General features: G+C 37.3%; 8 protein-coding genes and 2 long non-coding RNA genes across 11 annotated transcripts; 7 read left to right on the forward strand and 3 right to left on the reverse strand.

Annotated features, from left to right (window-relative positions):
• The first annotated feature begins 9,655 nt into the window (after positions 1–9,655).
• Positions 9,656–14,893, forward strand: LOC6038508 (thymic stromal cotransporter homolog). The gene is made up of 8 exons (XM_038250875.1): positions 9,656–9,796; positions 9,870–10,113; positions 10,178–10,291; positions 13,455–13,703; positions 13,764–14,245; positions 14,301–14,427; positions 14,554–14,710; positions 14,782–14,893. The coding sequence occupies exons 1-8, from the start codon at positions 9,656–9,658 to the stop codon at positions 14,891–14,893; spliced, it is 1,626 nt and encodes a 541-aa protein (XP_038106803.1).
• Positions 14,894–18,022: 3,129 nt separating this feature from the next.
• Positions 18,023–25,466, forward strand: LOC6038510 (putative beta-carotene-binding protein). Its single transcript, XM_038257100.1, has 5 exons — positions 18,023–18,212; positions 24,250–24,338; positions 24,663–24,954; positions 25,018–25,164; positions 25,222–25,466. The coding sequence occupies exons 1-5, from the start codon at positions 18,125–18,127 to the stop codon at positions 25,377–25,379; spliced, it is 774 nt and encodes a 257-aa protein (XP_038113028.1). The 5' UTR covers positions 18,023–18,124; the 3' UTR covers positions 25,380–25,466.
• Positions 25,467–36,588: 11,122 nt separating this feature from the next.
• LOC6038511 (transmembrane protease serine 9) lies at positions 36,589–52,091 on the forward strand. Its single transcript, XM_001848251.2, has 7 exons — positions 36,589–37,054; positions 46,406–47,151; positions 50,935–51,080; positions 51,182–51,317; positions 51,376–51,520; positions 51,582–51,727; positions 51,790–52,091. The coding sequence occupies exons 1-7, from the start codon at positions 36,937–36,939 to the stop codon at positions 51,946–51,948; spliced, it is 1,596 nt and encodes a 531-aa protein (XP_001848303.2). The 5' UTR covers positions 36,589–36,936; the 3' UTR covers positions 51,949–52,091.
• A 1,796-nt stretch (positions 52,092–53,887) lies between these two features.
• LOC119767296 lies at positions 53,888–54,693 on the forward strand. The gene is made up of 2 exons (XR_005277439.1): positions 53,888–54,225; positions 54,283–54,693. It is a non-coding gene; the product is annotated as an uncharacterized LOC119767296 (long non-coding RNA).
• A 269-nt stretch (positions 54,694–54,962) lies between these two features.
• Positions 54,963–55,372, reverse strand: LOC119767295. Its single transcript, XR_005277438.1, has 2 exons — positions 55,273–55,372; positions 54,963–55,218 (listed from the first exon to the last, which is right to left on the reverse strand). It is a non-coding gene; the product is annotated as an uncharacterized LOC119767295 (long non-coding RNA).
• A 1,680-nt stretch (positions 55,373–57,052) lies between these two features.
• Positions 57,053–84,403, reverse strand: LOC6038513 (probable phospholipid-transporting ATPase IIA). 2 transcript variants are annotated; one of them, XM_038253000.1, is made up of 6 exons: positions 83,812–84,403; positions 64,369–65,029; positions 62,043–64,302; positions 61,851–61,980; positions 61,708–61,781; positions 57,053–58,254 (listed from the first exon to the last, which is right to left on the reverse strand). In XM_038253000.1, the coding sequence occupies exons 1-6, from the start codon at positions 83,988–83,990 to the stop codon at positions 58,121–58,123; spliced, it is 3,438 nt and encodes a 1,145-aa protein (XP_038108928.1). In that variant the 5' UTR covers positions 83,991–84,403; the 3' UTR covers positions 57,053–58,120. The 2 variants fall into 2 exon arrangements, with proteins under 2 accessions (XP_038108928.1, XP_001848304.1); XM_001848252.2 differs by lacking the exon at positions 83,812–84,403 and adding an exon at positions 69,841–70,127.
• Positions 84,404–87,979: 3,576 nt separating this feature from the next.
• LOC6038515 lies at positions 87,980–116,203 on the forward strand. Its single transcript, XM_001848254.2, has 4 exons — positions 87,980–88,368; positions 94,366–94,489; positions 94,599–94,784; positions 115,332–116,203. The coding sequence occupies exons 1-4, from the start codon at positions 88,219–88,221 to the stop codon at positions 116,183–116,185; spliced, it is 1,314 nt and encodes a 437-aa protein (XP_001848306.2). The 5' UTR covers positions 87,980–88,218; the 3' UTR covers positions 116,186–116,203.
• Positions 116,204–120,300: 4,097 nt separating this feature from the next.
• LOC6038516 (triokinase/FMN cyclase) lies at positions 120,301–122,328 on the forward strand. Its single transcript, XM_001848255.2, has 2 exons — positions 120,301–120,385; positions 120,450–122,328. The coding sequence occupies exons 1-2, from the start codon at positions 120,329–120,331 to the stop codon at positions 122,208–122,210; spliced, it is 1,818 nt and encodes a 605-aa protein (XP_001848307.2). The 5' UTR covers positions 120,301–120,328; the 3' UTR covers positions 122,211–122,328.
• LOC6038517 lies at positions 122,233–123,164 on the reverse strand. The gene is made up of 2 exons (XM_001848256.2): positions 122,937–123,164; positions 122,233–122,881 (listed from the first exon to the last, which is right to left on the reverse strand). The coding sequence occupies exons 1-2, from the start codon at positions 122,995–122,997 to the stop codon at positions 122,355–122,357; spliced, it is 588 nt and encodes a 195-aa protein (XP_001848308.2). The 5' UTR covers positions 122,998–123,164; the 3' UTR covers positions 122,233–122,354.
• Positions 123,165–133,088: 9,924 nt separating this feature from the next.
• LOC119766373 (transcription factor SPT20 homolog) lies at positions 133,089–139,806 on the forward strand (the record flags this gene model as incomplete). Its single annotated transcript, XM_038250876.1, is given in 3 exon segments — positions 133,089–133,118; positions 139,187–139,667; positions 139,670–139,806. Coding segments are annotated over 3 exon segments (648 nt in total), but the record flags the coding sequence as incomplete, so codon positions are not given.
• Positions 139,807–144,179: the final 4,373 nt, after the last annotated feature.

Below are 144,179 nucleotides of genomic sequence, written 5' to 3' on the forward strand. Positions count from 1 at the left end.
ACAAGATAGAGGTTGAAGGTTTTTGATCTCAAATTATATCCAGATAGCCTCAGGGAGGTTCAGGGACTAGTCTACCGATATGTGGTGATGTTCTGGATCTTCTGTAGAGTCCCGAGAGTTACGGCCGATGGGTCTACCGCCGTGACAAGATAGAGGTCGGAGGTTTTTGACCTCAGATTCTATTCCGATAGCTTCAAAGAGGTTCGGAGACTAGTAAACGTATATTTGAAGATGTTCTAGGTCATCTGTTGAGTTCCGAGAGTTACGGACACTGTTACGGTGGTAAACTAATGGACCATAACTCCTGGAAATCTTTAGAAGACCCCGATCATCAACACATTCTGGAAGACTAGTCTCTGAACTACCCTGAGGCTATCCGGATATGTTGTGAAGTCAAAAATTACCGACCTCTGCCTTTTAACGACGGTAGATCTTCCGGCCGTAACTTAAAAAACCTCCAACCTCTATCTTGTTACTGCGACTCCCGGGACTCTACAGAATACGCAGAACATCACCACATCGGTAGACTAGTCTCTGAACCTCCCTGAGGCTATCTGGATATGATCTGAGGTCAAAAACCTCCGACCTCTATCTTGTTATGGCGGTAGACCCATCGGCCGTAACTCCCAGGACACTACAGGTGACCCAGAACATCACCACACATCGCTAGACTAGTCCCCTGACCTCCCTAAGGCTATCCGGATATGATCTGAGGTCAAAAACCACTGACCTCTATCTTGTTACGGCGGTAGACCCATCGGTCGTAACTCCCGGGACTCTACAGAAGACCCAGAACATCACCACATATCGGTAGACTAGTCCCTGAACTTCCCTGAGGCTACCTGGATATGATCTGAGGTCAAAAACCTCCAACCTTTGTCTTGTTACGGCGGTAGACCCATCGGCCGTAACTCGCGGGACTCTACAGAAACCTAGAACATCACAACATATCGGTAGACTAGTCCCTGAACCTCCCTGAGGCTATCCGGATATGATCTGAGGTCAAAAACCACTGACCTCTATCTTGTTACGGCGGTAGACCCAACGGTCGTAACTCCCGGGACTCTACAGAAGACCCAGAACATCACCACACATCGGTAGACTAGTCCCTGAACCTCCCTGAGGCTACCTGGATATGATCTGAGGTCAAAAACCTCCGACCTCTGTCTTGTTACGGCGGTAGACCCATAGGCCGTAACTCCCGGGACTCTACAGAAGACCTAGAACATCACCACATATCGGTAGACTAGTACCTGAACCTCCCTGAGGCTATCCGGATATGATCTGAGGTCAAAAACCACAGTCACAATCGCCTACCTCATACTTGTACGGCGGTGAACACATAGGCCTTAACTTGAGGAAGTTTCGGATGACCTAGAACATCGTAAACCTTGTAAATTTGGTATAGCTGTATAGCTGACTTCATAACGATTCCAAAACACTATAAATTTGTATAGTTAAGATGATTTTTTATAAAAATATAGACCATGTCTCCCATATAGCCAAAATCCCATAAGCCCTGTACCTCGCATATGCGTGCTTCGCATAAGAAACCCCCATATGAGTTGCATATGCGAGGTTTAACTGTATATGGTATGGAGGAATGGTAGAAAAAAGGACAAGGAATAGGAATGATATAAACATTCAAATAAATCAAATGAAGAATAGATAAATACATATAAGCAGTTCATTTATAAATGATCCAGGAAGCTGTAAAAAAAATTAAACACAATTTTAAATGATATTGTTGCCGCTGAACTGATAATTAAAAATAATTCAAATTACTTCCTACCCACGTCCTGCATCATGCACACCTGAAAAACGTCAAACAAAAGAAAGACAAAAATCGCTGCTGCACCACTAATTGCCTCCACTGCTGGCACTGAACCCGCAACCTTTGAAGTGTTAACATTCACACAAAAAACATTAACATTAATTGAGTAGACATTGGCACAAAATCCGCTTTGTAAATGTCACCTCGATACTCTTCAAGAGGTTTCCCTGGGAAAGATATACTTTTCACCAAAATGTACACCAAATTTCCATACAAACACACAAAAAAGAACAAATCAAATCATAACAACAATGAAACATATCAAATTCTAAGTATTCCAAATGTTTGCACATCTTTCAACAATATTTATAAGGGGTGTCACATAAATTACACCAACAATAACGATTATTCTTGCAAAACAACCTTTAATCACTATTTCAAACGCACTTTCAACTGTTTGTTTACATAAGTAAACAATCTAAACAACACAACACTTCTCCCAACACAAACTTAACAACGAAAATCAGCAGCCGCCGATTAAATAACAACACCCACCGAAGCTCGTTGGATACTGACTGAAATGTCAAATTCGAAATAAATTCCTTCAGATGCAAACCGCCACGGCAATCAGCCTTTGGCTCGCCGCGGCGATTGAGGGGCGAACGATATTGAAACATTTCAGCGATCAGTTTGAACCGCCCAGGCGATGCGCCCATGGCACGCCAAGGCGGATGGAGGGCGGACGAAATTGAAAAATTTCAAATGTCAAATTTCAACCGCCCAGGCGGCCCGCCCTCGGTCCGCCAGGGTGGTTCTAGGGCGGACCACACGATCAGTAACGGCCGCCGATGCGTAACGTCCGCACTGAGTTAATGTGGGTTTTGACTGCGTCGTTCGTGATCAGGGTTATCAGGTCTGAAGAGAAAAAAATCTGGCAAAAAAACTGGGAAAAATCTGGCAAGCCACTTTTCTCAAAGTAATAAGCAATTTTGTGTTCAAAAACAGTGTATTTACACTTTTTATACATTATAGCTTCACAAAATAAACAAAACACGTCAATAAAACAATGTATGGAAGAAATAGAAAATTATTTTTTTTCAAATTGGCTCGCAAAAAATCTGACAATGCCAGATTTATCTGGCAACCTGACACTCCTGTTCGTGATAGTCATTTGGATGCGATCGTCGGTTGATACACACGAAGTTGACACGAGCCAGGCGATACGACGAAACATGCTCTTTCTCTTTTGTCCTGCCTCATTCTTTCTTGCGTGGGTAAGCATGGTGACAGCAATCATTTGAAAGCAGTCATGGGTCAGGTGGTCGGTATTGCGATAGAATTCATACAAACGAGCTCTGTGCGAATGAGAGAGATGATGAGAGTCGAACGACTGTGTGGGTGAATTTACGTTGCGCTCATTCCTTCAAATATGTGCAGTGATCGCGAGCGCTACCGAGAGCGTAGGAGAGCACGGACAATCGGCGAGTTGCTTACGGCAGCTAGGGTCTCGCGGCGAGAACTCGAGAGAGCGGAATTTTTCTCGCGAGAGCGCGATGTTCCAATACTGGATGTGTGTGAGCGAGAGCATTTCCAAAAAAGTGTCCACGCGGTGTGTAGATAGTTTTGGAAAAATCTCAAAAACGTTTTCCAGAATATTTTTTTTAAAGAAAAATAAAATTCGATTTCGAAAAGTTATGAAGCGGATTGTGACAATTTGGGGGTTTGAAATTTCCAAAAAAGTGTCCACGTGGTTTATGGATGGACCCTTTATGGAATTTTATTTTTGTTTTTATTTATTTTTTATTTTTTTTATAACAAAATTGATTAGATACTGTGAAAGTTTACAACTTTCAAAACTAGAAAGTATCCTGTAAAAAAAACACCTATTTAAAATTGATATATGGTTAACACTGTTGTTTATTGAATTAATTGACTTTAACTTGAATTTAACTGAAATGTGGTCATTTGTCAACAGGTAAGCGAAAATAGGGGGATAAACATGAGCGTGCCGCACTTTAGCGGTATACGCACATCGGAAGGAACCGGTCAAGAAAAGTTTCAAACGAGCAGCAGTGGCAGTATAATGGATAATTTTGAAACGGATTTTATTGAACTTTTTCAAAGAATGCGAAAACGTAATCAATATTTCGATTGAAACTTATTTTATTGAGGAAATCATGACACTTAAAGTGTATTAATAGTAGTTTATGCAACAAGTTGCAAAAAGAAGTTTTTTTCAGCACGAGTCGTACATTTATCGGTTTACCGAGTTGGATATACACTGAAAGCCCAACCATGGTAGTTTTACACAAGGCACAAGGGATGGAGTTTACAGCATCTGGATGGAACAGCACTTTCCCTCTCAATAGGGACTGTGCTAAAGATCTGGAAATGCTTAACAACAGTAAAAATGGGTAACACGATACAATAGTCTTTGTAATCAGGACGCAGTGTCTTAATACTCAAACAGAAAAAAATGGTAGTTTTAAGAAAATTTGCTAAAAATGCTGCTTATTAAATTAACTGTGGCTTTTTGGTGAAAGTAAACGCAAATATGGTAAGATGAACCATGCTTCCACAAAATTGCATGGTAGCAATTACGAAATCATTATCATTCTCTCCATAATCGAGGGTTAAAATTACCATACCGCTCTCGGCATAGTAAAACTGACTGCGTTAATCAGTCAATCCAAGCACGGAATGTTTTTAGCAAAAATACGTCGGTGCGTGTTCTTAATTTAACCCTACAATATGGTAGCAACTACCATAGTTGGGTTTTCAGTGTATACGATGAGTGCTGGAAAAAAAAACAAGTTTTGCAACGAGTTGCTTACAACATTTTTTGCAATTCCGAAAAACGCTTTTTGAATGGAATTTTATGTCAATTATTCATGTGTTAAGTAAACTAACCGTTCAAAACAAAAAAATATTGAAAAATGTTACTTTTCGATACTAATGCTCAAAGGTGTTAATTTTCCATTTTGTTATTTTTGGTAGGGAAAAGTAGGCCCTTTCGTTTCTCCAGAAGGACAAGAAAAGTTGACAGTTTCACAGCGGAATTGCATAAAATAATCTTTTTGCAATTCCGCTGTGAAACTGTCAATTTTTCCTTTCTTTCTGGAGAAACGAAACAGCCTACTTTTCCCTGCCAAAAAATAACAGAATGGAATATTAATACCATTAAATACCAGTGTTGAAAAGTTCTACTTTCAGCACTGAAATTATTGCTTGTTGCAAAACATGTTTTTTTCAGCAATTGTCGTATTTATCCAACTCGGTAAACCTCGTTGGGTAAATATACGACTCGTACTGAAAAAATCTGCTTTTTGCAACTAGTTGCATAATAGTAGTTTATGCAACAAGTTGCAAAAAGAGGATTTTTTCAGCACGAGTCGTACATTCACCGAGTTGGATAAATACGACGAGTGCTGAAAAATCAAGTTTTGCAACGAGTTCCATACAACATTTTTTGCAATTTCAAAAAATACCCATTGAGTGAAATTTTAAGTCGAATTTTCATGTATTTTGTCAATAAATCGTTTAAATCAAAAAACTTTACTTAAACCACCTTTAGGTGATTGGTGCCTTCCTCACATTCGTATAGTACATCGTCGCTTGTGTACTATCTTGATACTTACACGTCCTATCTTTTTATAACAGACGTCACAAAATCGCTTACCATCGATAACATTTAGTCAAAAAAGCATCATTCGCCCTAAAAATGCTAAATAATTCATTACTCATTTCTTTTGATAAGATTGTCAGAACTTCAATCTTTTGGGACCATCAAAAAAATCTATCAATACCTTTTTTTGAAATATAGGAAATTTGGAATCTCTAATTCGAATGGAACTGCATTCGAATAAGCGAATCCAAATACACTCATTGGAACAACTAGGCTGCAAAAAATGGTATATATTGTTAAAAAAAACCAGCTAGAAGTTGCTTGACAAAAAACTTTTACTAGAAAGAGGTAGCAAATCTGATGCAAACAAATCTCCAGCTGTAATGTAAACATACTTTCTATGTGTTGGTAAATTTTTGACTAGAAAGGCTTGTTAAGGATCTTAAGTATTTCCTGCTCATTTGAAATTTAGATCATTAGCAGAATATTTCGTTATCAAGCCCACATGGCCCATTTACATTGTTTTGCCTGATTTAGTTTGTTTCTGCAGGCAATTTCGAAGCTACATACAGATATTTCAACAATGATCGATGCGCCATCTGTGTACAATCCGAGAACTGATTCTTAAAATGTCAAAAATAAAATCAACACCAGCTTCGTTGAACCTGCTCCGGTGACCGTGACGCAACAACCTAGCAAAGTGGCTCGTTCCCTCGACGGAGATCTTTTGGATTCAACTTCGAGTTGGCAGTTACATTCTCCTCATCGACTTTTCTTTGTGGTGAGTACTAGGGAATGTTTTGATGGAGTTTTTCATTAATCTTCTTGTCTTTCAGGAAGAAATGACGAACTTCGTTCAACAAGGTCTGCTGAATGTCCATCTTAAAGCGTAACCAGTAACGTGCGCAACTCCGGGATGAACGAAGCGAGCACGGTGGCCGCTACTGCAGGAGGTGACGTTAGTGCTGCAGGTGAAATGGATTAGGGAGCAACTTGCTGCTGGCCAACCCGATCGAAGCCACCAACAACAACAAAGCGTCTCCACGTCAAGCAGATTCTTATGGGCACGACCACGGTGGAAATGAAGCGGTTTACGATTGCCAGGACAATACGGAAATGCAAATTCGTGTTTTGTAAACATGTGAAAGATTAAAAAAAACTTAGATAAGAAAAAAGGGTGTGAAGACTTTCTTTTTTTTTTCAAATAAACTTAGGAAATAATCATAATTATAATAAGGCAGCATAATAAACCAGCAAGGGTTGTCAGATTTTTAATCCTTCTGACAGGCATTTTGTTTTCATTGGATCCAACCATTAAATATTTCCATTAAAATATCCGAGATCCGGCCTCCAAAAAGTGTATAAATAACACTTAAGTACTAATAACTTTTGATATGGTTGTCAGATCGATAATGTTTTAAGCTCATTTGAAAGGTTTTTCAATTATCTAACTGACGACGGGTCGCATGATGAACTCCGACATCATTTTCGTCGACATATCCGAGATCCGGTCAACAAAAAGCGTATAAAAAAAACTTAAGTGCTAATAACTTTTGATAGGGTTGTCAGATCTTCAATGTTTTGGGCTCATTAGAAAGATCTTTCAATTGTCCAACTAACCACGGGTTGCATAATTGACCCGGCCATCATTTTCATCGATATATTAGAGATTCGGCCTCTAAAATGTGTACAGATGACACTTAAATGCTCATAACTTTTGATAGGGATATTAGATCTTCAATATTTTGGGCTTGTTGGAAAGGTCTTTTGATTACCTATCCAACGATGGGTCGCATGATAGATCCGGACAACTTTTTCATCAAAATATTTGAGATCCGGCCTCTGAAATGTGTACAAATGACACTTAAGTGCTCATAACTTTTGATAGGGTTATCAGATCTTCAATGTTTTGAGCTCATTAGAAAGGTCTTTCAAATACCTTTCTAAAAATGTATGATCAGACGGGTTTTCTGACAAAAACCACCCTTTTTACAATCTTTCAAACTTTAGCCAGAATCATTTTTTTAGCATAACTTTTGAAATACTTAACAAAACTTCAAAATAGTTAATATAGGTCTTGTGGGACCCTAAGACGGATCGAATGAGACCAGAACGGCCCAAATCGGTTCAGCCAGTCCGGAGATAATCGAGTGCATTTTTTTCGGTGCACGGACTTACAGACATACACACGCACAGACATTTGCTCAGAATTTGATTCTGAGTCCATAGGTATACGCGAAGGTAGGTCTACGAGGTCGAATTAAAAAGTTCATTTTTCGAGTGATTTTATAGCCTTTCCTCAGTAAGGTGAGGAAGGCAAAAATGTTGAAAAGTTTTACTTTTCAAAACAAGTGCTGAAAAGTTCAACTTTTCACGCACTCATTTCAGTGCTAAAAAGTAGAACTTTTCAGCATTTATTTTGAAAAGTGTTGCTGTTCGATTCTGTTATTTTTGGTACAGAAAAGTAGGCTATTTCGTCGTTCAAGAATGACAGGAAAAATAAGTAGTTTCACGACGGAATTGCAAAAAATTATAGTTTATTTATCAACTTTTTTCGAAACCATAGCTTTTAAAACTTTTCAAAATTAGTTGAAATCAACTCTTCCATGCACTTTGAAAACTTCTCCAAGCACAGTGCGATTCCAAGCCATTCCGTTCGTATTTATTTCATATTTATCAATCGAAAAAACAAACCTTCAACCTATTGTCACTCCGGCTAACGGTACCAACAAAAAAATAATCAAGATTTTATTACTACACAGAAAAAAAAAGTTGAATTTTGGAATGTTGAAAATTTGGTAGGTTGAATATTACCTCTTTATTTGTGTAATATTACATAAAAAATGTGTAAAAATGTGAACCTGATGAATATTCATCAAAAACTGATGAAAATTCATCATTTTCTGGGGTAAAATTTATCATTTATTTTGCCACAAAATCTGTCACCATTTCCTGATTTTCCTTCATTTTTTTTTTCTGTGTACAGTTTTTTATGCTGCGTATATGCTTTTTTTATGATGTAATTTTGTATTGATGAAGAAATGTTGCGAAATAGTTCGCAACATCAGCTTCATGGATTTAGTATCAGTCTAATTCCATTTTGTCTTTCATTATTATTAAATTGGAAACAAAATAAGGGTTATTTTTCAAAATTATGCAAGACGTCCATAATTTCGGAATGAATTACTATTAATGCAATGGCATAAATGAGGAATATACCACAGACAACAGTCTGTGAATATACTTTATACTTTTTTCAGCATTCTTGAATTTTCATATTTTAAGGGCATTTAAGAAGTATAAAATTAATTTATACCGTAAACTGGGGTCAATCGGGACACATAGGGAGAATTGGGACAGCAGTTTTAACCATGTTGGAGCACAATATTTTGATTTTTCTGGTTGGTTTCGGTTTGAATAGACTCAGGCCAACAAAATGTGTACATCCATTTCCAAATTTAAAAGCTTTAAGGGTGCACAGCAACGAAGGAAGTTGTTGTCTTCTTATTCCAAAATTGTCAAACTTACGAACCCAATTCTGCAATAACGGGATTGTAAAATTAATCAAACTTTGTTGTAAATTGCTTTGTGGACAGTACTCTAGGGGATAAATAAAAAAATATTTCGATAGTACCCGTAGTTTTGAAAATACTAAAATGTCTGTAACAAAAATCTGGGTGCAAAAGCTCTGGTTGATGTGCACCGTTAAGTGCTCTAAAAGCTGCTGTCCCTATTCAGACTGTAGTCCCGATTCACCCCAGATTATGGTATTTCAGGTTTGAAAACTAAACTGCATGAATGGTAATGAAAAAAGTTTGAAGTTATTTTCTAAAAGTATAAATGATCAAAGATCAGTTACAAGACCAGTGACTTCACTTCGATTAGCATAAATTGTAATCAGTAAAAACACCAAGAACCACGCTAATCGCTACACTAGTAGCTCATCTCCGATCATCACCAACATCAACCAACCACCAAATAAAATTAGCGAAACAGGTTTTAGTGAAGTTGGAGAAGACAACGCGCTGCTGAATTGGAGTTTGTTTTGATCAAGTCTTCGTCATGACGAAGTTCCACCACCATCAGGTCAACCCAGAGCAGTGTTGAGCCACTAACCGAACCGCACAGAGTGGTAATCGAAACCCACTTCTTCGCGGGTACTTGAACTCTACGAGTCAACACTTTTTGGGTGTGATTGCTTCTCGGCTAAGTGAGACGTTAGGGGTCTTTTGGGGGAAGAATTAGTGTTTATCGTCATGACAGAACAAGACCACGAGCTCCAGGATTTGGGGTGGTTCAGGAAGTTACGGTCTTACGTAACAATCGAACCGGTTATAGTGTTTTATATTTTTGGAGTCGTTTCGTCTACCGGACTTAAAGTATTCGAGTATGAAAAAGTACGTCGTAAAGCAAGGTGAGTTTAATTAGGTTAGTAGAGTGGAGATCAACGCTTTGTTCTAATTACGACAGGCATGTGCAACGAAGCTGGACGTAGATCTCGCAGTTTGTGAGTTCTTTCCACAACTAGAAGACAACAATTTGTGTGATGATGTAGCCACCGAAGAAATGACCAACTCGTCTTCAGCGCAAATGCTGTCCGCGATCGCGAACTTTACAACCGCCTCAGACCCGCATTTCAGTAAAACGGTTTGTTCGGCGAAAGAAAAGTCTATCAACGAGGTGGCGTTCCTCAATTCGTACAGAAGTATCATCAGTGAGTCACTCAAAAATGTCGCTTTTTGCAGAATGTTAGCAATAAAAATTCAACATACTTTCAGCTGGACTGGTTCAAGCGGTGGTGCTGCTTTTTGCGGGCAGCTGGAGTGATCGAGTAGGGCTACGAAAGCCATGCATATTGATTCCGATTGCGGCGGATGTTGCCAATTTCTGTGGTTTGTATAGCAACAAAACTAAGTTATTTATTTCTGTCAAAATTCCTTAGGTAGTACTTAAAATTTAAAAATATTTGCCATTTCAGTCTAAGAATGTTTTATGACTTGACTCACAGACAACTTGACTTCCTTTTTAGTATTTTTAGATGCCAAATTTAAAATTTTCAGCCTAATTTTAAAAATTTGGAAAAAAAACATATAAAAAAAATGCTTTATTCATTATTACAGTTAAGCTCATGCAAATATTTTTCAAAGTTTATGTCACCCAATTTTTTTAAATTGGCTCGAAAAAACAGGGGTTGCCCCCTAGTAGTATATGTCACTAGTTTCAAACAGAACATTTTTTTTTGGCACGAGTCGTACATTTATTCAACACGTTATACCGAGATGAATATTAGGGTGGCTTGAAGTTTTATGGGAAAATTTCAAAATGGACTAATTCAATCAGAACAGGCCTTTTTCGGTCCCATTTTGGCCCCCAAACAACCCCCCAAAATTTGGAAGTGATTGGATTTGACCCGGCTTTCCGCAAAGCGATTCAAATTTGTATGGAAAATCCCTCTTTTTTACATTTTGATTTTTATAATTTTCATTTTTCACTAAATTTAAAAAGTAACACCGTGAAAGTATAGTCCTGAATGTTCTCTAAAACTTTCCAGAAGAAAATATGGTCCTAACTTGCTTCTGGAAAAAGATACAGAGTTTTTTAAAGAGGCATTTCAAAATAAGTGCTGAAATAGTAGTTTATGCAACAAGATGCTAAAAGAGGATTTTTCAGCACAAGTCGTACATTTATCCAACGAGGTTCACCGAGTTGGATAAATACGAAGAGTGCTGAAAAAATCAAGTTTTGCAACGAGTTCCATACAACATTTTTTGCAATTCCGAAAAACACCCATTGAGTGAAATTTTAAGTCAAATTTTCATGTATTTTGTCAATAAATCGTTTTAATCAAAAATATGTTAAAAAGGGTTACTTTTCGAAACAAGTGCTGAAAAGTTCAACTTTTCAGCACCCATTTTAGTGCTGAAAAGTAGAACTTTTCAGCATTTATTTTGAAAAGTGTTGCTATTCGATTCTGTTCTTTTTGGTACAAAAAGTAGGCTATTTCGTTGTTCAAGAATGACAGGAAAAGTAAGGTGTTTCACGACGGAATTGCAAAAAATATATTTCTTGCCAACACTGCCAGTACTTCGGTAGATATTTCGAAATCTTATTTTTTAACGTAATAAGGAAGCAACCTAGCAAAATGGTGTCTTAGGAAAAGTTGTTGTATATGAATGTGGCTTTTATTTAAAATTATTGACATGCAGGGTGACACACCTACAGGGTGTCAACCAAGCCCTAACTTCTACTGGTGACCTTTTAAAGCGTTGTTGTCTTAGGAAAAGTTGTTAAACTACCTTTTCAAAAAAAAAAAAAAAATGACATGGTTGGAAGACAGGGTGGCACATCTACAGGGTGTCAAGTTGACACTGTCAACCCATTTCTAGCTTCTATTTAAGACCTTTTTGATCACTGTAAAGTGGCGAAAAAGGGTACAAATTGCAAATGAGGCCTGTCAGGCAAAAGGAGGCTGAACAAAAATTCGTAAAAAGTTGTATTTTTTCTGTAAATTGCTCTATAAAATGTAAGGAAGCTGAATAATGGAATTTATTCTGTAAAAATGTTCAGGGCATTAGAGCAACCTCTACAAAATCGGCGATTTAGACCATCTTTATTTTTTTATTCGGCTCAAACTTTGTGGAGGCCTTCCCTATCACTAAAGAAGGCATTTTGTGTTATTGGTTCACCCATACAATTTTGGCAGCTGTTCATACAAAAATGGTACGTAAATATTAAAAAATCTGTAACTTTGGTGTCTTCGGCCAAGTTGCTCATTTTTAAGCCATTCAGAAGTTTGGAGTTTGATTTTTTTTCCGAAGACTTATGATTTTTTTCAAATAGTGATTTTTGTAAAAAAAGTCTTGTACTTAAAATGTTTGACCCTAATTTTTATGTTAAATTTAATTTGCAAGATCGGAAACTGTTTTTAATCATGCGCAATCGATTCCCCTGGAAATTTTATGTGAATATACATTGAATATACATGACGAGTGCTAAAAAAATCAAGCTTTGCAACGAGTTGCTATTTTACTATTAATACAAGTTCAATAAAATCATCAATCAATATTGTATTTATTTGAGTACTGAATAATAGAACTTTTCATCCCTTGTATCGAAAAGTATTACTATTCTGTTATTTTTGATGAAGAAAAGTAGGCCGTTTTAAAACTCAAGTACGCCAGGGAAAGTAAGTTCACAATGGAGATGAAACAAAATCTATAAAAATTCAATGGAAATAGACTTGCAATCAACTAAAAACTAATTATTTTTTTTCCAAAAGTTTTCACACCTTTTCCCGATTTTGTTCAAAATTTGGTAAAAGCTTGAAAGCTCTTGTTTCATTATAAATCCAGAAAAAATTGTTAAATAATGCATTCTTAATAGTTTACAATCGATTGTACATTCCTTACTCCTTTGTTTTTTTTTTTAATTTTAATAAGGAGTAAGGGGGATTGAAACTTGCAATAAAATTTGCTTTGGCATTGTAAATTGTTTATTTATATCGTAATCTGTCCTTTTTTTCATATTTTTAAGTTACTTTTCCGTGTTTTGCTTATTTTTTGCATGTTATGCTAGGAAATGAAATCGTTATTTTTTGCATTACATAAAAATTTAACAAAAATCTTTTATTAAATTGTTTTGTATTTTTTTTGAGGGACTGCTTTATGTTTTCAAAGCAGCATTTTGCTGCAACTGAAATTTAGCAAACTGTTTCAAACATAAAAAAGCAATTTTTGCAATTCCGTCGTGAAACTACTTACTTTTCGTGTCATTCGTGACAAAAAAATTAAAACAATTTGTACCAGCCTAATACCTAAAAATTTATTTATATTTTTTGGGATTGCATAAAAATTTAAAAATTTGATCAAATTAATCAAAAGAAAAAAGTCCAAGTTCCACAAAGTTTCGCATTATTTCGAAAACATTAAAATATCTCTATTTTTAAGCTGCGATATTTCGTCATTAAAAACTCGAGGATGGTGATGAAGGACTCACGTCAAAGAAAATTCCACTTCAATTTTGTTTAGGATTTTAAATTCAATCTTTGTTCCACAGTTCTCATCCTTTGCGCCACCTTCATGCGCGAAATATCACTTGAGGTGACGGGCATCCTGCCGAATCTGCTCACCTCGCTCAGCGGGGGCACCCCCCTCGTGGTCACCGGCATGTACAGCTACCTCACAGTTTGCACCTCGGAAAAGAATCGTACCTTCCGGTTCGCTTGCGCTGCCGTCGTCATCGCCACCATCCCGATTGGGGCCAACTTTTTCAGCGGTTTCCTATTTAAATCGTTGGGATTTGTGAGTGAGTTGAATTTGATTGGGGATTTGGTTTTCAATGAGTGATAATTCACATTATTTTCAGAGCTTTGCTTGCTATGCATCGTTACGGATTCAATTGGACTCATGTACGGATTTTTCATCCTGAAGGAACCCACTGAAATTTCAGACAACTCCACAGTTCAAGAGAAAGAGTCACGCTCGAATCAAAATGGAGGCACACTGAACGAATCTTGGCGCAAACTGTTCGATTTCACCCTGGTCATCGATTGCATTCAAGTTTTGACGAGAAAACGCAACTTCAACCTGCGACTCATCGTGATACTGACCGTCGTGGTGTATTTCATCAACTATGGATCTCTGGGGGACGCGGAATCGGCGGCGATCCTGGCCTATCTCCGCTTCAACTGGATCACCAACCTTGGCACGTGGATTTCGTACGATCTGGCAACGACGCTGCTGGGAACACTGCTGGCCATGGGAGTGCTGAGCAAACGGTTCGGAGTGTCCGATTTTCTCATCTGTGTGTTTTCGGTGTGCTTCACGCTGGTTGGGAAGCCAATTATGGTGAGTTTTAATAAACTTTATTTTTTAAACATTAAATAACCTTCTTAATTTGCAGGCTTACGCAGTCAGCGCAGTAAAACCTCACCTCTACTATGTGGCCACATCGATTGATGTGTTTGAGGGTAGCAAAACGGTGGCCATTCGCAGTATAGTTTCCAAACTGGTGGAGCAGCATGAAATTGGTGAGTTAGGGAGCAACATTCGATAAATACCATGCGTCTCCATGAAAACATTGACTGAAGCATTTATTCAATGGAAACGCGTGGTACTTTTTATAATTTTAACAAATTTCTTTAATTTATTCACAGGCAAAATGCTCGCCATCATTGGGATTGTCGACTCAATGCAGGTGGTAATTTATCCCACCTTGTACAGTACAGTGTACCTGAAAACGCAAGACTTTTTCCTCGGGTCAGTGTTTCTGCTGAGTGAGGCATTTCTCCTAGTGTCGTTGGGTTTCTACATGTAAGAATATCACTTCCATAAGAAGATACAAACGAATTATTCATTAAAATAACTTCTTTTCAATTTTCTAGTACGTTATACTTTTTGGTAAAAGAATCCAACAGGAGGAAAGCAGCTGAAATGACGAAACAAAATGAAAAGGAGGGCATTGATAATCCTGCCATGGAAATTACATCGCTGTGATTTTGAAAATGTTTAAGAATAAATAAAAAAAACATAAATGTTGCATTTATTTTCCGTATGTTTTTTTTACCTCACCCTTCAAAAATGCCCTAAAAATCGAGAAGCAAATACTAATTTTCAAATCACTTTGAAAAATTATCAAATAGGAGTACACATCTTCCAAAAACAATTAAAAATGCATGTTCCATAGTTATTTTTTATTTAGCAAGAAATTTGAGGATGTTTTTTTTACAAGCACTTAATTAAATTTATGGTAAAATTCCGCAAAAACACATTGTTTCCGTAAAAATATATTGCCGATTCAATGAAAAATGCCCAACTCGCCGGCGAATAAGTAGCACTTTCTTTCCGAAAAAAATTAAGGTGTTCGAGTTAGGCAAAAAGTGAGGTATGGAATAATGACTAAAAAGTTATCTAGTAAAGTATTAAAATGTTAAAAGCATCGCAACTAGATAATTGTTTAGTACATAAGTTAGCTAGTAGCGATGTTTTTTAAAAAAAAACTAAAATTCCACCAATATTTTCGCTGACTAGATAACTTCGGAATATTTTAGAATAATTTCTAAATTTATTAATTAACCAAGATAATAGATAACTTCTCTTGAACCTTCAGCAATATTTCTGCTTATTAAATATTTTAGTAGCAGGAAAAAATGCTAAAATTTCAAGAAAGGTAACTAGTAGCAGGAAAAAAAAGTTCCAGTTATAGTTCCTACAAGTTTGCCTTTGACCTCTTTTTGATACGATGCAACGGCTTCGAGGTACAGCAATGTTTAAATTACGAAATTAAAAATTATTTAATTATTTGATTATCTAACGCCCTTTTCAACTATCATTCTCAAATGCAACTGGTTCCATAAACACAAAAATGGCTTATACAAGCCTGTATACAAATTAAAACCCGATTTAATATCACCAGAGGTGAAATAGAGCCTTTCTTACAAAATGATGAAACTCCGACAAATATATTGAAGCATTTCCTAAATTTATTTTATTAATTTTTCAGAAACATAATGATACCAACCAGTGAGAATTTGACCTAAAGCATCGAATCTTTTTAGGCTTAACCTCCAATGCCAGTACTCAGTCTTTAATGTTAGTCTATGATTAACTTAAAAAAATATGTTTCGATATTGCACTTTGTCGATCTATTATGAGAAGCCAGGAAGAACACTTCCACGCGCAGCGTAAAACGCGCAAGCGTAAATGTGCTGGCGTTTATGCTTCGACCTGATGACTTGTCGATCTTTCGAGCGAGAACGAGGCGGGACTTCGAATTTGATGTTCAGTATATGATTCTGTATAAACTAAAAATTTAATAGGAAAAAATAGGGTAAAAATAAGACGTAAAACACTGAAATGGCTATATCTCTGAAAATACATTTTGGAAAAGCTTCAAATCTTGGGCCCAAGCAGTTTATGGCGCATGTTTTCGAATGGCTTTTTGTTTGAAACTGAATTCTTTTAATTTGATAGTGTTATCTGTAAAATTGTCTAAAAAATACCTCTAAAAATGGCTTTGACCACATTTACTGGTCGAAAATTGTGAATTGAAAAATAAAATGTTCGTCTCCGACCCCACGGCTACAGATCTGAAATATAAATATTGTGGGTATTACGAGCGGTTTTCCAATGATGGAAGACACCAATTTTTAAGAGCGGATACAGACATCGCTCAAGTATTTCAGAAAAAGAGCTCTCAAAAATCAGGCTTTGAGTTCCGGGTTTCGGGCCAAAATTCAATCGAAAGAGCGCATCAAAACCTTCAATTTAGTAATAGGATTTTTTTCTGGGACGATTGCCCACCGTGCACGATTTTTTTAAGATTTCTGAGAAAAGCGTTTTTCCAAAAGCAAACCTTAAACCTTTCTTTTGTAAGAAAGGCAAAAAGTACTTGAAAAAATCTGTTTTGGGATTGAATTGCTCATATAAAAAAATTGAAAATTTTATGTCTCTCCCGATGGTACATATGAGGACTTGCGAAATTTTGTATGACAACAATGCTTTTCAATGCATGAGAGATTAGTAAGAAGATTATTCTTTAAGTAATATTTCGATTTTCTCTTCTCACAATGATTGGTGGTAATATAATTAACTGAATCAATATAAATTATCTTCGTTTTAACCCACCTACGTCACCCATTCAATAGTAGTTTATGCAACAAGTTGCAAAAAGAGGATTTTTTCAGCACGAGTCGTACATTTATCCAACGAGGTTCACCGAGTTGGATAAATACGACGAGTGCTGAAAAAATCAAGTTTTGCAACGAGTTCCATACAACATTTTTTGAAATTTCGAAAAACACCAATTGAGTGAAATTTTTAGTCGAATTTTCATGTATTTTGTCAATAAATCGTTTAAATCAAAAAAATGTTGAAAAGTGTTACTTTTCGAAACAAGTGCTGAAAAGTTCAACTTTTCAGCACTGAAAAGTGCTGCTATTCGATTCTGTTATTTTTGGTACAGAAAAGTAGGCTATTTTGTCGTTCAAGAATGACAGGAAAAGTAAGTAGTTTCACGACGGAATTGCAAAAATAATCTTTTCACACCTTCAACAATCAAGTAATTATTATGCAACTGCCCACTACAACTCCCTTCCTGCGAAAGCCTTATCATACCTTATATAGTATAAAGTATTACTTCTTTATGGAAATTACCGGGCATTTAATCATGCTTCGTTTTAACGATTAACCGGGGCGTCATTTCAGGATTACCTTTGAACTTGTCCACAATGACGTGCCGGCGAGGCTTCAGCCTCCGTCGACTTTGAGTGTTTAATTTCCGTTTTTCCTCTCCGCTACAGTCACACACCTGTGGCTGAACGTTGTCTACTACTCAGATTTATTCCTGCGATGCTGATGTACTAAAGTAAGTGGGAAAAAGAAGTTCTTAAACATGATACGAGTCGTCGCCGTACGGAGTTTGTGTAGGCTTAACATGGACAAAAAAATACCAGTAATTTTCAATTCAAGGCAAGTCGGTTAAAATCACCTCACTGCTGTTGTGTGATATAGGAGAGATATGCAGCAGCAGCAGCAGCACACTACTTGCACTCTGTACTAAGATGTGTTTCAGCGGCGTACGTATGGTACAACTAGCTACTCAATATAAATAGAGGTTGTTCTCGGGCAACCACTTCCAGATTACATTCTGAGCCGGGCGGTGCTATAACTTGAAAGTGGTGATTGTTAATTTTTTTGAGGAGGCAGTTGAAAGTGCAACGAATTGAAATGAAAGTTGTGATACTGCTTTTGGGCGCCTTGTGCGCCTTCGTCGCGGGCCAGACGGATTTCGTGGACGATCCCGAGGCTGAGCTGCGTAAGTGAATTCGAGTGCAAAGTGACTTGTGGAAATGACACGTGTAAATTATTTGCAGGCGTGTTATTAGCAAAGTGATAAAACGTTTTGAGAATGTTATTAGTGTGATGTATGGTATTATTTTTGGTGAATTACAAAAATCATCATGAGGAAGTGACAGTTGCTCAACAAATGGTGGTGGAGAGGTGACATATCAATCAGATTAAGACATGTTTAAAAGTCATTCCGGTTATTGTGTTCACTCGCAGTCATTAATTAATTTACGACTTGGTATGATAAACACAAGCAGTTGAGCTTAACTTCAGAATTGGTTGTTTTATTCCACTTTTTTTTGGGTGTGTTTTAGTTCTATCATTGTCGTTAACTCTTACGCGTATTTCCATTTGAAACGTGATGCAGTTGTTTATTACCATTGCGGTTTGTCATTGTATCAGTTGTATAGCTTGCTTCAACAACTTTTTTTATAGCGATTACAAACCAAATATTAACTATACGTACGTGCTTTGCTCACATCCGATTGTTTATCATTAAGAATATGCCTGTTCCTCGCTTAAATTGCATTGAAGTTTCTCTCAACTACTGTGCATGTTTCAGCAAGATTCGTAAAGCAGTTATCTAAGAAAACAAGAATTTTAAAATAAAATCAATCTTCTAAATACTGAAAAAATATAAACAGCTTTTTGTCATTGTGTAAAATTGTCTGGCAAAGAATGGAACATTTTTAGGAGTTTCAATATTAAATAATTTGTAAATGAAATCAATTAACTTCTTATTATTTTCTACGTGGTATGTTAGTTGGTTTCAATAATACAATCAGCGATTCTCAACATTATCTTTTTAGCTGAACCCTTTTAAATAATATTTAGCCACAGAGCAATTTTGGGCTTTTTTATATTATGAATTGTGTGACCATAGATCGGATGAAGAATTAAAACTTTACGAAATTTAATTTCATGATTTCATTCATGTTTTAGAAATTTCATTCATTTGAATTAATTTGCATTTACCCACGGGTATGAATCTTCAAGCAATTTCAATATGGCGACTTGTACCAGAAGAAACTGAGGCAGTTTCGCTAGTTCTGCGTGCACGTCCGCAAACATCGACCACACACATACTAACACAAAGCGCCACCAAGAGGCATAAGGTGATTACGAATATTTTTTGGCACTTTCGTTAAAAATATGCGGTTTTGCAAAAACAAATAACAAAACCAACTTTTAAGTGTAGTTCGACTGTCAAACTTGTAATTCGTTGCTGATTTGTTCGAAAATTTGTTGAAAATAATAAGTTTTTTTGCAGCACCCCTTTTGGACGGACATTTCTGTTGTCACCTTCTGTTTCCTTGGATTGGCCATGGATAATTTCACAGTGTAATAAACAAGGCAGCTACCACCACGTGGCGCCACTGTTTCGAATGAAAAAACGATACAGGTTTTTCAGACGAGTTTCAATCCCGTGATTTAACTTTAGATAGGGTTCTGAATACCTTTGTAAAAATGTACATATAACGTTTTATCAAAACCTAAGCCCAATGAAAACTGCTTTTCATCGATACTAGGCTTGATTCCATGCTAAGTGATTTCTCACGAAATTTTCAGACATTTTTCAATTCTCTTGAGGTAGAATATACCAAAACATTAAATGTAGGAAATTCTTGAAAATCGTCAAAATGAAAAGGAAAATTGGGCTTTTTCTCAATTCCGTTGTGAGACTACTTACTTTTTATGCATTTTCGAATTACGAAACGGCCTACTTTTAATCGCCAAAAATAACTCTTTAGCATAAATTTTAGTGCACAAACTCTTGGCTAACCATTGAAATTTTCATCACTTTTATATGTTGGAGTTTGACACATATCTTGACGGAAAATAACATACAAACGGGGAACAAACCTGTCACTGGGAAACCCATTTCAAATGTTATTTTATGAATTGCAAAAAAAAGGAAGGTCATCCCACATATTCGGAACGGTTTACAGATCGGCCGATGTTCAAAAAATCATAGGAAATCGATAGTTGAACATAATGATTTGCATTTACCTTCAAAGCTTTTCTTGTGATTTTTCGATTGATGTATCGACCGATTGTAAATTTTTACATTTTATATAATTTTTTAAAGAAAAACATTGACCCTTGAAATCCACAAATTCGGAATACTTTTTTTTTTTTAAACAAACTTTGGATATTTCCAGGAGTACATATTTGTAACAAAATAATAACTTCGCACACTGAAACCAATGAAACTCAAGCTTAGTGATGTTTTAAACATGGTCTGATAACTTTTTTGTGAAAATATCAGTTAAACTCAGGCGTTCCACAATTGTTGGAGGCACAATAACATCGCACACATATTTGGAGACAGTGTTTTGCTGCTCTGTATTAAATAGTTTTGAAATGAAGCTTTTTTGTTTCAAAAAGTACTACTTTTACTAGTGAAATAGCAAGAGAATGTCCAAATGAAGGTCCTAAAAATTGTAGGGTCGACAAAAAAACTGCATTTGGGATGCTATTGACAAATTATCACAAAAGTGTTCCGAATTTGTGGGTGTTCCGAATATGTGGGATGACTGTAACCGGTTGCAAAACTTGATTTTTTCAGAACTCGCGGTTAAAAAAATCTTCTTTTTGCAACTGGTTTCATATACTACATTTACATTAGTTTTTTCCAAGATACAATAATAGATTAACTAAGCTATGATAGCAAACACGTTATGCAATTTGTTATTTTAATTTGATGGACTGAAAAATATAATTTTATGAAAGCAATGTTACAGTCACATGCTTTATGTTTGGTTATAGACATTACAGTCACATGCTTTATGTTTGGTATATATAACAAAACAAAACCTTTCATAAGTTTAAAATGTTTTTTGCTTCTTATTCAATACTTTTTAACGGTGCACATCAACCAGAGCTTTTGCTCCCAGATTTTTGTTACAGACATTTTAGTATCTTCAAAACTACGGGTACTATTGAAATAGTTTTTTATTCATCCCCTAATGTACTATCCACAAAGTAATTTACAACAAAGTTTGACTAATTTTACAATCCCGATGTTGCAGGATTGGGTCCGTAAGTTTGACAATTTTGGAATAAGAAGACAACAAGTTCCTTGAGTGCTGTGCACCCTTAAATCAAAATTAAAATTGATTTTTGTTTGTCTAGAGCGTATACCTACAATGAAAAAAAAATGATGGTTATATTCACCAGGAAATTGTGACAGATTTTGTGTCAATAAAATGTGTAATATTACATCAGGAATTTGTAAAAAAAAAATAAATCAAATCAAATCAAATAAAATGTGTAATATTACATCAGGAATTTGTAAATATTCAGTTTTTGATGAATTTTCATCAGGTTCACATTTTTACACATTGTTAAGTAAAATTAATCAAATAAGAGGTAATATTCAACCAACCAAAATTTCAACCTTCCAACATTAAACTTTTTTTCTGTGTATAGGGTGGCAATGTATGAAACATGATTCGTATCAAAATTCATGCATTTCATGACACTAATTTTGTCGTTGACATTGCGCTGTTAGATGGATAACTGATTCACGTTGTTTCAATATCAGGTGACGAGATCATGAAAGATGAGACATTTTTTCAATTAGGCTTTTTCAAATATGTACCCAGAAAAGGCATTCAAACTCGCATGATTTCTTTTGAAATGTAACATTTCTGGGAGAAACCCACATTTCACAGATTTCCCTTATTCCATGAAAACGTTAATTTACTGAAAAAAATCATTTTTCTAAATGAACTTCTCTCACCAACGAAAGAGAGAGAAGGTGAAGGTAAATGAAACTGCTCCCGAGCTTCCAATAGAACATCGAGATTTTTTCAAGATTCAATGTAAATGGGCCAATATCCTGCTCCAAAATATTAAAGATCTGGCAACCCTGTCTCAAGGTACGACCACTTAAGGTGAAATTCCAGTACAACAGAAAATGGCAGATGTATCTTTTTTTTAGGGGCAAGCTTGCAACATACACTCTTAGGCAAAGTTGTAGAGCACTTTCCAGAGCATCCGAATATGAATCCGGTTTTAGTACAGCGTGAAACGTGAATTTTATAAACATCAAATTCCAACAGAAAATTAAATTGCTTTGCCCAAAGTGAGGACTAATCCAATCGTTCCCAAACATTGGGGAGTTATTTAGGTCCCCAAATTAACTGAAAAAGTGCTGTGCTGGAAAATCAAATATGAATCGTAAGATCTTCCAAACGAGTATAATTATTGAAAATATTGAAGATCTGGCAACCCTATCTGAAGTTACCACTTAAGGGTACACAGCGCTCAACGAAGTTGTTGTCTTCTTATTCCAAAATTGTATAGCTTACGGACCGAATCCTACAACAATCTGAGTGTAGAAACAGTCAAACTTTGTTGTACATAATTTTGTATTCAGTACTTTAAATTAAAGCGATAGTTTCCGTAGTTTGTAACAAAACTCAAAACTGCAAAAAGCTCAAGTTAATACTTGCCGTTATGTGATATTTATGAACTTTTTTTTTAAAGCTGGATCTCATCCGGATCAATCATCCAGAGTATCCTTGGAAAAGTCAACGAAAAAACGAAAAAACGAAGTTGACTTTATAGCTGTCGGCCACTATTGCTAGTACCAACCACTAGTGTATTCCTTTTATCTACAAGGACTTCGCCGCCCTGGGCTCCTAAGTATTTGAGTACGGCACGGAGCGACGGCGCCGGATACCCCTATTTACACAAAGAATTTTGGAGCGCCCGCCGCGGGATTCGAACCAGCAACCTCTGTTCCAAAATATGGAAGATTTGGCAACCCTGTCTCAAGTAATGACCACTTACGTAATGTTTCTGTACTTTTTTGAAGCCGGATCTTTTGTTTTTTGATTATTATCGACCAAAAACCATTGTTAGATGTTTGATAAGGGTGAGGAAGGTACCAGCCACATAGGTGGATTATGTTAGTTTTTTCTAATTAGGTTAGCGGATGCACAGAAAATCAAGAGTAATGTGATTGGGTCACGCACGAGGAACAGTGCGTGTATTATGCAAATCAAGATGTTATGATTCCCTGCAGGGTTACGATATAATAACAGTTCGATGTATACGAACTAATAGTAGCACACGCGTCCATTGTTTCGCGCGGGAATCAGATGTCTGTTGCCATGTATTTATTGACTTTGTGCTTCGAGGCTTCTCAGATCAATTTGAGGCAAATATTTGATTATTTTTTAACGATGTTGCATCGTAACATGCGTAGATTCAACGACACCTTTTTTGAAACTGTAAGATTCTTTATTTTAATTTTAAAATAAGCATATGTTAGGTTTATTTAAACAGTATCATATTCGAAACACAAATTCACCACAATTCAATGGTAAACGCCTTACGGTTATGCAACAAACTTATCATGAAGAGAGCAGTGTTTATTCAGTCCCCGAAGATGCGCAATTTCTCAGTCATAAATCATGAATGAACGCACAAGAATAAATTAACTTAAGCTAGAATCAATTACCTGCTCAATTAGTACTCAAAAAGATAGTCATTTACGTTGATTCTCACGTCGCAAGCCGTGCATTAATACCAGTTACTGCTCAATTCAAGTTTCAGAGCATCAACTCTCTATAAGGTCTGCATGTGTTTCTGTGTGTTGTGTGGATCTCACGGTCAACGTAACGGACAGTCGTAGTCGTTGTAGATCATTGGCCATTACGTAATACGGACAATGTCAAGCTAGGCTATTGCACCGGTTAATAGGTATTTAATTTGCATATTGTGCATATGTGTATATTATTCGCAGATCCAAGCAAATGTGGCGTAATCAAGTAAAACATCTTGCTAATCGTTCAAGTGAGAAAAACTCATAAATTAATGAAGATTCAGTAAAGTCAATCAATACCAAGAAAAACCAAAATCACATTACAAAGTAGCAGGAAAGGTGACATGTTGCTCACCTTAAGTTCGATCAGGTTTATAAATCGCTCAACAGCCAAGTTGTTCTGCTTCGATCCCACTTAACTGATTCTGGTTTCCGTTCTCTGTTACAGCATCGTACATGAGCATTTGCCGCCGTGACGACCCTGCACTTGGCGAGTGCATCAAGGATTCCATCCAGCGGCTACTTCCGGAACTCCATGTAAGTATGATCGAGGATAACCGAATGTTATTGTTTGCGGAAGTCAGGGGCTCGTTCATGTTGACACTGACCTCAGGTTAGATTTGACTGGCTGTTAATCGTGATTGTATAATTACTGACTAGCAATTTAGGGGCCATTCACAAATCGTGTGATTTAACTTAAGGTTTAATTTGTGTTTTTATATACATTCTGCAATTTAGTGTTCATGTTTTATTCATGTATTATGTTTTGAATATGCTACACTAAGTTGCTTAATTTTTTTTTTGACATTTTTAACAAGGCATTTCATATAATATAGAAATTCAACTCTCTTTTTCAACCAGGCCGGCATTCCCTCGATCGGTTTCCCCCCGCTGGAACCTTACTCCCAGGAGAGCAGCTACTTCGAGTACAAGAACCAGCAAATCCACGGCTCGGTGCACATCAAGAACGGAAAAACGTTCGGCATGACCCGGGCCCAAATCCGGGACGTGCGGGCCACCGCCGACGACGACACCTTCCAGCTGGAGGTGGACGTGCGCTTCCCGAAGCTGATCTCCGAGGGCAAGTTCAAGGGCGAGGGTCGCTTCAACGCCATCAAGATCGTCTCCAAGGGATTCTTCAACATCACGTTCAGTAAGAAAATTGGTTTGAATTTTTTGATGTGATGAAATTAACACATTTTGTATCCTTCCCCAGCTGATGTCACCACCACTTGGCAAATGTCCGGCAAAACCGTCGAACGGAACGGGGAAAAGTACATGCTGGTGGACAAATTCGACATGACTCCGGAGGTCGGTGACATGAAGGTGTACGCCACTGGACTTTTCCCAGATCCTGGACTAAGTATGAAACATACATCAAAATTTCTTTACCAAATTTTAAACTTAACCGCAATTTCAGACCAAGTCGCGCTGGACTTTGTCAACCAGTACTGGCCGGCCCTGTACAAGGAGATGCTGCCGGAAACGCGCCGATCCTGGGAACCGCTGATGCTCGATGTGGTCAACAAGATGTTCAATCGGGTTCCGTACCGAAGGCTGCTGCCGAAGTCGGAATAAGCGCGGTGCAGTGTAGTGCTGTGATTTGTGTTTTGGCTATTGTTGAGTTATGATAAGGTCAATAAAAAGAAGGAATGTGTTTAAAAATGTGTATCTTGTAATTCTCCAAAGTTAACATTGAAAGTTATTCAGTAAATCTTTAGAAAATCACTCTTGTTTGAAATGCCATTTGAAATGGAATCTTAAGCCTTATGTACAAATAAGTGATCGTTCACTGACAAATCGTACTCTTATACTTAGCTAAGCCTATCTAGGTAGCATAAGAGAGCGAAATATTGGTGATATTTGACAGAGCTCGGGGGTCCGCATTTAAATGCGACCGTCGGTTGATACATAGTTGACACGAGAGAATGTCGAGCTCAACACTCAAACAGCCGGACGATACGTGTCTCTTCTCTTTCTCTCTTTTTCTATCTCTTTCTTGCTTGTGTGGGCAAGTGTGGTGACAGCAATCGTTTGAATGCAGTCATGGGCCAAGTGATAGTTTTCGGTAGAATACAAACGAACGAGCTCTGCGCGTTTGAAAGATGTGGTGAGCGTCAAATTACTGGGTGAGTGACTTTGCGATGCACTTATTTATTTGGTCTCCACTCAAAAGTGAGGGCTGTCCATACCACAGTGCTATGAAAATATTCGAAAATTCTTTCCATGAGAAAGGATTTTCTTATCAAAAAGGTTCGGATTGAGACTTTTCAGTAAAAAATCAGCTCACAGACAAAAAAGTCCGACGTTTCTATTTCATTTTTTGATTTGTTTTAATTTGATGTGTTAAACAATATGGCCACCAGGATGACCTACGTAGCGGTTGCCTAGAATGACAGTGGCTCAGACTTAAAGGAAGAATCTTAAAATTAATGCCATATGAAGGGCCAAAAGATTGGTTGGACGCGAACAACCAAAATCACTCACGGTGTCCTCAGGGGTAGAGAATTTCTTTCGGACAGTAACCTCCAATAACTCAGAAAAAAGTCTGACAAAGTTGAAAAATAGGACTCGCATCCTGTTGGGGACTTAAAAAGGAGTGGAAGGCAAAAGGAAAATGACAGAGGTGAATTGATGTAGTAATTTAACAATCCTTAAGTACAATTACTAAATCATTTCCCCCTTGTGACGTAGTTGAGCAATTCTCTACGAAATCGTTTTTTTTTATTTTTATTTTTGTATTTTTTCAACTGGTTGAAACATTTTTGGTGTCTTCGGTATGCCCAAAGAAGCCATTCTGCATCATTAGTTTGTCCATGTAATTTTCCATACAAATTTGGGAGCTGCCCATACAAAAATGATGTATGAAAATTCAAAAATCTGTATCTTTTGAAGAATTTTTTGATCGACTTGGTGTCTTCGGCAAAGTTGTAGGTATGGATAAGGACTACACTGAAGAAAAATGATGCACGGTAAATTTTTTTTGGTTATTTTTAATTTCACTTTTCGTCACTAAAATTTGATTTGCAAAATAAAACTATTTTTATTTTTTTTCTGATATGTTTTAAGAAACAACAAATCGTCAGCTGTGTGCTATCTTGTGACATAGACCATTTTGGTCGAAAATGAGTTAATGATGACGTTTTGCTATACTTAACAAACACTACAAGATGCTTTAACCCGATTTTGGAAACTCGCTTCCGTTTCCCGGATATCGCAATACACACTTGTGACATAGACCAATTTATCATCAAAATGATCTTGCACACTTGTGACACGTCATACATGTTGTTGGAAAATGTGGAAAATTTGTCTTGTTTTTCACAAATTTATGTTGATACACACTTTCTAAAAGCAATGCAATCTTTTGTTTTTGAAAATATACTGATTAAATCGGTTAAACAATTTATTCGAGCTTATTTTAGTTTGTATGGGAATTCTGTGCACACTTGTGACACGTAGTACAATTTTACTTTCGAAACACACTTGTGACACGTGCTTTTCAGATTTTTGATTACATAATTTACTGTATCTTTTAATTGGTGTAACCAAATTAGTTGAAACTTGGAGCGTTTGTTAAGCGATAGTATACGAACCGATTGCTTCAAAAGGTTTGGCTCTACGATTCATAGTTTTGAAAATATTTATCAACAAACTTTAAAAATCGATTTTCTCGAATAGTACTAAATGGTCGTTGTCACAAGATAGCACACAGCTGACGATTTCCTACTCTCTTTTTGACATTATCCCGAAGAAAAGTCTATTTTTATGAATTTTGTGAAGAACATTAATTTTTAAACTGTTAAACTCGGAAACCACAAGTCGTATAAGGTCGATCAAGGACTCAATTTGAAGATACTTGGACGTCTTTCAATATTTTCAGCATTTTTCTTTCTACATAGGTTGAGGATGACTTTTTGGTGTAGGGAACTTAAAATTTGATAATCTATTCACTTCATTGTGGTAGTTTGTGGTATTTTTCAGAATAATCTCTTCAAATTTTTATTTTAGAAACAAATAGCGTCGAGAAGGCTTCGGTATTATTATTTTTTCTTTTTTTTTTTCAAGAATAGTTATACAATACTTATATTTTTTTTGTAAATTTAAAATTTCAGCCATTATTATGGGGATTACGGGTTTAACGAAATTTTCTACTGTTTGCTATTCCAAAAATTAAAATGTCTGTTTTAAAATTTCATAGATTTTAGAACTAGAAAGAACATTATTAAACATTCCAAATTGTTCGGTCCAGATCTGACTGCGCTCACATATGTAGTCATTCAAATCAGGTTTAATTTCCGGAAATTCCCCAAAATCCGACAGTCGTCTGTGTTTCGGCTGTTTAACCCACTTAAATTTTCAACTGAATCACGCGAAAGCACGTTTTCAGATTAACAGCGTGACGCATTTTGCTTTCTTAATTTGATAAAAGCCACATTAATCAAATTGTTGTTACTTTGTCAATTTCAGATGGGAAATTCCATGACTCACGTATATTTTGTTGTTTTCCAAGAAAGTTAGCAGTGCAACGCTGAAACTATCCATTAATCGAACCTGACCAGTGTACCAATTAGCAACATCGCAAACACACAGAAAGTTACAGTTACTTAGATGTGCATTCTTTGAAATTGTGCGAACATTAGAATTTCACGTATACGAGAGTCCCACTCAATCTAGGGCAGTTCCCGGTCGTGACTTTGCCTGCAGAAAGATAAATAAACAAACGCAAACATCAGGGCAGGAATCTAAATACAAGAAGTACCGTATTTAATGGGCGAATAGAACCAATTACAGGCCTAGTCTCAGGAGCAAGCTCGTAAAAATTCGCAACATTTTTTCTTCCTCAAGAGAGAAAAGGTAACGAAGCCACAACAGATCCCCTCGAAGATACTTTTTAATTTGCCAACATAAATTGCCAGCTGAACACGACCAGACCAGGGGAGGGCACGCACTGGAGACTTGAACAAGACCCAGCGACGAACCCGCTTTGATGTCCCTCAATGCAGTAGACAGACCAGCGTCGGTCGGCGATGCACTTGTGGACTTTCAACGCTGAACGATCGATCGAAGTTGTGGGCAAATAAAAATGGGAATAATGTGAATCGCGCTAATGCACTTTGGGATCGAGGTCCCTCTGAAGTCGCAGGTTGCAGAGTTGGGAACGGTGGCCACAACCTGTTCCTGACCGCGGTGATTCGCACCCAGAATTACAATATCTTAAGAAGTTTAACTCGTAGAGCAGAGCAATTGTCGTGCCTACAATCGCTACGCAACATGAATTGACAATCGAACATGACAGCCGGTGCGTGGTCTGTACAATTTGCAATGTTTTTTTTGTTGCGAAATTCCTGCAATTGTAATGAGCAAGTGTCGCCTGAGGGTGGTTACAGTTTTAAAGTTATCTTGTGGCGAATTTTGTGATTTTTTGCGAATTTCTTAAGTTTACTGTAACGATCGCGTACCATCCTGAAGGAGTTCACCGCTGCAGTGACATTCAAGCGACGAACCCCGGCCGTCCAAACAAATGCGCAGTACTCGCAATCGCCGGTAGTTCTTGACTTACAAATGAGAGGGGGCAATATATTTTGCAAGAAATCAACAACCCCAATCAAATTCCAACCGAAAAAAATATATTTTGAACAAAGACACTTTTTTGTAGGTGCAACGATCGCTTTATATATTATTATTGAACGAATAAAGACAATAAGTTCTGCGCGTTTAAGTATTCAAAGTGTGGCCGGAATTCTCAAAGTTCAGTCACCCCTTCCGGTTGGGGAGGTTTTGTTGACCGCAAATCAGGACGGCAAGGTGTTTCTTTTCTCTGGATTCGCCAACCAGTTGAACGATGTACCAGTATTTATCATTTCATATGTCAAGGCTAGTTACTTTTTCTGATTGATCTTTTTTTTTGTTCTGTGCCAAACAAGGGGAACGAAATTGAGGCAACCAGTTTTACCTGCTGAAGTCGAGATTAAATCAAAAGGGGAGTCTCTGGATGAGTGCTCGGAGGCGTTTTTTTTTTGTGTTCGCAATGAAGTAATCTCTACCATGTTACGCGTTGATGATTCTTTATTTGAGCTTTTGACTTTGCCTTCCAGAATGATTTCAAGGGAAAAGGTATGAACGCCATGCGTCTCCATAATAGGCAAATAAAAAGTCAAAACTTCTTCATAATCTCCCCTACCGTGAGGATTGCGGTTGATTGGATTATCAAATGGCAAAAGCGTGCTTCCGCCAACCCACGCAACAAAAAAACGCAAACAAAATAGTTAATGCCACGATCTCGTAGTACAGGACGAGCCACGATTGTCATATGGAAAGATCAGCTGAATATTTACGCCCAAGAACCTGCGGACTTGCGTGTGGTTTTAATTTCAAACTGAATCTCTATAGGTGGGCTTGTACGACAAATTTGTGGCCAACCAGAATTAAAAATAATGGTCGATCGTAGGAGAACTCGTGTCTCACGACAAGTCTCAATTTCATGCCGGGAGTAGATCTGGAGCTCGGTTCTTCAGGTGTGTGATCTTTCTGGACTAGTTCACAGCACCTTTGCTTGATCGTTGGACGAGCAGCTCAGGTTCTATAGTTCTTCCTACGAAGGAACAAGCAAGGGGTCATTCATATATTACAAGACGAACAAACCTCAACCCCCCTTCACCCTACGTTTAGAATTTTCCAGTGCCGGCACAAAGATTTCCTTGAAAGTATCACGTAATAGCTGAATGATCCCCTCTAGGGATGAAACTCGATGGGTTTTCCGCGTCAGGTTCTGCGAGGCCAACAAGACCACTAAACCGAAAGCAACGATTCGATTTCAGCGGACGGTATCAGGAAGACTACTAGGGTGTATGGGCTATTGTTTCGAAATTTAATTAATTTTTAATTGCGTTGAACAATGAACTCATTGTGTGTTGGATTGCAAAATCATCTGATAAATTGAAGAGAAAAACAATCATATTGAATAAAAAAAATATTATGGATTCTGGTACATCAAAGTTTTTACTGAAAAATACTCCAATTTGCAGTTTAATTTGATGTTTTATTTTTGAACTTTTCATTTATAGATTTTGTGTTACAAATTATAGAACTAGGGAGGTCCAATCAGAACTCATTTGAAAGAAAATTTTACGTAAAATAAATTGGTGTAGTCCAGCGATTCTCAACCTTCTTCTAGGCTGGTACCCCCTGCCATGTAAATCAAGTAGGCCCGGTACCCCCGTTGAGAATGGCTGGTGTAGTCCATTTTTCAACTGAAATTGAAATGAAATTTTTTTGCTAAATTTTCACATTCAGAGCCATTTCTGTTGCCCAACAAATAAGCAAGAGTTATTCCCAATTGGGTCCCAAAATTAAGCTTAAATTTGTGATATAAAAGTTCACAACGATAAAGCTTATTTTTCTGAGTACAATGACCCTTTCTGCGACCGCAAAGGATTTAAAATGAATTATGAAATCAATTTAAAAAAATAATTTCAAGGTCCTTCTTGACAGAAATGGTCCTACTTGACAGCTCGTTCCAAGGGAACCATAGTTGATCCATCGAAAAAATAAATGTTGTCTTGTCAAAAAGAAGAAAAGAACAGAAAATTGAATTTAATTGAATCAAATTTAGTTATTTTAACATAGGTTTTTTTTCCGCTGGAATTTCGGATAATCCTGGGAAATTTACATATTTTTCATGGAAATCCCGGGAATTCCCACGATTTTATTTACGATTAATTGGGCGCTCTAGATATCCTATTCAAACTTGTATAACTATTTAAAGAAGCTTCTTTGGTCATAGCAAAAGTACACACAAATTTCAGCTAAATCAAAAAAGTTTAAAAAAATATTGTGTTCAAAGTTATTGATTGATCGATCTTGTTGTATTTAATGTTTTCTTTTGTTAAAACAAAAAATCACTATGAAAACCAAATGAGCACTTTTTTCTATTGTTATGTATTTTTTTATTTGGTTGAAACTTTGTGTGTATTTTTGTCGATTTGTTGTCTTTCGCAATGTTGTATGTACACTCAGAAATTTTCATAAAAAAATTGTTACAGTCTGAAAAAAATTAGCCAATTTTTAATGGGTAATTCTCTACCAACTCACACGAAATCTGATCTTCGATTTGCGTGAAACTTTTGTGATCACGAATCCGAGGTCCGTTTTGATATCTCGTGACGGACCTCCATTTTGAACATGCGAAAGAGGTGTTTTCAATATTTGCAGCCTGAAACGGTGATGAGATAGTTTGGTGTCAAAGGGAGTATTAGACGCCCGATTTGATGGCGTACAGAATTCGTATTTTCATCGAAAAACACTAAAACAGTTTGTTACTCGACTGTAAAATTTTGGAACATGTCATTTTATGGGAAATTTAATGTACTTTTCGAATCTGCATTTCAGAAGGGTCATTTTTCATTTAGAACAAAATTTTTCATTTTAAAACTAACAGGGTTAGAGTTAACAATGTTCTACAAAGTTGTAGAACAGACAATTACAAAAATTTTGATATATAGACATAAGGGGTTTGCTTATAAACATCACGAGTTATCGCGATTTTACGAAAAAAAGTTTTGAAAAAGTTACTTTTTGCGTTTCTCTTTGTTTCGTCGTCCGTGTCTGTCTCTGGTGACCATGAACGGCCATGATCAATGACGACCAACTTTTTCAAAACTTTTTTTCGTAAAATCGTGATAACTCGTGATGTTTATAAGCAAACCCCTTATGTCTATATATCAAAATTTTTGTAATTGTCTGCTCTACAACTTTGTAGAACATTGTTACACTCTTAAAAATAACCCTGCAAAGTTAGAAAAAACACGAAATTTTAAAATGAAAAATTTTGTTCTAAATAAAAAATGACCCTTCTGGGACAATGTAGATTCGAAAAGTACATTAAATTTCCCATAAAATGACATGTTTCAAAATTTTTTACAGTCAAGTAACGGAAAATGGGAGAATTTTTAAAACTTTTTTAGTGTTTTTTTCGATGAAAAATACGTTTTTTCGGAATTCTGAGTACGCCATCAAATCGGGCGTCTAATTTTACATAAAAGTCCCTTTGACATCAAATTTCTATCTCATCACCGTTTCAGGCTGCAAATTATTGAAAAACACATCTTTTTCCGCATGTTCAAAAATGGAGGGGGTCGTACCGCCCCTCCGTCACGAGATATAAAAAAACGGACCTCGGATTCGTGATCAGGGACAAAAGTTACCCTTTAGGACAAAGTTTCACGCAAATCGAAGAGGGGTCGGGGCAACTGCTGTGTGAGTTGGCGGAGAATTACCCTAATAAGACTTTTCACACAAATAATTTAATTGCGCAAAATATCAATTTTAGAAAATACTAATTTTTCAATTCAATTCAATTCGTTTTTATCGGTGAATAATCAAGATACAATGAGTTCTTTTACAGTGCATAATAGAGTTTTGGTGTTCCTTTCAGCTGTGTGTTGCATCATAATCCATTTTGGAACAATTATTTCTTCAACTAAGGCACTAACAAGAGTAAGAAAAATTAAAAAAAAAAACTTACAAAATTGCAGAGGATAGGGGAAAGAAGTAGAGAAAGCTTATATCTATATCACAGATTATTCTTCTTCCTCTTTTCCTGCTCCTCGAGGTAGGACTTGCGTGCGACGCATCCGCGGTAATTGCCGGTATGGTTACCGTCACAGTTCGCGCACTTTACGCGCGGCTTGGTTTGTTCTGCGTTTTCCCCCAAGTCCGCCTTTCGTGAGCACGCCTCCGAGAGGTGTGATTCACCGCACTTCACGCAGCGGGGCCGGAGGTTGCAGTTCCGCGAGCCGTGGCTGAATTTCTGGAAACGGTGGCATTGCGCTACGTCCGTCGGGTTCTTGGAGTAAAACCGCCAGTTTACCCAAAAACCGTCCAACGTCTTAATCCGCCGCAGATCTTGGATCTTGACGGTGCCGCGGTCGAAGTACAACAGGTACAGTGTGTGTGTACCTGTTACCGTTGTCTTGCGCGAGAGCACTTTTATCCCCCGCGGTTTTAGTCCGGCGTCCGAAAGGTGACCCTTCAGGTCGGTAACCGGACGGTCTTGGTAACCCTGCAGGACCCCCTTAACAGGGGGCTTCTCGGGATTGAATGCGTAGAAGTTGAAGTTGCTACGCTTCAATTCTTCAAGCACCAGGTCGAAATTCACTTGCACCGACGACTTACCGATTTTCAGACAGTATCCGAGGCCTTCCAGCAACTCGTCAACATCGTCCGCCAACGTGTCCAAAATAAAAATTGGAGGTGGTCTTCGTTACGTTGGAGAATTGTTCTTTTTTGACATCGGTACTTTTTTCCGTGCACGACGATCGTCGTCGTCGTCGTCGTCGGTAGTGCTGCTACCGTCGGTGTTGTTGTTGTTGTTGTTTTCTTCGTCGTCGCTCAGCATCTGGAACTCGTTCCTGATGGGAATGTTGGCGGATGTTGCTGTATCACTGGTCGTGGCACCGGAAGTACCTGAACGGAGTCGGGTACGGACTGGTGATCTTGCTGGAACATATCCAGGATGCAGGTAATTTTTGAGGATTTTTCCGCAGATACGCTCCCCTGCGCGATGGCGGTCGACACGGCGTTGGTTTGTTTACCTTTTTGCACACGGCCGGTAGACGAACTTCGCGGGTTTTTCGAGACCGCACTCGAACTGCCTCGGCCACGGCCGGCGTTTGGCATGCTGGAGAAGCAAACTCGCGGTTATTCACAATCAATTACGGCGAAAAAATCTGAAAAAACGATGGAGCACTGAGCACTTGACTGCTGCTTGCTCTCGTGCGTACACGGAGGGTGAGCATGAAAAGACTAATTTTTGGACATCTTTTAGATGACAAAACATGCCATCTTTTGAGCTATGTTCCAAGTTGTTCAAAACTCATTTGGCAGTGTTGCCAATTTTTGAAGAAAATAATGATTCGTGAAAAAAGTCGATTTTTTCCAAATTTTCAATCAGTAAGTATTATTTTAAAATTTGTTACATAAATTTCGATATTTTGCGCCGTTTTCAATTTATAACCACCATAATTTTTTTTTTTTTTTTTGTTGATAATGTGACTTTTTTTGCCGTTCTTACCTTACTGAGGAAAGGCTATAAAATCACTCGAAAAATGATCTTCTTAATACGAGCTCCTAGACCCACCTTCACGTATATATATCGACTCATAATCAAAAACTGAACAAATGTCTTTGTGGGATGTTGATCAATAAATTTGCACAGGGTTATCTCGGCATTGGCTCAACCGATTTTGTCTTGACCATCTCGGAAAATATGTTTTCGAAAATGTCAGAAAATTTTCTAAGCATTTGCTTTCAAGACATTGAAGATATGGTTGTTGAGATATAGTTTCTGAAAGAAAAGCAAACAGGTAAAATAATGGTTACTATGATGTAAAGAAAATAGCAAAATAGCGTTAATTTTTTTAGAGACGACTCCGATTTGCAATGTCTAAAAATTATAAATCGTGAAACTTCCTGATCTTTCGAATACATATTTAAGAAAAATCAAATCAGCCTCAACTTTTGAAATCTCAAAAACACTTTTTCCGACCATATCAAATAGATAGGGTTGATTTGAAAATTTTGAAAATATTTATATTTCAAAGATCGGAAAATTTTACAATAATTAAATTTTCTGACATTGAAAATCGAAACCTCATTTTTGTTGCATTTTTATCTTCGGAGAAAACCGTTTTAGAAAAATATATATTGAGAACGGATTGTTGAAGGCATTGACTATTAAAAATTAGAAAATTATTCAAAAATTACATAATTTTTAAAGAACTTTTTATCTCAAAGATTGCCGGAGTACTCAAAAATTTCAAAAAGTATGTAATATTTTTGAAACTTCAAATTCAATCCTTTCAGGCCAGAATTTTGAAAAAAAATATGTTTTTAGTTAATGATGGGAAAATGATCCTAAGGACCATACGAAAATTATAGGCTACTTTTGAAAATTTTGATTTTTGAGTCATATATGACCCTGAAAGGGTTAAAGAAAGATCAATTCAGTAATGAAGCATTTTTTAAATATCAGTTATTCACAGTGATTTTATTTACAATGAGGTTTTTTTAATCATTTTTTGCAGTTTTTATATGTTATAACCGGGTAAGCGTGATTGCCTCTCACCCAGTCGGCCTGGGTTCGATCCCAGACGGTTCCGGTGGCATTTTTCGAGACGAAATTTGTCTGATCACGCCTTCCATCGGACGGAAAGTTAATGTTGGCCCCGGACTAACCTAAAAAGGTTAGGTCGTTAGCTCATTCCAGGTGAAGGAGTCGTCTCCCTGGGTCCTGTCTCGGTGGAGTCGCAGGTAGGCAGTTGGACTTACAATCCAAAGGACGTCAGTTCGAATCCCGGGGTGGATGGAAGCTAAGGTGTAAAAAGAGGTTTGCAATTGCATCAACAATCAAGCCTGCAGACACTTAGTTTCGAGTAGGAATCTCGCAGTCGAGAACGCCAGGGCATTGCGAACAATTTGACTTTTTTTTATCGTGAATTTTAATGTAAACTATTCCAGCTGATTTTAATAAAATAATAATTAATGGTTGATAAAATCCACATAGCAAAATGATTTTTTAAACATCCAAATCCACCCTAACCATTCAGATCGGGAACGACCACGGCGACGAAGGCGGCGAAGCGTATATCCCAAAACAAGTAGCCTTCTTAAACCCTGGAACAACGAGGGGGAGTCGACGGTGGACCCTCGGCGTTGAGGAGGGAACATGGAGGGAACCTTCCCCCAGAGTATATAAATACATCATCAATAACCAATTCACATTACAGTTCATTTTCAAACGGTTTCGAGTCAATGTCGCGGACGGGCGTCGTCGCGGTCTTCGTCGCTGGTTGGCCATTCTTCGGCGGGTCTTGACAGAATCAGAACTAGACACCTTACGGACATCGGGGTGGCCGCGCGCTTAGTTGGCAAGTGGCCGTCCTCGGGTTAAGACCTAGGTGCTCTCCCGAGGGGAAGAAGACGGGAGTTGAGTGTGAAGAGTTGAGTAAAGTGTTGAGACAAGTGTGCGGATTGCTGTCAGAGCATGGTCTGAAACAAAGTGAGAAGGATTTAAACTGGGCAGCAACAGGTTCAATTATTTATGGTGGATTAAAACGCGAACAGTGCGTGAAAAATGAAGATATTCGTGGGATTGGTCGCCGGGCTAGCCCTGATGGGATTGACCACAGCAGCAGCAGCAGCGGTAGCAGATTCCCTGGAAGAAGAACTGAACGATTCCGAGGTTGTGGAAGGTTTGTGTTGATCGCGGAGTTTGGTTGGAGGCAATTTGGCTAATGATGAAGTATTTATGTTTTTGTGGGATTATGCAAAGTGAATAGAAAAGGTGTCTGATCAGCACCCAAGTGGACTATTTTGGAATTCATTAGCGGAATAGCGGGTACCACGTGTGAAGACAAGCCAACGGAAATTTTTGAAGCACGGCCAAATCCTGAATTTTGACTATTGAAGAATGGAACGGGGTCGTGATGCTGAGGAAAAAAACGATTCTAGCTTTTTGTATGGGATTGATAGCATTGGCGTAAAAAAATGGTATGGTGGAATGTGATTTTTTATGAAGAGGACTGTAATACCTGTAACACGCTAATGAGTCCTGTTTTCAGAGGGCTGAAGTTAATGGTTAGCGATGCTGATGCAAACAAAGAGATGAATTTCATCAGAAAAAATCCCAGCTGGATTCCTTTTTGTTGAGTTCATTTACCTTTTCGACTAAGCGAAAAATTATAAAATTTTGAGCAAACGCATTTCAAATTCATTTTGAGTTTTTAATGATACATAAAAGCGAAGGATAGAGAAATTATGTTAAATGCAAATAAGTTTTACTGATTGAATACAATTCTTAGCTCATTAAAATCAAATCATTCGCCATGTTCATGGCAGTCTTTATGTCAAAATGTTAACTCGGCTCTAGATGTTAAAAAGTTTAAATGGTGAGACAATCATACCTATTTTACACCTATTCTCCCGCCCTTTCACCTCGGGATTCGAACTGACGATCTGTGGATTGCGAGTCTAACTGCCGACCAGCGAATCTACCGAAGTATGATTAATCTGGTACCTGTATTGTACCTATAGCCGGGACTGACCTAACGACCTAACTTCTAAAGCAGATATTATACTATGGCAAACAAACAAACAAAATGGGACTTTTAGACAGTTTGCTAGTTTGTTTGTTAGACTGCATTTGTTTGCAGAAATGTCAGCTGCATACATTTTGCTTTGTTTGCGATTTTGACGCAAACAAAATTGCGAGTTTGGCAAACTGTCAAACACTGAAAAGTTTGTTTATTTGTTTGTCATAGTCTAATACCTCCTTAAGCTAGACCAAGACTGAGATTGAACCCAGACCAATTGGGATGAGAGGCAACCACGCTTTCCACTACACCACTGACTCCAGCAACTTTCAGCTGATATGTTCTCTAAAAATGTAAAATCATCATGCGTCTCCACTAAAGTGACTTATCATTAGGATGTGTGAGATTATAATCTATATATTATATCAGCAATTCCCCACGAAAACAGCATGGAAAAAAACAAAAGTGCTCGGATCGGGCTCAAAATTTTTCTGGGGGTTCCCTAGCCGAAATAATTAGACCCGTATTTTTTTGTTTGCCATTAGGTGACTACGCTGTGGCGGTTCTGAAACCATGTCGATTTTCGCAAAACCACTTTTTGAAAAATCATACTCGCCATTTAACCGATTTCAATTGCTTATACGCAATGATGAAAGGTTGCCTAAGTAAAATAAAAAGAAGTTTAAAATGCCTAAATATGAAAGGGCGTATGAAACTTTAAAATGCCGTTTGGCGGTCCAGACCATGTCGGAAATATTTTTATCGGATTTCGACATTTTTACATAACATAAAAAAATGGGAGGAGTTCATTAACAGGATTCCGAGATATGATTTTGAAAATAAATCCGTGGCGCGCAAAACCGAGAATGACGAAATTGGCAAAAATCAACTTTTTCACTAAACTGCGATAACTTTAAAATTTGATGACCTATAGATGTTTGGGTATCAAAAGTTGCGTCTTTTAATTACGAAAATTTTGGTACCCAAACATCTATAGGTCATCGCTGAAATTTTAAAGTTATCGCAGTTTTAGTGAAAAAATTTGATTTTTTGCCAATTTCGTCATTTTCCGGTTTTTGCGCGCGGCGCGTCAAAAAACACGGATTTTATTTTCAAAAAATCATATCTCGGAATCCTGTTAATGAACTCCTCCCATTTTTTAGTATGTTAAGTAAAAATGTCCGGGGAATCCGATAAAAATATTTCCAGACATAGGCTCTTTGGTCCAGACACCGCCAAAACGGCATTTTAAAGTTTCATACGCCCTTTTCATATGTTAGGCTAGATTTTTGAAACTTCTTACTATTTTTCTTTGAAAGGTCAACTTATCACCTTTCATTTGCGTATAAGACAATTGAAATCGGTTAAAATGGCGAGGAGTTATGATTTTTCAAAAAAAGTGGTTTTTGCGAAAATCGACGAAAATGGCCATTTTTCAGACCACCCTAACACAGCGTAGGTCACCCTAATGGCCAAACAAAAAAATACGGGTCTAATTATTTCGGCTAGGGAACCCCCAGAAAAATTTTGAGCCCGATCCGAGCACTTTTGTTTTTTTCCATGCTGTTTTCGTGGGGAATTGCTGATATATTATATAATTATATAATTATAGAACGAAACAATCAAAGACTGTTGACTGGGAGGGACTGAAAAATCCATCGAAACAGAAAGGTTTATTTAGAAAACAGAGAGTCAACTGTAAAACAATTCAGACAGAATTCCAACAGATTTCCTTTAGTCATATAATTCTGGAAACATTCTCAATGTTCTGGCTGGGCTGCTGTAACTATTCCAGCAGGATTTTAGCAGAAGAAATTTTGCTAGAACTTCTCGTGTCTTTGACTTTTTTTATGGAAAGTATCTAGTTGGACAGAGCGTTTAATCGATTTTGACAAAAGTGATCGTTTTTTGGCATACTTTTTATTGTTGTATGCTAAAATAAACACAGGACTTTTGGGTCTACATCTAATCTAATCTAATCTAATCAGACCCTAGCGCAGCCAATCTTTCGAAGGGATCCTGGAGAGTGCCTTAGGTTATAAGACGCCTAGCACTCTTCTTGTCATTTATTAGGGGGAGAGGGGGCAAAATGCACCCCCAGCATTTCTCGATATTAGGAAGAATTTTCCGGGGGAAAAATCATAGAAATTGGAAGCTTAACATTGTTAAACTATGCTGGAAAAGTTTGAGCATGGTAGGATAAAAACAGCCAAAGTTATTTGCAAAACTTTAAAATGTTGTGTTTTGATCTAATTTTTATTGAACTTCCAATATGATTTTTGGACAATATAAAAAGCATTTATTGATATTGTAAGTGTTTGTTTATACCACAATTTTCATTATTCTATACATAGATGAGTACAAAAACATTAAAAAATGTATTTTTAATTGAAATTTAAGTAATTCGCGATCAAAAGCTCAAAAATTCCGACAGATGGCGCAAAGCATCGAAGAATGACGATTCAAATTTTCGCTGTTCGGTTACATAGGAATGCAAACTTAAAATTGAATTTACAGCTCTTAGAACAACTTTTGAGAAAAAATGTGGAAATGTGGATAGGAGAAAAGGAAGATGGGAATGGGATAATATGGATATATTATTTGATCAATAGAATATTATATAAAATAAGGGAATAAAATCATCTATCAAATAATGATAGATAAAATGGATAGATCTCACCAAGTCAAGATTCAACAACTCCAACAGGGTTTGGACTTATCATCAAATGCCACTTGAATCGTAATTCTTCTAAGACTTCTGGACTTGAACAGGACTACAGTAAAGGGACCATCCATAAACCACGTGGACACTTTAGGGGGGGGGGGGGTATGGCGATTGTCCACGCTCCATACAAACAAGATTTTTTTTGTATGGACAATTGTCCACGAAGGGGGGGGGGGTTCGAGATTCCCAAAAAGTGTCCACGTGGTTTATGGATGGTCCCAAAGAAGCGGGCAGCAACAATCAAGGTTTCAGTTCTTCCAGCAGCAATCCTGGTACAGCTTGACTGGCAGCAAAGGCATAAGACGCCGCAAGTTGGTACTTCTCACCACACGATGCATTTAGTCTGCTACTGCTGGCCGGATTGGTAGATTGGAACAGGAGCATGATGACCACTTCATAAAGTGCTCCAGCTGTTGCTGATCCTGCCTTCTTTTTCGTGTAATCGTCACACCCATGAAGAGCATCAAGCCAACGAGAAGTTGAATTCTGGGTTTTGATATTCCACTGACACTACCTCAACCGCTACCACCATTAAATTGTACAGGAACTCGTTTTTATAAAAATCAAATTCCAAAAATATGACAGCGGAAAAAAATACGTCTGTTCACGCTCCCAGATTACTTCGATCTCGATTGTTAACTTTTCGCCCTCTATAAATTAACGCAATAAAAAAAATCTGATTTTTTTTTTAAACAAAATTGTTTAAAATGATAGAGCATCAAAAGTTAACAAAGTATCAGCTCGAGTTTTTGCTCAAAAGTTGTTTTCAACGCTGGAATTTAACAAAACAGAATTCACATACATAACCTCAATGGGCAAAAATTTCAATCGACATCCTTCGCTCTGTTCTGCTACTCAACACTAGATGTCGCATGTCGTTTAGCTTATGAATGCCAATAGAGAATTTGCAGCAAAGCTAAAAGACACGTGTCGCCACCTATGAACAAATAGCGTAAACCTATGATTTTTAGAAAAAATGTGTTTTTTCCTTCCTAATCATCATTTTTGTAAAACTTATGCCGGATTCGAATGAGAAAAATTATTTCCAACAATTTGGTGTATAACTTTCCAATATTTGTTTGATTTTTCTATGAGAAAACTGTAAATTTAGAAAAAGATAGTAATTTGGACTATTGGGCAAGAAAGTCTGTCAAAAATCAATAAAAATTGTTGAATATACGTTAACACATCTGTTATCAACTATATAACTGGTTATTTCCTGGATATATACAGGGAAACTCATTTTTTCGTGTTCCAAAACATGTTTTTTAAAGAAAAAGGTCACAAATTTTTGCGCGCCCAAAAGTTGATGTTCATTATTTTAAAGCAAAAATTTTTTCTCGTCTTTTGCAACCAGTTTCATTAAGATTGATGCAGGGAATCATGAGAAATAAGCGATTTTGTTCTTCAATACAGCAGAAAGGAATACGATTTTTGGCAAGTAACCTCATTTTAGCGCCACCTACATTTGAAACACAGTCGCGCTGCAAAACCTCAATAAGCGTGGTCGGGGCATAATGCACCGCTGTGATGCTCCTTTGTAAAAACAGCGGTGTCATCTAGTGGTGACTAGGGAAAACTGCTTTTACCCGGTGCATTTTGCCCCATTGTTGTGGTGCATTTTGCCCCGTTGTTGTAGTGCATTTTGCCCCAATGTTGTGATGCATATTGCCCCGCATGATTGTTTGGAATGAATACAAAATATTTTTAGAAATATGCACATATGCACAATTTTGAGGGATTTTCAAGACTTTTTACACATGGGTGACAAAGAATAATAGTCGTTTTAGAACATCTAACAAAATTCTTCCACAAAATTGATGTTATGGTTGAGAAATCACAGTTTTCCCTTAGGGCCATTGCATCGAAATGCATTGAAACATCACAAGCGTTAAAGCGGCCAGGCCTACTGCGTAAAGCCGTATCGCAGAGATGACTCGTAATTGGGTTGAGTTTGAGCACTGAGTGTTCGAACAACAACACAATTCTGAATCGACAGGGGAGGAAGAAGCGTGGGGACACACCACCATACGCTCCGAGATTTGGTTGTAATCGTTGGGAGCACCATGCTAAGAAGGTTTGGTACTCCGGGACCCTCTGGGATGGGACATTGTATTTCCACGAATGCCCTGGACACTATTTGCCGTGGTTATAGCGCCACAACTCGCTCTACACAGGACTTTTGGGTCTACATGAAAAAAATCTAGACCATTAAATATTACTAAAAAGAAATTTAACAATGTCACAGAAATTTTTCATTCCTAAAAACAATTACTTCTCCTATTTCGGCGTCACGCCTGGCGACCAAACGAATTTGACACACAAACCATATTCGTTCTATTAAGCCACAACACAGCTATTAACAAATCGCAACCGAACAATCTTCCATAATAAACAAACGCGCAGGGTTACCAAAAAAAATCGCACAATTGAATACTTTCAATTTTAAACACAGCACTATTTTCAAGCATGTAATAACGGAAAACTAATTGCATATGTTTTACAAAGCTTTATTAATTTCTTGTTTTGCATATTATTAAATTATCATAATGGTATCCTACAACCATTTCGCTTGATTTTTTATTGTGTACGACATATCTTCAATTCACATCACGCACGTATGACAGAGTTAATGGATACTTGGCAGCACTTTCCTTCCTTTTGGCCAAGTCTGGGCAGTGCCAAAAAATAAGAATACGAAAACAATTATTCTATCTAGCCACCACTAATAATTATGCAAATTGTTGGAATTGCTGAGACACGCATATTGCGTGAATAATTCCAAATTAATAAGGCAGAGTCTAAAATTCAAATACCTAAGAGTAATTCTTTACCTTTCTTTGACATTTTTTATTTGAATAAAATTTTGTCCAATGTGCATTGTAAAAAATCTTAAGAAGAGAGTTTCTGATCGATTTGGTGTTTCAACAATTCGACAGCTCTTCTCTCTTTGTAATCAGAGTAATAAATCGAGAATATTTCGTCGAAAAAATTGCCAGAAAATCCATTTTCGACGCGCCGTCGCCAAGTCGACAAATTGAGTTTCGAATTCAAACAATTAAATTTTGTGGAAAAAGGATCACCTAATTAGCCCTCATTCTTCAACTCACGGTATCTCGGAAACTATTGGATTGATTGTCAATGTTAATTTTTTTTAATATTGTGGAAATTTAGTCCACTGAAACATAAAAAAAGTCAATAAAATAAATGGGAACTTTTAGAAAAAGAAAGTCAATTAAAAAACAGAAGATTTTTTATCGTGTACCTATTTTTTATGAAAAGTCTATATATATACTTACAAGTTACAACTTTGGTAACGTCATCTGGGGCGAATTGGGACTACAGTCTGAATATGGACAGCACGTTTTAGAGCACTTAAAAGCTTGAAATTTAAAAATCGATGAACTCTTTTGTTGATCTGTGCCTGTTCTATCCGAAAATAATCAAAAAAAAAACTAAAAATTAAGAGGTACCGTAATCTGGGGTGAATCGGGACTACAGTCTGAATAGGGACAGCAGTTTTTAGAGCACTTAAAACTATTAAATTTGGAAATGGATGTACACATTTTGTTGGCCTGAGTCTGTTCTAACCGAAACCAACCAGAAAAATCAAAATATTGTGCTCCAACATGTTTAAAACTGCTGTCCCAATTCGCCCCATGTGTCCCGTTTCGCCCCATATGACGGTAATCAGTTTCAGAAAACGATGAGAAAATCTCTTCTCAAGTTACAGATTTTCGAATATTCACACCCTCAACTTTGTCAAAAATCAAATCAAATTATTCGCTCTACAGCATTGCCTTGGCGTTCTCGATTGCGAGATTCCTACTCGAAACTAGGTGTTCGAAGGCTTGATTGTTGAGGCAATTGCAAACCTCTTTTTACACCTTAGCTTCCATCCACCCCGGGATTCGAACTGACGACCTTTGGATTGTTAGTCCAACTGCCTACCAGCGACTCCACCGAGGCAGGACCCAGGGAGACGACTCCTACACCTGGAGTGAGCTAACGACCTAACCTTTTTAGGTTAGTCCGGGGCCAACATTTACTTCCCTTCCGACGGAAGGCGTGATCAGACAAATCTCGTCTCGAAAAATGCCACCGGGACCGTCTGGGATCGAACCCAGGCCGACTGGGTGAGAGGCAATCACGCTTACCCCTACACCACGGTCCCGGCTCACCCTCAACTTTGTATGGAGCCTAAAAAAAATATAAAAAAATAAACAAATCTAAAAATCTCGAAAATTTGTATTTCCGAATCGTGTTTAAACTAATTATTTAACAGATCGACGATGCCGTGCTAACTTGTCGCAAGTTGCTTTTTGAAGTTCCGAGAAAAACGCGTTCTAGTGTTTGACCTTGAATAAACAAAAACGAGAGCACGCAATGTAAACAATAACAAACACGTTTTGTTTGGTTGACCACTCTGTGCATTGTCCTGAAGTCTGGTTGCTGGAGTCCCGAGTTATAATTACAAATTCTTACGGTAGTCGAGCTCGTAATTGTGTCAAACGCGTTCTGACCTGAAATTCCTTTGACCAGTTGTCGCACTAGTATCAATTTTCAGGGTGTGTTCAAATAACACGACAAGATTGAAATTTGTTTCATATGAAAAATTACAAAAGTGCACGGAGTTTTTTTCTGTTTTAATTGAATATCTCAGGAATTAAATTTGAATTTTGGGGATTTGGGAATGTCAAAAGGTTTAGCATTGTGAGCTGCACAAAATGGCGTTCTTAACTCAATTTGGCTAAAAATACACTTGCGACAAGTTAGCACGACAGCGACGAGATGATTCTATACTCTTTCCCAAAAGTTAAAGACAAATAAGGGATTAAAGAAAGAAACATTAAAGCACGCAGACAACTACTAACGAGAACAGGTCATAAATCAACGTCGAATTAGCTGTGGTCGTGGAATGAATCACCAGCCCGTCAACGAGTCGTCAAACGGCGACTGCAGCCCGCTTTTCGGGGTTCATTCACTTTCCGCGGGGGAATTCTACCCCCTTCGTTGGTCGCACCCCCCCTTCCCAGGACAATGTGTCTGGAATGTATCGGCATAAATTTACATCCCAAGCAGCGGCAGCGGCCCACCGTAAGTGCGGTTTATTTTTGTATCCATCAGCGATCGCGATCGAGTTGAGGTGGGTCTCCGCGCGAATTATAAACCTGTTGGATCGCGGGAGAGCACGTTACATCGACCACGCACAGAAGGTGGATCGTACAGAGTGCAATGGCAGGTTGTTGAAAAGGGGGGCAATCAAAGCAACCTGCTGCCGGGACGGGGTTGGTTTATTGCGTCTTTAGCTGGTGGTGCAATCACTAAGGGAATCTAGAAGTGAAGAGTTTCCTTTTCTGGACAAATTCTGAACACCTTGACTTAACAATCTGCCAGCTATAAGAAAGTAGTTCAACTTGAACTATGCGATGAGAATTGGCACCATGTTGCGAAATGAGTCCTGCAAGCACTGTTTATTTATGCCAACCACGGCCGGCTACCGGCGCGAGGAACGTAAACATTAGCCACAGAAGGAAGCTGCCGCTGTTGTGCCGGTCATTATAACAGTACTCTTGAGAGTACTATCGCGAAGAGGTGCAGAGTTAATTGGAGAATTTCGCGCGCGCTTTTTACCACATTACGGATTGAGTTTGCTATCAAATGCTTCTTGTAGGGACCCTGTCATATGTAGCTCTTTTCTATAAATTGTTTAAATATTTGAATTTTATTTAAATTATAATTTTTGTTTTGTTTAATTTTTCTGTCCTTGACCCGCAATCCCTCAGCCAGCGAGCTCAAGCCGCGCCAACCACGACATCTTTGGCTGACAACGCGTACGACCACGTGGACGCAAGCACTCGGCGATGGCAGCCCGTGCCTCACCTCCAAAGGACACCTCGGTTCATGCACCTCGTTCCGCAAGTGCTACCCATACTTCAAGGTGCCCGACCTGAGCGTCTGGGAATCCTGGGTCCTCGGAAACTACGACACCTGCAGCTACTTCAACGACCAGGGCCGGCAAGCCTTCGGCGTGTGCTGTACGAACCCAATCACCCCGATGCCCCCAACGGATTCCTCCGTCGAAACCACAACCGCAGCTCCCCCAGTCGTCGTAGCCGGCAGTGGCAACGAACTCGGCAGCGAAACCCAGAAGAAACCCCCCAAAAACAACAACTACCCGAGTTGGCCACCACCAGTCCCAACCCATCCACCGGACCACACTGCGGCCACTCATCCACCCTCGTTCACCTCCTCGACGCCGGCCTCGTTCGTGACGACGGAAGCGCCAACAACCGCCAGACCGGCCTCGACAACGTGGCCAACAAAACCACGACCGCCCTCGGAAGGGAACCAACCGACGAACACACCTCCGGCGATGGTTTGGCCACCGCCAATTCCGACGCATCCGCCCATGCCGCAGGTTGAGGTGACCACCACCAGCCGGCCGGGAGCAGGTGGCGGTCAACCGGGGGGAGGTGCAGGAATTGGAGGTGGTTCTTTCTCCCGATGTGGAGTCAAGAACGGAAATCCGGTAGGTGATTCTTCTTTGATCTTTACTGATATAGTGTTTAGAACAATGTTGTTTATCGATAAAATTATCTATCGTAAATCCCGCAAATTGTACACCAAATAATTAAAATAAACTCACACACACCCGAAGAACAAAACTGAAAAGAAACCTCCTGAGCACTTGAAATGCACAACAAATGTAAAATTAAAAATAGGAATAAAATTAATTAAACGTTAAAAAAAATGATAAATTTATCGTCGATAATATTATCGTCTAACGATAACGATAACTATAACCATTATCGTTATCGTCATTTCGATAATTGTATCGGCGATAACTCATTTTTAAAATCTTTCTAAAATCGACTTAATTCAACCATATCTGGAGCAACATTTGAAAAGGGCGCATAAGCATTTTGACAGCCAGAACTATTTTGCAAATTCTGAGTCAACAAGTAACTATTTGACAAAACCCGCAGTGTTAAAAGATAGCTGAGAAGGCCCACTTTTGTTTAACATTTCGAGTTTTGTGAAAAAGTTACCTGTTGGCTCGGAATTTGCAAAATAGTACAAGCTGTCAAAATGCTTATCCGCCCTTTTCTCGTGTTGCTCCAGATATCATGTTATATTTTCAATGCTTGCACTAAGAATATATTTTTAAAAATATAGTAAGTTTCAAATTATGCATACTCAAAATTGTTCAAGAAATACCGTTTATTTTAAAGGTAGTCAAATTTTCAATATTTGCATTATGGATATCAAACCAGGGGGATGCTTAAAGCAGCCATCTTGGGGGTTGAAATTAATATCACGCGCAAACTGCGCACAGTAAAAGCAAAAATATTTGTTTATTAGTATTTATTTTTTTTCATAACATTAATTCTGATTTACTGTAGTAAAAGTCAAAATACATAGTACTTCAGTTAAATGTGATAAAAGTACAACTTTAAAATGAAATTATCGGCCAGATGTGTTCTCAAGGATCCCAACTATAGTAGTTTATTTTGCACATAAATAGAGAAAAAATCACCTCAAAAACATACACTACCTTTTAAACTTGAATTGCGGTATAATTTAACATGAAAAAAATCTGTTTCTTTCCGTTTTATGCCAGAAGTTTTTGTACAGTCATCCCACATATTCGGAACACCCACAAATTCGGAACACTTTTTTGATAATTTGTCAATAGCATGCCAAATGCAGCTTTTCTCTAGAGCCTACTATTTTTAGGACCTTTATTTGGATATTTTCTTGCTATTTCACTAGTAAAAGTAGTACTTTTTGAACATAAAACTTCATTTCAAGACTATTTTATCTTGAGCAGCAAAACACTGGCTCCAAATTGCCTGTTCCATGATTGTGGGATGTTATTGTGCCTACCACAATTGTGGAACACCTAAATTTAACTGATATTTTCACAAAAAAAGTTATCAGACCATGGATAAAACATCACTAAGCTTAAGTTTCACTGGTTGCAGTGTGTGAAGTCATTATTTTGTTACAAATATGTACTCCTGGAGAGATCCAAAGTTTGTTTACATCCGTAAGAAAAAAAGTGTTCCGAATTTGTGGATTTCAAGGGTCAAAGTTATTCTTCAAAAAATTGATATAAAAGTTAAAATTTTCAGTTGTTCGATACAGCATTCGAAAGATCGCAACAAAAGCTTTCAAATGAGGGTAAAAGCGAATAATTAAGTTCAATTATCGATTTGCTATGATTTTTTGAACATTTGCCGATCTGTAAACTGTTCCGAATATGAGGGATGACTGTACTTTTTTATAGTGCGCAGTTGATTTGTTTTGTTTCCGTAATGAACAGCTGGTCGTTTGTTCTGGCTTTGTTTTGGTGACGTAAATGACAGTTCCCTTTTGTTCTGGTGCCTTAATTGACAGCTGGTGATGGCTTTTGTTTGCGTTTTCACTTAAGTAGAGTTTTTTTTTTTGAAACTAAAATTTTCACAAAATAGTGAATTATTCCGAAAATACAAAAATTTTCACAAAATACCGTATTTTTCCGAAAATATTCAATTCTTCAAAATTTGAAATATGGATAACAAATGAAGCAAAATTTTGTGTGCGTATTCCCTTCATTAAAGGTTTTTTTTTCACAAAATATCGTAATTTTTGGAAAATACTCAACTTTTCAAAATTTACAATATGGGTATCAAACGAGGCAAAATTGTGTTTGCGTTTTCACTTTATTAGAGTTTTTTTTTTTGTTAAAAACAAAAATTTCCACAAAATACCGATTTTTTTGGAAAATACTCAATTTTGCAAAATTTACAATATGGGTATCAAAACGAAGCTAAAATTTGTTCGCGTTCTCACTTTATTAGAGTTTTATTTTTATTGAAAACTAAAATTTTCACAAAATACCATGCAAAACACCGTATATTTTTCGAAAATACTCAAATTATTAAAATTTGCAATGTAGGTAGCAAACGAAGCTAAATTTTGTATGCATTTCCGCTTTGATAGATCTTTTTTGTTGAAAATTATAATTTTCACAAAATACCGTATTTTATCGAAAATACTCAAATTTCAAACCAAGTATCAAGCCAAGCGAAATTTGGTGTTCTTGTTCCCTTTTTTATTTTGGAAAATACTGAATTTGTTACAAAATATCGTATTATTCAAAAATATAAGTAGAGTTTTTTTTTATTGAAAACAAAATTTTCACAAAATAGCGAATTATTCCGAAAATACAAAAATTTCCACAAAATACCGTATTTTTCCGAAAATATTCAATTTTTCAAAATTTGGAATATGGATAACAAACGAAGTAAAATTTTGTGTGCGTATTCCCTTCATTAAAGGTTTTTTTTACAAAAAAAACCGTAATTTTTGAAAAATACTCAACTTTTCAAAATTTACAATATGGGTATTAAACGAGTCAAAATTGTGTTTGCGTTTTCACTTTATTAGAGTTTTTTTTATTGAAAACTAAAATTTTCACAAAATACCATTTTTTTTGTAAAATACTCAATTTTGAAAAATTTACAATATGGGTATCAAACAAAGCGAAATTTTGTATGCTTTTCATTTGATTTGTTTTTTTGTTTGACAAACAGTAATAATTCAAATATACATGAAAAATAATCTGACAAAGAGTCCATGCGAGTGGTGCCTTGGAAAATCAAAAAGCCTCACAAAATACTTAAATACTAAAATATCATAATATTAAAGTACTAAAATACTAAAATACTAAAATACTAAAATACTAAAATACTAAAATACTAAAATACTAAAATACTAAAATACTAAAATACTAAAATACTAAAATACTAAAATACTAAAATACTAAAATACTAAAATACTAAAATACTAAAATACTAAAATACTAAAATACTAAAATACTAAAATACTAAAATACTAAAATACTAAAATACTAAAATACTAAAATACTAAAATACTAAAATACTAAAATACTAAAATACTAAAAATACTAAAATACTAAAATACTAAAATACTAAAATACTAAAATACTAAAATACTAAAATACTAAAATACTAAAATACTAAAATACTAAAATACTAAAATACTAAAATACTAAAATACTAAAATACTAAAATATTAAAATACTAAATTACTAAAATACTAAAATACGTAAATACTAAAATACTAAAATACTTAAAAACAGAATTGCAAAAATACTATAATACTAAAATACAGAATTGCAAAAATACAACAAAATTATTTTTTACAATTTTCAACCATATAATATGCAATTCGAATTAGTTGACCACAATCTATCAAGTGTGCGTGATAATTCAAGTGCAATTTTACGACAACTATTTTATTCCAGGACACGGAACGCATCGTGGGCGGCCACAACGCCGACCCGAACGAGTGGCCCTGGATCGCGGCCCTGTTCAACAACGGGCGCCAGTTCTGCGGCGGCTCGCTGATCGACAACATCCACATTCTGACGGCGGCCCATTGCGTGGCACAGTAGGTCTACCTTCAAACGTGTTAATCCGGATTCTACAGATTTATACGTCTCACTAAGATTTTTAGTCTTACTAATCCTCCGTGTTCTTTCTATATTTCAGTATGAGCTCCTGGGACGTGGCCCGGCTATCGGTGAAGCTCGGTGACCATAATATCCGATCTACAACGGAGGTGGTGCACGTCGAACGAAAGGTCAAGCGACTGGTGCGACATCGTGGCTTCGATTCACGAACTTTGGTATGACAAAGTCATTCAATTTTAAAGATTGATGAAATTAAAGTTGTTTTTTTTTCAGTACAACGACATCGCGGTGCTGACGATGGATCAACCGGTTCAGTTCTCGAAATCGGTTCGACCGATTTGTCTGCCAGGCGGTGATAGCTCCCGGGCCTACAACGGATTGACGGCCACCGTCATTGGCTGGGGTAGCTTGCGAGAAAGTACGACTTTCGTAATTCTACACCCAAGACTTCAATACTAACCAACTCGTTTCTACTTCAGACGGACCTCAACCGGCAATTTTGCAAGAAGTGAACCTGCCGATTTGGACCAACCCGGAGTGCAGTCGAAAGTACGGGGCGGCAGCCCCGGGAGGAATCATCGAATCGATGCTGTGCGCCGGACAAGCGGCCAAGGATTCATGCAGTGTAAGAAAGTTCAAACGGATCAAGTTCGTCGCTTGTTCAAACACTCAACTCTTTACTTGTAGGGTGATTCCGGTGGTCCGCTGATGGTCAACGACGGCGGCTGGACCCAGGTCGGAGTGGTCTCGTGGGGCATTGGCTGCGGCAAGGGTCAGTATCCGGGGGTGTACTCGCGGGTGACCTCGTTTATGCCCTGGATTACGAAGAACACGAAGGATACTTGAAGGAGCGGGTTCACGGGCGTAGGGCGTGATTTTGCTTTTAATTTTTCCAGCAGTAATGCTTGTGATTGCTGCCAATTTTTAACATGAAAACAGTATTGTGTGTATAAAAATAAAATTTTCAGCGAAAATTAAATTCTGTTTTGAACATTAGCAGTGATCAACATGTCAGCAAACTAAAAATCTTTATCTCTAATCGAAATTCCCTGGAAACTAACGGAATATACCACTTACCACGTACCATTTTCCGAAATAACTCGTTTTTGTTGATTTAAGCTAATTTACTATCCAGGTTACTACCATCCATTGAACTACACTGAAAAAATATTCTGTTTTCAGTTATGAGTAATGCAATTAGCTTATATCTGTGAGCCTATACTTCCAATTGAAATATGGTCAAAGACATTCTTATGGGAAATTGGACGAGCTTTCCGGTAAATATATTTACGAGACTGAAAAATCAAGTCTGTCATATAGAAATTGTCAAAAACCTACAAATATATTTTTTTTCAGCATTTTTATTTTTAAAACTGTGTAACTTTACACGGATTGAACTTAGAACAGTGGTCAATATAGAGACTTTTATGTAAAATTGTCTAGAGAATCGATTCCCGTATTCGGTTTTTGAAAATTTTGACGTTTAGTCGTAGTCACTTTTCAAAAAACAGTTTCAGTAAATGATTTTTGTATTTTTTTAGGTGAGTTGCTCCATCCTGCATTTTTCGTGAGTCTTTTTGTAACAGCATAGGCCATTTTTACAAAAAATTGAACGAAAAAAATCGTGGGCTTACCCTCAAATTTGACTTTTAAACTGAAAAATCAGAAAATCTCCTAAAAGTGGCGTGTTTTTTTCTGTCAGTGTATTTTTTCGGAAAGCCCGTCAAATTTCCTACAAGTTTGTCTTTGACCACTTTTTGATACGATGCAACGGCTTCGAGATACAGAAATATTTAAATTCCGAATTACAAAAATATTTAAAACACTTACGCCCTTCTCAAATGTCTTTATCTATGTAGGTATTTTAGATTTGTCTATTAAATACTGAAAAATAATATGTTTCGCCACAAATGCCTACGATTCAAACAAGTTTTAAATATTGAAATGTAGGGACATCGACTCAGGAATAGTTTTTTTTCTATTGTTTTGAGTTCTCGATCTAAATCAACATTTTTGAAAATTCACATTCTAGCTAAATCATTTCTGAAACACATACACCTGCACCTTTCAAAATTTGAGTCGTGGAGTTCCATGAAGAAATAAATATTTTCAGTAATTTAATTCTTATCGGATCGCCACTACTTTTTTGATAGTTTAAGGGGTTTGTTTTTGACAGTTTTAGGTGTTTAAAACAGATTTGAGTCAAGCAGGTATTAGACTGTGACAAACAAACAAACTCGCACCTTTTCGTGTTTGACAGTTTGCCAAACAAATCAAGGCAAACAAACAAAGCAGACAAATTGCCAAAAAGTGCGAGTTTGTTTGTTTGTCAGAGTCTAATACCTCCTGCACAGAGAAGTATGAAAAACAAAGACATAAATTTAAAAAAATATATAATTTTTCAATAGTAATAAAATTTACTTTCAAAAATAAAAATAAAATCAACTGGTCTAAAACGCGATTTTCGAGCAAAAAACACGTTTTATACCATGTTTTGAGGACGCTGTATCCTATGACAGGAGCATGATAGCACCATTAGGGTGGGTCATTTTTTTCGAAAGTGCTGGGATCCGGCTGAAATAAAGACCATCTTGTAGAGGGTACCCATAGGGACTCTCACACCAAGTTTGAGCCCATTTGGCTGAAAACTGGCTTGTCGCTCGGGGGTTAAAGTTTACATGGAAATTACTATGGGAAATGCGTGATTTTGCTTCAAACGCTCCTGCAAGCTAAGCGACAAACTTTAGCCCACACTTACACTAGGTAGCCGTGTCGGGGTGGTCCAAGGAACATTTTTCTCTAAGGGTTCATGGTCATCCGTTCAACCCTGAGCTTGCGCAACGCGGAATTATCCGGCGGCGCCGGAATTCTTCAAAATCTCAGTTTTAATTGTCAACGCATGCTTCGTAACTATGAATGTAGCATATTGTGAAACGAAAAACACGACGCCAAACGTCAACGCAAGCTGGAAACATCACAACAAACCTGTGCTAAAAAAGTGTTCTTCATCGTGAAATTCGAAAGTACCGTGAATTAACAAAATAAAAGAAACTTCCGTTCCCGCTGGAGCTTGGCCATTGGCAATTGGCCACGGCGTTGACCGAGAACAGGCCGCATCATTGGGTGCACGGACTTCCGTTCTGAGAAAACAGTTTCTTAATTGACTTCGAATCTTTTTAGTGCAACTTATTTCGTACTGAACTTTGATGCTTGTGAAGATGATTACGATCATAGAACCAATTCTGATGGCTGAGGGCTCACCCGCCTCATCTTCCAGTCACACAACTTCCGCCGGCTGCAGGAGATTGTGACGGCTTGCCCCACCGGAACGTCACGTTTGACACCGAAGCGGTTTCTGGAGACTTCCACCGTTGGACGATTGCCGATTGCGAGCTGGCAAGAGATTAGACCTGGAAGTTGAAACTGTCCCGCCCGTGAACACCCTCTATGGAATTGTCGCTCGGCGTCATGTATTGACATGAAGTGCCTTTCGGGCATGGCCTGGAAGAAGGTGCCCAAAATTGCGACCCTGAATAAGATTTTGTGATTGATATTGGGAGTCGTGACAAATGATCTAAATAAAAATAAAAATGCTAAAAAATCGTACTGAGTATTACAACATTTGCAATTATGATTAAGAGAAAACACTATTTTCGTATTTACTATGGACAGAATAATTCGTACCTAAACAAGGATAAGGCACTTACTGTGCTCCATTTTTTACACAAGGCTGACTCGTCACCCCGGAGGCGGACAGTTTCTGCCGGCAGCACGGACAGTTAGCCTCTTTTGTGACCTACTACCAAATACTTTAACCACGGATTTTATTCAATATATACATGTTGATAGAAACTCTTAACTAAATTTGATGGACACATTTTTATTAGAGAGGTGGCTTTTCTTCAGCGTCGACAAACTCCCATCATGATCTGTGGATTCCTCTGCAACATAATTTCGAACTTATGTCGATTTTGCTTGATTTCTTGCCGCTCTTGAATACCTTTTCCATCATTTTCGGCGTACCGCAATCGAGATGTTTTCCTTTTCTACGGGAGGCCAAAGTGATCGGGGTTTCGCGTACAGGAACTCCACCGGACTAACATCTCACACCACGTCCTGAAACCGAGTATATTTTTGGGTCCGGTTCAACTGCAGGATTTATTTTCATACCTTTGTGGACTTAAGTTCTTTCCCATGCTATGGGAAACTGCTCTACAAGAATTTGCTGGCCAGCCGATTCGACGACGAACTGTTCTTTCCTGCTTTCATTTTAATGTGTTGACGTTTGGCGTCGTGTTTTCGTTTCACAATATGCTACATTCATAGTTACGAAGCATGCGTTGACAATTAAAACTGAGATTTTGAAGAATTCCGGCGCCGCCGGATAATTCCGCGTTGCGCAAGCTCAGGGTTGAACGGATGACCATGAACCCTTAGAGAAAAATGTTCCTTGGACCACCCCGACACGGCTACCTAGTGTAAGTGTGGGCTAAAGTTTGTCGCTTAGCTTGCAGGAGCGTTTGAAGCAAAATCACGCATTTCCCATAGTAATTTCCATGTAAACTTTAACCCCCGAGCGACAAGCCAGTTTTCAGCCAAATGGGCTCAAACTTGGTGTGAGAGTCCCTATGGGTACCCTCTACAAGATGGTCTTTATTTCAGCCGGATCCCAGCACTTTCGAAAAAAATGACCCACCCTAAGCACCATACTTTCTTCGGGTAAGTTTAAGATAATTTCTCAATTTTGACGCTGTTGTGTTGGTTTAGGAAAATTAGTGGAAAATAAAAAAAAATATGAATCCAGTGTAGTAGGCTTATGCTTTGGAATGTTCCCTACAATGTTGTATACTTGGTTGATGAAATTTTTTTACTTAAAACTATTTTTGAGCCACTATAAAAAAAAAGTTTTTACGACTAACTTTCCAGGGTGCGGGGCAGAATGGGCCACCTTAGAAAACAAGCCATTTCTTCTGATACAACGTTGAAGGGTGAAAAGAAATTCCTTGAGGGACCTTTCCATTATAGTTTCCATGAAATTTGATCACTTTTATAAAAATAGTAACTTGAAAAACAAAATTTTTTGAAAATAGTGTTAATATGTCAAAAAAAGACACTATTTTTACAACTAAGCGTCGAAACAACTAAAAAATCAGCTTATGTTGCATTAAACGTGATTTGTGAAGCTGCCAGGAGTGAAATAATCCATTTAGCTCAATTTTTTTAACTTTTGATTGTTTTTATAAAGCAGGAAAAGGGTGGTCCATTCTGCCCCCAAGTGGATTTTAAATAAACACTTCCACCACTAAGCCTCTAAATGATTTTAAGGTTCCGTTGTTGTTTGTATACCTTGGTAGTAACATCTAGTAACGTTATAAGCATTGAGCAAACTTTTTCAAACAATCCAACTTTTCAGAAAGCTTATTTAAAAACCTCGAAATAAACAACATTTGAGTAGTTTACTCATAATTCGAAAAATACAATGAATTCAAACGTCGTTTTCGGTATGGTGATGCTATTTGACGTCCTTTATTAGACCCTTGCCTTACAGGATACATTCTAAAGCCCAAAACCAAGGGTGGTCCGTTCTGCCCCCATGGTCCATTCTGCCCCCCCTCCTGCCCCTATATCAAAGTTGTTGTTTTCGATTTCAATCTTTAATTTAATTAGCTCAATGCAAGTCTTTTTTTAAGGTTTTGACATAATTAAATGTTGAAAACTGGGCTTGAAATTTTTAATTTAGAATTTTAAATGTTTTGCCCAATAATTCATTGTTTACATTGTTTTAACATTGTTAGATGTTCGACCGCAAGCCTAGCAAAAACGAATTCATATCGTAAGCTGTGTTGAAATTATGAAAACTTTCACTTTTACATTTTGAAAAGATTTCGGGATGCACCTTTTTTTGCATATTTTTTAAGCATGGATTTTTCGGATCAATAACAAAGCAGTGTTTAGTAAATTCAAGTTTTGTTTTAATATTATTTTCCATTTAATAGTCATCATAGAGTCTCTTCTCTGTCATGCATAAGTTCGTCATTGTCTCCTCTCGATTTACATTCTCTTTGAACCTATGCCCTATGATTTCTTTCTCTCGATTAGTTTAGACACGCCTCGGCCCCTCTCGTCGTTCATCATCGCTTTTCGAATAAATAATTGTGTCGATTTCTGCTACCAACCGTATAAAACACAAATTTAACGACTCTTACTTTCTTTTTTTTTTTTTTTTTGCTTGACGACGGGAACAGCTATTTTTGTTACTGAATTGTTAATTGTGGTGTGGTTTGTTGCTTGTTAAATCTTTCTCTCCTGATTGCATGTACGACACAATGTGCTGATGTTTTTGTTTTTAAATTGCCACGATTTTTGAAGAAAAAAATAAAGTATTTAACATAAGCTGACGTAACGAGAACTAAAATTATATATCACGAACATTGATCCTTAAAATCACAAGACAACGGCAGACCTGTTAACTGTTCAAATGTTGCTTTTCGTCTCTTTCTTTCTTTTTTTTTTTTGTAATAAGGTAAGGCTTACCATTAATGGAAGAAAAATAGAGGGAGTGAGTTGTGTTTTTAACGTGTACAGAAGTATATTGTTGTGCTAAATAAAATTAAACTGTGCGACTGTGTAAAGCAAAACGATAAATAATACTTTGGTGATGATGTAAAAGTGCGTCGAATATAAATCATAGATCCTTTCGTGTTTTGTCTTTTTCAAGAAAATTTAACTTATATATTAAACAGTAAATTAAATAGTAAATAGAAACAGAACTTTCAGCCAAATATAAGTTTAAATTGTGAGTAACGATAAAGGTAAAGCAATAACACTCATTTCAGTTCAGATGTCTCGTAAACCACGTTTTAGCCTTGTTTTATTAGATGTGTGTGTGTTATTTGTTTTGTTGTTTCTTTGTGAGGGTCGAAAAACTTGCGACGAAAGTTTAAGATTACTTTTTTCGGATTTTTTTTTGTGTTGTTTAGTGTACGTGTATCTCTCTTGCTGCTGCGTTGCCGTTACCTTAGGAAAGCTTCGAGTACGACGGCGGGGAAAACTTTTTCCGCAGGAATTTCAAAATGTACAGCGGCAAACAGGACACGAGCGTAATTACCAGGACCTTCCACAGGAACTCCCACGACCAGATGAACTCCCAGTCTGTAGAAGGGGGGATTTTGTTTAATATTTTGTGTTTAAACCAAATTTATTGAAAAAATGTTTAATATTACGAAAATATTATAGTTTGTTAAAAATACAATTTTAATAGAACTTGACATTTTTTTTAATTCAAATTAGAAAGTTAGGGGTTGTCCATAGACGGCGTCATTTTAAAAACTCTTATATTTGTTATTGCTCCCCAGGAGCTGGACTGGGCAGGCTAGTGAACTTTATAACCAGCTTTTATAAAAAAATATATATTTACAAAACAACTCAATTTTATAAGAACAAAGAAGTTTTTAGTAGTGTGTCCAACTTTCCGGGGCTTTGATATTTTCTAAATAGTTCGAAAATAATTTTCAAAATAATTGGAGAGTTTTTAAGGCTTGAAATTACAAAATAATTGATGAACATTAACTGATAGCTAAAAGCATTTCAAATTTATGTACTTTGTAGTGCTCCGGATTTTAAATCAATCACAATTATTTACTCAATGTAATTTAGATTGAATAAGTTTCCTTAAAAAAAAAAATCCTTTTTTTCAGGTGATTGAAAAAGCTAAAAATAAATATTAATAAATTCTAAAAAATAAAACAATAAACAAAAAAAAAACAGAAAGAAAGAAAATAACATCCAGCAAATGTTAAATCCAGCAACACGGGTCCCGCCCGTGTGGATCAATCGGACCGCGCATTGGATTCACAATCCAGAGGTCGCCGGATCGAATCCCGCGGCGGGCGCTCTAAAATTCTTTGTGTAAATATGGGTATTCGGCGCCGTCGCTCCGTGCCATACTTTCATACACTTAGGAGCCCAGGGCGGCGAAGTCCTTGTAGATAAAAAGGAAGACACTAGTGGTTGGTACTAGCAATGGTGGCCGACAGCTATAAAGTCAACTTCGTTTTTTCGTTTTTTCAAATGTTAAATATTATACAGTACTAACTCTATTATCCGAAGGCCTCGGACAAATTTCACTTCGGATAATGAAATCTGCGGAAAATCGAATCATGAAAAACAACTTTTTTCGTTGTTTTATTGTTAATGATCGAGCTTTAGTATGGTACCCATAAACTACTCCAAAATGAATTTAAAATCCAAGATGGTGGCCAAAATGGCGTTGTTAACATATTGAAAAAAAAATGCATTTTTCAATGTTGAAAACCAATCAAATATTCAAATTAGACCAAAATAGGGTCTCAGAACTCTTATTTGATGTTAAAAGTAAGAAAATAAAATAAAAACATTTTTTCCTGTCAAGATTCGATTATCCGAAGTTCGAAAAATTTCGGTTTTAAAAATTCCAGAAAATTCTTTCTCGGGAAATCCCGGAATGGACGCACTACACAGTAAAAAATTCTGTAATTTTGGAAGCTGTAAAATTGGAAGGATTTAATATTACCTCTTTTATGATGTAATATTACATCAATTTAGACTGAAAAAGTGGAATTACAACAAAAAAGTGGTAAATTTTCATAATTTTAGGGGTTAAATTAGACACTTTATCTGACATAAAAGATGTACACATTTCTCATGTAATATTACCATGATTTTTTTTTACTGTGTAGTTTTTTTTATCAATTTGAGTTTTAAAGAAAAATGGTTATTTTGTAAATCCCATGTATAATGCGGCGTTTATCTCAACGTTCTCTTGGTATTAAAACAATCACATTTAAAGTAGGGGAAGGTGGGGCATGACGACCATATGGGGCAAGAGGAACAATCGCTCGTACGGCCGTAATTTTTACAATTTTGATTAATTCCAGTATGAAGAATTGTTGCTAGCAATGCAATTAGCTAATTCTACTACTACATAATCGCCAAAACGACGTAAACGCAACGGGGCATAAGATTTAATGAAGTTTTTTTTTTTCAAAACCTTCATTTTCTTATAATATTTGGAAATTACAAAATAAGGCTTCATTTTAAGGCTCATTTCATCAAAATGGTTTTTTTTTCTAGATCAGTAGTGTCCCTACCATTGACTTGCACCTTTATAAAGTATGATTTAAGTTTTGGTTATTTTTGTTGAGAGCTTTTAAAAAATCTTGTTCAGGTGGGGCAAGTGTATCATATGGAATTTTAATACGGAAAAAAATACGAATTGCTGCAACAACATATTTTATTGGGAAATAAATACATAAAAGTACTTGAAAATTGATAAACAATTGTTAAAAAAATGTCCGTACATAATATAGTGATATTATGAAAGTTTACTATTTATCGTCTAAGTAATATTTTTTTTTCGTAAAAACGATCAAATTTTTAGTAAAATATTATTATTTAATCTAAAAATGAAAGAAACGTTTCAAATACATTCTAATCTGATGTATCTAAGTGTTAACAGTTCAATTGCTAGCAAAATAACATGTTGTTTCATGCTATGTTCCTCTTGCCCCAACGGGTTGTTCGTCTTACCCCACTACAGTAGTTGTTCGGTAACTGGGCGTTGTTTAACTGGGCTGCTTTTTAACTGGGCGCTCGATAACTGGGCCGTAGCCCAGTTAAAAAGCAGACAAACGTCAAAAAAAAACAAAACAAACCAAAATGACCGAGGGATTAATGGATGCAAAAATCATATTAAATAAAAAAAACTTTTTTCAAACTTTTGTTTAATTTCAAGTTACAATTAAAGAAAAATGAAAAGTAAGCATTGTAAATAAATTTGAGTAACTTTTATTTTCATATTTCATCTGCAAAATATTATGCATCGGTGGTCCCCTCGTTATTTTTTGTTCAGCCCAGTTAACGAGCAACATTCGGTGACTGGGCTATGTTCTCAGCCCGGTTACCGAACAACTATTGTAGTTGAGTAGAACGTACGGAAAATCAAAAATTTTAAAATCATTTTTTTAACGTTAAAAAAAAAAAAAAAAAAAAACGTTTTTAATGAGTTATAACGAGCATTTCCTTAGCTTGTTACACTTGCCCCACTTTCCCCTGTTGGGTTCCTTTAAGTTCCGTTCAAATTTGGCCACTGTGGTTACCGGAAACCTGCCTCGACCGAAAAAAAAAGTTGTTTTTGAGTCCCAACTTTGACGACCTGTGTCTTAGGCAAATTTGATCCAATATGGCCGACCATGTTTACCTTCGCATCTTTAAAATTAGGTTTTACACCGTGACGTCATTTGACAGCTCGTGTGCACTGTTTACATGGTCTTCGTCGATTGTCGACGAATTTCCCCGAACAAAATCGACGACCGCATCGAACTGTGCTAAGTCCATGTAAACAGTGCACTCCTTTCTAACCTCCAAATCGAGTCGGCGTAAAACCTACTTCTTTTTTTAAGTCTTTTTTAAGTCATTTTGAAGCTTTCAACAATTTTACACAATTTTCTAGAATGTTTGTCATAGAAAGGACTCGCTTTGTAAAAGTGATCAATTATTGGAAAATATGTTTAAATGGCGATTGAAATTATTCAGTTCATAGGTTTATAAGATTTAAGCTTGACTTACCAAAGTATTCGTGCAACACCGCCAGTGAGATTATGTAGAGCACTAAGCTAAACAGTTCGGCAAGCACCATCAATCTAGAACAAAGTAAAATACATTGAAATTTTATATTTTCGAAAGAATAGTGAATGTTGAGTCAAACTCACTTGTGCCATGTTCTGATGGTTAGCGCGACCATAATGAGCTCGGTCAGAATTAGCGCCGAGAAGCTGATCGCCACAATGTGGATGAACTCGTCTTCGAACAGGATCAGCGCGCCGTACATTATGACGCCACCTTATAAAAATAATAAAAATTAGTTATTTTAAAGATTCTTAAGCGAAAACGATCAACCTTACCTTGGTAGATGCTAATCAGCACCCACATGAAGAACGTCTTGTAGCTCAAGCTGCGCCCCTTGGACAGTTCCTTGTACAGCTCGGGGTAGGTGAGCGCAATGTTGGAGCTGATGTCCTGGTCCAGCACGAGCGAAAACACCGGGAACATGGTGTACAGCGTCGCATAGCCGACCATCAGGAATCCCTGGTATAAGGCCACGGAGGAAAGGTAAAACACGGCCGAGAAGACGGCCTGCATCGTTGATATGATCAGACCCCGATGGATGACGAACTGGGAGAGCGCGGCGGATCGTTTGTACGAGCGCCGACCGTGCACGATCAGCAGTTTGGCGATGTGCGAGAACTGCGGTATGCTGAAATCGCCCGCGAGGGAAGCTTGTTTGCCTTCGCGACCTTCGATGCCGATGCCGGCGTCCGCCTGCTGGATCATGCTGACGTCGTTACCACCGTCACCTACGGCGCAGGTTCGCTTTCCGGAGTACTTCTGGATGAGGGACACGACTTGCGCTTTTTGGGTTGGGCTGCATCGGCAGCAGACTACCGCCGGGCAGGCCGTGGCCAGTTCCATGAACTCTGGCTGGTAATACTGCAGACAGATCTCTAAACTCTCACCGGAAACCACCAGCGCGCAGTCCTGCTTCCGCCGGAACTGGTTCAGCTCCAGGTGGGCGTCGGTTCGCGTGAGCACACTCTTCAGCACGTGCACGTTCTGATTCCGGCCCACGAGGTGGGAACTCTTGGCGATGCAAGTCGCCGTCTCCAGTTTGTCGCCTGTCAACATCCAGATCTTGATGCCGGCGTTACGCAGCAACTCCAACGTTGGCCGCACCCGGTCCTGCAGTCTGTCTTCAACGCCCGTCAAGCAGAGCAGCTCCAACTCGCGCTCCAGACTCTCGATGACGGCGGAAACCTTCGTTCCGCGATCGGTCACGCTGACCTTGGCCGCGTTGAAGCGCGTCTCGAAATCGTTGTACTGATCTTCGGTGAGCACCTTCTTGGCGACGACCAGCGTGCGAAGGCCCTCGCGGGCCATGTTGCCACTTTCCTCCGCCAGCCAGTCGTTGTACTGGACGATGCCGGACATGACCACGTCGGCACCTTTGAGATAGAACGTGATCTCACCCGTGTTCAACTCTTTTACGATAATGCCCATGCGTTTGTTTTCGCTTGTGAAGGGGAACGTCTGCAGGATTTGATACTTCATGAGTCCTCCGTTTAGCGAGTTCAACGAGGTCACGCTACCCGAGCTCGACGGCGAGTTTAGGTCCGTCTTCGAGTTCACCGACAGGTTCGTGACCGTCGTGTTGATCGAGGCGTTCTCGTTCATCGAGTTCCTTTGGGTTTCTTTCTCGCGGATCTGCAGAGTCATGTGGTTCAAGTCGCGGTTGATCAGTGTCAGCCCAACCGATTCGGTCCACTTGACGAGCGCGATCTCATCCGGACTTGAGGCTTGGTAAGTCTTTTCGGGAAGCTTCGACGGCTCAACGGGTGCTTCAACGGAAATCGATCGTGTTGGGGAGTTCCTCCGATCTGCACCGTTGCCATTGATCCCATTACCGTTGTCGTAAACCGGCGTCACGTTGTGACACAAGGCAAGCGCCTTCACCGATTCCCAGATGCGCCACCCTTCGGGCTTCTTCAACCGCGGTTGATACCCGGAGGGCTTCGCCGGCGACGCTTCCCCGTGCACATTTATGCTATTGTACACCGACTGAATCGCGCTTGAAACCATCGGAAATGTGTCCCGTCCGTAGGCTGCCGTTCCGACGTGAATCTTCTTGAAGATCATCTCGTTTTGCGTCAACGTGCCCGTCTTGTCGGTCAACAGGTACGATATTCGACCCAGTTCCTCTGGAATGGTCGTCGATCGTACCACCGTTCCTTGAATCTCCTCGTCGTTCTGAATCTGCCACGAGTAGAACGCCTTGCCCATGTCCAGGTTCACCCGCAAGCTGATCGGGATGATGTACGAAAACAGCAGCACAAACCGGAACATGTACCGATACCATGGCCCGTTGAATCCCTTCAGACACATCATCGCAAAGGATAACCCGATAACGGCACAGAACAGCACCTTCGTCAGCCCGTTGATCTCCAAATCGAGCAGTCCCACCTTGCTGCGCGGCTGCGAGTTGTTCATGACACTTCTCGTTTCCGCCCCGGTGTAGATGACGATTCCAACGGCCGTCCCAGATGCAACCACCGTGTTGGCCCACAGCGTGTTCTCCACGGTCAGACCTTCGTCCTCGGAACCTTCCAGCTAAAACAAAACAAAAACCGTTACAAACCCATTCAATCAGATTCCTAGAATACCAAAAACCCATACCTTCGAATACGTCCCGATAAACGTGTGAATGTCCCGCTGCGGTTTCTCCACATACAGCGACGCCCCAATGCTAAACAGATCGTTATGACTCGCCAACTTCTGCGTCGCCGGCACCGCCAACCTCAGCTTCCAGTCCGTCTCGCCGTCCAACATGTCCGTCCGCACGAAAACCGCCCCACTCTTATCACTGGTCCGCAGCAGAATCAAATCCGCCGGCACCCGCTCATCCTTCTCCACCATCACAATGTCCCCAACCTTCAGCTTGGACGACGAAACCAGTTCCGGCGGTTTATCAACCCCCCCGAACCGCTTATACTTTTGCGAGTTGACTTCGCGATCGCGCTTGTGCCGCCGCAGATCGTCCACCGCCTCGCGACAGATCGTCACGGCCAGCACGAACCCCAGCGGACCCCAGTACGTGTACAGGTAGCCGATCCGGATGTCCGGGATGAACTGGCTGGCGGCCATGATCAGGAAGTACAGATTCAGAAAGAACCGAAACTGCTCGAAAAGGACCAGTGGCAGGAAGGTGAAAAAGTTGTACTTTTGGTTGCGGATCTCGTTCGGGGGGAACTTTTCGGCCGTCGGACGACCGATCAGGATCGTCCGCGGTTTGAGCTCCTTGGAAGCGCACCATTTCCGCCAGGCCCAGCACCAGCAGCTGGAAGAAAGGAGGGGGTGGTTGTTTAGTATGCTGTTAAAAGTGTTTAGATATTTAATGTTTGAATAACAACGAATCACAATTAATTCTCAAAAGAATCATCTTTTCGGTTAATATTAGTGATTAGGTAGGCCTGGCCATTTTTCAAATCACAGACTTAAGTTTGTGATGCGAATCTTAATAATAATAAAAGAATGCAGACATTTTTCGAACTTAGATTAGAACATTGTAAAGAAGCTGCCCTAGTAGCAACAAGCGTTCCTGTCCCATCCCTCCGAGATCTACCAACTGACACGGTAGGCACACTTTGGTGTCCAACAACTGTTAACCCTCGACAACCTAACCCCGCCTCTAGAAGGGCTTCGATCTGAAAAATCGCAAAACGTTCATTTTTCAAACAATTTTTGATCTTCAAAAAGCATTGGAAAGAAGAATTCTTAATTTCTGGGTTGGAAGTTTTACTTGTTTTATGTGACTTTGCCAATGTTTTTAAAAATGTATTTTTTAGGGTTCAACTTTGGCTGTGTTTTCCTATATTTATAGTAAAAAGAAGTATCAGTTATTTTGGTAGTGTCCCAGACCATGCATCTACGCATTTTTTTAATACTATTTAAGGTGAAACCGTAGATCATTTTTGAAGATAATTGATCATCAATCTAAAATATTCTGTACAAAATTCAATTTAACGAACTTCTGCACCAAAATTATTCAGCATGTGCCGGTTGTTGCCTTCTTGAAGCCGCTGAAGGAGTTCATTTGCAATCATTAATTAATGACGATTTCTATAACTTTGCAAGGAATGGGATAATCGTTACCAAAAAGTATCAGCATGTGTAGGGCACTATTCTGAACAACTTGTAAAAGGAATTTTCGCAAAATATTGATAGGGACGCAAAATTTATATCTTTGAGCGAAAAAATTATGGCAAATGATAAAAGGGCCATTTTATAGCAGAAAATTTGAAAAACAAGCAAAAAATTTAAAAAGTGACTGTAAAAACATGAAAAAAATAGATAGACAAAATGTAAAAAAAGAGGAGGTGGTAGAATAGGCCAAATACTACGGTTAATACCCAAAAATGCGACAGGTAGCCGGATTTTTTATGTTTGTCATAGATCACGAATTTGACTAATTTTCATGCCAAAATGCACAAATATCTCTATACCAATGTAAATAAAAGCAACATTTATTAGATATTTTTTTTGGTATTCAAACATTATTTCTTTGAGTTTTTCTATTGCTTAGAAAATATCACAGTTTGTGAAAAGGCTTTAAACAAAAGAGGTTATATATTATAGTGATATATATTTTTTCCACGTGAGCAATTCTCTACGAAATCGGTTTTTTAATTGAATTTTGATTTTTGTATTTTTTAATCCGGCTGAAACATTTTTGGTGCCCAAAGAAGTCATGTTGCAGCATTAGTTTGTCCATATACAGCAATTTCCCACGAAAACAGCATGATTCGAAAAAAAAGTTCTCCGATCGGGCTCAAAATTTTTCTGGGGGATCCTTGGCCGAAATAATTGGACCCGTATTTTTTTGATTGGCCATTAGGGTGACCTACACCGTGTTAGGGTGGTTCAAAAAATGGCAATTTTCGTCAATTTTCGCAAAAACCACTTTTTTCAAAAAATCATATCTCCGCGCCATTTCATCCGATTTTAGCTGTCCTAGACGCAAAAGAAAGGTGATTAGTTTGGCTATTTGGGAAAAATAGTAGGAAGTTTCAAAAATCTAGCTTAACATTTGAAAAGGTTGAATGGAAACATAAAATGCTGTTTTGAAGGTCTCGGGACCAAAGAGCCTATGTCTGAAAATATTTTTATCGGATTCCTCGGAAAATTTCACATAACATATCAAAAAATGGTGAAGTTATGTTTTCGATACGGGACCATCCATAAACCACGTGGACACTTTTTTGGAAATCTCGTACCCCCCCCCCCCTTCGTGGACAATTGTCCATAAAAAAAAATCTTTTTTGTATGGAGCGTGGACAATCCCCCCCCCCCTCCCTAAAGTGTCCACGGGGTTTATGGATGGTCCCTACTCTGAGATACGATTTTTTGAAAATAAAAACTGGGTTTTTCGACGCACCACACGCAAAAATGGGAAAATGATGAAAACGGGAAAAAATCGACTTTTTTCACTAAAACTGCGATAACTTTAAAATTTCAGCGATGACCTATACATGATAGGATACCAAATTTTTTTTTATTAAAAGACGCAACTTTTGGTACCATAACATCTATAGGTCATCGCTGAAATTTTAAAGTTATCGCAGTTTTAGTGAAAAGAGCCGATTTTTTCTCGTTTTCGTCATTTTCCCATTTTTGCGCGTGGCGCGTCGAAAAATCCAGTTTTTATTTTCAAAAAATCGTATCTCAGAGTATCGAAAACATAACTTCACCATTTTTTGATATGTTATGTGAAATTTTCCGAGGAATCCGATAAAAATATTTTCAGACATAGGCTCTTTGGTCCCGAGACCTTCAAAACAGCATTTTAAGTTTTCATACGACCTTTTCAAATGTTAAGCTAGATTTTTGAAACTTCTTACTATTTTTCCCAAACAGCCAAACTAATAACCTTTCTTTTGCGTCTAGGACAGCTAAAATCGGACGAAATGGCGCAGAGATATGACTTTTTTAAAAAAGTGGTTTTTGCGAAAATCGACGAAAATTGCCATTTTTCGAACCACCCTAACACGGCGTAGGTCACCCTAATGGCCAAACAAAAAAATACGGGTCCAATTATTTTGGCCAAGGATCCTCCAGAAAAAAATTGAGCTCGACCGGAGAACTTTTTTTTCGAATCATGTTGTTTTCGTGGGGAATTGCTGTATAATTTTCCATACAAATTTGGCAGCTGTCCATACAAAAATGGTATATGAAAATTCAAAAATCTGTATCTTTTGAAGAAATTTTTTGATCGTTTTGGTGTCTTCGGCAAAGATGTAGGTATGGATAAGGACTACACAGAAAAAAAATTATACACGGTAAAAAAATTGGTGATTTTTTATTTTACTTTTTGTTACTAAAACTTGATTTGCAAAAAAACACTGTTTTTTACATATGTTTTAGGGAAAATCAAATGCCAACTTTTCAGAAATTTCAGGAATGTAAAAAAATTTTTGACCAAGTTATGAATTGTTGAATCAATACTGATTTAAAAAAAATCGAAATTCTGGTCGCAAAAAATTTTCAAACTTCATTTTTGATGTAAAATCGAATTTGCAATCAAAATGTACTTTAGTGAAATTTTGATAACTTTTAGGTAACTTTTTTGAAAATAGTCGCAGTTATTCATTTTTGAAAATTACTGCCCATGTTTGCACACTTTTGAAGAAAATGTTTTTAAAAAGCTGATAAAATTCTATTAATTTTGCATTTTTGGACTTTTTTTGGACGACTTTTAGTTGCAGAGATATTGCCATGCAAAGGTTTTAAAACAGGGAAAATTGATGTTTTCTAAGCCTCACCCAAACAACTCACCATTTTCTTATGCCGATATCTTAGCAACCTTTAGAGGGGGTGTCATTGGGTCAAATGAAACTAAAATGATGCGCAAATACAAAGATATGGTAAAAACTAGTCACTATAATGTTTAAAGTAGAGATTTTCAAACATTTGGGTACTTTTCGAGCAATTCCAACAAAAATATTTAAAAGTTGATTTTTCAAGAGGTAATTTTTGGTCAAAAATGTACCTCAACTTTACAGACAGCTGTCATAATTAAGATGTGGAATTTGACACAACCCTTTTAACAGAATTCAGTTTCATTGAGAAGTACCTGAGAAATGTTAAAATCCGTAAAAAATCACTTTGACCCAATCTCACCCCCAGACCCAATGGCACCCCCGATGGTACATAAATAATTGAACGAGTTCAACTGAAAAGTGGTCTTAGGCATACTTATGGGAAATTGGACGAGCTTTCGGTAAAAATATTTACGAGACTGAAAAATCAAGTTTGTCATATAGAAATGGCCAAAACTTCTGTTTTTTCAGCATTTTTTATTTTAAAAATCACTGCATCTTCACAAGGAATGAACATAGTAATATGAAGACTTTTATGTAAAATTGTCTGGTAAATCGATTCCCATTATCGGTTTTTAGAAATCTTGACGCTTAGAACCCTTTAAAAAACAATTTTAATAAATAATTTTTGTATGTTTTCAGAAGAAACATACTATCCTGCATTTTTCGCGAGTCTTTTTGTAACATCTTAGCCTCTTTCCTAAAAAAAATTGAACGAAAAAAAATCGAGACATCACCTTAAAATTTAAAAGTACCAGAAAAATTCCTAATTTGAGCTGGAATTGCCCTAAGATCTTTGTATGATCTCATTTTGTTTAGATTATTCCACATTTAATATTTTCATCGGTCATATGGTTCTTTATCTTTTGCAAAGCTAATTTAAGGAGTACTCAAGTTCGCGTAATTTTTAATAGCTCCCGATAGCTGATAACAAACTTCCGGCATCGCAAAACCGACGACCCAACCAAGACACAGACAGATACTTCGCGAACAAAACACACAATAGTACTATGTATCGCTCACAGGTGAAAATCGATACCAGATTTTGCCGTGCACTTTATTTTTAGGTCATCGACGTCACTTTTACGCCACAAACTATACCGCAATGGGGTTTGTAACTAAATATTCATAATAATTACTATTCGCAAAGTGCAAAAACGGGAATTCCCAGAAACACCAAGTCGTGTCGTGGGTGAAAATGAAGTAAATTCCTGCGCCATCATTGATTCGTCACCATCCTCCTCCTCCAGGTCTCTCTCGTGGAGTTACGTACCTCAGCCAGAGGCGACTTTTGCGATTTTTCTCAATCAGCGGAACCGTTTCTTTGGTCACGATGGCCGCAGGATTCGACGACGGGGCGGGCTGCGAGGCGTCCTCCATCCCGCGGATTACTTGTAGCTCATGAATTTTGGTGGCTTTTTCTGCGGACGCGGACCGAGCTTCGAGACCGACGACGACGACGGGTTTTGTAGAAAGTTTTCAAGAAACTATCGGAGGGGCAGAAAACAGCACTTTTTTCGCGAATAAAGAGAACGAACGACTGACATCAGCCAGCAGCAGTCAGTGACGGTGTGTGATGATGCACCCCTCTTTTCCTCCTCTTCGCTCTCTCACATTCATTGACGTTTCTCTCTGTTGAAGTTTTCAACGCACACAACAACGGTACCGTTTCAGTGGGTTGTTGTGTTTACATGAATGAAAGGAGAAGGCCAGAAACAGCGATGACACAACCGACACTCAACTCCAGCGACTCCAGCCCTGGTGAATTGAAGGTGGGTTTACAATCGATGCGTTAGTATCATTGATATATTCAACCCTTAACGTCTGAATTTTGGTTAATTTTGTATTTTTTAGTTTATTTTGTTTGATTGTTTAAAATTTCACTTAACTCCTATTTTTAGTTTTTTTTTTCTTTCATTTGAAATATTGGAGTTTTTTTTAGTTATTTTTAGATGAGCAATGGTCAATTTTTTTTTGAATTTTTATTATTTGCAAATGGCGGCAAAAACAGAATAAAAATGCATTTTTTTATTTTAAAAGCAATCAAACATTAAAATTTGACTGAAATGAGGTCGCAGAACTCGAATTAGTTGTTAAAAGTAAGAAAAAGTATATTTTACGATTTCATTGCCGATTTTTAAATGAACTTTTTTCCACAAATATTCATATTTAAAAAAAAAACATATTTTTTGATTAAAAAAAAATATTTCTTGACTTTTTTTTGATAAGGTCCTATAAACAAATGTAAACATTGAGTGTATCCCTTTCACACCTTATGTCAAAGTCCATCGAAGTAACGGGATACACTCAATGTTTACATTTGTTTATAGGACCTTATCAAAAAAAATCAAGATTTGTTTTTGGAGGACGAAAACAAGAGGGTGCGGCTGCCAATCTTCCGCTTAGTCCAGACCAAAATCCAGCATAAAGCTGTCAGACCAAAGAGTAAAATATTGACATACTCAAGATACTGATTTTGGTGCACACAAATTAAAAAAGGCAATTTTGCCACAAAAAATATTTTTTTCGACTGAAAATCTGTTTTGGAGCTTAGTAAAACAATCTTTCGCTTATAAAATGATTCAATTAATCGGCTAAAATAAATAAATTAATAGATTTTTTTTGTTTACTTCAAAATTATGTGTTTATTTTAAGCTTCTTGAAATAAGATATGCGGAATTGTGAATCTTCTTCTTACAACACTCCCTTGGACAAAAACCACAACTTTTGAGAAAATTGAGAAGCATGCCGCCGAATGTTATTTTTTGAAAAAAAAATGTTTATCAGCAAAATTAAAAATTGTAGTCGAACTTTTTTTAAGCTTTAATCTTTAATGAAAAATTAAATATGCAGTCAAAAAATACTTCACAGATTCTTTTTATAAAGAGCACCGTTTTCAAGATAAAGCCACCCAAAAAAATTGGCTCTTTTTTGTTTTTTTTTTTTAAATAGTGTCCAAATAGTTTTTTTTAAAGTTCAGGAAATTTACAATTCAATTGCCAAATTTGAATATTGGGCCTCGAGGCATCCCTTGAGAAATCTGATTCTATGACAATTTCCGGAATTCCATTTCCCGGAATGGACGTTTTCCGGAATGGACATTATCCGGAATGGACGTTTTCCGGAATGGACGATATCCGGAATGGACATTATCCGGAATGGACGTTTTCCGGAATGGACGATATCCGGAATGGACATTATCCGGAATGGACGTTATCCGGAATGAAATTTCCCGGAATGGACGTTTCCCGGAATGGACATTTCCCGGAAAAATTAATTTTTTATATTACCTGATTTGACAATGGCTGGAATCTTGCCTACTCGATTTCTTGTGGTTAAGTATTATTTAGTTTGTACCCCGTTGGTTTGACCTAGTCACATTGAAGGAACTCGATATTTTGACAGATTCCATGACAATTTCCGGAATTCCATTTCCCGGAATGGACGTTTTCCGGAATGGACATTATCCGGAATGGACGTTTTCCGGAATGGACGTTATCCGGAATGGACAGTATCCGGAATGGACGTTATCCGGAATGAAATTTCCCGGAATGGACGTTTCCCAGAATGGACATTTCCCGGATTTTTTTTTATATTTCCTGATATGAGAATGAATGGAATCTTGCCTACTCACTTACTTGTGGTTAAGAATTATTTAGTTTGTACTCCGTTGGTTTTGACAACAATATGAATATAAATACATGAATGATAAAAAGAAAGTGAAATGTTCGGACATGAACAATAGAAGCAAGTGTTGACTATTGAAACAATACTTTATCAACCACCACGAGATGTAACAATGTAGATCGATAGATATTAGATGTTTTTTACATTCTTTCAATGTGTTGTTATGTAATAATTTTCCCTTCTTTTGTTAATCATTTGACTTACGTGACTAAATTCTACCATATTTTACTATAAAGCAGAATGATTATTTTCAAAGAAGGGAAAACCTCAAGAAAATAAAAAGCTTTTCGGAAAATTAATGTGTAATAAGTCCAGTCAAGAAAATAAATAGCTTGAGTGTATTTTTAAAGCATGAAAAACCTCAAGGAAAAATACATTATACATTGATTTTCTGAAAAGCTTTTTTTTATCTTGAGATTTTCTCTTCTTTAAAAATACACGTTCTTTCATCAAAGTAATGGGATTTTATGTAAGAATTATCCCTTCTTTTGTTAATTCTACTAAATTTCAACTAGTTTTTGTTAAGGAACTCTGCACTATAAAGAAGAATGTGTTTTTTTAAAGAAGGGAAATCCTCTAGAAAAAAAAGCTTTCAGAAAATCAATGCATAATGTATATTTTCTTGAGGTTTTCCCTTCTTTAAAAATACACGATCTTTAATCGATGTGATGGAATTTCGTGTAAGGAATTTCCCTTCTTGTGTTAATCAGTTGACTTTTATGACTAAATTCTACCAAATTTTATTATAAAGCAGAATGTTTATTTTCAAAGAAGGGAAAACCTCTAGTAAATAAACAGCTTTTCAGAAAATCAATTTATAATGTGTACTTCCTTGAGGTTTTTCGTTCTTTAAAAATACACTCAAGCTATAAATTTTCTTGGGGTTTTCCCTTCTTTGAAAATAATCACCCTGCTTTATAGTAAAATTTGGTAGAATTTAGTCACAATAGTGACCTGATTAACACAAGAAGGGAAATCTCTTACACGAAATTCCATCACATCGATTAAAGATCGTGTATTTTTAAAGAAGGGAAAACCTCAAGAAAATATACATTATACATTGATTTTCTGAAAAGCTTCTCATGTCTGCCTGTGTGGAACAATCGGACCGCGAACTGGACTCACAATCGAGAGGTCGCCGGTTCGAATCCCGAGGCAGACGCAAAATGTTGAAAAATAGGGGGGCACCTATGCTTATGATTTTCTGAAAAGCTTTTCATTTTTCTAGAGGTTTCTCTTCTTTGAAAAAAAACATTCTGCTATATAATAAAATTTGGTAGAATTTAGTCACAAAAGTCAACCGATTAACACAAGAAGGGAAATTCCTTACACGAAATTCCATCACATCGATTAAAGATCGTGTATTTTTAAAGAAGGGTAAACCTCAAGAAAATATACATTATGCATTGATTTTCTGAAAGCTTTTTTTTCTAGAGGATTTCCTTTCTTTAAAAAAAAAACACATTCTTCTTTATAGTGCAGAGTTCCTTAACAAAAACTAGTTGAAATTTAGAAGAAATTAACAAAAGAAGGGAAAATTCTTACATAACAACACATTGAAAGAATGTAAAAAACATCTAATATCTATCGATCTACATTGTTACATCTCGTGGTGGTTGATAAAGTATTGTTTCAATAGTCAACACTTGCTTCTATTGTTCATGTCCGAACATTTCACTTTCTTTTTATCATTCATGTATTTATATTCATATTGTTGTCAAAACCAACGGAGTACAAACTAAATAATTCTTAACCACAAGTAAGTGAGTAGGCAAGATTCCATTCATTCTCATATCAGGAAATATAAAAAAAAATCCGGGAAATGTCCATTCCGGGAAACGTCCATTCCGGGAAATTTCATTCCGGATAACGTCCATTCCGGATACTGTCCATTCCGGATAACGTCCATTCCGGAAAACGTCCATTCCGGATAATGTCCATTCCGGAAAACGTCCATTCCGGGAAATGGAATTCCGGAAATTGTCATAGAATCATTTTGACAACAATATGAATGATAAATACATGAATAATAAGAAAGAAAGTAAAATGTTCGGACACGAACAATAGAAACAAGCAAGTTGACTATTGAACCAATACTTTATTAACCACCACGAGATGTAACAATGTTGATCGATAGATATTAGACAAACAATATATGTTTTTAACATTCTTTTAACGTGTTGTTATATAATAATTTTCCCTTCTTTTGTTAATCAGTTGACTTTTGTGGCTAAATTCTACCAAATTTTACCATAAAGCATAACGATTATTTTCAAAGAAGGGAACACCTATAGAAAATAAAAGCTTTCATAAGATCAAAGTATAATGTGTATTTTCTTGAGGTTTTCCCTTCTTTCAAAAAATACAGATCTTTCATCAAAGTAAGGGAACTATACCCTTTTTCATCCTATTTCTATTATTGGCCTATCAGTACTTTGATCATTAATTACAGCTTACATAAAGTGTTTAAGTAGTAGGGTAGAGTAGTCATCAATGAGACACGGGGAACAATGATAAAATGGCTCTCACAAGTCGTAGTTTCAACCAATCAGGCTCATATTTGAGGGAAAGGTGTGTCTACTGGATACACGTCTGCCATATTAGTGGCTTTGGTTATGGACGCTCCCTTGAAAAGTAAATCATAAATGTTTGATTCTGGGGTGTAAAAGTAAATTATGGAAAAAAAAAACTTTTTCGCTCGTAGGCTGCCGTTTACACAAAAAATAATATTTCTTCAAATTTCTTTCGACGTTCTATAGGGATTAAGTTGGGCTACAATGTCCTTTCATTAGATTTGGCCAAAATTTAGAATATAACCAGAATCCAGGGCTGTCTCATTGTTCCCCACTCATTTCAGCCCATGGGTAACAATGAGACACTTTGTTTTTTCTTCAATAAACTTTTCAAAATCGATCTTTCAAAACATGAATTAAAAGTGATTTTTGGCATATTTATAGAGTTTAAACTTCATTTAACCAAAAATACAAAGTTATTTGGTATTAATATATGGATTTTACAAAATTTAAATACTTTTTAGTATAACTTTTGTTATAAAAAGTTTCATGTTGGCAAAATTGCTCTAAAATGTTCAAGGCAAGTCACCTGCAATTGAACAATACAAAAACATGATGTATTGCTAGAAAAATTTTGATTTTCGTAGAGTGTCTCATTGTTCCCCAGCTGTCTCATTGTTCCTGCCAAGTGCGTCTACAATGAGACAGTTGAATAACTCTGGCTGTAGATGTCGGATCGATCTCATATTTTGGTCAATATTAGAGCACATTAAAAGAAAGATAATGCAACTAAAAGCTCATTAAAACATGCTGATGAAAAAATTAGAATAATCGTTGAAGGTTGAAAACCAAAAGTGTCTCATTGATGACTACCCTACCCTAATAAATAGCTCAAATAAAAGTGAGCAAGCAACTCTTCATTGTTGATACATCTGAACATTTTGATTTATTAGCGGAAAACGGCAAAAGTGATGAGAATTGGTCGAACGGCTTAGAGTGATTAAAATGGGTATATTTCCCCTAATGGGATTTCATATAACAATTTTCTTTTTTTGTTAATTCTACTAAATTTTACCTAGCTTTTCGTTACAGAACTCTGCACTATAAAGAAGAATGTTTATTTTCAAAGAAGGGAAAACCTCTAGAAAATAAAAAGCTTTCATAAAATCAAAGTATAATGTGTATTTCCTTAAGGTTTTCCCTTCTTTAAAAATTAACAGTCTTTCATCATTGTGATGGGATTTCGTGTAAGAGATTTCCCTTCTTGTGTATATCAGTTGACTTTTGTGACTAAATTCTACCAAATTTTATTATAAAGCAGAATGTTTATTTTTAATGAAGGGAAAACTTCAAGAAAGTACCTTGATTGTCTGAAAAGCTTTCTATTATCTTGAGGTTTTCCCTTCTTCAAACATTCTGCTTTATGGTAAAATTTGACAGTCAACCGATTAACACAAGAAGGAAAATCTCTTACGTGGAATCCAATCACATTGATGAAAGATCGTGTATTTTTATAGAAGGGAAAACCCCAAGAAAATACACGTTATACAATGATTTTTTGAAAAGCTTTATATTTTTTAGAGGTTTTCCCTTCTTTGAAAATAAACATGCTGCTTTATAGTGCAGGGTTCTGTAACAAAAAACTAGGTAAAATTTAGTAGAATTCACAGAAAAAGAAAATTCTTATATAAAATTCCATTACTTTGATGAAAAATCGTGTATTTTTAAAGAAGGGGAAAACCTCTAGAAAATACACATTATACTTTGATCTTATGAAAGCTTTTTATTTTATAGAGGTTTTCCCTTCTTTGAAAAAAATCATTCTGCATTATGGTAAAATTTGATAGAATTTAGTCACAAAAGAAGGGAAAATTCTTATGTTCTTATGTTGAATGTTAAAAACATCTAGTGTTTGTCTAATATCTATCGTTCTACATTGTTAGATCTCGTGGTGGTTAATAAAGCATTACGGTTCCACAGAACAGACTATGCTAAGCACGGTCCTATCAACAGAATGATGGAAACATATAACAAATACAGTGACACAATCGATTTTACTATGACTAAATCCGCTATGAAAAAACAGTTTTATAGCCAAAGAAGATATTTATAACTTAAATAATGTTCACCTGTAATTGGTAATTAAATAAATCTTTTCCAGTTCCTGAGGGGAACACCCATGAAGAGTACCGGGGCCGGCATTTACAAAACGTATTCAGTGGCAGTTTTTCACTCAACTAATGCTAACATGTTTAGGTTAATGTTAACATTTCATAGGTCGCCTCCCTAAGGTGTCGTGATAAGGTCCAGTTTGTGACGATACACTACCTTCCCTTTACTAATCAATCGAATCCAGAAGGGAAAAGATCACCAGTTGTGTTGGTCCTAGCCGAGATTTGAACCCCGATCTAAAGCTTACGAGGCGGAAGCGTTACCACTAGGCTACGTGGCTCGATCGATCAATGTAGTCTACGTTTGTTTGACGAATAAATAAATAAATAAAAAGTATTGGTTCAATGGTCAACGGTTGCTTATATTGTTCGTGTCCGAACATTTTACTTACTTTCTTATTATTCATGTATTTATCATTCATATTGTTGTCAAAATATCGAGTTCCTTCAATGTGACTAGGTCAAACCAACGGGGTACAAACTAAATAATACTTAACCACAAGAAATCGAGTAGGCAAGATTACATTCATTGTCAAATCAGGTAATATGAAAAACTAATTTTTTCCGGGAAATGTCCATTCCGGGAAACGTCCATTCCGGGAAATTTCATTCCGGATAACGTCCATTCCGGATAATGTCCATTCCGGATAACGTCCATTCCGGAAAACGTCCATTCCGGATAATGTCCATTCCGGAAAACATCCATTCCGGGAAATGAAATTCCGGAAATTGTCATAGAATCGAGAAATCTATTTTTTTCTGTTTTTATATTTCTTTGCATATCATACAGGGTGACCACTCAAATCCCATTTTCAAATTCCCGACTTTTATATAAGCTCAAAAAATAGGCATTTCTTATCTAAATAATGATTTCAAACAAAACAATTTTTATAAAAAAGTTAATATCAACCATCGAAATAATTTGAACAAATTTTAAAAAAATCAAACTATTTACAATTTTCGTTAAAAAAGGAAGCTCAACAACAAACTCCTAATAAAAATACTTGAAAAATGGAAGCACTCATTGTTTTGATTCAGAGTAAATACATAAACAAATAATGGTCTTTGGAAAATAACTGAATGCTTAAAAATACTTCTAATTTCAATGTTAATTTTTAAAACTGGAGAACGTATAGTTTTTGATACTTCATTTCAATATAACATATTATTTTTGATTTTATTTTATTTAAAATCATAGAACGCTTTAAACTTGACTACACGATTTCAAAGAATTTAGAAAAATATCTAGAAATTCGTTTTTTTTAAGTTCCCTTCTAAATTTTGTAAATTTTGATCTGATTTATCCAGTTGTCGGTATTTAACCCAGGGGTGCTCAAAGTTTTTGGATGCCGGGCCAAATTTTAAGCTCAAAAGAGCTTGCGGGCCAAACGTACAAAAAAGATTATTAAAAAAATTACATTATTTTTATTTAAAATATATTAAAAAAGTATTTGGAAATTTCGGTTATTTTTTGAACATTTTCATTATTTAAAAAAATATCAATCAAAAATTTGCAGTTTTCCATCAGATTTGTTGATTTTATTGTTTATGGTATTTGAAAAATTTGTATTGAGTTGAAATTCATAGAAATTTTGAAGTTTGTTTTTTTAATTTCAAATTGGTGACATGAAATATGAACAGTTTATGTAACGGCGTAATTTTATCTTTAGTGTAACTATAAAAAATCGTTGCAACATTATTTTCCCACAATTAGGCCGATGCTAATATTTCAAAAAGTTTTTGTCCATCCACTCTAGCCATATTCGAGTGAAGGCAGAAAAATAAAAATATGAAATTTCAAGCCAGAATATCCACATCTCAATAAAAAAAATAGATAATGTATTATACACCCAGCACAGTTGGTACCAATAATTATTTTCCAAAAATTAGGATTCGACAAAAAAAACCGTTTCAACGTAAAAACACTTTTTGCAATACTACTGTTCATCGATAATTCTATAATTCAAATTAGTTTTGAATAAACCAAAACATGCTCAAAATTGTTCTTAAATTTTCATTGAAATTTTGAAGTTTTTTTTAATATTATTTGTCCCTTATTTTTCGAGCCGATTTTGAAGGGTGGGGGAGGGTTGGACTGAAAAGGCTTTGTAAAATTTTGAAACGGCCTTATTTCTCCAATTTCAATATTTTGTCAGCCTGAATCAGATGGTAATCAATCAGATTCGTTATCAAACCGTAATAAATTTGAATCCCGAATAAAAATATTTTTGAACAAAATATTTGTGTCGTAAAATGGGGATCAAAATATGTTTTAAATAAAATTTCATTTGAAAAGTTATAACTCACTACATATGGTCAACGGGCCATTTTACATAAAAAAATAAAAACAGTATAAAAATTGATATTACGAGACATGGTTTCAACATTTTGATGAAAAAAGTGTTTTAAAATGCATTATACACCTGTCCAGTTGTTTTGCCTTCATTAGTTTCAAAAATATCAAAGTATTGATGAAAATTTTATTTTTTGCGAATTGGAATTTCATGAAAATTCTAAACATTTTTAAATAAACCCAAACATGCTAAATATGATTATCAATGTACAAAAATGCTTTTTAGATTGTTTTCAGTTGATTAGACTTCTAATTTCATGAATGTTTTGAAGTTTTTTGGAAAAAATATTTGTTTTGCCCCCTGATTTTTCAGACAAATTTTGAAGGGGGGGGGAGGGGGGGCGACATACACTTTGAAAAATATTTGCAACGGCCTTAATGAATATTTTCCACCCAAAAAACCATTGCCCAACTCTTTCACAGTTGATCACGCGCGGTTATATGTACGGTTTTAAATAACTTTTCTATAAGTAGTATGGATTTCAATTAGTTTCGGGATTTTTGCTTTTTTTTTGTTATCTAGGCTTTTCGCAATTTTCAAACCCGTTGTAGCATCAGTTGCTGATCTTCAAATCGAGGAAGCATCAATGTGTGTGTGGGTGAGAGAGTGATTGTGTTTTTTCTGTATATTTTTCAGTTAATAATAATTTAATTATTTTATTTATTTGAAGAAAATAATTTAAATATGCTGATTAATCCCATTACACTAAAAATAAATGATAACTAAGTATGCTTTTGAATCGGTCGTTTTAATGAAACATCTAAATCCTACATTCAAAATAAAACAAATGGTTGAATAATGAATGTTTACTCCTTATCGCTGTAAGAGTTTAAAATCAAAATATCAATTATGAGTTAAATCATTTACAACCTCGAATTTCGCTTAAATATATAATAATGTAAAGGACAATATAAACTTCTCTCTACTCTTACAGTTGATAGAATGAGTTTAACAACAAACATGTTAAAACTGTGATTAATCAGCATTGCTTTTACCTGAGAAAATGGTTGGTTTAGTAATACGACAGTCAATTTAATCATGCACGGCTTCGTCGCGTTGTTTCTGCCGTGGTTTAAAATATAAAAAATATAAATCATGCATCTTTAACACTATACAATCACAAGTATAAGTTTAATAATAAATAAAACTAACTCTACTTGATTCGCCCGCAATACCTTTCGGGGTATATCCTAGGGTTCTACCTCTCCTACTAACATTGAGTCCAAAACCTCCCTACAAACATCTATACCACTAAGGTGACGCGCACTTTAGATAGGTGTTTACTAACATTCCTTCATTTCCCCGAGGATAGCTTGGACCCGGCGTGGACCCCCTTATGCCCTGGGCTGTATTACACACTCATCAAAAGATGAAGACATGGTATCTCCCGTGTTGGATTATTGTTCCGGATGAGGGTCTAACACAACCAGACCAAACAGTGGGATAAGCGTTGTGGAGCCTTCCGGTGGTGGGGCGTCCTCCAAATGCTAATGCTAATGCTAAAAAACCATTGCCCAACTCTAGTTGGAATCTTTTTTCAAATATTCAATCAATATTAAAACAGATTAATAACTTTACGCTGGCCATTATCGTTAAAATCAGGTTCTATTTTTCAAGTAGTTTTTAATTAACTTTGTTGTTGTTTTCAGTTAAGTTTGTTTGATAAATAGATCCTGTTTGATGAACAAAAATTAGTAAAAATCTGTTGATACAAAAAAAATATTATGAAAACCTGTGTTAAATGCATTTAATATTTATTAGGATTTTTAATGTCTTAAAGGGCCTTTTTATTCTGAAATAGGATAAAATAGTAAAATAGGAACCTTAAATTTAAAATAAGATAATTTATTGAATTATATTTGAAAATTTTACAAAATATGACAAAATTATTCAAGAGTTAGGAAATAATTTTCAAACAAGTATGTTTTTTGACAAAAAATCACAAAATTTCGACTTTTTCCCCGACTTTCCCGACTTGAATGGCCACCCTGCAGGAACCAAAGGTCGTATCAACAAAGTTTAAGAAAGCAAAATATAAGAAATTTTCTCCGCCTTAAAAAAAATCAAGATTAGGCAAACATGCGCAGTATTTTTTTTTTTTTTAATTGGAGACTTGCTTCTATCATTAAAAATACCTTAAAGTGACTAAAACATGAAAACAGTGAACACTTTTTAATTTCACCGACGTACTTTTTGTTTGCAAAGTTAGTTTTACATTAAAAAAAAAAGAAAAAAATACCTGTTTTTGTTTTTTTAAACGCTATTTTTCAAAAAAAAATAGAACTAGTTCAAATATTTCTAGCCCGTTCTGGAATTTATTGAAAAGATGGCAAGTTATCAAAAAAAATAAAAGAGATTTTTTCGCAAAATTAATGTCACGAATTAATTAAAAAAATATTCTTAGGAATGGTAGAGAAGTTCTCAAAGAACCTCGGGAAGTTAGCTAAAAATGGCTCTAACTTGGTAACAGTGCAGTTTATCAAAATTTCACTAAAGTACTTTTTGATTGCATATTAAATTTTAAAATTTCTTGCGACTATTATTTAGATTTTTTGAAAAAGTCAGTATTGATCCAAAAATTCATTACTCGGTTAAAGGCACATTCTGGAAATTTCTGAAAAGTTGGCATTCGATGTTCCCTAAAGCATATCAAAAAAATTAAAAATTAAAATAGTATTGTGTGCAAATCAATTTTTTGTGACAAAAAGTGTAATTAAAAATGACAAAAAAAAAAATACCGTGAATCATTTTTTCCAGTGTAGTCTTTATCCATTTATCCATACCTACAACTTTTCGAAGACACCAAATCGATCAAAAAATTCCTTCAAATGATACAGATTTTTGAATTTTCATATATCATTTTTGTATGGACAGCTGTAAAATTTGTATGGAAATTAAGTAAACTGTGCGCGCTACCGGACGCGTTTTTTTCCTCTGTCATTTTTTGGTCCCTAAATTTCGCTTAAAAAGAGTAAAATTTGTATCACTTGGAGACTTAGGTGTCCTTTTCGGCAATTACGAAGTGGCCATCGATGAAACGTTCCTGTTGTTCCAGCCCCGTGTACCAGAAATGTCCTTACTGAACCAACGCCATTCAAGTACTGCTGGATGTGGACGAGAATTTGCTTCAACATTTGCAACGGGTTCCAACAATTGCTTACTGATTGACTGTGCTGAGTGATGGCCATCGCCCGGAAACTTCTAAGGTCAAGCCGCTTGCTGTCGTTCGTGTGGTGCAAGAATTCGGCAACCTGATCGCAAGTTTCATCAAGTTTGAGAATGTCGCAAAATGTCCTAAGCCTTGGATTATTTATTTGGTGAGAGCTTTCCATTATTATTTTCAAAAAACTCTTACATCCACTCTAACATTCATTCATTTCACTGAAGACAACTACGCCAACCATATTATATACGCGGTAGGGTGTTCCCTTGGTCGTTCGCTGTGAGTTGTGGATTGCCTGCTTCTCTAATGAAGGTTCGACTAGGGGGGCATGCTTATTAATTTCTCGTCGCTCCATACCCTCAGTGACGTGATGGGAGCAAGGGCGTCTATGCAAAGTGTCCCTACACCCGCTACAAATTTCCGGTGCTTGGGGAGGGAAGAGGGAAACCATTTTGTTTTATGCGCCGGTATTTGTAGCATTAAAATTCGTGCAAAAAAACTTATGCACGTGGGTGTACAGATTACGGAGTAAAAGATGATCGAATTGTTCACCTAGCGCTCACATGTGTTTCAGGACCAAGTTGCCTGCGGGTATGGGGATCATACATACATACATACATACATACCTACAACTTTTCGAAGACACCAAATCGATCAAAAAATTCCTTCAAATGATACAGATTTTTGAATTTTCATATATCATTTTTGTATGGACAGCTGTAAAATTTGTATGGAAATTATATGAACAAACTAAAGATGCAAAATTGCTTCTTTGGGCATACCAAAGGCACCAAAAAAGTTTCAGCCAGATTTAAAAAACAAAAATTAAAAGAAAAAAAACCATTTCGTAAAAAATTGCTCTATACTAAAAAAAAAAGCCTAATCAGATAAAAGGAAGAAGGTCCAACAAACAAAATTTTATTTTATTGCTTTTTGGGTGTTTTTGAATATAATGCCCCTGACTCAAAGCGGTTTCAAAAACACCCAAAAAGCAAAAATTTAGCACTGTTTATTTGTTTATAAAACAGCAAGTGCAAAATTGCGGACAACAGTCAACAGAAAAAAGCAGATAAGACAGCTTTAATTAACACACAAAGGTGGATAAATTGGATATCTTATCAGGCAGATGATTCATCAAGTTTTCTCCCTTTTAAAAGCAGTAATCTGGGCTGGCCCTACGCTGCAAGGGTGTTGGCACATAACTAGTTAGACCCACACGCACAGTGCCAAAAAAAAAAACATTTGAAGGCCACACTATTTCCAGGGACCAATTTCGCACCTAATCGATCCACCCAAAAAAAAGGGGAGATGCACACTTTCAAGGACGTTCCAAGGCAAACAAAGCGCTACACTTACCAGAACAAATTTTTCAGAAAGTTCCCCAGCTTGAATGGTTCTTTCCGCCGGTATCGCAAGGAACGTGCACCACCGTACGTGGTTCGCGGGACACCCCGTCCGGACGAGGCAGGTTCGCGTTCGAGAAGTAGCTCTGCTTCTGAGTCACTGATTTCGAAATCGCGCAGTTCCACATTCATCTCCCACCGAGCCAGCCGTCAGAGGGAGGCTAATCTTTATCAGGCCGTGCCAGGGCGGCCCCTTTCTTCCGCGGTTCACTGGCACTGATGTGTTTTTGTTACTTTCTTTCACTCTTGATTGTGTCAGAAATTTTCACTGCAGAGCAATTTGAGACAATTCGACGTTTTTTTTCTAAATTAATATTCAAGACACTTTCATTCGTTGTAATTCACCATTTTAAGCAACACTAGTGGCAAATAAACCGCCTAACCGACCAACCCGCGCGCCACACTACTCAGCCAGGTTGTTTTCATTGCTTATCAGTGGCGATTTTGGTTCCGGAGCTGATAAAACTTATCACCACGCAATTTCGAGGAAGAATCGACCGCCGAGCGAACACAGTGCACGAATGACCGCGAAGGAATTTGCAACACAAAGCAAAACAAACGAAAATGTCAAAGCATGACAGTAGTGGATGCACTGGGAAAAAATTACCCCGCTCTTTTGGATTTTGAAACTTATCGTTTGTTTGGTCGATGAGGGCAAGTACAGTGAAATGAGAGAGTCGACACCAGCGCCTCGTGTGGGAGTTAGCAGAACCTCTATCGCAAAATTGAAAATGTTGACCAAGCTGAAGCAATGTCCAATTTTTTTCATATTTTTTCTTGAAATTAAGTCCTAAAATTGAGCTTTGGTTGCTTATTTTACTAAACGCAACGATTAGGCTTATTTTTAGAAATTTCATTATTTCAAAACTTCATAATTTCGTATTTTTATGATTTTAAAAAATTTGATATTGTCCGTTTCTTTCAAAGGTACACGCCGCGCGGCATTTCTGAATGTGCCGCAGACACTGTTGCCAGCGATTTTCTGCACTTTTGGTGCAATAAAAAACATATTCGGCAACAATGCCATGCAATTCGAAGAGGAAGATCAACAAAAACAAAACGAGCAGTATGTGATTTGACAGCGCGCATTTGCCGAAAGTGCGGCGCGTCGTTTCGAGGCTGATATGCCGCGTGTCTTTCTCGGGAATACGCGCAATATTCAGCACGAAAACAGCATGGAATAAAACAAAAGTGCTCGGATTCAAGTTTCAAAAATCTAGCCTAAAGCAGTATACGCACTTCGGAAGGAATCGGTCAAGAAAAATTTCAAATGGGCAACAGCGGCAGAGTAAGCAAACCAGAGAGGGTGAAGAAAAGCCCCAAGAAATCGTTCCCTCTTCTTTGTTCTGCTGTTCGTAAAGCTGTTTCTAGACCCCTTTCCTTCCGATCAGCGTACTAGCCTTAACATATGAATAGGTCGAATGAAACTTTAAAATGCCGTTTTGACGGTGTCTGGACCAAAGAGCCTATGTCTGGAAATATTTTTATCGGATTCCCCGGAAATTTTTACATAATATACTAAAAAATGGAAGAAGTTCATTAACAGGATTCCGAGATATGATTTTTTGAAAATAAAATCCGTGTTTTTCGACGCACCGCGCGCAAAAACACAAAAATGACAAAATCGGCAGAAAATCAAATTTTTCCACAAAAACTAACTCAAAAATTTCAGCGATGTCTGGGTACCAAAAGTTGCGTCTTTCATATTCGAAAATTTGATAAAGTGAATACAATGCACAGCCTCAAAAAAGTGTATAAATAACACTTATTTTTATCAAAATATCTGAGATCCGGCCTCAAAAAAAGTGTATCAAAAACACTAAAGTACTTATAACTTTTAATAGTGTTGTCAGATCTTCAATCTCTTGGGCTCGTTGGAAAGTCTTTTGATTAGGTACCTATCCAACGATGGGTCGCATGATGAATAAAATATTTGAGATCCAGCCTCAAAAAAGTGTATAAATAACACTTAAGTGCTCATAACTTTTGATGGGGTGGTCAGATTATAATGTTATGAACTCGTTTGAAAGATCTTTCAAATACCTTTCTAACAATATATAGCATGACGAGTTTTCTTACAAAAACCACCCTTTTTACAATCTTCCGAAGTTTAGCTAAAATCGTTTTTTTTAGTATAACTTTTGAAGTACTTTTCTAAACTTAATAATATTAACCAGGGTCTTGTGGGACGGATCCCAAGACGGATAGAATGATCAAATCGGTTAAGCCAGTCCGGAGATAATCGTGTGCATATTTTTCGGTGCACGGACTCACATCCAGACACACGCACATACATTTGTTCAGAATTTGATTCTGAGTCGATAGGTATACGTGACGGTGGGTCTACGAGGTCGAATAAAGAAGTTCATTTTTCAAGTGATTTTATAGCCTTTCCTCATTGAGGTGAGGAAGGCAAAAAAGGCAACTTAGCATAAAAATTCAAAAGTCAGTCGATAGTACCAAGGATAGAACTTTTAATTTCTTACCTCCTGTTAACTTTATTTTATTCCAAAAGATCAATTTTTTTCTTCTTAAAATTGTTGAATATACGTTAACACATCTGTTATCAACTATATATAACTCTTTATTTCATATACTGGGAAACTAAATTTGTCGTGTTCTTAAACAAGTTTTTAAAGAAAAAGTTCACAAATTTTACGCGCCCAAAAATTGATGTTCATTATTTTGAAGCAAACATTTTTTCTCGTCATTTGCAACCATTTTCATTAAGATTGATGCAGGGAATCATGAGAAATAATCGATTTTGTTCAATCCGGCAGAAAGGCATACGATTTTAGGCAAGTAACCTCCTTCTGGCGCCACCTACATTTCTAGAGTTTTGCCTTCCTCACTTCACTGAGGAAAGGCTATAAAATCACTCGAAAAACGAACTTTTTAGTTAGACCTCCTAGACCTACCTTCATTTGTACTTATCGACTCAGAATCACCAGCTGAGCAAATGTCTGTGTGTTTGGCTGTATGTAGACATGTGTACCAAATCAATGTCACTGGAATATCTAATCACAGGCTCAACCGATTTTGGCCGGAATGGTTTTAATCGATCCGTCTTAACGTCCCCTAAGTTGCTATTTAAATTCATGCAGTTTTCTCAAGTATTTAAAAAGTTATGTTAAAAAAAATGTTTCATATTAAATTAAAATTATGGTAAAAAGGGTGGTTTTTTCATGAAACCCGTGAAACCCTCACATGTTATATATTTTTAAAAAGTATATGAGAAGACCTTTCTTGTGGATTAAGAATTTTCAAGATCTGACTTACCTAACTAAAATTACAGGCAGTTTAAAAATTTTTCTGAATTTACATAACCTCAAATGGTCCCGCCACGAAAAAAGTCTTGTAGAGGGATGCCATTTTCCTGAAAGGCGGTGTCTGTATAATCTTGACAAAAAGTCTGTAGGAAGTCTGTTTTTTTTACTCGTCACTTATTTTTATTAGGACCTCTTAGGTGCTGCGATCATGTTAGGGGAGATCCATAAACCATGTGGACACTTTAGGGGATTATTATCACTCTATAAATGAGAGGAAGGCACCAACCACCTAAAGGTGGATTAAGTTACGTTTTTTTTTTAAAAAAAGGTCCAATAAACTATTGTGTTTCACATGTTTATAGGACCTAATAAAAAAAGGTCTAGGTTTGAAACCACGTTTGAAACATAGTTGCGCTGTAAACCCTCAATAAACATCGTCAAATAACGATTTTTAATGCAACCCAAACATGCTAAAAATGATTCTAAACCTAATTCTAAACGCAGGGGATTGCATTTAAAATTGATTTCAGCTGATTGCACTTAAATTCCCATTAAAATTTTGAAGTTTTTGGAAAAAATATTTTTTTGCCTTCCGATTTTTCGGGCCAACATTGAAGGGAGGGGGGGAGAAAATTTACTTTAAATAAAATTTGTATACCAGCCTAAATATAAAAAAAAAGTTGAATCAAGTCTTGTAAAAACTGATCGTACAAAATATCTTTTTCTTCGTGTATAAACACACCACATTCAACGGCTGTGCACTTGGTCGATGAGGCGCGAAAACAACAGCAAGAGAGAGAAATCAAAAGAGAGCGGGAGATCGCGCAGTCGCGCAATGTAAACAAACACAAAGCATAAAACGGCGAGAGAAAGAAGCAAGAGCATCGTCCGCATCCTCCGCATCAGCAACATAAATGCCTTTGGATTGGCGAAATTTTCGCACATAAACAAACCAACCTACACACGGTCCGGTTCGGTGGTTTCTGGTGCTGAGCGCGCGCGTACGACTGTGTCCTTGGCCAGTGTTGGGTTGTTCCTTTCGTTGGGTCCTTGGAAAAGTAACTGCTAGTGTTCATTTGTGAAGAAAAAAAATGTTCAACATCCGGTCGTCCCCGAAAAAGTCCTCCGGCGCTGGTCCGCTGCAGGGCTACAAAATTACCAACGAATTGAGGAGCAAGAAATACGGAGTGGCCGCCGATTCGCTCCGGATGCTAAGGAAGAAGGCTGAAGAAAAGTTCAAGGTGAATGACCCAGATTGTGGTGGGGAAGGGATTTGGTGGTGTGGTGGCAGGAATCGAGACAAAAACCCATTCAGAAATTGTGTGTGGTGTTTGTTGAGTAAAGTAGATTTTTTTTTCTCGATTTGCTACTGTGAGCAAGTTCTCTTATTTGGGACTTCCCAATGACAGGATTAACGAAGGAGGTTGGGGTACAGTTTTTTTAGGAATCTTTTTGCCAAAAATGCTGCTTGAAGAAATTACAAATTTAAGAATTAAGGAATTTAAGAGAATTTAAGAATTTAAAAATTTAAGAATTTAAGAAGAATTTAAGAATTTAAGAATTAAAGAATTTAAGAATTTAAGAATTTAAGAATTTAAGAATTTAAGAATTTAAGAATTTAAGAATTTAAGAATTTAAGAATTTAAGAATTTAAGAATTTAAGAATTTAAGAATTTAAGAATTTAAGAATTTAAGAATTTAAGAATTTAAGAATTTAAGAATTTAAGAATTTAAGAATTTAAGAATTTAAGAATTTAAGAATTTAAGAATTTAAGAATTTAAGAATTTAAGAATTTAAGAATTTAAGTATTTAAGAATTTAAAAATTTAAGAATTTAAGAATTTAAAAATTTAGGAATTTTAGAACGCTGGAATAAAGCCACGGGAGATAAAATGCTCTGGCGGTTTTACTCCAAGAACCCGACGGACGCAGCGCAATGCCACCGTTGCCAGAAATTCGGGCACAGCTCGCGGAACTGCAACCTTAGGCCCCGCTGCGTGAAGTGCGGTGAATCACACCTCTCTGAAACTTGTGCACTGCCGCGCAAGGCGGACTTGGGAGACAAGGCAGAGCAAACCAAGGCGCGCATCAAGTGCGCCAACTGTGGAGGTGTCCATACCAGCAACTACCGTGGATGCAGCGCACGGAAAACCTACCTCGAGGAGCAGGAAAAGAGAAAAAAGAAAGCAGCAGCGTCCCACCCTCCTCAGCGAAGTACGAGCGTAACCGTGCCGGTAGCTGGTCATCGTACGGTTCCAGCGGACAACTCAGCGTTCCCTCCTGGATGGGGTCGATTGTTCGCCAGCGTGGTCGCTGCCGGTAGCGGCAATGCGGCCCAGCAAGAAGTCACCGGGGAAGATGTCTTTACCCTGCCGGAGTTCTTTTCTCTCGCGGGGGAGATGATGACGCGGTTCCGGATCTGCCGTAACAAAGCGGAGCAATTCCTGGCCCTTGGGGAGCTGATGATCAAGCACATCTATAATTGATTAAATTTTGCTGTGATCTAGTTGTAATCTTTTTCTATTCCTATCCCCTATCATTAGCAATTGTGTAAGTTTTTTGAAAACTTTTTCTTACTCTTGTTTATGCATTTAATTAACAGTAACAATTGCTCTAAACCGAATTAAGACGTAACACACAGCTGAAATGAACAAAAACTCCGTTAGTTTCATAATATTTACAAATTATAATTTGATTATTCATAAATAAAACCGAATTGAATTGAATAGAGTTTTAGAATTGTAGAATTTCAAAATTTTAGATTTTTAGAATTTTGGAATTTTAAAATTTTAGAATTTTTGAATTTTTGAATTTTTGAATTTTTAAATTTTTGAATTTTAGAATTTTAGAATTTTAGACTTTTAGAATTTTAGAATTTTAGAATTTTAGAATTTTAGAATTTTAGAATTTTAGAATTTTAGAATTTTAGAATTTTAGAATTTTAGAATTTTAGAATTTTAGAATTTTAGAATTTTAGAATTTTAGAATTTTAGAATTTTAGAATTTTAGAATTTTAGAATTTTAGAATTTTAAATTTTAGAATTTTAGAATTTTAGAATTTTAGAATTTTAGAATTTTAGAATTTTAGAATTTTAGAATTTTAGAATTTTAGAATTTTAGAATTTTAGAATTTTAGAATTTTAGAATTTTAGAATTTTAGAATTTTAGAATTTTAGAATTTTAGAATTTTAGAATTTTAGAATTTTAGAATTTTAGAATTTTAGAATTTTAGAATTTTAGAATTTTAGAATTTTAGAATTTTAGAATTTTAGAATATTAGAATTTTAGAATATTAGAATTTTTGAATTTTTGAATTTTTGAATTTTTGAATTTTTGAATTTTTGAATTTTTGAATTTTAGAATTTTAGAATTTTAGAATTTTAGAATTTTAGAATTTTAGAATTTTAGAATTTTAGAATTTTAGAATTTTAGAATTTTAGAATTTTAGAATTTTAGAATTTTAGAATTTTAGAATTTTAGAATTTTAGAATTTTAGAATTTTAGAATTTTAGAATTTTAGATTTTTAGAATTTCAGAATTTTAGAATTTTAGAATTTTAGAATTTCGGCCTGGGTTCGATCCCAGACGGTCCCGGTGGCATTTTTCGAGACGAGATTTGTCTGATCACGCCTTCCGTCGGACGGGGAAGTAAATGTTGGCCCCGGTCTAACCTAGAGGGTTAGGTCGTTAGCTCAATCCAGGTGTAGGAGTCGTCTCCCTGGGTCCTGCCTCGGTGGATTCGCTGGTAGGCAGTTGGACTCACAATCCAAAGGTCGTCAGTTCGAATCCCGGGGTGAATGGAAGCTAAGGTGTAAAAAGTGGTTTGCAATTGCCTCAACAATCAAGCCTTCGGACACTTAGTTTCGAGTAGGAATCTCGCAATCGAGAACGCCAAGGCAATGCTGTAGAGCGAATAATTTGATTTTTTTTTTTTTGAGAATTTCAGAATTTTAAAATTTACGAATTTATGCATTTTAGAATTTTAGAAATCAAATATTAAGAGTGTTAGAATTACATGAAAATTCTTAGTGAGCTTGAGGAGCACTTAACTGATATAGTTAGGGCTAGTGATTTTTTTATAGTTAGGGCTAGTGATTTTTACAAAGATTTAAAAAAATGCACTAAGTTTGTTTCGTTCTCTTTATAATGTATCTTTTACAAACTTTTTTGAATTTTGCGGAATAAAGAAATTTGGCTGTAAATGTGAATATTCTAATGAAAAATATCTTCAAAACATAGTTCTTAATCTGAAAAGCATTTTTTTATAGAAAGCTGCTTCTAAAATGCTTGTTAAATATCTTGCGAAGAATTTGAATTAATTTTATTTATCAATTGAATATTTCAAATTTCGCGAAATTTCACGTTATTTACTAAATTTTATGACAAATTTCACGGATTACGCGGCTTTCGTGAAATCACGAAAAATATAGTTGAATCCAAAAATCAGACGAGATTACATGTTGAGTTAGACCTTAGACCATTCATCTTCCCAACAACCGTCCGTCAACTCCAAGCGAAGCTTACTTGAGACTACCGTGGAGAATTTCCCTTATCCAGTTGAAAAAGTCGAGCATCTACAATTCACGTCTTCCATATTTATACGATCAGATAAAACATATCTAAAATAAAAAAAAAATAAGTTTTTTACGGGTTCTAAACTGAACAAACCCAACCCTTCTCTCCCCTATCCCAACCCTGCTCCACCATATCGAGAGTCCTCGACGCTTTATGCTATAAAAGGACACAACTGTGAATTGTGCAACATAGACGACGACGACGACGCCGCGTCGCTTCTCTCACACTCCCATCTCCCCACCCGAAACCAGTTCAGTGGCCTTCGATCGGGGAAACTGCAAGCGCAAGTGCACTCGCGCCACATATGTGGAACTTAAGGTTCAAAAACGAGGACAGGACAGGTGCTGCCTCTCGCGGTGGAGAGCTGCAACTTTTCTACCAGTTTTTATGGCAGTTTTGCACACCGATGGGTCGTCCATAGTGCGTGTAGTAAGAATATTTTGATTTTAATAAAATTATTAAAAGTAGCAAGTAATGTATTTTTAGTTTTGGACAACAGCATGTATTTCCATCCAGCACATAATGTTGACTCAACGGCACTTGGGCGTGCAATTTAACTTCATCATTTTTGACTGAACCCTTGTAATAAAACTCGGAAACTTTTAAAGGGCCAAAGTGACCGCCTTGGGCGTCATCCATAAAGTATGTCACGCTAAAATCGTCCAAAAATTACCCCCTCTCTCCTATGTCACACTTTGTCAAGCTGGCTCCATTATGAAACCTATGTGTTTTTTTCTTACTTACTTACTTAAAACCAGATTTTAATTTTCTAGTAAGGCCGTTGCAAATATTTTTTGAAGTTTATGTCCCTCGACTCTAACCAAAGTCGAGGGGGGGGGGGGGGGGGCAAAAAAATAAAAAAAAGCATTAAAATTGAAATTACGAGCCATGGTTTCAACATTTTCATGAAAAAAGTGTTTAAAAATGCATTATACACCTGTTCAGTTGTTTTGCCATCATAAGTTTCCAAAATATCTGAGTATTGACGAAAATGTTATTTTTTTGCGACAAATAAAATTTTTGCGGTGCTGTACATTGTAATTTCATAAAAGTTCAAAACATTTTTAAACAAGCCCAAACATGCTAAATATGATTATCAATGCAGAAAAATGATTGTTTTCAGTTGATTAGACTTCTATTTTCATGCAAATTTTTAAGTTTATTGGAAAAAAAATTTGTTTTGCCCCCTGATTTTTCAGACCAATTTTGAAGGGGGGGTGGGGGCGACATAAACTTTTAACATTTTTAAAAGTTACTCAAACGACATCATACCATTTTTCGTAAATTTTTTTAGTTATTAATTTTTTACAAAATTTTGGTTGATTTCCAGAGTTTTTTTTAAAAGGTCCTATAAACTATTGTCTTTTATATGTTTATAGGACCTATTAAAAAAAACTCTAGATTTGTAGAATTTATTCGTAAACAGATACCGGCTACATGAAATATGCATTGACCCCTCATCCGATCAAAACTGGTATACTGAGAAGATGCCTCAAGTAAACAAAATCGCAGCATGCCATGATTTGAATTTTCATTTTTCTTCTCGCGCGCCTCGCGTGTCAGCCGTTTGTTTTTGCAATTTATTTACTTTTCATGCTCCAAAATGCCGGAAAAATCTGTGCAGTTAAAAATTGCATGTTCAATAATCATGGCTCATCATTCTATTCGTTTGGGAACAGGTATTTAGCTAGTGCTGGTAAAATGGCATGAATTCTGTGACATCGAACAAAAATATGGGAGGTCGCCTTCCTTCCATCCCCCATTCGCAACTTCAAAATCTGCTCCTTTCATGTTTAAAACCACGATTTTAACAACCCATCAGTGAAATCACGAGAGTGAGCAAGATTTAACTGTTGAAGAAGAGCATAAAAAATGAAGTGTTGGAAAGAAAACGCGTCACTAAAGCTACATAATCTCCACAAATCGATCATGTTTGAAAACATTACTTGAATTACGCAGAATTGGGTCCTAAAATGAAGCTTAGATTGCTGATATTATTGTTTACAGCGATAAAGCTTATTTTTCTGAGTACAATGACCTTTTGTACGACCACAAAGAGTTTTAAATGGATTTTTAAATCAATTTTGAAAAATTAACCTCGCGGTCCTTCTTGACAGAAAAGCTCCTACTTGACAGCTCGTTCCAAGGGGACCATAGTTAATCCATCGAAAAATGTTGTCTTGCCAAATTTTTTTTTGCATTAAAATGAAAAAAAGTGATCAGAAATGGTTTTTGATCATGTTTTTTACCGTTGTACATAAAAAATGACATAGGGCTTTAGTACCCAATTGTCTGTCAATCTGCGAGTGGTATAAGAGATTCAAATTTGAGAGTTGTTTATGCTGAGTAGGCTGTGACTAGCTTGGAAAAATTTACACTATACCAGCGACAGAACTCAACAATCGTCACACTTTTTGGGCTAACAGGATGTATGGAGTTCCAACCATGTGACTCGCGCCGTGAGAATTCCAAAATGCAACGGGCGCACAGCGCCGAGGCCAATGACATTGACCTGGTTGAATGTCCTTTCGGGTTTCGAAGAGGGGAATGCTGATGCGTTTTCTGTCCTTATTTGGGAAGTGACCTGGATTTTTTTTAGAATGGTTCAAATTTGGATAACTTTAGCTAAAAATTCACAACTCATCATTTTTATTTCATTTCAGCTTGAAAATTGTCGCGTATATTTGGCCCAGGACGGCGTAGAAGTCCTAGACGAGGACTATTTCCGCACCCTCCCAGCGCAGGTCCTGTTCGTGGTGGCCGAGCGGGACACCATCGTAAAAACTGGCAAGTGGCGCTTGTTTTATCGACCGGTGACCGTTATAAATATAACCATTTTCCATCCCTCTCCCCCCCTCTCGACCGTGACCCACTTTGGACAATCCGGATCCGGCAGACTTTGAGCTGATGTATGACGCAATCCAGCAGACCCACAGCGAGCTGATTGAGGCGGGCAGCCTGGCGAAGCAGTTCGTGAGCAACAACCAGACGCAGATCGCCCGGATGCTGGAGGAGGCGCAGCGCGCCCAGGACGAGCGGACCGCCAAGAGCCGGCGCAGCGAGCACGCCGAGTGGTTTGAAGGTACGCCACCTCGAACGCTGGAACACACTTTTTTTGGGATTGCAGGTGAAATTAAAGAGAGAGGGCAAATGTCCTTCGGGATGATTAGTAGTTATTGGGCTGGGGAAGTACCGAATTTGGAATTCAAGGATTTTACATTGGCCATGAAGGCGATGCGCAAAAATGTTGCGTAAAAGCGTTGCTTTGATTTAGGAAATATGTTAGTTCGAGAAAGCTCGTTTCTGCTGTAGGAGATGTGTTGAACTGCATAACTTAATTTGAAAATTTTTACGCAGATTTTCGAAAAACTTTCTGGTTTAGAATGTGTGGGACCCAACTAAACTCAAACGATGCCCCTTAAAAAATATGATTCATCTAATTTTTCAAGGTTAATGTACACAGAACTATGCATTTTTGGACATTTTTTTAAATTTGGAAATGGTTTGAAATCCCATATTGCCAAAACTGTAAATTTAAGAGCGAGTCCACGAACAGGGCATACCCCTTTGTATGGGACGTCGTTTGGACCTCACCAATCTGCCTGAAATTTTCAGGGGTTGTTTGTACATATAAAACTAGCATCTGGCCAAAATATGAGCACTAAGTTTTAAGGTTTAAAAACGTCAAAAATCTTAAAAAGGCTATAACTTTGACGAAATTCAATTTAATTTCAAAATTCAAAATGCATCTGAAAGGGCTTAAAAAATGCAAAAAAATGCAGGGTAGAGCATCCAAATTGGTCAAACTTAAAGGGAGTTATTGGCATTTTAGTGAAAAAATAGCATAATTTTCAAACTCAAATAACAAAATGTTCCATCCAGGTATCAACTCGGTTCGACCTGCAGCTTGTAGGGGACATCTGGGACTACCATTTGAAACTAAGAACGCTTTGGGTAAGACAGTTTAACATATTAAATAGACACTTTTACTTTTAGTAAATTTTTTGGTCGTAAATTTTTGCTCCGGGGACCCCTTAGATCAAATTTTTCGGTGATAATTTTACCATATTCGGGTTCCTGAGACAATTTTACATTAGAAACATGCACACAAATGTTTATTTTCATCCATTTTAACCCTTTAAAAAATGAAAGTTAAAAAAAAATAAGAAGCTGCTTTTTTTCTGGTGCCATCTAGTATCCTTGGAAACGAACTTGATTTTCAATAAATGTGATTCAAAGATTTTTTTAACTTTTATTTTTTAAAGGGTTTAAATGGATGAAAATAATCATTTTTATGCATGTTTCTATTGTAAAATTGTCTCAGGAACACGAATATGATGAAATTATCACCGAAAAATTTCAGGCAGATTGGTGAGGTCGATGCGAGATGGGTATGCTTTGCTCGTGGACTCGCTCTTAAGTACATATTTGAAAAAAAAAAAATACTTGGTCTGTAAAAAAAGTTTTGAAAATAGCAGATTATTTTTATGTAGTTTTAAAACATACTTTTTTTGAAAAAGTATTTTTTTTAATCTAAATCTAAATGTAAAAAAATCATTGAAAACCTTACTCCAGATTTTTTTTTGTAATTTTCAAAAATACGTAGTTTAGTGTTAATTTGTTATGCAATACAGGCCAGACTCAATTATCCAAAGCCTCGATTATAAGAAGTTTCTATTATCCGAAGGTTTGTATAGGACTTCAGATAATCAAATCAAAAACAAACAAAACATATTTGTATTTATTTATTTTTATCTTACTTTTATTTAACATTAAATTCGAGTTCTACGACTCTTTTTTAGACAAATTTAAATAGTGATTGCCTATTAAATTACAAAATATATTTTTGAATATTTAAATGTCGCCATTTTGGCCGCCATCTTGGATTTAAAAATTCTAAAAGAATTACATAAAAAATATGAATAAATATATATAAAAAACAGTATTTTTTGTTTAAAATTCGTTGTTTTGTAAAAAATAGTAACTTTTTCGAACTTCGTTTTATTGTGTTTTTTTGCAGTTTTCGAAAACACTACAAGCTTGTTATTTCAGTTTTAGCATTTAGGAATGATTCTGAAACTAAGAACTAAAAACTAAAAACTAAAAACTAAAAACTAAAAACTAAAAACTAAAAACTAAAAACTAAAAACTAAAAACTAAAAACTAAAAACTAAAAACTAAAAAAATTTAGTTTTGTTTGTTTTGTTTGTTTTGTTTGTTTTGTTTGTTTTGTTTGTTTTGTTTGTTTTGTTTGTTTTGTTTGTTTTGTTTGTTTTGTTTGTTTTGTTTGTTTTGTTTGTTTTGTTTGTTTTGTTTGTTTTGTTTGTTTTGTTTGTTTTGTTTGTTTTGTTTGTTTTGTTTGTTTTGTTTGTTTTGTTTGTTTTGTTTGTTTTGTTTGTTTTGTTTGTTTTGTTTGTTTTGTTTGTTTTGTTTGTTTTGTTTGTTTTGTTTGTTTTGTTTGTTTTGTTTGTTTTGTTTGTTTTGTTTGTTTTGTTTGTTTTGTTTGTTTTGTTTGTTTTGTTTGTTTTGTTTGTTTTGTTTGTTTTGTTTGTTTTGTTTGTTTTGTTTTGTAACAGTTCTTTTGGGGGGATGCGATTAGCGACTGGTGAGGTGAGGGACACGGAACCAAAATTTGATTTTTTGACCCACCACCACAACTGTTTCCGCCAACCAACGATCCGGAAAAGACCACCCTTTTGAAACCCTCTCGCTTAAGCGCCAGTGTGGCTTGGGGCCACACTGCGAAAGGGCGTGTTGCTTTGAGAACCCGGCTTAGCTTCTCAGGGCAGGTCAAGTGGGAACCACTTATTAAAAGCGCGTCAACGGAAACGGAACTAGGGATAGAAAAGGGACTCAAATACCAAGTGTTCTTTGAAGGTGCGTTTCGCAAAAGAGTCACACGGAGATATAAACTTTGCATCCACTCGTTTATTCTCTGGGGGGCAGGTTTTACAATTTAGGGGCACGTGCACGTGTGAGGGGATAGAGAGCTCTCTTAACCCTAATCTGACCTGCTACAGCCTAAGGCTGTTTTATGTTGCTGCACACTCAGTCGCCGGCGCGGTCCACTGGCTCAAGGATTTGGCGCGTCCTCTACGGACTCGCACGCCTGTCCGATTCTCGATCGGAAGTTGGCCAGCTGGGCTGGCGTGAACGACTGGGTCCTCTGGCTCACGTGCGTTGGCGGGCACGCTACGGACACGTTGCTCTGCTGCTGCTGCTGCTGCTGACAACTCACGGTACCGCTGCTGTTGCTGGGCGGGCTCTCGGGCCGCCTGGTACGAACGCTGCGCGGGTGCTGCTCTGTTGCTGCTGCTTCTGGGCGGGCTCTGGGGTCACCTGGCACGAGCGCTGCGCGTATAGGGGTTTCCTACACGGGTGATACAACTCGCCACGGAGTGGCGACTTCGCGGGGACACGTGGTACTCGATATAGCACTTCCAGGCGTCGGTGAAGTCCACTGGCTCGGGGTTTTTGGCTCGTCCCCTACGGAGCACTCACCTGCCGATCGATGTCGGGTTATTGACCAGCGCAGCTGGCTTGAAACGGCTGGATCCAATGGCTCACGTGCTTTGGCGGGCACGCTACAGACTCGTGCTTCGAGCTAGAGTTGGAAACCACGTGTCACGGGTCGGACGCCGGATGGGTCGGATGCTGACGAACGTCGATGGTGGTCCTGTGGCTCAAGGTCGTAAACGAGGACCTCTACGGACGACACCACGTGGCCGTGGGAACGGCTCAGCGGACCAGCGAGGCTGGTTCTCGTCGACGATCGCGTCCTGTGGCTCGGAGGGGTTGGTATGGCCTCCTTCGGACTCTCGGCGGACCCTGGCGGATAGGCACGGTTCGTTCGCTGTGCTAGCTGGCTTGGGCTGCTCCGGTGTGAAGCACGCGATGGCGTGGTGCTTGCTTCACGGTGCGGCACCGCGTTGTGGAACGGTCGCGGGTGCCAACGGGAAGAAAGACCTAGCAAAAGAACCTTCGCCTGTGAAGGTTCTTTTGGTCTATTTTAACACTGCACGCCCGCGGAGGGTGGAAATGCACTCGGCGTGGAAAATTGGCTTCCAAACGCAAATCTCTTGGCACACGCGGGTACAATTCGTACGGAAAATTCGCTTGGGTCACTTTGCAACACTTTCTAAAATTTAGCAACTCTACGACTTCCCTATTGCTTGCGATCTTCGCTAGCGCACGATCTCGGAGCAAATCGCAGAGAGACCTTGACTACGCTAGCTCGAAACCTTGACCGCGAAAAGTGGCTCATGCGTGGCCGGCACTGATTGGCCAAGGCCAAGGTCCTCTCGCAAGGTGCCCTTGTTGCTAGGCGTTAAGGCAAATTTGAGAGAGTTTCAAAAGGTTGATCGATCCCGGGATCATCGTCTACGGGAGTTGCAGAGTAGGTCTATTTTTTAAATTTTTAGTTCCCGTGCTCGCCACCTCACACAGTTGGCGCTCGCTCATTTAGGGGAAATTGATGATCGCCCATGATCGCCCTTAATATGGTTACATTACCCCCCAACAAAATTAAGAAAATTTCAATTGCTACTGTGATTGGAATTTTCACTGGGGCAATTTTCACTTAAAATTGTATTAAAATTAGTTTTAATTTAGGATTTAGATCAAATCAAAATGAAATAACAAAAGAAATTACGTATAATAAGAGGAGAAATAATAATAAGTAGATAGAAGAAGAAGAGTTGCTCAACAGAGAAATACAAATAACGGCCATCTTTTTTCTTCGGCTTGAACTAAATTTATAAGTTAATCTTACTTGTTAAAGCGCTGCATAGAGTATCCGGTCTATTGCGCGTTGGAGATCACCTGACTGGAACTACACATGCCTACACATGCCATCGCAACGCCTTTTGCACCTGTCACACATGCAAGACATTCATACCTTAAAATTAGCGTTAAAAAAAACTCCCAGAAATCTCTGGTTTCGGCCTTTTGGCTTCTAAATAAATAAATTTACCATATATATATGGTCACTCTGGATCGATCAGGCGGTAAACTACAATTTCTTTTCGAAAAAATTCGATTAATTATCGCGAAAAACGCACTTAAAAATTAAACTCGCGCACGCTCGACTACTCTCGATCAAACCGCGATCGCAACTGACTCATACGTCCCTATCACACTATCACGCGAATCTACACGCACTCGATCTCACTCATCTATGTATTCCCTAATAATAGGTAATACAAATACTTATGTAATCCCTATCGGTGCTCCAACGTTTTTCTATGTAGTATTTCTTGTGGATGATAAGAATGCCAATCTTACCAAATTGGAATCAGTTTTCGCCGGTATCTTTATTCGACTGTTTGTTCGCGCGACGGTCCTGGGGAAAACTTGATTATTGATACGGGTGGGAGTTATTGTGCTAAGGTGATTATGATCGTGGGGGTTTTACTGGCAGTAATATAAAGAAAACAAAAAAAAGTTACCGACGCGAGAAAAAATTAAATGGAAAACGAAAATGAATGTAGGTGAATATGGTCTATAATTTGTGAAAAAAAAATCAAATGGTTTGGGAATTGGGGTTAGTGGTGAGGGAATGGAAAATTGTGGTGATTCTGTAGATACCGGTGAAAATGTTGGAATATTGTGACAAAATTTAGAATCTTTGTGGAAATTTTTATTTGTATTTTATGTTTTTGTGGCCATCTTTGTTCGAGAAAAAAAAATATTATTTCGACACTATGTATTGGTGACGCCACAACAAAAATTGATACACGACGACATGTTAAAATAATTTAAAAGCAATCCACAACGTGTTTGTGTTTGTTATGTGAAAGTAATCTCTATTGTTGGTCTCAGCACATCGAGGAGACTGGCTCGACTCAGATGGCGAGATCGACATAGCCGGAAAATATTGTAACAAAAGAGTTGGTAAGTGTGAAGTCTCGGTTCCAAAGTCTAGACTGTATTTATATATTTATATTTTCTTTAGAACCGAGGAGTGAAAGACTCCAAGTCGTTTGTGCATGTTTGTGTCCCACAATTCATATGTATTCGTTCCAGTTTGTCTTTTCACTTTTGCTTCGCTATATTTGGGTGCTAATTTAGCATTAAAGTTTGCAGATTTATCTGACTGGTAGAAGTTCTTTTTGAGAACGATCTCTCCAGGCTCAAATTTTATGTTTCTTGTTGATCTAAGGTTGTAATTTCCAGCATAACGTTTGTATGCTCGCGCTAAGTTTATGCGAACGGCTTCGTACAAGTTTTTCATGTCGTTGCTGATTTTTGATGGATCTTGCGTTATGTTCTGGTCTGTGTCCGTTAGGTGTTCATATTCTTTTCCTGAGCTAATTATGTTTCTGCCAAAATTAACAAAATACGGTGTGTATCCTGTTGAGTCGTGAACTGTGTTGCATATGGCTGATGCTATGGATTGAATTCCCTGATCCCAATCTTTTTGGGTTTTATTCTCTAGCGAGCTACGAATTGCTGATACTATCACTCGATTGACTCGTTCGGTAGGGTTTGGATTGGGCCTGTAAACTGCCAAATTCCAATGATTAACATTGTATTTTTCAAGAAATTGTTTAAAAGCTCGTGAAATAAATTGTGGACCGTTGTCTGAAATCAACACATTCGGTACGCCAAAAAGTAAAAAAACATTATTTTCCAGAAATTTTATCACAGCTGCTGTTGTTGCTTGTCGCATAACTTGAATCAAAGTAAATTTGGAAAAATAATCCGTTACTACAAGTGCGTAGGCGTTTCCCGATTTTGAACGAGGATAAGGTCCAATAAAATCAATTGAAATCATCTCCCAAGGTCGATGACAAATTTTCTCTTTCCCACAGGGTGGATTAGGGTTGATGTTATCCACTTTCGATCGTTTACAAGTCATGCAATTTTTACAAAATCGGAGCACATCGGCGCTCATTCTGGGCCAAAAGTATTTTTGTTGAATTGTACTTAAAGTTTTCTCAAAACCCAAATGCGCTTGGTTGTGGCTGTCACTGACAATTGAAGGTTTTTCCAGCGCTGTTGGGACATATTTCCAACGGAAAGTAGGATCGTCTGGCTTTCCTGCGTTTGTGACAAATTTATAAATTTTCCTATCAATAACTTTAAAATCGTTATATTTCTCGGGAAATCGTTCAATTGAATCCCGCAGGTGCTCGTATTGTGCATCTGAAACCTGTGCTTTGATTTGGTTCAGCGAGCGCGAAAGTGCGTCAGCTGTTATGTTGTCTTTTCCCTTTTTATAAACAAAATCGACATCTAAATCTTGAATTTTCATCGCCCACCGGGCCAATCTAGGTGAACGGCTATTAATGGACATTGTTTTCAAAAAAGTAAGGCTCATCGCGTCGGTCATAATGGTGAAATGAGTCCCTTCGATGAATGGCCGGAAATGGTCAATGGCCATCAAAACACCAAGGCATTCACGCTCAGTGGCTCCATACTTCCTTTGGGTTGAAGATAACTTTTAGAAAAATATGCAATACAACGTCTTTTTCCTCCAACACTTGAGTCAAAACTGCACCGACTGCAATATCTGAACTGTCGGTTTCTATCACGAAAGGTTCACTAAAATTTGGGTTTGCCAAAATTGGGGGCGAAGTTAACGCGGATTTTAGGGCAAGAAGTGCTTCTTCGGCTATTTCTGTCCATTGAAATTTTGCTTTTGATTTCTTCAATAGATCGGAAATTGGAGTCACGATTGCGCTGTAATTTTCAATGAAACGCTGATAAAATCCAGCGATGCCTAACAATCTTCGAATATCTTTGACATTTCTTGGGGTAGGATAATCGAGAATTGGTTGAATTTTTGCTGCATCTACTGAGATTCCAGTTTCACTCAATACGAATCCTAAATATTTTACTGATTTCTGGCAAAATTTGGATTTCTCAACACTGATTGTCAAATTGGCCTTGTGTAGGCGAAGCGCGACTTTTTGAAGCAAGTCAAAATGTTCATTCAAAGAATCGGACGTTATAATGATGTCGTCAAGGTAGACCCACACCTTCGGGCTCAAATCATAACCGATAACACGTGTCATTAATCGGGTTAATGTTGCACCACTGTTTAACAACCCAAATGGCATCGTTTTGTACCGATAAAGCGCTTTTGAGGTGCGAAAAGCGGTCAGATCACGTGAATCGGGATGTAAGAGTACCTGATGGTAGGCGTCTTTTAAATCAATTGTTGTGAAATATTTAGATTTTTCGATCCGGTGTAAAATTTGTGACATATTTGGGAATGGGTATTCATCCCGTTTTGTCAATGAATTTAATCGTCTCGCATCAAGACACAAACGCCATTTATTTTCTCCTTTTCGCACAGGAAGCAAAGGGTTAATGAAATCACTTTCACATTCTTCAATCAGGTCTAAACTCTTGAGTCGTTCAATTTCCTTGTCTACTTCTTTTTCGATTTTAGGTGAAATTGGATAAATCGGAACTTTTTTGTGTTTGATTTCGTGTAGACTTTGATTTAGTACGATTTTATGTTGAATAAGTTGTGTTCGTCCTATTTTTCCGTTCACAGTTCGTGGAAAAGCTTTCAATATTTCAAATAATTTCAGTTTTTCAGGTTCGGACAGCGCGTGTTCTGTTTTTATCTCATCCACCGAAGTAAGATCGTGATTGGAAATTTCTATTGAAGGAATATCTAAACTTTCGTCGACCGGAGGGGATTCTACTGGGCCGCGGAATGACGGGTCTACTTCTAAGCTGAAACAGATGTTATCGTGATCGTATTCCGCCACGTGCGATATGGAGTTAACATCGAAGTCGATCGCGCTGCCTTCCGGGACAGGTTTACCGCCGATTGACAAGTGGATATCGAACGCTTTCCAAAAATCTGTTCCGAGGATCAAGTTTTTCGACAATTCCGGGATGATCGCGGTTGGAATGACTTTCGTCTTATTATTGAACGTGAAAGGAATGTACGCGAAACCGATACAGGTGAGATGAGCTCCATTGGCTGCTTGAACACGAATCTGATTTTGGACTATTTTTAGATTTAATCGCTCGAGAAGATCTACTGCGTTAGTCACCGTAATATTCGCTCCTGAATCGAGAAGTCCTGTTAGCCTTTCATTGAGGATTTCAACGGTTGCGTGCGGACATCGTGAAGGGCTCGTATTGACGTGGAAAACTCGATTGAAATAATTGAAATCAACTGGGGACGACGGCAGTACGTCCTGGGCCGTCCCGCCACTTAGTTTTTTGGACTACTTGGACGCCACGTATGCTTATTCGGACAAGTTTTCAACGTACAATCCGGCTCACCGCACACGTAACAGAAGGTCGTACGTGGTTCTGGACAATCCGTGTACCAGTGTCCAGTCTTCCTGCAGTTCCAACACGTGCTACGCTTGATACCGTCCTGATTATCTTCTGGTGAGTTGTTCGAATTTTCTTTTCTTATGAATTTCTTGTTCTTAAATCTTTTATCCCTGAAAAGTGCATTCACTTCGTCATCGTCTTCAAATTCATTTTCCTCATCATCCAATTCAGAGCAGCTGATCTGATTTATTGGATGAGAATTGTGGTTCGTCGATTGGTTAATCGCAGGGTGAAGATTTGGTTCTAAACAGTCAAAGCTGTGACAACAATTGGTTAGTTGTTCCAAAGTGTAAATTGGGACCAACAATAAGCGTCTTTTATATGAGATTTTTGTATTTTGGTAAATTAATCTAAGTTTTTGCCTTTCATCAATTTTGTATGATAACTCCTGGAATAACCTTTCCATATCTTGCAAGTATGTCTTAAATCGCTCGTTTCCACGATGTTTGCGACTCTTAATGGCGTCTTCGACCGCCTCGTCCTTGTTGGGATGTTCAAAATCCAACTTCAAATAGTATATAAGGTGATCCCAAGTTGAAAATTTTTCCCAGTACGTGAAATACCAACGTCTGGCTTCCCCTGTGAAAAACACATGAGATTGTTGAAGCAATTGTTCGTTAGAAACTTGGTTTGAATATGCCAGTATTGAGACTTGTCTTACAAAATCTCCAACCGATAGCGATCTTGGTCCTGGTTCACCACTATAATGTATTTGCCACCTTTCTAGTTTTGTTTTCAACGGGTTGTTGTAGTTTTGTTCATTGAATCTGGGATTATTTGGGACATTTTGGGTGTTTGGGAAATTGGGGTTATTAGGGATGTTCACATTGTTTGGGATGTTATTACTTAATAACGGGAAACTACTCTGAGGGTTATTAACACTGTCTGGGGCATTCTGGGCGTTAGGGATGTTTGGGTTGTTAGGGATATTATTGCTCAAGAATGGAAAATTACTCTGAGGGTTATTAACACTGTTTGGGGCATTCTGGGCGTTAGGGATGTTCGGGTTGTTAGGGATATTATTACTCGAGAATGGAAAATTACTCCGAGAGTTATTAACATTTTGAGTGTCATTTCCTGGATTAGAAGTAAGAATTTCATTACGCCTTTGTTCGACACGGTCTTGGAAAAAAGTTGATCTTGGTGCCATTGTTGGGGTTCTCGCTTGCTCTAAGTCGCCGAAATAATCTACGATCGAATCCCTAACCAGGTTTCTAATTAGAGATTGCATTTCTGAACGAAAATCATCGTTAACTAAATCGTTTGCCTGACTGTTCGAGGGTTGATTCTGATTAGCGTTAGCAGAATTTTGGGACGTATTTTGGTTTTGAGATTGATCTTGGTCAGACTGATTCTGGGTTGTGTTCTGGGAGAATTGTATTTCATTGAGAGCTCTGCTCAAATCATGCATGTTTATTGCGGTACTGTTTGATTGTTGGCTTGAAATTGAAAAATTGGGAGGATCTAGGTGGGAAGTAGTGTTCACTGCTGTTCTATTGTTGTGTTGGGTTGGTGCTTTCTGTTTTGCAAAGGGTAGATTAGTTTCTGAATTTAAGTTGGTCTGTGAAAACGATTTGTTGGTAAGGTTTTGACCTAATTGAGGATTTTGATTTCTATTGGTTTGCGTTACGCTAAATGGTGTATTTCTCTGATCCTGATTTTGAGCTTGATTCCGAAAAAAATTTGATTGTGGGGGAAACTCGAAGTTTGGATTACGCGGCATTTGATATTGTGTGTTTCTCTGATCCTGATTTTGAGCTTGATTTCGAAGGAAATCTGATTGTGGAGGAAACTCGAAGTTTGGATTACGCGGCACTTGATATTGTGATTGGTTGCGCTCGGTATTTGATGGAATTGTTGGGGGTGGGAAATTAAAATTTGGCACTTGTGGGTTAAGGTTGATCGGAGAAGATGTCCTGTTCATGGAATTTTGTGAGGAGTTTTGGTTTTGATTAATGGGTTGGGGTGGTCCGAATTGAACCTGGTACCCACCTAATCTCAATTTTACACGCCTGATCACCTGGCATTCACTCTGAGCTGCCCTATTTTCTAAGGTATTATTTGATACGTTCTGAACATGATTAGACTCAGTTTGGTCGGCGATTTGGGTCCAAAATTGTGAAGCTGGCATGTTTGCAAAACTGCTTGAGCTACTAACATTAACCTCATTTCTGATCATATTTGTTGATGTATTCGTTGAGGGATTTGTTGAGGGATTTGGATTCATCATCTGATTAACAGCCTGTTTAATCTGCTGATCCCAAATACGGCTTAAGTTTTGTTCTACATTCTGGTTCGCATTAACATTCGACGCTTGATTTGAAACTTGTCCTGAATTTGAATTTGAAGTGTGATTTACAGCCTGGTTTGATAGTTGATTTACGTTTTGAGGAATAATTTGTTGTTGGGAAGAACTAAGATTTGGAACTGGGTTAGTCTGAACTACTTGTCCTAAGGTTTGAACCTGAGAGTTGGGTTTTTGTTTACTGAAATAGATTCGCAAAAGTTCGTTAATCTCATTAAGGAAAGACTGTCTTTCGTTAGTGCGCTGGTAAGCGGTCGAGCGTAAAATACGATAGTAAAGGTGCACTAACCTAGATCGAATTTTCTGTTCTGGACGCAACGTGATAAGTGTACTGATTTGTGCTAGGTCATGTTTGATCACCTCGTACTCCTGGTCAAATGTTAGTCTCGCGATGTATTCATATTTGTTCTCTTTGTCGTGTTTCAACCAATTGCGCAAAGACCGTTTCATACTATCAATGGTAGCGCCTTGTTCAACATGGACTTGCCGAAGATCTAGTTCATACCTGATCTCTTCATCGACCAAATCATCTGCATGATAGTCGTACATTTTGTACAGTTATTTAACGTTAAACTTTGATTTGGAAATCCAATTAAACAATATGAATAAAATAATAATACGGGTTTTAAATAATATGAAATGAGCAAATGAAAAAAAAGATTTGAAAAGATAGGTTTATAGGAAAGGTGGGGAAAATTGAAGAATGGAAAATTCAGTTGTGCTTAAAAATAGTGAAAAAAAATTAACTAAAATAAGGTATAATATTCAGTTAATGAAAGTAATAATTAAATTATCAAACTCTCTGATAAGAGAAAATTATGATAATAAACTAAGTAAACTGCAAATTCTCAAAACGCAGTAATATAATAAGTAAATGAATAAACCAAAATCAATACTAAATCCGGTAGTTGGGCGCCAAAATGTAACAGTTCTTTTGGGGGGATGCGATTAGCGACTGGTGAGGTGAGGGACACGGAACCAAAATTTGATTTTTTGACCCACCACCACAACTGTTTCCGCCAACCAACGATCCGGAAAAGACCACCCTTTTGAAACCCTCTCGCTTAAGCGCCAGTGTGGCTTGGGGCCACACTGCGAAAGGGCGTGTTGCTTTGAGAACCCGGCTTAGCTTCTCAGGGCAGGTCAAGTGGGAACCACTTATTAAAAGCGCGTCAACGGAAACGGAACTAGGGATAGAAAAGGGACTCAAATACCAAGTGTTCTTTGAAGGTGCGTTTCGCAAAGAGTCACACGGAGATATAAACTTTGCATCCACTCGTTTATTCTCTGGGGGCAGGTTTTACAATTTAGGGGCACGTGCACGTGTGAGGATAGAGAGCTCTCTTAACCCTAATCTGACCTGCTACAGCCTAAGGCTGTTTTATGTTGCTGCACACTCAGTCGCCGGCGCGGTCCACTGGCTCAAGGATTTGGCGCGTCCTCTACGGACTCGCACGCCTGTCCGATTCTCGATCGGAAGTTGGCCAGCTGGGCTGGCGTGAACGACTGGGTCCTCTGGCTCACGTGCGTTGGCGGGCACGCTACGGACACGTTGCTCTGCTGCTGCTGCTGCTGCTGACAACTCACGGTACCGCTGCTGTTGCTGGGCGGGCTCTCGGGCCGCCTGGTACGAACGCTGCGCGGGTGCTGCTCTGTTGCTGCTGCTTCTGGGCGGGCTCTGGGGTCACCTGGCACGAGCGCTGCGCGTATAGGGGTTTCCTACACGGGTGATACAACTCGCCACGGAGTGGCGACTTCGCGGGACACGTGGTACTCGATATAGCACTTCCAGGCGTCGGTGAAGTCCACTGGCTCGGGGTTTTTGGCTCGTCCCCTACGGAGCACTCACCTGCCGATCGATGTCGGGTTATTGACCAGCGCAGCTGGCTTGAAACGGCTGGATCCAATGGCTCACGTGCTTTGGCGGGCACGCTACAGACTCGTGCTTCGAGCTAGAGTTGGAAACCACGTGTCACGGGTCGGACGCCGGATGGGTCGGATGCTGACGAACGTCGATGGTGGTCCTGTGGCTCAAGGTCGTAAACGAGGACCTCTACGGACGACACCACGTGGCCGTGGGAACGGCTCAGCGGACCAGCGAGGCTGGTTCTCGTCGACGATCGCGTCCTGTGGCTCGGAGGGGTTGGTATGGCCTCCTTCGGACTCTCGGCGGACCCTGGCGGATAGGCACGGTTCGTTCGCTGTGCTAGCTGGCTTGGGCTGCTCCGGTGTGAAGCACGCGATGGCGTGGTGCTTGCTTCACGGTGCGGCACCGCGTTGTGGAACGGTCGCGGGTGCCAACGGGAAGAAAGACCTAGCAAAAGAACCTTCGCCTGTGAAGGTTCTTTTGGTCTATTTTAACACTGCACGCCCGCGGAGGGTGGAAATGCACTCGGCGTGGAAAATTGGCTTCCAAACGCAAATCTCTTGGCACACGCGGGTACAATTCGTACGGAAAATTCGCTTGGGTCACTTTGCAACACTTTCTAAAATTTAGCAACTCTACGACTTCCTATTGCTTGCGATCTTCGCTAGCGCACGATCTCGGAGCAAATCGCAGAGAGACCTTGACTACGCTAGCTCGAAACCTTGACCGCGAAAAGTGGCTCATGCGTGGCCGGCACTGATTGGCCAAGGCCAAGGTCCTCTCGCAAGGTGCCCTTGTTGCTAGGCGTTAAGGCAAATTTGAGAGAGTTTCAAAAGGTTGATCGATCCCGCGATCATCGTCTACGGGAGTTGCAGAGTAGGTCTATTTTTTAAATTTTTAGTTCCCGTGCTCGCCACCTCACACAGTTGGCGCTCGCTCATTTAGGGGAAATTGATGATCGCCCATGATCGCCCTTAATATGGTTACAGTTTGTTTTGTTTGTTTTGTTTGTTTTGTTTGTTTTGTTTGTTTTGTTTGTTTTGTTTGTTTTGTTTGTTTTGTTTGTTTTGTTTGTTTTGTTTGTTTTGTTTGTTTTGTTTGTTTTGTTTGTTTTGTTTGTTTTGTTTGTTTTGTTTGTTTTGTTTGTTTTGTTTGTTTTGTTTGTTTTGTTTGTTTTGTTTGTTTTGTTTGTTTTGTTTGTTTTGTTTGTTTTGTTTGTTTTGTTTGTTTTGTTTGTTTTGTTTGTTTTGTTTGTTTTGTTTGTTTTGTTTGTTTTGTTTGTTTTGTTTGTTTTGTTTGTTTTGTTTGTTTTGTTCGTTTTGTTTGTTTTGTTTGTTTTGTGTGTTTTGTTTGTTTTGTTTGTTACAAACAAAATAAATACAACTTTGTATATAACATAACTGAATCTGTTTTCAAGATTCAGATTTTAGAATGTTAACAAACCAATTTTGTATGGACAGTTGGTGTAAACTGGCTACCTTCGTCATAAGTGAGCCTTCAACAATTACACTTTGTTGCAAATAAAAATATCCAAGTTTAAACCAATTCAAGCAAAACAATGTAAATGGGCCAAAGCTGAAGTGTAAACAAATAGTCTGTTTTGTAGCTTCTAACGTAATATCCACTGACGCAAGTAGGACATACTGTTTGTTTACACTTCGGCTTTGGTCCATTTACATTGTTTTGCTTGAATTCTTGTTTTCTGGACGATGTGGAATTTGTTACCGATTATTTCCAATCAATAGTTGCAGGCCAAGGGTGGAATGATACCTTTTCGGTTGACACCCGGTGAGGAACATCCTGGAAGGAGCGGATCTACATCCGTAGTGCTGTTAGTTGATCTTGATCAAAACAGTTGCTCTGGTTCCTTGCAAGTTACCCATTTTCTTACCTCCACGTTGGCTTGGTTTCGTCATCATGATGACAACACGTGACCTTGCTGGTGGCCTGTGGAAACGAACTCGTAAACCTTTGACCAGCGAGGGTCAGAGTCGAGACGGCCAAAAGAAAGGGATGCGCAATGTGGGAAGGGAAGATTGTAGACGGTATTGTTTTGATTCACAGCATGTTGAATTAACTGTTGTGGATGTACCTGATACATCGCAACACGGGGTTTCTCTCCTTTTCACTTTCAGCTATTATCTATCTTCTATTTCTTTATTATGTATTACTGATTTTCTAATTCGGCTTCTGTTTACTATCCACCATTTTATTTTGATTGCATGATCCTTTGTTTCTCTTATTTTCATATACTAATGCATCTTTTTGTTTTTGTTTTTGTTTTGTTTTTGTTTGTTTTCATTTTCATGTCGTGTCTGGGCCTACGGTTGGAGAACGATTGCACCACGACAACCGCTTCGGAGTGATATTATCACACTGGAGACAACAGCAACAACATCAGAAACCCTGATGTCACTCAGGTTCCCGCAAGTAACTGTATCATTATTTTAAAGTGTTTATATTTTACTAACATCCCTTTCTTTGCAGAGCATGGACTACATTATAAAGCGGCAATGTGGGAAAGGGAAGTAATTTGTGATTGTAGAAGGTATTGTTTTGATTCACAGCATGTTGAACGAACTGTTGTGGATGTACCTAGAACATCGCAACTCGGAGTATCTCTTCTTATTATCTCCAACTACTTTAGTTCTGTTTCACTTATCTTTGAAGTCTCCTCTACTCAATTTGCCAGTTTTAACTGCTATGTGTTTTCCCTAACAAAAACTAATCTCCTTAATATGCGAACGAGGTTAATTCTCGGGTTAATTCCTGTTCATATTTGATGTATTCTTTGTTCAATGACTAATAATTTATTAATTAATTAAAATATTATTTTAATTGGCTCTTGGAGTTGTCATTAATGCTATTTAAGCTTATATGATATTATTTATCCTTTATCACAAAGCTTTTTTCATAAATTATTGCCTATATTTTTAATCTACTTCATACAGCTTTTACTCTTCTTTCCTTCAACATACAATTATTATTTCAGTAGCGAACTTTATGTAGTATGCTTTTTCCTTTATTGTCTATTGTTTTAATCTACGCCCTTTTCTTCAAACAAGTAAGGTTTGAGTCCTTACTCAATATATTGAATGATCAAAGTCACACACAGAACATTATTGTACTTTTGATAATTTTTTGAATAACATGCTTAGGTTCAAAACATTGTAACAAAACACCGCGACAGAAGAAATAGTAACAGATTAACACGACTCAACATTAGGCAAGATTTCAGGAGAAAACAATACACTGTAAATAACAATTAGTTTTTGAATTCAAACTAAAAATTAAACAGTTTTTTTTTTTGCTTTACTGAAAATTGATAGGCACACTATAAATGGTTAGGCGCTTATACTTACATCAAACCCTACGTAATGTACCACCCCCGGCCGAGTTAAAATGCGTAACCGGAAAAGAAGGTGTGCATGCCTGGCACGAACACTCAAAGCGTGTTCTAGCGTGTTGCTCGTACTGACTCAGAGCAAGGGTAAGATGTAGGTGTAAGGGCAGTGCGTGTTCGTCGGGAACCTGGTGCATAAGATCGGTCAAGGCCCGTTCTTACACTGAAAATTGCGAATTGCGATTATTTCCAATCAATAGTTATCCTATACAGTATGTAAAAAAAGTATTTACACCCCTTGGGCACTATGCACAATTTGTGATGAAACATGTAAAAAATTTAAAGTTTGACAGGAACCTAGTACTACGTTTTGTTCAGAAACTCATGCCAAACATTTTGCTACAAAAAGCTCATGAAAAGATGATTTCTATAAAAAGTTAAATAACGAATACTATTACGAAAATAAAAAAGGTGCAAAAAAAGTATGTACACCTTTCGTAAAATTAACATAAATAATGTTATTTGTTGACAAATCACCATAAATCCAGTCTCCCAACTCCAAATAGGCATCCTTGACTGATTAAAAAAAGAATTTGGATTGAATATAAAGTTAACTAACTACTTAGTATAAAAGTTTATATAACTCTGGAAATTCTATATAAAACTTATCTAAACTTAATTTTGCAAACTTTTAATTCAACTAAATGTCAATATATTACCATATAATTGCTAAATAAACATTTTGGAGTGGGTATAACACCGTTTTGGGGGTATTTGTATCGATAGAATAGATTTTTCGTTGGAATTTCGTACCAACCCGGAATTACGTCGTAGGAAAATCCGCTTGCATCCGAACCGGTCCACGATTCACAAGTCAACCTATGTGGAATCGGAAAGGGCATAAAATTTCCGATCTTTTGATACCCAAACATCTAGGTTTTCTATAAAACCCACGTCTTAAAATACCTGAGCAAAAAGTAAGTTTGATCCACGAGAACAAAAATTACGAAATTCCATACATTTTTGGCAGGTTGCTCAAACGAAACCATAACAACGTTTTTGCTTAGGTATTTAAAAACGTAGGTTTTAAAGAAAACCTAGATGTTTGGGTATCAAAGATCGGAAATTTTATGCCCTTTCCGATTCCACATAGGTTGACTTGTGAATCGTGGACCGGTTCGATGCCGGCGGATTTTCCTACGACGTAATTCCGGTTGGTACGAAATTTCAACGAAAATCTATTCTATCGATACAAATACCCCCAAACGGTGTTATACCCACTCCAAAATGTTTATTTAGCAATTATATGGTAATATATTGACATTTAGTTGAATTAAAAGTTTGCAAAATTAAGTTTAGATAAGTTTTATATAGAATTTCCAGAGTTATATAAACTTTTATACTAAGTAGTTAGTTAACTTTATATTCAATCCAAATTCTTTTAATCAGTCAAGGATGCCTATTTGGAGTTGGGAGACTGATTTATGGTGATTTGTCAACAAATAACATTATTTATGTTAATTTTTCGAAAGGTGTACAAACTTTTTGCACCTTTATTTTCGTAATAGTATTTGTTATATAACTTTTATAGAAATCATCTTTTCATGAGCTTTTGTAGCAAAATGTTTGGCATGAGTTTCTGAACAAAACGTAGTACTAGGTTCCTGTCAACCTTTAAATTTTTTACATGTTTCATCACAAAATGTGCATAGTGCCCAAGGGGTGTAAATACTTTTTTTACATACTGTAAACTAACTAACTTATCACGGATATAGGGGCAGGGGGGGGGGGCAGAATGGACCGCCTAAGGGAAATGCACCAAAAACCATAGAAAAACATAAACATTTATGAATCCAGTGTAGTAGGCTTATGCTTTGGAATGTTCCCTTCAATGTTGTATCACTGACGAACTGACGTGCCACCAAGAGTTCAAATTTGACCGCACATTCCCATCACTGACGAACTGACGTGCCACCAGGAACAAATTTCTCGTTCATTTCTGACCGCATTCTTCTTCTCTTTCTTCCTACTTTTCTTTTCTTGAGTGAATGTCAAAATTCGAGTTTGACATTTAGCCACCGCAGCTGTTCCCGTGCTGCGAAAAATGCAGGAACAACAAGTGAAAAGAGCTGATTTGAATAAGATTGATTATGCTACTGAAATTCTTAAATCATCATAAACACTGACAATTCATAAAAGGCAACACAATAAATAACCATAACTATCATTAAACATTGGATAATTTGTGAAATAAATACGTTTTTCCAAGATTTTGCAAAAATAAAATAGTTCAAGAATAATTTCCGCCCTTTTCACATGTTGCTTCCGAGAGCTTCTCAGCAGCAGCAGCAGCGCATCTGTCAAACCGTGTGTTTGACAATCGCTGATCGCTGAGGGTGAATGAGAAGGAAGATGGGAACACTGACGAACTGACGTGCCACCAAGAGTTCAAATTTGACCGCACATTCCCATCTTCCTTCTCATTCATCCTCAGCGATCAGCGATTGTCAAACACACGGTTTGACAGATGCGCTGCTGCTGCTGCTGAGAAGCTCTCGGAAGCAACATGTGAAAAGGGCGGAAATTATTCTTGAACTATTTTATTTTTGCAAAATCTTGGAAAAACGTATTTATTTCACAAATTATCCAATGTTTAATGATAGTTATGGTTATTTATTGTGTTGCCTTTTATGAATTGTCAGTGTTTATGATGATTTAAGAATTTCAGTAGCATAATCAATCTTATTCAAATCAGCTCTTTTCACTTGTTGTTCCTGCATTTTTCGCAGCACGGGAACAGCTGCGGTGGCTAAATGTCAAACTCGAATTTTGACATTCACTCAAGAAAAGAAAAGTAGAAAGAAAGAGAAGAAGAATGCGGTCAGAAATGAACGAGAAATTTGTTCCTGGTGGCACGTCAGTTCGTCAGTGGTTGTATACTTGGTTGATGAAATTTTTTTACTTAAAACTATTTTTGAGCCACTTTAAAAAAAAAGTTTTTTCGACTAACTTTCAAGGGTGCGGGGCAGAATGGACCACCTTAGAAAACAAGCCATTTCTTCTAATACAACAATGAAGGGTGATAAGAAATTACTTGAGGTACCTTTCCAAATTAGTTTCCATGAAATTTGATCACTTTTATAAAAATAGTAACTTAACAAAACAAAGATTTTTGAAAATAGTGTAAATATGTCGAAAAAAGACACTATTTTTACAACTAAGCGTCAAAACAACTACAAAATCAACTTTTGTTGCATTACACGTGATTTGTGAAGCTACCAGGTGTGAAATAATCCATTGAGCTCATTTTTTTTAACTTTTGATTGTTTTTATAAGGAAGGAAAAGGGTGGTCCATTCTGCCCCCAAGTGGATTTTAATTTAACACTTCCACCACCAAGCCTCTAAATGATTTTAAGGTTCCGTTGTTGTTTGTATACCTTGGTAGTAGCATCTAGTAACGTTATAAGCATTGGGCAAACTTTTTCAAACAATCCAACTTTTCAGGAAGCTTATTTAAGAACCTCGAAATAAACAACATTTGCGTGGTTTTGTCAATAAATTTACATTTTTGCTCATAATTCGAAAAATACAATGAATTCAAACGTCGTTTTCGGTATGGTGATGCTATTTGACGTCCTTTATAAGACCCTTGCCTTACAGTTGGTCTAAATCCATTCTAAAGCCCAAAACCAAGGGTGGCCCGTTCTGCCCCCATGGTCCGTTCTGCCCTCCCTGCCCCTAACAAAAAATAATCTCAATCAATGTTTTAATTTTCCTTTCTAAATTCTAAACCCAAAAAAAAAGGTTTCGACAGCCGGGCGGGCCAAACCAAGGAGGAAATCATGCAGCGTCGCGGCCAGGACCGGATCCGGGGCTACTTTTACAAAACCAAGGACGAGCTGACCAAGTGCGCCATCTACCGGGGCAACGTGATGGCGAAGGAGCTGATCGACGAGATGCTGGAGCTGTTCCGCCATCTGCTGATAGGTTTCGACTATTTTAGCGCTATTTTTGACCGCAGCCATCCGGCGCGGCTGCCGGACAACGCGGAGGTTTCAGACCTGGTCGTGGGAAGTGGCGAGCGGGCCGTTGCTGCTGCGTCGCCGGAAGGACAGGAGGACGAAGTGGACGCTCAGCGGATTGTGCCGAAGCGGATGAAGCTGGCGATTAAGGAGACGCTGGAGAAGGACGGAAACGCGATCGAGCGCTACCGGGTGGCGTTGTGCAATTCTCGGGGCGAGTTCCGCTGCATGGGGCTGTGGAACGAGCGCAAGTGCAAGTACGGAGCGCACGTGATCAATCCGTACGCCAGCCGGGAGAACATGATTCTGTTCCAGGTGTGGAATTTGGACCACCAGGTCGAGATAAGCCGGTCGGTGCTGCCGTCGATCGTGCAGAACGTGGCGCGGGTCGTCGCGAAAGAGGCGGATGCCGTGTGTCGGGTGCACAACCGGCGAGGTAAGAAACTCTCTGTGATTACCTACTTTATCGAGCTGTTTACGCTCGGCAACCTGAAGCTGGTGCACATCGTGTGCCACGACAAAAGTATTCACGACATGATCTCGAGGGGGGCGATCATTTGCGAAAAGTGCGCCGAGTACAAGTATATTAAGGAATTCCAAAGCAAAATACGCTTCAATAAAAACGCTTTAATGTAGGGTTAAATGTATAGAGGATGCGCGCGTGTTTTGAACAGCAAGAAAAGTTGAGAAAGCCAACATATTTTGAACTCCTTTATTTAAAATTGTGCACAGACTACCATGTTGACTAGCATCGGCTTTCATATGGCATTCTAATAATTGTTTGAACTGATAATTATTTAGCCACAATTTAGCTGAGCATATTTTCCTTGGTTTCCGGAAATGGTTCTCATTTGTATTTTTTTATTTGGCTCAATTTTTTTAAGAGCCATCCCTTAATCTTTAGCAGGACGCCGACTTTGGGGGGTCCCCCTCCTTCACAAATAATGGAAGGAAAATTACTGTATTAAAAATCAAATTTCACAGAAATAATTGAAATAGTAGTTTATGCAACAAGTTGCAAAAAGAGGATTTTTTCAGCACGAGTCGTGCATTTATCCAACGAGGTTCACCGAGTTGGATAAATACGAAGAGTGCTGAAAAAATCAAGTTTTGCAACGAGTTCCATACAACATTTTTTGCAATTCCGCAAAACACCCTTTAAACAGAATTATAGGTCAAATGTCAATGCATTTAGTCAATGAATCGTTTAAATCAAAAAAAAATGTTGAAAAGTGTTACTTTTCCAAACAATTGCTGAAAAGTTCAACTTTTCAGCATCCATTTCAGTGCTGAGAAGTAGAACTTTTCAGCATTGTTTTGAAAAGGGTTACTATTCGATTCTGTTATTTTTGGCAGCGAAAAGTAGGTTGTTTCGTCGTTCGAGAGTGACAGGAAAAGTAAGTAGTTTCACGACGGAATTGCAAAAAACACTTTTACAAATCCAAATGTTGAAACCTAGGCTTGTAATTTAAATTTTTACATAAATTATTTAAGGTAATTTTAAGATATGAAACAATACTTTCTGCTCCCCGAATTCTTGACTAATTTTGAGACATTTTTTTATTAAGAATAATTTGCATTTAATAAGCTTTTTTTAAACAAAACTTTATCACTGAAAGGTTGTTCTGAAAAAATACATCAAGTTCCTCAAAAAATAAAATCTCCAATTTGCAGTAAACATAGTAAAAACTGTAAGAAATTTAAATTTAGGATCTTTGTGCTTTTATAGACAACAATCCATTTCTTTTATATGTTTTACATTTTTAACAAATGGATAATTTTGTTTTCTTGCGCCATTTTCCAGTCAAATAATTTATTCTGAGACTATCAATATAGAAATATTAAGCAAAATCCAAATAATATTGCAAAAGGAAATATAAAAAAAAGCTAAATGTTTCTAAAAAATTTATTGTTATAATATGTGAACATTTAATCTCAAGCTTAGTTTTTCAAATTTAGACAGTCAATTTATTTATTATAAATTTTATGAACAGGCCGGTCATAGAACTTTTTTGAAAATCCGTCGCGGGCCGGATGAAATGGCTTCACGGGCCGGACGTTGGGCAGGCCTGGATTACAGTTTGGTAAATGCGTTTTCAACCAATGAGCAATTCTCTGAGATTTCGATCATTCGATTTTTTTGTGTTTTTAACTCCGTCTGAAACTTTGTTGGTGACTTCGGTATGCCCAAAGAAGCATTTTTGCATCATTAGTTTGTCCATATAATTTTCCATACAAATTTGGCAGCTGTCCATACAAAAATGATTTATGAAAATTCGAAAATCTGTATCTATGGAAGGTATTTTTTGATCGATTTGGTGTCTTCGGCAAAGTTGTAGGTATGGATAAGGACTACACTGAGAAAATATGATACACGTTAAAATTTTTTTTGGTGATTTTAAATTTCACTTTTTGTCACTAAAACTTGATTTGCAAAAAAAACTATTTTATATTTTTTGATGATATATTTTAGGGGACATCAAATGCCAACTTTTCAGAAATTTTCAGAATGGGCAAAATATCTTTGACCGAGTTATGAATTTTTGAATCAATACTGATTGAAAAAAAAAAAATCAAAATATTGGTCGCAAACATTTTTCAACTTCATTTTTCGATGTAAAATCAAATTTTTAATGAAAAAGTACTTCAAGAAATTTTGATAAAGTGCACCGTTTTCAAGTTATAGCCATTTTCAGGTAACTCTTTTAAAAATAGTCGCAGTTATTAATTTTTTAAATTAGTGCCCATGTTTGCCCACTCCTGAAAACAATATTTTTGAAAAGCTGAGAAAATTCTCTATAATTTGCATTTTTGAACTTTGTTGATACGACCTTTAGTTGCTGAGGTATTGCCATGCAAAGATTTAAAAACAGGAAAATTGATTTTTTCTAAATCGTACAGTCATCCCACATATTCGGAACACCCACAAATACGGAACACTTTTGTGATAATTTGTCAATAACATGCCAAATGCAGCTTTTCTATCGACCCTACTATTTTTAGGACCTTTAATTGGACATATTCTTGCTATTTCACTAGTAAAAGTAGTATTTTTTGAACAATAAACATCATTTCAGACTGTTTTATCTTGAGCAGCAAAACACTGCCTCCAAATTGCCTGTTCCATAATTGTGGGATGTTATTGTGCCTCCCACAATTGTGGAACACCTGAATTTAACTGATATTTTTACAAAAAAAGTTATCAGACCATGGATAAAACATCACTAAGCTTGAGTTTCACTGGTTACAGTGTGTGAAGTCATTATTTTGTTACAAATATGTACTCCTGGAGAGATTAAAAGTTTGTTTACAATCGTAAGAAAAAAGTGTTCCGAATTTGTGGATTTAAAGGGCCAAAGATTTTCAGCAAAAACTTGATATAAAAGTTAAAATATGCAGTTGTGCGATACAGCATTCGAAAGATCGCAAGAAAAGCTTTCAAATGAAGGTAAAAGCGAATCATTAAGTTCAACTATCGATTTGCTATGATTTTTTGAACATTGGCCGATCTGTAAACTGTTCCGAATATGAGGGATGACTGTACTCAAACAACCCACAATTTTCTAATGTCGATATCGATATCGATATTTTCGAAAAAAATATTTTTATTTTTTTAAATCGAAACTAACATTTCTAAAGGGCCAAACTTTCAATATTACGCCCTTTTGAAATTACATCGAAAAGATTTTATTTTTTTCGTGGTTCGATTATCCGAAATTTTTCCAAGGATTTCGGATAGTTTGTATTGTATTGTATATTGCATCTATATTAGACCAGGATGTAATTTGAAGCAGTTCAATACCCATTAGGATGTAACAAAAATGACTTTTTGGCGGGCATTCAAGGGTTTGTTCCGGTGGGCATACTAAGCCCAAATCCAAAATATGAGCTTGAATGGACGTAACAGGAGCTGGCGCTCCGCCCTTCAATTTTAAATGGGATTTAACCCGTAAAAAAAGATTTTTTCAAAAATGTCACTTTTTGAGGCATTTTGGCCACTGAAGCGTTTATTTTCAACATCATTGGCGTGTAGGCCAGATCCTTGCGCATCTTTTGGTATATATAACATTGAATTTTGGAGCACCCTGGAGCTCGGTACAGACCTTCAAAGTTTGGCATTTTTTCCAAAAATCGGTCCCGGCAAAAAAGATATGCGTCGCGCCTCGCGACGCCCTAGACGCCATTTGATTTTGCCGGGACCGATTTTTGGAAAAATTGCCAAACTTTGAAAGTATGTACCGAGCTCCAGGGTGCTCCAAATTTCAATGTTATATATACCAAAAGATGCGCAAGGATCTGGCCTACACGCCAATGATGTTGAAAATAAACGCTTCAGTGGCCAAAATGCCTCAAAAAGTGACATTTTAGAAAAAATCTTTTTTTACGGGTTAAATCCCATTTAAAATTGAAGGGCGGAGCGCCAGCTCCTGTTACGTCCATTCAAGCTCATATTTTGGATTTGGGCTTAGTATGCCCACCGGAACAAACCCTTGAATGCCCGCCAAAAAGTCATTTTTGTTACATCCTAATACCCATGCACTTGCGGGGGAGATAATGTAGCGGTTTCAGGCCTGCCGTAGTAAGACGGAGCTATTTCTGGCCCTTGGTGAGCTGATGATTAAGTACATCTACAAATGAAAATACTGTGATCTAGTTATAAGTTTTCTCTCTGCCTTTCCCCTATCCTTTTAAATTTTAGTATTTTTTTCACAACTTTTTCTTACTCTTGGTAATTTGTAGACAACTCAGTTGAGGGTTATCTAAATTGACTGCAAGTACATGCACGTTTGTTTTGCTGATTATCACTATCGTCTACAACCTCGACCACAACATACGGTAAGTCTCACGCAAATTACCGCACAAGTTCTTTCATAATCCTTTCCTTAAAATTCTCCCCCAGGATCCCCCCGCCCACAAAATGTCCCTAACCTCCGTCGGAACGTCCCTGTCCGGCCTCATCGCCGCCCACAACGGCCTCCAACTGCTAACGCCGGGCTGCAACTCCGTCACCCGACTGGACAACGACCCCTCGGATGGGAAGGTTAAGCTACTGTCCGGTGGTGGCAGCGGCCACGAACCGGCCCACGCCGGCTACGTCGGCGCGGGGATGCTGAGCGGCGCCATTTGCGGGGACATCTTCAGCTCGCCCTCGGTGGCTTCGATTCTGGACTGCTTGCGGACGGTTGCGGTGGGTCGGGACGATGCGAGGGTGATTTTCATCGTGAAGAACTATACGGGGGATCGGTTGAACTTTGGGCTGGCGGTGGAGAGGGCGCGGGTTGGGTTGGGGTACGGGGATGACGTTCGGATGTTGCTGGTGGACGATGATTGTTCGATTGAGAGGGGGCAGGTGAGGGCGAGTGTGGGGAAGCGGGGGTTGGCCGGGGTCGTGCTGGTGCACAAGATTTTGGGAGCGATGGCTGAGGACGGGGTGGGGCTGGATGAGGTTTATGGGTTTGGAGAGGGGTTGGTGCGCAACTTGGGTACGATTGGGTTTACTTTTAGGGCGGTGGGTGATAGGTTGGAGAACGTTGAGATTGGGAAGGGTATTCACGGCGAACCGGGAGTGTACACGATGCCGGCTTGTGGGGATTTTGAGGGAATTGTGGAGTTTTTGTTGAAGAAGCTGGAGAAGTGCGTACCGAAGGCTGCTGAAGTTGTACTGATGGTGAACAATCTTGGAGGTACGTCCGAGTTCTTGATGGGGATCTTTTTGAAGAGTTTGCTTGACAAGGCAAAGCAGAGTTACACCGTGAAACGGACCTACTGCGGATCGTTTTTATCATCGCTGGATCAAGCTGGAATTTCGGTAACTTTGTTGAACCTCGGCTATTCTCCGAAACTGCTGCAATACTTGGATTACGAAGTGTCAGTCCCTTCAATGCTATTTGGAAGAAAACGCTGCAATCTACCACCTTCAGCTGTTGCAACAGTGAGTCCGATGGAAGTTCTGCAACCAACCGCGGGAGTCCCCACGTGTACAATCACCGAGCAATTCGGCGCCAAGTTGGCATCCACCGTGATCACCTTCGTCTGCGAAGCCCTCATCTCCTGCAAGGACATGCTGAACACCATCGACAAAGAGGCCGGCGATGGAGACACCGGAAGTACCATCTCCAGAGGTGCCCAATCAGTTCTAGACCAACTCAACGCCCATAAGCTGGACCTAACCCATCCCGCAAACCTCCTCCAGCAAATCAGCATCATCCTGGAGCGCGACATGGGCGGTTCGTCGGGCGCCCTCTACAGCCTGTTCTTCCAGGGAGCGTCGAAGATCTTCACCGAAGGCGGCGATCAACGCGTCACGCTGAATCTCTGGAGTCATGCACTAACCGCCGGCAACGACACGATCGCCAAGTACGCCCTGACCCAGCTGGGCGATCGGACCATGCTGGATGCGTTGCGCGAAGGTGAGCTTGCGATGAAAGGTGCCCTTGAAGGTGGAAAAGCTACCTTGGAATCCGTGGAGTGCTTCACGAAGGGCTGCGAAGAGGCGGCACGGGCCACCCAGCACATGGTGGCCAGGGCGGGACGAGCATCGTACGCGGCGTCGTCCGGGGAAGGCGACAGGAAGTATCAGCATCCCGATCCGGGAGCGCACGCCGTTTCGATCTGGGCGCGGGCGCTGCTGGAGGCATGCAAGCAGGTTATCGTAGAGTGAGTTGTTTTGTAAATAAAATTCATTTTGTTTTAAACTGATTTTTATTAGGAACTTAGCCATCGTAACGTATTGTAATGAGAGAAAAATTTACAAATAAGAAGCAAAACTATAAATAAAAGCGCGTACAGAAGTCAGCGAAAGAAATTAATCCAAAAAGTCCAAATGTGGCAGTTCCGGCTCGGGCACGCTGAACAAAAAGTAGTCCGGCAAATCCCGCTGCACTGCCGGAACCTTTCGCGTCGGCCTCTCCACCGCCGTCCACGCCGGCATCTCGATCTCGGGCAGGTCCTGCAGCACGTTGCTGACCTTCAGCGGTTTCATCGGCTTCACCTTGCGCTGGTAGACGGCCCCGTGGAAGTCCATCATCTGCTCGAGCAGATCCTCGCGGAGGCAACTTTCCTTGCCCCACTTGTACTCGGCGTCCGCCGGCGTGAAGATTGTGAACGGGAAGGAGGGCTTCTTGGTGGATGGTTGCTGCTGCTGGGTGGAAGCTTCCGTCGATTTCTTGCCCAGAAAGGAGGAGCTTCCGGACTTTTGCAGCAGGGGCTTCTTGGAGGGGATTTCCGAAGACTGCTTGCCGGTGAAGGCCGATCGCGAGGAGGCGTTGTTGGTGAGATCCTTCAGGGCCAGTTTGGAGGAGCGGAGCTCGCTTTTGCCGGGCAGGGTCGTTTCTGAGAAAAATCAAACTTCAATTTCCGGGAGAAACCAACATTTAGATCTACTTACTGCCATTTCGGTGATTTTCGTTGGTTTGTTCCAGGATGTTGAAGGCTCGCGTCGACGCCATTGTCACACTTTATTTGTTAACTTATTTGGTATGAAAATGAAATGGGTTCCTTCGATCTGATCCCGGGGGCGCTTCTGGGACGTGAACGTGGATTTTTGCAGCGATGGCCGTTCGTTCCTTTTGTTTTACTCCCGGTCCTTTTAAACAGCCGTTGTTCTTTTGTGTTGTGTTTTGGCTCCCTTTTTGCTGTTTTCACGCGCGACGAGAAAAATAACGGTAACGATAAAAACGATAAGTTGGTTTGCGAGGTGGTGCTGCCACCTTGCGGTGAGTAGCAAACTTGGAGGATGGCTAGGGGAAGTTGGTTGATTCAAAATAGTCGAGGTTATCGTTAAAAATACAGTTCGTCCGACTAGAATGCGGTCAAAGGAATCGATTTCCACAGTAATTTTGTGCGTTTTAATCACTATCAATAAAAATGTTGTTTGTTTCGTACAGGACACCTGCTTTTATTTTTAATATAAAAAACACGAACATTTTTTGTGCATTATTTGCTTATCCGATGTTTCTAAGAAACCTTCGAATACAGTAGTTACAAGCAAAACATTGTAATAGGGCCGAAGCCAAAGTGTAAACAACGAGTCTATCCTGCTCTTTCCATCAACTGACGTGAGCAGGATAGACTCTTTGTTTACACTTTGGCTTCGGCCCTATTACAATGTTTTGCTTGAGTTGTTCGGTAACTGGGCGTTGTTAACTGCTTTTTAACTGGGCGCTTGATAACTGGGTCGTAGCCAGGGTTACCAGGTCTGAAAAGTAAAAAATCTGGGAAAAATCTGGCAAGCCACTTTTCTCAAAGTAATGAGCAATTTTTTGTTCAAATACTGTATATTTTCACTTTTTATACATTATAGCTTCACAAAATAAACAAAATACGTCAATAAAACAATGTGAGGAAGAAATAAATTTTTTTTTTCTAATTGGCGCTCAAAAAATCTGGCAATGCCAGATTTATCTGGCAACCTGACACCCCTGGTCGTAGCCCAGACAAACGTCAAAAACCAAAACAAACCGAAATAACTGAGGGGTTCATGGATGCAATAAATAAATAAAAAAAAATGTCCAACTGTTATGTAATTCCAAGTTACATTTAAGGAATAATGAAATTTAAGTATTGTAAATAAATTTGCGTAACTTTTATTTTTATATTTCATCAGGAAAATATTATGCATCGGTGGTCCCCTCGTTATTTTTCGTTCAGCCAGCCCAGTTGTCCTGTAGGGTTACATTCTCAGCCCAGTTACCGAGCAAGTACTGTAATCGTAATTTTGGACAATCGAGGCTTCGGATAATCGAGTGTAGTTGTATCATTTAGTTTTAGAATTATAGAATTCTTCATTTTTTAATTTTTTAAATACAGTCTAGACTTGATTATCCGAAGGCCTCGGAAAAATTTCACTTTGGATAATCGAATGACGAAAAAAAATTTTTTTTCGCTGTCTTATTTTTGATTGTCGAGTTTAAGTATGACCACTAAACTACGCTAAAGTGATTTATAATTTTATATTTCAAGATGGCAGCCAATATGGCGGTGACGAAAAAGGCGTTTATTCTTTATTAGGTAATCAACTATTCAAAATTGGGTCGCAGAACTCAAATTTGATGTTAAAAACAAGCAAACGAAAAAACAAAATATGTTTGTGATTCGATTATTCGAAGTCCCATACAAACCTTCGGATAATCGAACTTCGAAAATCGAAACTTCGGATAATCGAGTCTGAACTGTACTATTTTTTTTTTAATTTTTTTTTGCATTCTTCTGTTTTTGTTTATTATTGTTTTTCGACGTTTTTGCAACTCGACTCTACGTCAAAATAAGCCATTTTGCATAATTAGTTTTTGATACAGAGCGGATTCGCTAATTCGAATGGAACTGCATTCGGTTGAGCGAATCCAAATTCGCTATTTGGAAAGACTGACAGCTGTCAAAAGCTTGAAACCACGTGTTCGGAAATTGCCGAACAATGACAACTGGTTTTGACGGTTGAGTGCTTTTTAATTCGAATACGTTCGAATTAGCGAGCATTCGAATTAGCAAACATTCGAAGTAGAGACATTCGAATTAACGAATCCGCTCTGTATAAGGCTCCATAAAATTTGGCGGCTAGTCATACAAAATGGACATGTGAATTTTCAAAAATCTGTATTTTGACAAGGTTAGATCTAATAGATTTGGTGACTTCGGTAAAGTTGTAAGTTGTGATTTCAAATCCTTTGCGGTTGTACTCAGTTGTGAACAATAAAATCACACATTTATTCTTAATTTTAGAACCCAATTCCCTAGATAGCTATTGTTTAAAATTTTCGGATTTATTATTTTTATTTTAACGGTGCACATCAACCAGAGTATTGCACCCACATTTTTGTTACAGACATTTTAGTATCTTCAAAACTACAGGTACTATCGAAATATTTTTTTATTCATCCCCTAAAGTACTGTCCACAAAGTAATTTACAACAAAGTTTGATTAATTCTACAATCCCGTTATTGCAGGATTGGGTCCGTAAGTTTGACAATTTTGGAATAAGAATACAACAACTTCCTTTGTTGCTGTGCACCCTTAAGGAATTAAAAAAGGCATTTTTTGCACAAGCACTCAGGATAGTGCAAAAGTTGGTACCGGAGTTATCTTTTTTTTAAATGTGATTAAAAAAAATCTAGGATGCTGTTAATATTTTTTTCAAAGATCTTTTTTTATGTAAAATCAAATTTGCAGTTGGAAATTACTAAACACATTTTGTGATAAAGTGCACTGTATTCAAGTAATAAACATTTTGAGGTGTTTTTTTAAATATGTATTTTTTTGTAATTTATACAAAGTTTATAAAAGAAAAGCACCTCTCCAAAAAAATATCTAATTTTCCTCCAATTTTCTTTTTTTTTTTTACTTTTTTGATCGGGCTGCTGGCTAGTTGCTGAAACACACTTTTAACGCTTTAATTTTGCTTAAAAATATTTTCCTCAGTGTCATCTAATTAGCCCTCATTTTTCAACTTGCGCTATCTTCGAAACTTTTTTCTCAATTTTCAATTTGAAAAAATGAAAATTTCGTAATTTTTCTGCTCTTAAAACTGATTTTAAAATTTGAAAATAAAGTACAACTTTTGAAAATGTTATAAGTAACATTTTCAATTCTTTCATCGGTTTTCCACGCTCCATACAATAAACATTTGTTTTGTATGGAAATTGCCCACGAGAGGGGGAGGGGGAAGGGCGGTCTGAAATTTAAAAAAAGTGTCCACGTGGTTTATGGATGATCCCATAAAAAGTTAAATAAAAAATCAAGATATTTCCAAAAAATCCTAATTATAACCTAAAACATTGCCCAAGACACCAGATTCATAAAAAAATCCTTCTCAAGATAATGATTTTCGAATATTCACATGCTTATTTTGTATGAGCAGGCCGCAAAATTGTACGAATTTTTGCATGGAAAAAATAATGATCTTAAATAATAGCTAGAGAATAGGGTATTTTAACCATTAGTGGACTCCCTAGTAGAGCCGAAGCACATTTTTCACAAATTTTCAATATTTTAAGCACTTTTTCATAACCCTTTGTACAAAACAATGAAAGCCGAAGTCTTTTGAACAATTTTGACTATTTGTTCCATCAGTTTTTTGTTTTTGAGCAGTAAAATAGCCATTTGAAAAAAAAGTTTTTTTGCCCCCTTTTCCTATAGTGGACCCGGGTCCACTATAGGCAAACTGTTATTTTTATACCAAATTTAACCGATATTTGATGTTTTGATGCATGGTGTAGGTCTAATGATAGATGTAATAAATAAAAGATGGATTTTGCTCACTTTTCATCATAAACAAATATGTTTTGTTCACAAATTTGGCTTTAAACAACAAAAAAACTTAATAGACATTTAAACACATTTATTTCCGAAAAAGATCAGAGAAAACGTTTCAAATACCACTGTAAACATAAAAATATTTAAAAAAGTAATTTTGATGCATTTTTTTCCATATTAATTACATGGTTGACCGAAACTAAACAATAGATTTGTTTACAGTTGCTGATAAAACCACACATGTTTATTTAAAAAAAGTTTTGTAATCATAGCCGTACCTTAGGTCCACGGCGCCCTTGGCGAAGCATCAATTTGGCGCCCCTCCAAATTTTTCATCATTTTGATATGTTTACTTAAATTTTCAGCGATTGCTTCAAAGAGTTATAATGGTAATTGATTGAATAAATATAACAGCTAAAAAATCCAACCACAATTTAATTCTTTGAAGAATATTCAAATTAATGTTTTATTATTTTTAAATCATTTCAATCGATTTATATCTTTCCAATACAGATAGGTTGTAACGAAAAGTTGCTTTAGGATTAATGTTGACTGAAAATAGCAGAGTGTTGTTTTATCGTTTTAAGCAGAATTTGATCTGACCTAGCTTAAATTTCATGGTATCAGCAAACAATTTTCCTGAATTGCTGAAAAAATAGTTCAACTGATTAGAAAATGGACTCCTTTTGAAACTTGTTTTTGGATGGATTCCTTTTGAAACTATTTGTTTCAATTTATTTTTGAAAACAATATTTCTCTTCTCTGTGACTGTGTTTTTTGATTGATATAAAATTCCCAAAATATTTTTTTTTTGAAAATTCATAGCTTCAAACAAAGGCAATTAGTTTTTACCTTTTTAATACATTGAAATTTTTTTGTATTTATTTTTCGACATCTAAAGTTTCTTGAAATTTTGTATAAAAACCATTACACTCAAATAGAGGGTGACGAGCGGGAATTCCCGGGAAATCGACCAGTTTTGGACCTCTCGATTCCCGGGAAATTTGGTCGAAGCAAAATTATATAAACAAATCAGAAAAAAAAAACATTTGAAAATTCGAAATTGTTTAGAACATTGGATGTTCAATGTAAGATGTTCAAGTTCGAATGAACCAATGCTTCTCTTATCTTCTAATTCAGAAAGTGTAAATTTTAATTTATTAAAAATTCCAATAACTATAATTGGGAGAACTTGAAATAAAGTGGACCCCAAAATTAACCTTAAAGCATACTTAGCAGTTAGGCACAAGAAGAAAGTCTAATTTTTTTATATTTCTGTCTATTATTTCTAAGAGTATAATTTTCATATCCTCTTTCAAGCGTAGCAATCCTTATAATCTATTTTTTTTTAAATTCTTTTTATTTCAATTTCGCTGTATCAAGGTAATTTCGTTTTTTGATGTCATGAAGTAATTGTGTGTTTCGCTTAAACCTCAATATTAATATCTTAGAAAAAAAAACTCTGGAAATCTTTGTAAAGTCCGCCAAATGTGAACATTCGGGTTTTCCTGATTACTATTTCTTCAATGAATATTTACAGTGGACCTTAAAAAAGAAAAAAAAATATTTAAATTGTTGTTTTGAGTCGCTATTTATTTTTATTATATTGTAAAAATCTCGATACTGGGAAATTATATTTTAGCTATTTTGTTATTTCACAAAAATCTAATAACAAGTTCATACAACAAGTTGTATTGCAGATTCAGAAAAAAAAATCAAGAGGTAGGTCATAGTTCCCAAAAATAATGAGGCTACTAATTAACGTTTCATTAAATAAGCATGAATAAATCGTAACTGAATTCATTGAAAAGAAACACATTTATAACTTTTCTTTATACATTACTGGCACTATTGGCATAGTTATAAACACTACCGGGTCCCGGGTTTTCCCGTGAAATTTCCAAATTCAACTCTCGATTCCCGGGAAATTGAAAATCTCGAGAATAGTCCCTCTACACTCAAAGCTCTTAGAACCGTTTGTGTAAATGTAAAAATTTAGTCGAAATTACACTGGATAGCCCAACACATGGAATCCATGAAATGAATAAAAAAATGTATGCGAAAGATAAGCAACTTTATCCATTCCATTAAAACTTAACAAAACATAAATTTTCAAGGAAAATGTTACTAACATTCTTCAAATTATTGTCCCTAGAAGCAAAATTAAGTGGAACTTTGTGTTTTCCCAAAAAATATTGCTGTTTTTGGAGTTGGAATTTTGCTTTGGTTTAAATTCTAATGGGTCCGCGATAATGATGTTTCTGCAAATCAAAATTATACAAGAAATTGTATAACATTTTACTTTTACGACTAAAAAGTTGGTGGGCATGCCAATCTACGCAACTTTGCCGAAGACACCCAAATTTTACTTTTTCACTCTTGCTACAAGCAATTGAATACAAGCAGCATAGCAAACCAGTTTTTTAAATATATCAATTCAGGAATATAATATATTTAAGCAATTTATGTGCTCTTAAAAACCAACATTTTTATGTTAAAAAAAAATATTTTGCTTGAAATTTAACAAAAGTCAAAGCATTTTTTGTGTTTGAAATATTCAATTTAAACACTTCAGTATTTCGAAAACGTAGGCCAATCTCAACGCACAAGTTTGCATTTAAAACGATAAAAATATCTCCAATGCCATTTTCTTTAAACTTGAAACATCTTATTCTTTTTATTTCAGATTTTCAATAGAAATGTGTAAATTTCAATTGAATAGCTGATTATATAAAAAAAAAACTTCATAACATAAAAAAGCTTGATGGTTCCTGATGCTGGAAAAAATGGTGAAATTTAAATTGAATTTTATATACTGTAGTTGAAATATAAAATCTCTAGCAATTTAAAAGAATTGTTATAAAACTCCTGTACTTTTTGCCACTTGGGCGCCCCCTTTGATAAATGAATTTAGAGAATTTAAATTTAATTCTGGTAGAATTATTGAAATAGTTGATTTTGGCGCCCCAAGTGTTTAACATAAAATAATATTTGTAATATTCCGACCCAGATTATCGAGTTATTTTGTAGTCCTACTTTAAAATTTGGCGCCCCTTTTGTTCTGAATACCTTTCTAGGATTTTATAATAACATGACAAATTTGTTCAATCATCGTTTTCGGCGCCCCCCAAGGTCTGGCGCCCTTGGCGGTCGCCAACTGCGCCAACCCCTAGGTACGGCGCTGGTTTTGTTATTGATTTATTATTATAAAATATCATTTCAAACTACAATTATGATGCTTCAGTTAAGTACAATTAACTATAGTTTTGATTAATTATAAATTCTTACGGCTTCAGCGTTTTTGGTACTTTTAACCTGGGTGCAGAATAGTTGTCCGCAAAGCGGCCTCAATTTAGAACTGTCAAAGCGGAACCAATTTACTGTTCGCATAATTATACCAAGAAGTGGCAAGTATTGTGATCGATCTAAAATTTATTTAGTCAGGAATAAAAAAAAATCGATGACTATTGAGGTATTCGAAGTCAAAACATCTTAATAAGAGGTTTGAAATCGAGTTTGGCATAATTCGTCGCTAAAATTTTATAATCGCTATGTCTACAAAATCTATGTTTATGACGCTTTTTTAAATGTTAGCGACGAATTATCAATAACTTTCAATAGTACTTTCCAAATAATATTGGATACTCCGATATTATCACTACACATCAAAGATACATAATCTCGGAACTTCCATTCGGTTGCTCTTCTGATTCACGAAATTCCACCCACTTTTGACACAATTTTTCATCACGTGGAAAACAAAAAAGGCCTCTTTTGGCCGCCCATCGTTTAGTCTACGAAGAAAAAAGTGCGAAGCACTTAATTTTTCATCTAAAACATCAACATCAACAGATCCAAAATGTTTCATAATAATTCACTTCAGCAGCAAAAAATATGTCACGCTTGAGCTTGAACATAGCCTTCTACTTTGTTTATGTTTACAGCTGTAGTGCAGATGTATTAGTGGGGAGCAGTGGGGAGCTTTCGAAAATCACGTTACGCATTCTGTCTTTTCAGCACCCAGCTTTTAACATGAAAACATCTATATTTATATTCATAATAGGCAATCAAACGTCAAAATTACCCCCCACTAGAGGGCGCTCAAACTTGGGGTGATGTTTCCATTATAAACTACAGCGAGTAAATTGGTTTGAAATTTGAAATTGTTTTATTTCATCATAAAATCGACATTAATAGCAAATTATACCATTTTCAGGTAAGAAATAAATAGCTTAATTGATATAAACGAAAATATTTTTGTGATGGTCGATTTAACCTGTTCATTATCTGATTCAAAATAAGGGAATTTTTTAATCAACCAAAACATAACTAATCAATGGAGCACCCGATTCGAGTGGTAGAAATGACAGTTCTCCCATAAGGAATACATTGTAGAAAAAAGCAAAAACTGCTCGAATGGAAATGCTCCATTGAGAATGTAGATTATTCAAGTGGACAATTATTTTTTAAAGTCACTTCTACCATAAAAGCAAAGATCTGCTTGAAAAATAATAATTGGATTGATTTTCAAAATTAGCAATCTAACCTCATTCTCGCGTTTTCAATCCGGATCTCAGAATTTTCTATGAAAAAGGCAACTTAGCAAAAAAATCAAAAAGTCAGTCGATAGAACTTTTTATTTCTTACCTCCTGTTAACTTTATTTTATTCCAAAAGATCAATTTTCTTTTAAAAAATCTTAGAATAGTTTTCACTGCCCTTTGCACTTATCGCGCAAAACCGTAAACGTAACCTTGCACCAAAGTTCTCCTACTCGAATGTAGGTGGCGAATAGAGTTTTTAGCTTTGGTTTTGGGGGCCTATTGAAAAAAATATGCGTTCAGGTTGATAACAACAAGCATTTATTGTATGTTTAAGAGAAACTTTTGCTTAAATACACAGTTTTCTTCATTTTTGAAAGTTAAATTAACAGGGGTCCACTTTTGGAAAAGTTTGGATTTTCGTTGTCCTATATTGGACCCCCCTAATTTTTGCTCGAAAATTAGCAGTTCTTCGCTTTATTTTAGTAAAGTTCCTTAAACTTACATTATTTCGACTTGCTGAAGTTAAATAATCAGTCAAAAAATGATTGGATAGTTAATTCAATCATAAAATATAAATGCAGTTTTGTTGTGAAAATGCTAGTGGCCATGGCTGATTTCAGATGTCGAACTCAAAACACTTATTTTGGTGAAAAGTACAATTCAATTTCAGTCAACATTGTTTAAAATGATGCTGAACATGCCAAATAAAAGATTTGTAGACAACAACACGCTTGAAATTGTGATTTTATTGAATTTTTCATCAAAATCCCTTCAGAGGGTCCACTATAGGAAAGGGGTCCACTAATAGATAACGTACCCTACATCGCCAAAGTTTCATTCGAAGAAAAAAAAAATGAATTCATAACTTTTTAAATTTTTAAATCTTTTTATTCAAAAATAATAATAATGAAAGGTGACCAGAATATCCGAGTTTGGCGTCTGGGGTACATACAACTAGAACATTTTAAATTATTACCGGTAATCGAATTCGGAAATTTTGTAGTTTTAGTGTAACATAAATTTTATTTTTTATACATATCCAAAATCGAGTTTTCAAACCCGTTACATAATTTTGTAGTTTTTATATAACTCTTTTCCTTCCAACTTTATGACACTCATGATCACCGCACTTCCGCACTTTGCTCTCGCGTTCTTATTTGACTTTCATACACAAAACAATAAAACCTCAACACTTCCTCTTCCAACGAGGATGGTGTCGAGTATGCACTTGCACAACATCCTGACGGTGTCTACTTGAAATTCTTTTGTCGAACTTTGGCCACTTTGGCGGGCGCGCATCAGAAGCTCACTTTTTCCCAACAAAGAGGTTTTATTTTTTTGCCGGCCGGTGAAAAGAACGGGTCATCTCACACTGGAAAACAATATGCAAAACTTCCGTCTGTGTTTTCACCGATGGGATGGGGCAAATGCAAGAATAAAAGAAAGAAAAGTGGCTCGATTGTACAGGGCTCTCAAGTTTTTAAAATAATAAAGGTATAAAACTCGATGGGAAATGCTTCGTCGGGAAAAGTGTCAGCTCGCTCACACTGTATGATGGTGGGAAAAGAAGAGGAAAAAACTCGCGAAGAACAAAAGGCCACAGACAAACAGAAGTGACGAAGTTTTGAGTAGCTCTTTAAAACGGTCAATTTGAATGTTCGGAAACTCACCACACTGATTTTCAATTCACCACCGATTAAGCTTTTGACAGTTCGTTGAAAATGTCAAACATCTGTCAAACAAGTGTAATGAGCGGTGGTGATTTCAAGATTGCCGTGGTGAGTTCCCAGCCATTCAAATTGACCGTTAATTTTCTATTGATGAAATTTCAAAAAGACTTCAGTCTGTTTGTCTTTTTAAAGGCATTGAGTACTGAAAGCGGAACGTTGCCGGGAGCCGCGAGATGATGGTTAAGCACATATTCTTTATTTCGACGCCTGTTTTTTTCCATGATGGCCAAGTAGCCTTTCTCCGCGCGAGGACTTTTTTCTCTTCGCTCCGGTACCACGGACAGCAAAATGGCCATAAGAAATTCAAGACAAGTACAATCTCACCTCCAGTGGTGTGCCCCTAACCCGACCGGTAGTGGCTGTACCGTCAGCTGGGGTGAATCGGGACACATTTTTAAGCACAATAATTCGATATTTTTGCTAAGTTTTGGCTAGAACAGACACAGAGTAAGTAAGTTCCAAATTTGACCTTTGTTTCAGACCGTAGTCCTGATTCACCCCCATTTTACGGTACTAAAGATTCGCCAGCGAGAGCTGCTTCGCGAGGATCCTCCAGATTCTTTTTATTTGTATTTCCGGCAGCCTTTGTGGGTAACTTTTGGCGCGCATTTCCTTTGATTTTCAACCTCACTTGATGTGAATGAAAGGGATTTTCCAACGAAAGCTGCACAGCTGAACCTCAGCGTTGATCAATGAATGTAATGTTTGAAGTAGCTACCTTAGCTTGGTTTAAGATGTTGTCAACATTTGAAACATCATCAAGTTCTAACCATTGACTTTTGTCTATTTATAAAAATAATTCTGTCTTTTGATCCAGTGTTGCAAATGAGTAATGAAAAAAAAAACTATCATTTGATTATTTCGGCATCAAAATATCAGAGAGTTAGCGACTGTCACTACACCCTTACCAAAAATCATGATTTTTTGAGTTCCAAATCCCACTTTTCATACGATTTTTTGAGTTCAGGTACTACAACCATAAAAATGGTTATATGGGTTGAACTGCAAAATTCGTATGAAAAGTGGGATTTGGAACTCAAAAAATCATGATTTTTGGTAAGGGTGTATAGCTTACGAGATCTCTTTCTTTGTCTCGTGATTTTCAGCAAGGGCATTATCGACTGAATGCCAGGCCGTAACCCGGGTGAGAGCGTTCTGTTTTGTGTTGTATGTTTTGCCACTCTCCTTGTATGATTCTGGTGAGAGATGGAGACAGGTGTGTGCTGTGTTTGTTTTTGTGTGTGAGTAATGTGGCAAGAAAAGAGATGTTGGCCGTTTTGTTTTTTACACTGAGGGAATTTGTCGGTTGTAATTGACGATTTGTGCCGTGATCGGGTTTTCGCGCTTTTTGTCGTTATCGTATCCTCGTTTTGAGGTTTTTATCCTCGTTTTGTGGTAAATTGAAAGTTTGTTTCGCGGTGCCTGTCCGTCGGGACGCATTTTTTTCGCGTCCCGTTTTCGTCGATCGTCGTCGGTGTGTTTTTCTCGTTAGTCATGTATTTGATACACATCACAGCCGGGAGTTTCTTTTTTATTTCTCTCAAAACAGATGCGGGATTCATCCCTTTATGTTGAAAAGTACACAATGTACTTCCGAGAGTGCGAGCGGATGGTTTAGTTTGTTTGCAAAGTGGGAAAAAAAAACAGGATTATGCGATGCCTTTCCGTCGGGTCGCAAGATTTTTAGCGTTCGTCGTCGGTGTTTTTATCGTTTTTTTTTCGCGTGCGTGTGTTTGGGTGAAGGTGTGGCTGGCTCTGGTTGTCCCGATCACAGCTAGCCAGTCCGATTTGCGATGCCTTTCCGTCGGATCGCAAGATTTTTCGTGTCCGTCGCGGTGTGCAACAACAACAAAACCCTATCATACCATTTCATCTCGATAAACATCGTAACTCGTCGTTCGCAAAGTTAATCTGTACCTCACTAAACATCAATCATTTAAAACTCGTGAAATCATCTCAAGTTAAAATTACACTGTTAACCCTTCAGTTTCAATTACAAATGATTTTGGTTCTATCTGTCCACAGCCGGCTGTCTAAGACTAAACCATTTCATTTCAAATTTAACAACCGATAAACGGGAAATGTCTCATCCGCAGCATCCGATTGTTTGCCTTGAGAATAATATATAACACCTTTCAACAAACACTATGATTTTGGGTCGCATCATCATCTTCTATGATGAATCCTGACCAAACACCCTATCCTACTAACAAGTTTTCAGGTTCCTGGCGCTCGTGGGGTGTAAGCACAGAGTAAATCAGCTGCCCTAGTAGCAACCTGCGCTAACTAACATTCCCGTCCCTTAAAATCGAGGTCTACAAACTGACATGGCGGGCGCCGTTGGTGGCCAATGACTGTTACCTATTCGCAACTGATCTAGCTTTAGCAATCATGGTGTTTTATCTTTTCAGCGCATTCATACATGCTGTTGATAAGGGAAACACCACTAGATCGTCGAAGCCTATAATCAGTAGTGCTGAAAGGATATTACGGTTCTGTTCAGCAACGGAGGGGCAACCATGGGTGATCTCTCATGCTCATGCTCATGCTCATGATTTTCAGCAAGGGCATTATCTTTCTGTCACACCTCCTTCTTTCTCTCGACCACGCGCTCTCATCGCTGAGTCTTTCATTCTCTCAGAAATCCACAATAAAAGACGCGTCAGGACGATTTTTTAAGCTGGTAAATTAATGTAAATAAAGTACAAAATCGCTCCTCTTGACCACGCTGATACACGATGCCACTCTCAGTCTGACAAAAAATAAAAAGAACCACCATCTAAACATATTGCACCGCCCCTCCCCTCCTTCAGCTCAAGTGACCACGTGGACAAGTGTGTGTGTGAGAGAGCCGCGTTTATTTGTAGTGCTCGATAGCATTGTTGGTTCAGCTATCACTTAAATATAAATTTTCCACCCCGGAGTACGATCCGACACTCCAAAATCGCTGCACACCACCAACAACAACTGCAGACAGGCCAACTGGCCCCCCACATAAACATATAGAGAGAATACCACAACTACTTATACACAGGCTTCAATGGAAACCATGCAGCAGCATGATCCCCTCCCCCTCCCCGGAGTTTGTTAGAGATTTGTGGGGGGAGGTGGAGCAAAAGCAAAAGCATACATCAAATATCATCATCGGAATAATATTTAATATTTATCTTTCCATTCAATTTAATTCTCAACGAAATATTCAATCAATTCTTGCCTGACGCTGCTGCTGCTGCTGCTTTCACTTCACGTATTATTTGGCCAGGCCCGTCAGCGGCAGAAGACCGAGTTCCGATGGCCAGTTCCAGGCAGGCTTAGAACGATGCAGTTGGACGGCTGTTGGTCAAAGCTCAGCAAACCGATTCACCTCTCCTCCCCCTCGATTCAGAGTTGTTGGTGTGGTACCGATGGCCGGAAGGGGTGACTTTGGTCCAACACTCGAGCACTGGTTCAGTTGACACTTGGACGGGTCGCCGTGTGTGTGTGTGCCAATACGGACCGAGAACTCTGTGACTCCTGTGAGGAGATAGCTGGTTGTGGGGATCATGGGCGTAACAATTAGTTTTTTTGTAAACAGTTTTTTTATTTAATATTTAATGACCAGTTTTTTCTCAAGCGTTATTATCCGTCTTTGTTTGAATGAAAATCTAATCAGCAAAAACAAAAACAAAAACAAAAACAAAAACAAAAACAAAAACAAAAACAAAAACAAAAACAACCAACAACCAACAACCAACAACCAACAACCAACAACCAACAACCAACAACCAACAACCAACAACCAACAACCAACAACCAACAACCAACAACCAACAACCAACAACCAACAACCAACAACCAACAACCAACAACCAACAACCAACAACCAACAACCAACAACCAACAACCAACAACCAACAACCAACAACCAACAACCAACAACCAACAACCAACAACCAACAACCAACAACCAACAACCAACAACCAACAACCAACAACCAACAACCAACAACCAACAACCAACAACCAACAACCAACAACCAACAACCAACAACCAACAACCAACAACCAACAACCAACAACCAACAACCAACAACCAACAACCAACAACCAACAACCAACAACCAACAACCAACAACCAACAACCAACAACCAACAACCAACAACCAACAACCAACAACCAACAACCAACAACCAACAACCAACAACCAACAACCAACAACCAACAACCAACAACCAACAACCAACAACCAACAACCAACAACCAACAACCAACAACCAACAACCAACAACCAACAACCAACAACCAACAACCAACAACCAACAACCAACAACCAACAACCAACAACCAACAACCAACAACCAACAACCAACAACCAACAACCAACAACCAACAACCAACAACCAACAACCAACAACCAACAACCAACAACCAACAACCAACAACCAACAACCAACAACCAACAACCAACAACCAACAACCAACAACCAACAACCAACAACCAACAACCAACAACCAACAACCAACAACCAACAACCAACAACCAACAACCAACAACCAACAACCAACAACCAACAACCAAAAACAAAAAAGACAAAAAGACAAAAAGACAAAAAGACAAAAAGACAAAAAGACAAAAAGACAAAAAGACAAAAAGACAAAAAGACAAAAAGACAAAAAGACAAAAAGACAAAAAGACAAAAAGACAAAAAGACAAAAAGACAAAAAGACAAAAAGACAAAAAGACAAAAACAAAAAAAGACAAAAAGAGACAAAAAGACAAAAAGACAAAAAGACAAAAAGACAAAAAGACAAAAAGACAAAAAGACAAAAAGACAAAAAGACAAAAAGACAAAAAGACAAAAAGACAAAAAGACAAAAAGACAAAAAGACAAAAAGACAAAAAGACAAAAAGACAAAAAGACAAAAAGACAAAAAGACAAAAAGACAAAAAGACAAAAAGACAAAAAGACAAAAAGACAAAAAGACAAAAAGACAAAAAGACAAAAAGACAAAAAGACAAAAAGACAAAAAGACAAAAAGACAAAAAACAAAAAGACAAAAAGACAAAAAGACAAAGACAAAAAGACAAAAAGACAAAAAAGACAAAAAAGACAAAAAAGACAAAAAAGACAAAAAAGACAAAAAAGACAAAAAAGACAAAAAAGACAAAAAAGACAAAAAAGACAAAAAAGACAAAAAAGACAAATAAGATGTATTTTTTGAAAGAAGTAGTTTCTCAATTTCTTTGAAATTTGTGAAATTTTCTCCTTCTCTGGAAAGTACAAGCTTCGTACCCTTACCTCCTGCTACTAATCCCTCCTTTTTTCTATTCGTATTTCGAGAATCCAAATAAAAATCCTCTTTTTCGCAGTCGGTCTCGGAACAGTCCGTTCCGCTGCACCGCGATTTGGTGCCACGTGGATGACGAATGAGGGCACATATAAACCAACTAAACCCAGAGTGAAAGCAGAGACCTCGTCGACAAATCCGGCATGAAATAATATTTGCCAAGTGGTGGTCCACCCCTCCCCCTTCCCTCCACCTTTAATCGCGATGAATCTGTGTTCGGCGAGGGCAGTCCTTGGGGTTCCCCGGTCGAATCCCGATAGTTTAGAAGAAGTGAGGCTAGCGATTGTTTCGCCTGCGTCAATACCGGAGAGTGAACAGTGAATGAAAAATGGACTTGAGCCATCAGCGTTGCGTTCCTCCACCCACCCCCGAGGCTGATGGCTCCCGTCACAGGATCATCCCGCTCGAAGCTTCCCCCAGTAAGGACCAACACGAACGAAACCCGTGGGAGATTTATTATTAGTGCGAATAATGTCAATACATAAATCATTGTCAGCTGGAACTTCCGCAGCTCGCTCACGTGGTGGGAGTTTGGGCGCGATTTTTCTATTTCTTTCTCTTTTTTTTGTTGTTTAGTCTGACACGTGCGCGATTGCTGGTGATTAGGTGGCAAAGCTGCTACTACTGCACGTTTTACGCAAGATTTTACGCACGAAACGTGAAATTTTTGGGTATTAGGCTAACATCAAGTTTGTTGATTGAGGACTTTAGGAACCAATAACAGAATCAACAGAATCAACAGAATCAACAGAATCAACAGAATCAACAGAATCAACGAAATCAACAGAATCAACAGAATCAACAGAATCAACAGAATCAACAGAATCAACAGAATCAACAGAATCAACAGAATCAACAGAATCAACAGAATCAACAGAATCAACAGAATCAACAGAATCAACAGAATCAACAGAATCAACCGAATCAACAGAATCAACAGAATCAACAGAATCAACAGAATCAACAGAATAAACAGAATCAACAGAATCAACAGAATCAACAGAATCAACAGAATCAACAGAATCAACAGAATCAACAGAATCAACAGAATCAACAGAATCAACAGAATCAACAGAATCAGCCGAATCTGCAGAATCAACAGTATCTACAGAATCAACAGAATCAACAGAATCAACAGAATCAACAGAATCAACAGAATCAACAGAATCAACAGAATCAACAGAATCAACAGAATCAACAGAATCAACAGAATCAACAGAATAAACAGAATCATCAGAATCATCAGAATCAACAGAATCAACAAATCAGCAGGATCAACTGAATCAACTGAATCAACTGAATCAACAGAACCAACAGAAACAACAGAAACAACAGAAACAACAGAAACAACAGAAACAACAGAAAAAACAGAAACAACAGAAACAACAGAATCAACAGAATCAACAGAATCAACATGACCAACAGAATCAACAGAATCAACAACAGAAACAAAATCATCAAACAAGACAAACAAGACAAACAAGACAAACAAGACAAACAAGACAAACAAGACAAACAAGACAAACAAGACAAACAAGACAAACAAGACAAACAAGACAAACAAGACAAACAAGACAAACAAGACAAACAAGACAAACAAGACAAACAAGACAAACAAAAAAAACAAGACAAACAAGAATCAGGTCACATGCATGGATAGCAAAACCCTGAAAAAATATAATCATAATCAGAACCACCCACTCCCGTGACTGACGCGAAACGATAAAGTTCGGGGCGTGAATTCTATTTATTATAATCTGTCCCACTTATTCATATTCATAACTGAACGCGAAACAACAACGTCGTCGTCGTCGTCGCACATACGCGTCAGAACCATCCATGCAGCCATCCAATGAATCTCAAGCATCCGTCAGTCATCATCTCGAGCGCATAGTTCATCTCGGCAAAAGCTCATCTTTTCGAGCATCAAACACAGCTTCGTCCCCCTAACTCCCACTCCAAGCGACACGATGTATGGCTCCGACTCTTCAGGAGTTTGTTCCGGCCGGCGGCACAACGTGATTGCTATTTGCGCCTCATCCTGGTGGGGTTGGGAAACTATTTTCGAACCTGCAAGCGGAACGAAAAGTAAGCTTATCGCAGATGGGTCGAAAATAGGTACTTTCACTCGGGCCACGTAGGAGGTCTCCTCAATCATTCGTCATCAGCAGGGCTAGGGTGCTGCTGCTGCTGCTGTGCCACACGATTTTCTGCAACAGCTTAGAGGAAAGATAGTTTAGATGAGCAACGCGCCGAATATAGAACTCTTTGGAGGTGGAGATCAAACAGGGGTGGGCTTTGTAGAAATATTGTAATATTATTTTAATAGAGCAATTCGATTTTTTTGGTATTTTTTAATTCGGTTGAAACATTTTTGGTGCCTTCGGTATGCCCAAAGAAGCCATTTTGCATCATTAGTTTGTCCATATAATTTTCCATACAAATTTGGCAGCTGTCCATACAAAAATGCTATATGAAAATTCAAAAATCTGTATCTTTTGAAAAACTGTTTTGATTGATTTGGTGTCATCGGCAATGTTGTAGGTAGGAATGTTGGATAAGGACTACACTGAAAAAAAAATGCACGGTTACGGTTTTTGGTGATTTTTAATTTCACTTGTTGTCTGCAAAAAACTTGATTTGCAAAAAAAAAAAATATTTTTTTAATTTTTTTATATGCTTTAGCTTTAAAAAAAATCCAGAACGGGCAAAAAATCTTTGATCGAGTTATGAATTTTTGAATCAATACTGGTTTTTTTTCATAAAATCGAAATATTGCTCGCAAAAATTTTTCAATTTCATTTTTCAATGTAAAATCGAATTTGCAATCAAAAAGTACTTTAGTGAAATTTTGATAAAGTGCACCGTTTTCAAGTTAAAGCCATTTTTAGGTAACTTTTTTGAAAATAGTCGCAGTTATTCATTTTTTAAAATTTGTGTCCATGTTTGCCCACCTTTGAAAAATATATTTTTAAAAGGCTGAGAAAATTCTCTATATTTTGTTAGTTTGAACTTTGCTGATACGACCCTTAGTTGCTGAGATATTGCTATGCACATATTTAACAACAGGAAAATTGATGTTTTCTAAGTCTCACCCATATAACCCACCATCTTCTAATGTCGATATCTCAGCAAATAATGGTCCGATTTTCAATGTTAAAATATGAAACATTCGGGAAATTTTCCGATCTTTCCGAAAACAATATTATTATTTTTTAAATCAAGACTAACATTCCAAAAGGCCCAAACATTCAATATTACGTCCTTTTAAAATGTTAGTCTTGATTTCAAAAAATAAAATATTGTTTTCGGAAAGAACGGAAAATTTCACGTGATGGTGCAATATCTGGTCTAGAAAACATGATTTTTTTTAAATCGTTTTTTAGAAAATATCGAAAACCTGGAGAAGAAATTATTATAAGTTTTCAAGTTTTAGCTTCTTTTAGGTATGCATTTTCATTTTCGTTTCGGCTTTTTAATTTGTAAAATACATCTCGAAAGAAAAGCACCTCTGAAAAAAATATGTTTGAATAGCTGAGAAAATTTTCAACATTTTTTTCTCTGAAACTTAAAAAAATCGGGTAATTAGTTTCTGAGATGCAGTCTCAAAATAATTTGAATCGATCATTTTTTCAAGTGTCACCTAATTAGCCTGTAATTATCAACTGCCGATATCTTGGAATTAATTTGTTAGATATTCAAAGTTGGAATTTTATGTTTTGTGGAATGTTTTGATTTTTTCAATAAAAATAATTTCAAAAATAAAGCTTTATTTCTGAAAAGGACTAAAAAGAAATTATTGTCCTATTTTTAGAGTTCAGAACAAATCATACCATTTTTGAAAAAAAAATGAATTTGAATTTTTCGCAAAAGTTTTATTATTTAACATAGAAAATCGGAACAATAGTTTCCAAGATTTCGTCAGTAGTCTCAGTCTTACTTTTCCAAAAGTATTTTTTTTTCAGGTGTGCTTTTCTTTCAAGAAGATTTTTTTTAAAGGCAAGAAAATGAAAAGAAATAGAAAATGTATACCTGAAAGTAGCAATAACTTGAAAATGGTTAATTTGATCAAAAAAGTAAAGTACTTTTTGATAAAATGCTTGAAAGATTTTTGTTACAGATATTTTTGTATTTTCGGAACTACAGAAACTATCGATATAAATTGTTATTCATTCCCTAAAGTACAGTCTTCTTAGCAATTTAAAACAAAACTTGCCTATTTTTACAATAAGATTGTTGCAGGATTGGGTCCGTAAGTTTGTCAATTTTGGAATAAGAAGACAACAACTTCCTTGGCTACTGTGCACCCTTAAATTTTTTTTCCAGGCTTTCGATGTTTTACAAAAAACTGATCTTTAAAAAAAACAAAAACCATATCTCCTCAACCAAATTTTGCAGCTATGGTTTAGAAGATGTCTTTTTAGTCTTCCACAACATATAAAAAAAAATTGAAAATACAAAAACACGAATTTGGGAACTTAACTTTTTGTGATAAAAAGATAAATAAAATAGAATAGTTTTTTCCGCTAACATATTTTTTGTTGAAAAGTCTTAATAACCTACGATTTTCCTGAATACACCAAATCGAACAGAAAATGCTTATTAAAGATACAGAAACATTTAAATACCAATTTGTATGAGCAGAAATATTTCGACTTTCAGTCATATTTTTTCTAAGAAAATGTGGATATTTTTTTATTAACAAATCAACCAAAGTGTTAATATACTAAGATATCATCCACTGAAAATTGAGGGTCAATTAGGCAGAACCTAAAAAAACTCATTTTTGGTCAGATCAACAATGTACAACGGTCCAGATCGCAAAATTAAGTTGGAAAATTGATTTTCTGAAAAAAAAATATGCCATTTTAGAGTTTTGGTGTCGTCAGAAGAGTTGTTGCAAATGGGAAGGAAGAACTTTTGAATTGGTAAAAACTTAAGGTGGTTCACGATTAGAGAGTTTTTAAAAATCTAATTATTTAACTATCTGACTAAAAATATGGTTTATTTTTGTCTTCTACAAAGTGGTTAGTCTTGGCAATCCAAGCAACTTTGTCAAAAACACCAAAATTTTATCTCACAATCTACGTCTTCCACGGCCAAATTTAAAGAAAGCTAATGAGCCATCCTTCGAAACTCAGTTTTTCGAACATAGCTATTCAGGGTTAAATTTTAGAGTGATATTCTAAACACTTTTAGAGCTCTAAAAACCAACCTTTTTTTGGGCTTAAGGGCCAAAAGTTACAGCAATTTAAATCTGAAAAAGATGCTACTTTGAAACTAAGATATCTCAAAAAAGCGCAAGCCAAATATTATGCGCCAGGTTGCATTCGAAAGGGGAAAATATTCTCAAATATTCGTATCGGAATATCTTAAATTGAAATTTTCTAATTTGCAGAAGAAAAGTGTATAGAACCACCCAAACGAAATTCGAAAATAGTCCAATTATATGTTTGTCCATGTAATTTTGCCCGCTGTATCTGAATCTGTCATCAGAATTTAGCCAAATTGTCAAAATATCAATTTTTGGTCATATTTTGAGTTTTCAGGGGTTTATATAATAATTTTCTTAAAAACAACGCTCAAAAGCTATTTTTGAAGGTTTGCTCAGATGCCTTCTCTAATATTGGTCGTAGAAGGCATAAGTTGCGAGTTGCGACAAAGTTGCTTGGATTGGCAAGCTCAACAACTTTCAAAAAGACAAAAATGCGAATTGTAGTATTTTCAAAGCATTTCATATAATTTAGCCTAAATAAACCAAAATGTCAAATATGAACCAC

This window comes from Culex quinquefasciatus, chromosome 2, assembly GCF_015732765.1.
Source record: "Culex quinquefasciatus strain JHB chromosome 2, VPISU_Cqui_1.0_pri_paternal, whole genome shotgun sequence".
NCBI lineage: Eukaryota > Metazoa > Arthropoda > Insecta > Diptera > Culicidae > Culex > Culex quinquefasciatus.

Excerpts from the sequence above, each read along its gene's own strand:
- LOC6038508 (XM_038250875.1), top strand. The coding sequence starts at position 9,656 with ATGACAGAACAAGACCACGAGCTCCAGGATTTGGGGTGGTTCAGGAAG. Across the intron at positions 9,797-9,869 it reads AAGTATTCGAGTATGAAAAA|GCATGTGCAACGAAGCTGGA; the intron begins GTACGTCGTAAA and ends TAATTACGACAG. Across the intron at positions 10,292-13,454 it reads GGATGTTGCCAATTTCTGTG|TTCTCATCCTTTGCGCCACC; the intron begins GTTTGTATAGCA and ends TTTGTTCCACAG.
- LOC6038517 (XM_001848256.2), bottom strand. The coding sequence starts at position 122,997 with ATGGCGTCGACGCGAGCCTTCAACATCCTGGAACAAACCAACGAAAAT. Across the intron at positions 122,882-122,936 it reads CGAAAATCACCGAAATGGCA|AAACGACCCTGCCCGGCAAA; the intron begins GTAAGTAGATCT and ends GATTTTTCTCAG.
- LOC6038516 (XM_001848255.2), top strand. The coding sequence starts at position 120,329 with ATGCACGTTTGTTTTGCTGATTATCACTATCGTCTACAACCTCGACCA. Across the intron at positions 120,386-120,449 it reads AACCTCGACCACAACATACG|GATCCCCCCGCCCACAAAAT; the intron begins GTAAGTCTCACG and ends ATTCTCCCCCAG.
- LOC6038511 (XM_001848251.2), top strand. The coding sequence starts at position 36,937 with ATGAAGATATTCGTGGGATTGGTCGCCGGGCTAGCCCTGATGGGATTG. Across the intron at positions 51,081-51,181 it reads GCGGCCCATTGCGTGGCACA|TATGAGCTCCTGGGACGTGG; the intron begins GTAGGTCTACCT and ends TCTATATTTCAG. Across the intron at positions 51,728-51,789 it reads CGGCCAAGGATTCATGCAGT|GGTGATTCCGGTGGTCCGCT; the intron begins GTAAGAAAGTTC and ends CTTTACTTGTAG.
- LOC6038513 (XM_038253000.1), bottom strand. The coding sequence starts at position 83,990 with ATGAATGTGGAACTGCGCGATTTCGAAATCAGTGACTCAGAAGCAGAG. Across the intron at positions 64,303-64,368 it reads TTATCGGGACGTATTCGAAG|CTGGAAGGTTCCGAGGACGA; the intron begins GTATGGGTTTTT and ends GTTTTGTTTTAG. Across the intron at positions 61,782-61,850 it reads ACCATCAGAACATGGCACAA|ATTGATGGTGCTTGCCGAAC; the intron begins GTGAGTTTGACT and ends ACTTTGTTCTAG.
- LOC6038510 (XM_038257100.1), top strand. The coding sequence starts at position 18,125 with ATGAAAGTTGTGATACTGCTTTTGGGCGCCTTGTGCGCCTTCGTCGCG. Across the intron at positions 24,955-25,017 it reads ATTCTTCAACATCACGTTCA|CTGATGTCACCACCACTTGG; the intron begins GTAAGAAAATTG and ends ATCCTTCCCCAG. Across the intron at positions 25,165-25,221 it reads TTTCCCAGATCCTGGACTAA|ACCAAGTCGCGCTGGACTTT; the intron begins GTATGAAACATA and ends CCGCAATTTCAG.
- LOC6038515 (XM_001848254.2), top strand. The coding sequence starts at position 88,219 with ATGTTCAACATCCGGTCGTCCCCGAAAAAGTCCTCCGGCGCTGGTCCG. Across the intron at positions 94,490-94,598 it reads GGACACCATCGTAAAAACTG|ACTTTGAGCTGATGTATGAC; the intron begins GCAAGTGGCGCT and ends CGGATCCGGCAG. Across the intron at positions 94,785-115,331 it reads GCACGCCGAGTGGTTTGAAG|GTTTCGACAGCCGGGCGGGC; the intron begins GTACGCCACCTC and ends CCAAAAAAAAAG.